The sequence below is a fragment of the Ranitomeya variabilis genome, chromosome 1, assembly GCF_051348905.1.
Source record: "Ranitomeya variabilis isolate aRanVar5 chromosome 1, aRanVar5.hap1, whole genome shotgun sequence".
NCBI lineage: Eukaryota > Metazoa > Chordata > Amphibia > Anura > Dendrobatidae > Ranitomeya > Ranitomeya variabilis.
The window spans coordinates 531,814,813-531,958,991 of NC_135232.1; the positions used below are offsets into that span (position 1 = coordinate 531,814,813).

The window sequence follows — 144,179 nt, forward strand, 5'->3', positions numbered from 1 at the left end:
CCATGTTTTTGTTGTACCCCAGTACACAGGTCGGTTGGCTGACCTCTGTAGAGGTACCCTTTACAGTGCTGAGGGTGCTGCCATCACCGTGTATGGTGGTCAATAGAAGGACATCCCTTTTGTCCTTGACCACCAGCAGGTGGTCGCTACAATGGGCTTTGCTCTCACCTATTCTGAGAGTCTGCCCAACTAGCATCTTCGGGTGGCCTCTCTGATTTTTGCGGACAGTACCACAGGCTGCGGTACCTCGCGCAGAGAGAGATTTGTAGAGTGGGATGCTGGTGTAAAAGTTATCGGTATAGAGGTGATAACCTTTATCCAGCAGTGGGTGCACCAAATCCCACACAATTTTCCCACTCCCTCCCAGGATAGAAAGGACACTCAGGCGGTTCAATCCTGGTGTCCTTCCCTTCGTAAACTCTAAAGCTGTGGGTGTACCCTGAGGTACTCTCACACAGCTTGTACAGTTTGATTCCGTACCTGGCCCTTTTGCTGGGCAGGTATTGATGGAATTTGAGCAGCCCCTTAAAATGAATTAAGGACTCATCCATGCAGATGTCCCTTTGAGGCACGTACACTTCAGTAAAATTTTTGTTGAAGTGTTCGATGACCGGCCGAACTTTGAACAGACGGTCAAAGTTGGGGTCATCTCGTGCGGGACACCGTGCATTATCGTTGTAATGCAGGAACTTGGCCTCATGGATGGCCTCAATACGCGTCCGGGTCATGACCATTCGGAACACTGGAGTGTTATATATTGCTGAAGTTCAGGCTTCTTCAGGATCCCCATGTGGAGGGGACCAGGCCCCAAAAGTGCATCATTTCAACTGCGTCTACAGGAGACCAGTTAGAATATGATGAACCCAAGTTTTGGTCAAAAAATTGCTGAGCATATAAGTTAGTTTGCTCCTCCATGAGGTTAAAGAAATCCTCAGAGAAAAAGACTTTGAAAAAGTCTAGTTCTGAGGCCGGTGGTGTCAAACTTGATTCCTGATTCTGCCACAAAATCAGGAATCAATGGCTCGTAATTTTCAGGTGGCTAGGTCCATATGGATTCCGCAGTGGGGTGCGCTGGTTTGTCTTCAGTAATGGTGGGCGATTCATCATCTTCATCATCAATGATGGGCCTTGCCTCATCATCTGTCCTGCGGTGTCTGCGTGGCGGTTCCACAGGGCCAGAGGAGGAAGATAAGGAGTGGGAAGAGTATGAGGAAGAATCTGAAAAATAAAGAAAAGTGGGATCCTCTCCCTCGCTATCAGTGTCGGAGGCAAGGAAAGAATATGCCTCCTCCGCTGAATAGCGCTGTTGGGACGAGCGGGACATTGTTTTTGTAAGTGTGGTGCTTGGGTGTACTTTATTGGTAACTGTGTAAGTGTGGTAGTGTAGTGCTTGGTGCAAACTACTCTGAAAATAAAAAGCTAAAGGAAAAAAAAGCAAATAGGGAAAAAAAATAACTGTGAAAGTCTAAAACAGCAGGCCCTAGCTCTGATAAGTGTACCGCGTCACTTATCAAAGTTCAGCGGCTGCTGGGTGTGCGCACGGAGATGTGAAAAAGAAAAAAAGAAAACGGCAGGCACGAGAGTTTTGATAAGTGAACCGCGTCACTTATCAAAGTTCGGCGGCTGCTGGGTGTGCGCACAGGTGTGGTGGAAAAAAAAAAAGGAAAACGGCAGGCACAAGCTCTGATAAGTGAACTGCGTCACCAATCAACGCTCGGCAGCTGCTAAACGTGCGCACGGAGGCGGCGCAAAGAGGGACGGAGGGGGTTAAAAAAGAGGGGGGATGGGGGGGTGAAGAGAGATCGGGTAGGGGCTGTTAACACTTACGTTTGTAGTCTCTCTTCTTTCTTCGGTTTTCTTTCCCGCTTTTCTAATGCAGGGGATTGTGGTGTTACAGGCTTCTGTAACACCACAAGGCCCAGCAAGACAAGATCTGGCTGTGTGACCGCTCTGCAGGAGTCCTCAGCTAGAGTGGGGACCCCTGCAGAGCGGTCAGACAAGTCACCTGCAGGTGGCAGACAGGTCACAGAGCGGTCACACCGCTGATGTGAGCTGTCATTGGTGGGATCGAATGATAACATCGATCCCACCAATCCCTGCAGGCCCTGGTGACCATGGCAACTGCCTAGGATCCCTCCGATCCTAGGCAGGTCACCAGCAGGTCACACAGTGACCGCCGCTGTGCCCTGCGATTGGCGTGATCGAATCGATCGGCGACCACGCCAATCCGGGGGTCTTTTGCCGGTGCATGGCGTTGCCAGGCACCGGCCCTAGGATCGAGTACATCGGTACTCGATCCTAGCCTGGGAGATCTTTATTTCAGCTGCTCCGATTGGCTGAAACAATGAGAAACGGTGTGATGGGCTGTTCAGAATTGAACAGCCAATCACAGCGATCGTGAGGCCTGGGGGGCGGAGCCAGGCCCTGGGATGCCGACGCCATTTTCCTGCAGGTAAGATGGCGCCAGAAATTTAATGCGATCACCGCGACTTAAGTCGCGATGTCGCATTAAACAGTATGACGTACTATCCTGTTACTGGGAATTAAGTCCCAGGTTACCTTGCCGGGATAGTACGTCATATGGGATTAAGGGGTTAATAGCCTAGAGAGGGACCATGGTTATTGGCTCGCCCTTGGCTAAAAACATCTGCCCCCAGCCACCCCAGAAAAGGCACATCTGGAAGATGAGCCTATTCTGGCACTTAACCTCTCTCTACCCACTCCCCTGTAGCGGTGGGATATGGGGTAATAAGGGGAATACGGATATGCTGGGAATAAAGGCAACAGGTTACTACAGGCAGAATACGGATACGCTAGGAATAAAGACAACAGGTTACTACAGGCAGAATACGGATACGCTGGGAATAAAGGCAACAGGTTACTACAGGAAGAATACGGATACGCTGGGAATAAAGGCAACAGGTTACTACAGGCAGAATACGGATACGCTGGGAATAAAGGCAACAGGTTACTACAGGCAGAATATGGATACGCTGGGAATGAACGCAACAGGTTACTACAGGGAGAATAGGGATCCGCTGGGAATACAGGCAACAGGTTACTACAGGCAGAATACGGATACGCTGGGAATAAAGGCAACAGCTTACTACAGGCAGAATACGGATACGCTGGGAATAAAGGCAACAGGTTACTACAGGCAGAATACGGATCCGCTGGGAATACAGGCAACAGGTTACTACAGGCAGAATACGGATACGCTGGGAATAAAGGCAACAGGTTACTACAGGCAGAATACGGATACGCTGGGAATAAAGGCAACAGGTTACTACAGGCAGAATACGGATACGCTGGGAATAAAGGCAACAGGTTACTACAGGCAGAATACGGATACGCTGGGAATACAGGCAACAGGTTACTACAGGCAGAATACGGATACGCTGGGAATAAAGGCAACAGGTTACTACAGGCAGAATACGGATACGCTGGGAATACAGGCAACAGGTTACTACAGGCAGAATACGGATACGCTGGGAATAAACGCAACAGGTTACTACAGGCAGAATAGGGATCCGCGATCCTGAATGCGCGCTTCCTTACATGCGAAATGCGCGCCGAAAGCCATAAATGCGCGCTCCTGAATGCGCACTCCTGAATGTGCTCCTACCATATTGCAAACTAAGCATTGTGGGCAGAGATACACAGGCCCCCCACAGTAAGGGACCCCCTATCTATCCATAAACAGCCCCCCCGCAGTAAGGGACCCCCATCCATCCATACACGGACCCCCGCCATAAGGGACCCCCTATCCAACCATACACGGACCCCCGCCATAAGGGACCCCCTATCCATCCATACACGGACCCCCACCATAAGGGACCCCCTATCCATCCATACACAGCCCCCCACGCCCTGTCCCCCTCTGAGCCCCCCCGCGCCCGCTCCCCCCTCTCTGAGCCCCCCACGCCCTTTCTCCCCGTCTTAGACCCACCACGCCCTCTCTGAGCCCCCCGCGCCCTCTCCCCCCTCTCTGAGCCCTCCGTGCCCTGCCGCCCCCGAGCCCTCTCCCCCCCTAAAAGGTTAATACCGGTAGCAGTGTTCGCATTCTGACCCCCCCCACACCCTGCCCCCCTCTCTGAGCCCCCACGCCCTCTCCCCCCTCTCTGAGCCCTCCGTGCCCTGACCCCCCCAACGCCCTGCCCCCCCCCGAGCCCTCTCCCCCCCTAAAAGGTTAATACCGGTAGCAGTGTTCGCAGTCTGACCCCCCCACGCCCTGCCCCCCTCTCTGAGCCCCCCCGCGCCCTCTCCCCCCCATAGGGTTAATACCGGTAGCAGTGTTGGCACCCCCCCTAAAGGGTTAATACCGGTAGCAGTGTAGCAGTGTTGGCACCCCCCCTAAAGGGTTAATACCGGTAGCAGTGTTGGCACCCCCCTAAAGGATTAGTACCGGTAGCAGTGTCCGCTGTCTATGCATGCCGCCAAAACGAGAAGGTGGGAGAAGGGGGCTGGGGCGTGTTTCGCTGGGAGAGCACCCGCCCACCTGCTTTTACAGCCTAGGGCGGCGCGCAGTAGCCCTAGCTACTGCGCGTGCGCCAGGTGCGCGCGGCCGTGCGGACGCGAGTGCCGCGCGTGCATGTGGCGCATGCGCAGTCATCCTACAGCTCTGCCCACAATGCCTTGTGACTGCGCCGCTCCTGAGGCCCCGCCTCTCATTCAGAAACAGGAACTTGCGTGCCATACGTCCTCTGATGTCAGCACGCCGCAGTCTGATGCTTCTTCCCGTTCTCCACCTAGTGCTATAAAAACTCGCTGCGTGCACACGTGATTCTTTCTTTCGGCCTACAGAGCTGTAGCAATGGATGCCAGCCGCGTTGCACCCGTCAAACTCGCCAGGGTAATGTATAGAGCCGACGTTATAACTGGGGTATAACGTGTGCGGGGCAGGCCGCTGGAACGCTGACCAGAAAGCTGGTAGCCTGACACCATGAACCTCATGCGTTCTCGGTGGATTGTCCTGCTGCGGGACCTTTACTATCTTACTGACGGCTGTGTCTTATTGCTAGGTTACTAAAGTTCTTGGAAGGACTGGATCCCAAGGGCAGTGCACTCAGGTAAGTGGTTTTCTTCATGCTCAGATCAAGCTTGAAAGGGTGAGGCTGCAGATACTTAAAGGGAACCTGTAGCCCCCCCCCCCCCCAAATCAAATTTGAGCTAAGATGGGCTTATCTACAGCATTCTGTAATGCTGTAGATAAGCCCCCGATGTTACCTGAAAGAGGAGAAAGAGGTTATATTATACTCACCTGGGTGGTCCCGCTGCGGTCCGGTCTGGGGCCTCCCATCTTCTTACGATGATGTCCTCTTCTTGTCTTCATGCTCTGGCGCAGGCGTACTTTGTCTGCCCTGTTGAGGGCAGAGCAAAGTGCTGCAGTGCGCAGGCACCAGGAAAGGTCAGAGAGGCCTAGTGCACTGCAGTAATTTGCTCTGCCCTCAATAGGGCAGACAAAGTATGCCTGCGCCGGAGCTGCGGCATGAAGACCAGAAGAGGACGTCCTCTGATGAAGGTAGGAGGCGCCCATCGGACCGTATAATATAACCTTTTTCTCACCTTTCAGGTTACATTGGGGCTTATCTACAGCATTCTGTAATGCTGTAGATAAGCCCCTGATGCCAGTGGGCTTAGCTTATATGCGATTTTTGGGGAGACAGGTTCCCTTTAAGGCTGTTTATTCCTCATCATCGCTATTAAATGGCGTTGAGGAATAAGGGCTTAGTGGTGGGATTCCTCGGGGTGTCAACTGTATTGTTTCCAACAAGTTTTGTGACAGATCTGGGCTGCTTAACCTCTTAAATACAGCTGTCAGTTGCTACAGTAGTATTTCAGTTGTTACAAGGTGGTCACAAAACTGCCCCTTTGTAACCATCGGGACCCCCTGCAATGAGCTTTGCGTGTCCTGATGGTTACCATGGTACCCTGATGTCATGTGATGACCCCAGGTTATGGTGGCCTGTGAGATCCAACAATAAGCCAAATCCCACAGGCACAGTAAGTGAGACACGAACAGTCTGATACACTGATGTACTTGTGCAGCAGTGTATAAGACCAGTGATCAATGTAAAAATTATACATGTCCCACAGTGAAAATGTAAAAACCCACGAATCTCTGAAATCCGTTTTGCCACACAAAATTGGTATCACCGTGTCCTTAACAACCCGCTCTATAAAACTGGCATGTATGTTATTGTGGTTGGAAAATGCCTTAAAAAAAGCACGCCCAAGAAATATCGCTTTTTCCTAAGTGACTCCCAAACTGAATAAAAAGCAATCAGTCATATGTAAAAAAAGTGTGTAATATCTATATATCAAACTGTCCTTCAAAACAGTTACTACTGCGAATAGAACTATAAAAAAAACAAATTCATTTTGCTAAAATATTGTTTAAAAAGGTTAGAAAATAAATAATATAAAACTATTGCCGTAATCACACCGACCCGAAGAACAAGTCAGTCTTATCACTTATACAGAACAGTGAGCTGCACAAAAAAAAAATTCTATTCTTCTATTCTAGCCCCAGTGTCTAAACCACATATAGCCTCCACATGTTTAGGCTTTTCTAAAGCAATCAGACTCAGCCTAATTTACGGGGGCATGTATGCAGAAGCACGGGCTGGGCATAACATACTGGTCACTACAACGTCCGTTTGCTGTTTTCACTCTGCAGCATTCATTGCTGCTTGCTTCTGGAAAACTGCCGTTGAGTCAAAATCGGCATTCCCCCCCCCCCCCCAAGGGTTATAACTTCCAAAATGGGGTCACTTGAGGGGGGGTGGTTCGGCACTCCTAGCTCTGGGGAGGCTCTGTATATAGAGTCCTCAAACTAGTCTAGGAATATCTGCGCTCCAGGAGGCAAATGGTGATCTGTCCCTCCTATGTCTTGCCGTGCGGCTAAGCAATACTGTGTAGCCACATATGGGGCATTGCCACTTTCAGTAGATTGTGGGACACATTTTGGTGCCATTTAACCACTTGTGTGAAAATGTAAAATCTGGGGCTAAAACGAAATAATTGGTAGAAATGTATTTTTTATTTTTTTTTTCTTCACTGCCCAATTGTATAAAATTTTGTGACACACCCGTGGTGTCGATAAGATAATTTCACCCCTAGATTAATTCACTGAGAGGCAGGGGCGTAACTACCGCGGTCGCAGCTGCGACGGGGCCCAGACTACTTAGGGGCCCCATGGACAGGAGTGAAGGAGAATGAAATGACCCATGATTGATGATGATCCACCATTTGTGAGTGACCCGCAGCAGGGAGCAGTCACCGCTCTCTAATTATACTTACCTACTCCCGGCACGGTCCCTGGACGTCCCTGCTTCTTCCAGCGCTGCAGATTCTTCCTGCACTGAGCGGTCACATGGTCCCGCTCATTACAGAAATGAATATGCGGCTCCACCTCCCATAGTGGTGGAGCCGCATATTCACTTCTGTATTGAACGGTAACTGTGACCGCTCAATACAGGAAGAATCTGCAGCGCTGGAAGAAGCAGGGATGTCCAGGGACCGTGCCGGGAGTAGGTGAGTATACAGCACTGCGCGATATTTGCCGCTCCTCGTTCCGGTGCGGCTCTGTCATCAGCGTCCTCTGGCAGTGACGCTCAGGTCAGAGGGCGCGGTGACGTAGTCAGTGCGCGCCCTCTGCTGAACGTCAGTGCCGAAGACGGAGCCGCACGAGGAGCAGCCAGGTAAATATTGAAAGTGCCGGGGGTCCTGAGCGAAGAGAGAGAGGTGAGGTGAGTATGTGATTTATTTTTTTTATAGCAGCAAAAGCATAAGGGGCAAGTGACTGTACGGAGCATTTTATGGGGCCATAACGCTTGTGCAGCGCCAGCACTATAAGGGGCAGTGACTGTGCGGAGCATCTTATGGGGCCATAACAATTGTGCAGCACTATAAGGGGCAGTGACTGTGCAGAGCATCTTATGGGGCCATAACAATTGTGCAGCACTATAAGGGGCAGTGGCTGTGCGGTGCATTTTATGGGGCCATAACACTTGTGCAGCGCCAGCACTATAAGGCTGCGTGTCCACGATCAGGATGGCCGGCGGTATCGCCGGAGCAGCGAAGCCGCTCGGCGCTAAGCCCCGCCCCCTTTCTGGGACGCGATGATGCCGTATGTGTACTGTACACATCCGGGATCATCGCACCCCTCGCCATAGGGTCCTGTGATATTACTTGCGGCGACGCAGCGTCGCCGCAGGTAGCACGGACATGCTGCGATCTGAAAAGACGCTCAGCATGTCCGGAGTCGCAGGCCCTCCACTATGCTGGAACATCTGGACGCTGCGTGTTTGACGCTGCAGCGTCAAACACGCAGCGTCTACTGACCGTGGACACATACCCTAAGGGGCAGTGGCTGTGCGGAGCATCTTTTGGGGCCATAACAATTGTGCAGCATTATGGAGCACTATGAGGTGGGGCTGCGTTGTATTCTATGGGGGTTACCTTGAGTTGTATGGCAGGGCTGCGGGGGGGGGGGGGGGGGGCATTTGGAAGTTCGCATCGGGGCCCATAACTTTGTAGTTACGCCACTGCTGAGAGGTGTAGTCTGTAAAATGGGGTCACTTATAGGGGGGGTTCTGCCAATGTGACATGGCAGCCTCGAACCAGTGCAGCAAAATCTGCTCTGTAATATGGCGCTCCTTCCCTTCTGAGCTTTGCACTGTGCTTCAAAAGTATTTTTCGACCACATATAGGGCATCTGTAAACTTGGGAGAAATTGCACAATAAACTTTGGGGTCTCTGGTCAGGACTGTGAAAACTGGGCTAGTCATTAACGTGCAAACCACCGTGGGGGTAAAGGAGTTGTCTGGTCTAAGCTACAAGTCTTCACCTTAATTGCAGACTTTAGTCCTCAACAGTGCGTTCTAAGAGGATTCTCTGGTGCAGAGGTCATGTGACCACTAGTATGTATTAATGTATGAATTTGTACTCTAATACATTAATACCATTAATTCACAATCTAGAATCCCTATTAGTATGTCTTTCCAGTAAGAAACCTGAGAAACCCACGCAAACATGGGGAGAACATACAAACTCCTTGCAGATGTTGTTCTTGATGGGATTTGAACCCAGGACGCTAGCACTGCAAATCAACAGTGCTAACCACTGAGCCACCGTGCTGGCCTTGTATTCATCCTGGCTGCATTCTCACTAGACTGTGTCCAGCCTCACTCAATACTCTAGTGTATTGTGAGGCTGCACTCATCTCAAAAGGTGTCGAGTGTCTATATCGCGTACTTGTGGTCACCTGACCAATGGCTCTGGAGAGTCCTCATGCTGTGTGCATTAAGGAATTGCATGTCTGTAGACTAGTAGCTTAAGGCTATGTGCACACCATGCGTTTTTCCGCACGGAAATGGACCAAAACCACAATGGAATCCTAATGCAAGCTAATTATATGACAATCCTGAAGTGTGGTGCGTATGATCAGTAAATTTCAGTCAGTATTTGCAGTGCATTTTTTTTTTCTGCAGTATGTCAATTCTTTTTGCACTTCTGCACCCATTGACTTCAATTGAGTCAAATCCGCACAAAAATGCATGTATAAAAACGTTTGCTGGTTTGTTTGTTTAGTTTTACCGACTTCCTATGGTTTCCCATGCTGTCATCTGTGTGATAATGTGGGGAAACACCGGCGCGGTGGTTCTTATCGCCGGTAAGACCGTTGACTTTAATGCTGTGAAATCATGCTGTCAGATGTCAGCATGACCCCCCAGCTGTGACCCGCAGGCATGGGCTGATGAGATTATTGCTCCCATTGGGCTATGTCTGCTGTCACTGACAACAGTGACAACAGGTGCCGCTGATGGGAGATGCCTGTCAGCGCCTGTGCTCAGTTTAAAAAAAAATAAATAAAATTACATACACATTCAAATAAAAAACACATACTCACCTAACACCAAAACCCCGATGCCCTTGTCTCCTAGAAATGTAAAATAAACCAACATACACTCAACCTGTCCGCTGTAGTCCAGGTAATCAAAGTGTCCCACGGCGACCTTGTGTGTAGAAGAGTCACATTGGGAGGTCAGACCCCTCAATCTGGCTGCCGGCGATAAACTTAAGGTACCGTCACACTCAGCGACGCTGCAGCGATATAGACAACGAGCCGATCGCTGCAGCATCGCTGTTTAGGTCGCTGTAGAGATGTCAAACACAGCAGCTCCACAACGATGCATGAGCGATCCTGTGATGTAGCGGTGACTCACTTATCGTTCTCACAGGTCGTTAACTCCATGTTTATCATTGCTGACATCGTTGCTTTTGCTGTCAAACACGACGATACACGCCGATCTGACGACCAAATAAAGATCTGGACTTCTAGCTCCGACCAGCGATATCACAGCGGGATCCAGATCGCTGCTGCGTGTCAAACACAACGAGATCGCTATCCAGGACGCTGCAACGTCACGGATCATTGTCGTTCTCGTTGTTTAGTGTGAAGGTACCTTTACACTCTGGGGGCAATTACCTGCTGTATCAGTGAGCTGCAGTGAGTTCATCGGAGGTCATCAGCTCCAGTACTCTCACGGCACTGCTGCATGAGAACTTTGCCACGCAGCAGTGGTCCTGGAAGGGAGGTCACTGGAGCTGATTAACTCCGGTGAACTCGCAGCAGCTCTGTGTCACACAGCAGGAGCGATTACCTTCTGTCAGTGTATTGTCAGCTCTCTGAGCAGTCACATCACTGATGTGACTGCTCACAAAGTGATCAGGATCGTCGTGGGACATTATGGATTATCTTCTCTGCGGACAGGTGAAGAATATTGTGGTTTATTTCATTTTTGTTGCAGGAAACGTTGGCGTCAGTGGATTAGGTGTTCGGTGAGTATGGTAACTAGCTGTTTCCAGCCAGCTACGCTCGGCATGCTCATTGCTATCTAATTAATGCTGCTAGTGATTAAACTAAAGTAAATAATTACAACATTTAATACAGCTTACGCAGGTGGTAAATTAACTTAAAATGAAGTTAATAATAATTAAAAATCAGAATAATACTAATACATTATATTCACAGTGTAAAATCACAAGCAAACTGGATTCGTGTGGTAATGTGTGGGGACGCAGCCTCATGTGGTAATGCGGTGGAGGGACGGAGCCTCGTGTGGTAATGCGGTGGGGGGGCGGTGCTACTGTGCAGGGGACGGGATTAGCGAGTAATCACGATGATAGAGATATATCTCTATATATCTCTCTATTGTTTTTTTTAACCCCTTCCTGACCTGTGACACAGCGTATGCGTTTAGAAAGTCGGTGCCAATCCGACCTGTGACGCATATGCTGTCACAATGATCGCGTTCCTGCAGGTCGGGTGAAAGGGTTAACTGTAAGCCCAAGGGGGAGGCTTCGAGACCCCCCCCCCCCCCCCCCCTGTGGCTACGATCGCTCTGATTGGCTGTTGAAAGTGACTGTTTCACTTTCAATTGGTGAAATATTACAATCAAGCCATGGCCGATGCTGCAATATCATCGGCCATGGCTGGAGACCACGATCTGCCACAGATCTCCGTCCTGTCCTCCGCTCCCCTCCGTCTTTTTCATGAGTTGGGGTTGCAATTAGGGTTAGAATTAGGCTATGTGCACATGGTGCGGGTTTGGCTGCGGATCCCCAGCAGATTGGCTGCTGCGGATTCGTAGCAGTTTTCCATCACGTTTACAGTACCATGTAAACCTATGGAAAACCAAATCCGCTGTGCCCATGGTGCGGAGAATACAGCTCGTAAATGCTGGGTTGTATTTTTCGCAGCATGTCAATTCTTTGTGCGGATTCCACAGCGTTTTACACCTGTTCCTCAATAAGAATCTGCAGACGAAATCAGCACAAAAAACACTGGAAGTGCGTTTTACCTGCGGATTTTTCAAAAACTGCTGAAAAATCCTCACGAATACGCAACGTGGGCACATAGCCTTGGGGTTAGGGCTGGAAATAGAGTTAAGATTAGGGTTAGGGGTGTGTTGGGGTTAGGGTTGGATTTGTGGTTAGGGTTATGGTTAGGGGTGTGTTGGGGTTAGGGTTGTGTTTAGAATTGAGGGGTTTCCGCTGTTTAGCCACATCAGGGGTCTCCAACCGCGACATGGCTCCACCATTGATTCCAGCCAATCTTGCATTAAAAAAGTCAAATGGTGCTCCCTCCCTTCCGAGCCCCGACATGCGTACAAACAGTGGTTTACCCAAACATATGGGGTATTAGCTTACTCAGGACAAACTGGACAAAAACTTTTGGGGTCCAATAATTCTAAGGTTACCCTTGTGAAAATAAAAAAATTGCGGGCTAAAAAATAACTTTTAAGGAAAGAAAAATGATTTTTCACGGCTCTGCGTTATAAACTTCTGTAAAGCACTTGGGGGTTCAAAGTGCTCACCGCACATCTAGATTAGTTCCTTGGCAGGTCTAGTTTCCAAAATGGGGTCACTTGTAGGGGAGCTCCAATGTTTAGGCACACAGGGGCTCTCCAAATGCGACATGGTGTTCAGTTTCTCATTTTACCCTTGGGGAAATAAAAAAAAAAAAAAAAAAAAGCTGCTAAAATATCATTTTTGTGACTAAAGTTAAATGTTAATTTTTTTTTCCTTCTTTGTTGCTTCTGCTGTTGTGAAGCACCTGAAGGGTTAATAAACTACTTGAATGTGGTTTTGAGCACCATGAGGGGTGCAGTTTTTAGAATGGTGTCACTTTTAAGTATTTTCAGCCATATAGACCCCTCACTAAAACTGACTTCGAATGTAAGGTGGTCCCTAAAACAACCAAAAAAAAAAAATGGCTTTGTAAATTTTGTTGTAAAAATGACAAATCGCTGGTCAAATGTTAACCCTTATAACTTCCTAACAAAAAAAATTTGTTTCCAAAATTGTGCTGATGTAATGTTGTTTAACTATTTTGTGTCACATGACTCTCTGGTTTAACAGAATAAAAATTCAAAATTTGAAAATTGCAAAATTTTTGCCAAATTTCGGTTTTTTTCACAAACCCAAAAATTATCGACCTAAATTAACCATTAACATGAAGCCCAATATGTCACGAAAAAAACAATCTCAGAACCACTAGAATCCATTGAAGCGTTCCTGAGTTATTACCTCATAAAGGGACACTGGTCAGAATTGCAAAAAATGGCTAGGTCATTAAGGTCAAAATAGGCAGGGTCATGAAGGGGTTAAGATTAATAAAGGAGTCAGTCATTATCTACTATATAATTGTCTATGGGTCACTTCCGTCTTTCTGTCTGTCACAGATATTCATTGGTCGCGGCCTTTGTCTGTCATGGAATCCAAGTCGCTGATTGGTCGTGGGTGTTTTGCCACGACCAATCAGCGACGCACAGTCTGGAAGAAAATGGCCGCTCCTTACTCCCCGCACTGAGTGCCCGGCGCCTGCATACTCCCCTCCAGTTACAGCTCACACAGGGTTAATGCCGGCGGTAACAGACCGCGTTATGCAGCGGGTAACGCACTCCGTAACTGCTGCTATTAACCCTGTGTCCCCAATTTTTTACTATTGAGGCTGCTTATGCGGCATCAATAGTTAAAAAAAAAAAAAAAATCTGCTATACTCACCACCGGAGCCGCTCGCACCGGCCGCCATCTTCCGTTCCCGGCGATGCATTGCAAAGTTACCCAGAGACTGCTAAGTCTTCTGGGTAATTTTGCAATGCATCCTAGGAACGGAAGATGGTGAGCGGCTCCGCAGCTTTGGTGGATCCCAAGCGTTGGTAACCGCTTCCTGGATGCATGCGCCAACGGAAGGTGAGTATTTAACTATTTTTTTATTTTTTTAACAGGGATATCATGCCCACATTGCTATATGCGTGGGCTGCGCAATGTACAATGTGGGCTGCGCAATGTACAACGTGGGCTGTGCTATACACTACGCATACATATTCTAGAATACCCTATGCGTTTGAATCGGGCCACCATCTAGTTTCAAATAAGACTGTATTCTAGGTGTTTTTATACAATATCATTATGGTTGCTAATGGATAGATGTATTATAGACGCCTCTCCATTACTAACCTGTTGGCTTGATGTCACCTGACAATACAAAGGTGACATCAACCCCACAAATATGAACCCCACTTGCCACCGCTGCAGGACAAGTGGGAATAGCGAGGCCTAGCACCACATTCTGTACATCTTAGAGATGTGCCAGTTCTGAGACTGCTGAGAGCTGATGAGTTTGTCTAGGAGGGGGCAATCAATATCCATAGCCTTTGCTGGTTAGACTTTATAGGGGGACCCTATGTCAATTTTTTTTCTGGAGTTCCCCTGTAAAACAGCCAGTAAAGGATAAGCAAACATCTGAGAGCTGATATTAACCCGTTAGTGACAGAGCCAATTTGGTACTTAATGACCGAGCCAATTTTTACAATTCTGACCACTGTCACTTTATGAGGTTATAACTCTGGAACACTTTAACAGATCCTGCTGATTCTAAGACTGTTTTTTTGTGACATATTGTACTTCATGTTAATGGTAACATTTCTTCGATATTACTTGCGATTATTTATGGAAAAAAAAACGGAAATGTGGCAAAAATTTTTTTGTTATTTTCAAGCTTTGTATTTTTATGCCCTTAAATCAGAGATATGTCACAAAAAATAGTTAATAAATAACATTTCTCTTACCCCCCCATGACGGCTCCACGGATAGAGGGATCCGCCCTCAGGGACAGGAAACCCACAGGTTAAAAAGGCGGGACCTCTCTTCCACCTCAGTTCGGTTTCCTGTCCCTGACGGGGAACCTACAGCTTATCAGATCGTCGCGGGATACCAGGGACTATCGGGCCGAATCCAGGCAGCGGGGGGCCCTGCCGCGGTCTCAGATGGAGGTCTCCCCCTGAAGGCACGGTTCCGGGGTCGGCGGGCCCTGTAGAGACGTGCAGGGAAGAGGCAGTGAAAAGGATCCAAGCCTGCCTCTTCTCTTCAAGAAAGCAACCGGTAATGGGTAGCTGGTGCAGCACCGCCAGTTTTTTGGGCCCATAGGAGGTGGTGACGGCGGTCACCTACGGAGGGCACAAAAATGGAAGCAGCTGCAGCGATCCCTCCTGGGAGCCGACAGTGAAGCGCGCGCGCGAGGTCCGGCGGCGCTTAATGCGCAGGTGTCACTTCTGGGGCGGCGCAGGGCACCTATGGGTAAACCGGAAGCTGCCATGCGCCGTTCTTTTCAAGATAAATCGGCAGGGAATCTATCACCTCTGCTCAAAATACCACCAATATGAGTGGAAGAGAGCAGCAGGTGGAGGAGACTCGCAGGAGCGCCGTCGCACGCAAATGAGGCAGGGACCGGCGCAACGCCACAGCTCTGGATCCCAGCACAGCCGAGGCTCTGGTGGATCCGGGAGAAGAACAGCGGTTCAGATGGAGGAGGCATCCCCAAGACCATAACCGGTATCTCCCTCACGTTAGGAGGGTAAGTGACCTCCGTGAATGTATATATGCTAAATAGGGGTTTATTTTTATAGGGAAAGAAGTTCAAGGCGAAAACCAAAAATAGTGTGCCCACTCTGCTCGGCAGATTAACCAGCCACATGGGCTAAAAAAGCTCTGTGCCTTATGTTTACAGAATACTATAAACGAAGAAACCCCAAGATTTGCATCTGAGCTCAAAGACCTAATAAAAACCCAGGTAGAAGATACGGTTTTTTTACCCCTTTTTAGCGCAAGATGAAACACAGAAATAAATCCCCAAATTACAGTTCCAGTGAAGATGGTATCCATTATAGTTCGGATAGCTCTACGTCTTCCTCAGCTTCATCCTCAGAAGGGGGACGTAACTGTTTTCCTATTGAGGAAACGGATGCGTTAGTTAAAATGGTTAGAACCACCATGGGGCTGACAGATACTCGTGCTAAAAAAACTGCACAAGATCTTATGTTTGGGGGCCTTGAACAAAAGAGGCATAGGGTGTTCCCGTTAAATGAAAATACAGGCGCTAATAAAGAGAGTGGAAAAGACCAGATAAAGTCCTTTTGACCCCTAAGAGGAAGTATCCATTTGATGATCCAGCCTGTTCCTCGTGGGGTAAAGCGCCAAAATTGGATGTCGCTATTGTGAAAACGTCGAAAAAATTCGCTCTACCCTTTGAGGATATGGGGACTCTTAAAGACCCCATGGATAAAAGAGCTGATGATTCTTAAAAGGATGCTGGGATTCAGCTAGCGGGGGTTTAAAACCAGGGATAGCTGCCACATGCACAGCAAGAGCCTTAATGGTATGGCTGGATCACCTGGAGACCCAATTAAAAAAATAAATCTCCAAGGGAGTCTATATTAGACTCCATATCAGTCATGAGGGGAGCTGCAGCATATTTGGCAGACTCCTCCATAGACTCGGTCAGGCTGACGGCAAGATCAGCTTCATTTTCAAATGCAGCCAGAAGGGCACTATGGCTGAAGTGCTGGCCGGGTGATTTACAAACAAAAGTGAAACTGTTCCATACCGTGCGAAGGTGAACTTTTGTTTGGGCCTACATTGGACGATATCCTTGAAAAAGCTGTAGACAAGAAAAAAGCATTTCCAGGATTTCCCAACCAATCCTATAGGCGGCCCTTTCGGGGGAGGAAATTTATTCGTAAACGTCCGCCTAAGAATCAAAAAGATGGATGGGAAGATAAAAAATTCAAAGGGAGAGGCTTCATGTTCAACAAGCCAGATAATAAGAAACAACCCCAATGAAGGTGCGCCCCAGGTATGAGGGAGACTGACATACTTTCTCCAAGCCTGGGAAAAAATATCAGGGAGCAGCTGGACTTTGAACATAATAAAAACAGGCCTGAAGCCGAAACTTCATACAAGGCCACACCATCAATTCGTTATAACACCACAAAGAAAATCCGAGACCGAACAGCTGAGCATCCAGGAAGAAGTCCACAATCTCCTAACCAAAAATGTCCTTCAGGAAGTTCCACAACAGGAAGAGACAACGGGTTTCTACTCTCCCCTTTTTCTTCGGATGAAGCCGGACGGGACTTTCAGAGTAATAATAAACCTGAAGAGGTTGAACAAATACCTAGTGACAGAAAGTTTCAAGATGGAAACAATAGTCATGTGTCAGAACCCGAAATCAATCTTGCTTCATGACTGTTATAGACCTGAAAGACTCATACTACCATGTGCCGATCCATCCAGAGTTTCAAAAATATCTCAGGGTGGCAGTTATGATGCACGGAGAGCTGAAACATTATGAATACAGGGCGCTTCCGTTCTGCCTTGCCATAGCCCCGAGGGCATTCACAAAACTAATGGCAGAAGTAATGGCCCACATAAGGGAGCAAAAGTGTTGATTGTCCCTTATCTGGACGACCTCCTAGTGACGGGCATATCTTCTCTCCATTGCAGTCAGCAGCTAGATAAAGTGATGACAGCCCTATCAAGTCTAGGGTGGTTATTGAACCTAGTAAAATGCAGAATTTTCCCAACTCAAATTCAACAATACTTGGGGATGATAATAATAGATTCTGTAAAACAGGAATGTCGTCTCCCAGATGTAAGTTTCCAACATGATAAAACTAGTGGACAATTTAAGACATTCCCCAGTCGTTACTTTGAGGAAAGCAATGTCCATACTAGGGTCAATGACAGCCTGCATTCCGGCGGTTCAGTGGGCTCAAGGGCATTCCAGAGATCTCCAGTGGGAAGTATTAGAAGCAGAAAGCCGCTCAAAGGGAGATTTAGAGAAGCGATTAAAAATATCACTAACAATAGCTTCTTTAGTTTGGAGGACAGACCTGGCCAATCTCACAAAGGGGGGTACCATGGGTATGGCCTGTCTCAATAACTCTAACCATGGATGCAAGTCCATGGGGTTGGAGGGCTCACCTAAAAGGTCAAGTGGCTCAAGGTCCATGGTCAGGGGAAGAAAAATCCCTCACTTCGAATATGAAAGCTGTTAGCGGTGAAGTATTCCCTCACCACTTTCTAACCTCCCTCCATTCCCATCACGTGAGAATTCTGACGGACAACAGGGTAGTAGTGGCGTATTTAAATCATCGGGGGAACAAGGACACATCCTCTGATGAAAGTGACGAAATCTATTCTGTCACAAGTAGAAACCAACCTGCTCTCCCTGACAGCCCTTCACATCAAAGGGACAGAAAATCGGAAGGCAGATTTTCTAAGCAGAACACAACTAAAACAGGGGGAGTGGGAGGTAAACCAGGAGATATTCAATCTCATAGTGATCATTGGGGAACCCCAGATATAGATCTGTTTGCGAACAGTCGAAACAGAAAAACTCAGGCATTCTGCTCAATAGATCCACGGGGGAACCCAGTGACCCTAGACTCCTTTAAAATTCCCTGGAATTTCCAACTGGCTTATTCCTTTCCTCCATTAGCTCTAGTTCCACTTGTTCTGAAGATCAGGGAGGACAGGGCAAGAGTGGTGATAGCCCCGTTCTGGCCAAAAAGAACGTGGTTCCCGTGGCTACGCCTAATGTCCATATCAGATCCTTGGGTCCTCCCAGATATCCCAAATCTCCTGTACCAGGGTCCGATAAATCATCCACAAATAAGTTTGCACATGACAGCATGGAATTTGAGAGGGAACTTTTAACTGGGAGGGGGTTCTCTCAAAATCTAGTTTCAACACTATTGGCCAGTAGAAAACCGGTCACTACGAGAGCATATGGCAGTCTGGAAAAAATTCCTCTCTAGTTCAGGTGTAAGCTTATCAGAGGAGATCCCAATTCGGGAGATTCTGGAATTCCTCCAAATAGGGCTAGAAAAAGGCTTGGCAGCAAGTACCCTAAAGGTTCAAATCGCAGCATTAGGGGCCCTTTACAACCACGACCTGGCAGGGAACCACTGGGTAAAAAAATTCATTAAGGCTTCATCCTGTCATACACCACACTTCCCCTCCCTGGGATCTTAATCTGGTGCTTGCTGCACTAACTAAGGGGCCTTTTGAACCCTTATTGCAAGCACCCCTAAAAATAATTTCCCTGAAAACTTGTCTACTGGTGGCACTGACTTCAGCCCGCAGGATCAGTGACTTACAGGCTTTATCAGCATTCCCACCTTTAACCCGGATATTAGAAGACAGTAGTCCTCCGAACCGATCCAGCCTACCTCCCTAAAGTGGCGTCAGTTTCATAGTAACCAAGAAATATCCTTACCATCCTTTTGCCCAAATCCTAAAAATGAAAAGGAAAGGACACTGCACACTCTAGATGTGAAAAGATGTTTGACCCATTATATATCAGCCACGAGGAAGTGTAGGAAAGGGAGGGGTCTGTTTTCAGAGGCCAAACAAGGGGCAGAAAGCATCAAAAGCCACGTTGGCAAGATGGGTAAGGGATGCCATCACCCTGTCATACACCTCATCTGAGGAAGCGGTTCCAGACACAATTAAGGCTCATTTGACCAGATTGGTGGCAACCTCTTGGGCAGAGCAAGCTGGAGCATCTATTGACCAGATATGTAGAGCAGCCACTTGGTCCTCACCTTCTACGTTTTTTTTTTTTTTTTTTTTTTTTTTTAAGCACTACCAACTTGACGTATCTTCTTCTTCAGACTTAACCTTCGGCAGAAGAGTTCTGGAGGCGGTAATCCCACCCTAATATACATTCTATGAAATTCTCTCCGTGGTGCCGTCATGGGGGTAAGAGAATATCGTAGTTATTCACCGATAACGGTATTTCTCTGATCCCATGACGGCACCCGTATATTCCCTCCCTTTTCACGTGTGGGTGTACACGCTACTAATGTTTAGTCACGAGGTGTGGCCAAAAAAATATAAGAAAATGAACGCATATATATGTATATGATGTTTTCTGTGCATGTAAATAACCAATTAAGTTACAGCTGAAGTCCTGTTAAGGCTCTGTAAACCAACTGAGGTGGAGGAGAGGTCCTGCCTTTTTAACCTGTGGGTTTCCTGTCCCTGAGGGCGGATCCCGCTCTCTGTGGTGCCGTCCTGGGATCAGAGAAATACCGTTATCGGTGAGTAACTACGATATTCCCACATGTCTACTTTACATCAGCACAATTTTGGAAACAATTTTTTTTTTTCTGTTAGGGAGTTATAAGGGTTAAGTTGACCAGCAATTTCTCATTTTTACAACACTTTTTTTTGGGGGGGTGGGGGGGACCACATCACATTTGAAGTCATTTTGAGGGGTCTATATGATAGAAAATAACCAAGTGTGACACCATTCTAAAAACTGCACCCCTCAAGGTGCTCAAAACAACATTCAAGAAGTTTATTAACCCTTTACGTGCTTCACAGGAACTGAAACAATGTGGAAGGAAAAAAATGAACATTTAACTTTGCAAACATTTTACTTCAGAACCATTTTTTATTTTCACAAGTGTAAAAACAGAAATTTAACCATAAATTTTGTTGTGCAACTTCCTGAATACGCCGATACCCAATATGTGGGGGTAAACCACTGTTTGGGCGCACTGCAGAGCTTGGAAGAGAAGGAGTGCCGTTTTACTTTTTCAATATAGAATTAGCTGGAATTGAGATCGGACGCCATGTCGCGTTTGGGGAGCCCCTGATGTGCCTAAACAGTAGAAACCCCCCACAAGTGACCCCATTTTGGAAACTAGACCCCTTATGGAACTTATCTAGATGTGTGGTGAGCACTTTAAACCCCCAGGTGCTTCACAGAAATTTATAACGCAGAGCTGTGAAAATAAACAATCCTTTTTTTTTTTTTTCCTCAAAAATGATTTTTTAGCCTGCAATTTTTTATTTTCTCAAGGGTAAGAGGAGACATTGGACCCCAAAATCTGTTGACCAGTTGGTCCTGAGTATGCTGATACCCCATATGTAGGGGGGAGGGCTCTGTTTGGGCACCCATCGTGGCTCGGAAGGGGAGTGCTGCATGGAATGCAGACTTTGATGGGATGGTCTGCGGGAGTTATGTTGTGTTTGCAGAGCCCCTGATGTACCTAAAAAGTAGAAACCCCCCCCACAAGTGACCCCATTTTGGAAACTAGACCCCCAAGGAACTTCTCTAGATGTGTTGTGAGAACTTTGAATGCCCAAGTGCTTCACAGAATTTTATAATGCAGAGTCGTAAAAATCAAAAAAATTTCCACTAAAGATTTTTATTTAGCCCCCAAGTTTTTTATTTTCACAAGGATAACAGGAGAAATTGGACCCCAAAAGTTGTCCAGTTTATCCCGAGTACGCTGATGCCCCATATGTGGGGGTAAACCACTGTTTAAGCGCACAGCAGAGCTCAGAAGGGAGGGAGCACCATTTGACTTTTTGAGCGCAAAATTGGCTGTGGCGTTTGGATACCTCCTGATGTACCTAAACAGTGGAAGCCCCCAATTCTAACTCCAACCCTAACCCCAACACACCCCTAATCCCAACCCTAACGATAATCACAACCCTAACCCCAAAACAACCATAGCCTTATATCCAACACACTCCTAATCTCAAACCTAATCCCAATACACCCCTAATCCCAAACGTAACCCTAATCCCAACCCTAGCCCTAACTTTAGCCCTAAATTAAGCCCCAACCCTAAACTTAGCCCCAACTCCTCTAGCTGCCGTCTGGCAGATCATGGTGGGCGCACTGCGCATGCACCCGCCATCTTTTTTTTACCGGAGGAAGAAGCCTGCGGCCAGGAGGACCCAGGGACACCGGTAAGTATAACAGGGTCGCCGAAACCCCCTATTTCTCTGTCCTTTGATGTGCGATCACATCAGGACAGAGACTTGCACATCGTGGTGTGTTTTTTTTTTTTTTTTTTTTTGATAAACAGTTACTGTATATACTCAAGTATAAGCCGAGATTTTTAGCCCAAATTTTTGGGTTGAAAGTGCCCCTCTCGGCTTATACTCGAGTCATGGTCGGCAGCGGGTGAGGGGGAGAGAGGACTGTCGCATACTCACCTGCTCCCTGTGCTCCTGACGCTGTCCAAGCCTGTCCCATCGTCTCTTGTGCTGCAGCTCTTCCTCAATTCAGCGGTCACGTGGTACTGCTCATTAAAGTAATGAATATGGACTCCACTCCCATAGTATTTCATATTCACCTGTCTGCGTTCCATCCTCCAGCTGCCGCTCCGTCTTCCCGTCCTCTTGCTGTGACTGTGCAGGTCAGAGGGTGCGATGACGTATTAGTGTGCGCGCCGCCCTCTGCCTGAACAGTCAGTGCGGAGAGACGGGACGCTGAGGAGCAGCGACGAGAGGGGAGTACGTTTTGTTTTGTTGCAGAAGCGGCATTACATGTTGCACAATGCTATATGGAGCATCTATGGGGCAATAAACAACTGCATGGAGCATTACACTATGTTCCAAATTATTATGCAACTGACATTTTTATTGGATTTTCCTAAATGGTTGGTGCAAATGAGTCAGTCTAATAAAAGTAATCACCCGTTCGAATTTTATTGAAGAAACCTCCCAATGATAACCGTATAATCTCCAAAGTGAATAAAACTTAAAATGCACTGTTCCAAATAATTATGCACAGTAGAATTTCTAAACATTTGATATGTTTTAAAGAACTGAAAATGCTCATTTGTGGAATTAGCAGCATTAGGAGGTCACATTAACTGAATAAAAAAATCTATTTAACTCCAAGACATCCTAACAGGCCAAGTTACATGTTAACATAGGACCCCTTCTTTGATATCACCTTCACTAATCTTGTATCCATTGAACTTGTGAGTTTTTGTAGAGTTTCTGCTTGTATTTCTTCCCTCCCTGAGCTGCTGGTTTGATGTGAACTGCCTCCCACACTCCTAGATCTTTTGCTTGATGATACTCTAAAGGTTCTCTATAGGGTTGAGGTCAGGGGAAGATGGTGGCCACACCATGAGTTTATCTCCTTTTATGCCCATAGCAGCCAATGACTCAGAGATATTCTTTGCAGCATGAGATGGGGCATTGTCAGCATGAAGATGATTTTGCTCCTGAAGGCACATTTCTTCTTTATATACCATGGAGGAAAGTTGTCAGTCAGAAACTCTATACAGTATACTTTGCAGAGGTCATTTTCACACCTTCAGGAACCTTAAAGGACCCTACCAGCTGTTTCTCCATGATTCTGGCCCAAAACATGACTCCTCCACCTCCTTGCTGACATTGCAGCCTTGTTGAGACATGGTGCCATCCACCAACCATCCACTACTCCATCCATCTGGACCATCCAGGGTTGCTCAACGCTTATCAGTAAACAATGTTTGGAAATTAATCTTCATGTATGTGTGGGCCCAATGCAACCATTTCTGCTTGTGAACACTGTTTAAGGGTGGCCGAATAGTTGGTTTATGCACCACAGCAAGCCTTTGAAGGAGCCTACACCTTGAGGTTCGAGGGACTCCAGAGGCACCAGCAGCTTCAAATATCTTTGCTGCTTTGTAATGGGTTTTTAGCAGCTGCTCTCTTAAGGTACCGTCACACTCAGCGACGCTGCAGCGATATAGACAACGAGCCGATCGCTGCAGCGTCGCTGTTTAGGTCGCTGGGGAGCTGTCACGCAGACAGCTCTCTCCAGCGACCAACGATCAGGGGAACGACTTCGGCATCGTTGAAACTGTCTTCAACGATGCCGAAGTCCCCCTGCAGCACCCGGGTAACCAGTGTAAATATCGGGTTACTAAGTGCAGGGCTGCGCATAGTAACCCAATATTTACCCTGGTTACCATTGTAAAAGTGAAAAAAAAAAAACAGTACATACTCACCTTCTGATGTCTGTCACGTCCACAGGGTTACGCGCTGCTGCTCAGAGCTTCCTTCACTGACTGTGTCAGCACGGGCAATAACAGCACAGCGGTGACGTCACCGCTGTGCTCTGCTTTACTGCTGGCGCTGACACATTCAGTGCAGGAAGTTCTCGGCAGCGGCACGTAACCCTTTGGACGCCGGGGGACGTGACAGACATCAGAAGGTGAGTATGTAGTGGGTTTTTTTTTACTTTTACAATGGTAACCAGGGTAAATATCGGGTTACTAAGCGCGGCCCTGCACTTAGTAACCCGATGTTTACCCTGGTTACAAGTGAACACATCGCTGTATCGGCGTCACACACGCCGATACAGCGATGACAGTGGGTGATCAAGCGACGAAATAAAGTTCTGGACTTCTAGCTCCGACCAGCGATATCACAGCGGGATCCAGATCGCTGCTGCGTGTCAAACACAACGAGATCGCTATCCAGGACGCTGCAACGTCACGGATCGTCGTCGTTCTCGCTGCAAAGTCGCTTAGTGTGAAGGTACCTTTAATCCAATGAACTTGCCTGGCAGAAATCTTCCTCATTATGCCTTTATCAGCATAAACACATCTGTGCTCAGATACATCCACAAATCTCTTAACAGTATGATGATCACGCTTATGTTTTTGGAAAATTTCTAATGTTTTCATCCCTTCACCAAGGCATTGCACTATTTGATGCTTTTCGGCAGCAGAGATCCTTCTTTTTTTTTTTTTTTCTTTTTCCCCCCCCCCCATGTTGAAAACTGTGACCTGCTTAATAATGTGTAACATCCTTTTTAAGTAGTTTTCCTTTAATTAGAATCACCTGGAAAACAAATTATCACACGTGTTTAAGATTGATTTCAGTGATCCATTGAGCCCTGAGACACAATACCATCCATGAGTTTATTTGAAAAACAAAACAATTAAATCTTTATCACACTTAAATCCAATTTGCATAATAATTTTGAACATAGTGTATATGGGCATCTATAGGACTATAACTATATGGAGCATCTATGGGGCCATAACTGCATGGAGCATTATATGGGGCATCTGAGGCTATAACTGCATGGAGCATTATATGGAGCATCTATGGGGCCATAACTGCATGGAGCATTATATGGGGCCATAAAGATCTGCATGGAACATTATATTGGGCCATAACTGCATGGAGCATTATATGGGGCCATAACTGCATGGAGCATTATATGGGGCATCTATGGGGCCATAAAGAACTGCATGGAGCATTATATGGGGCCATAACTGCATGGAGCATTATATGGGGCCATAACTGCATGGAGCATTATATGGGGCATCTTTGGGGCCATAACTCCATGGAGCTTTATATGGGGCATATAATGCTGCACAAATGCTGATGTTGGCTCCATAGAGATTTGCCCCATATAATGCTGCTCATGGCCTCATAAGATGCTCCATAGACTATGCCCCATATGCTGTTGTTGCAATTTAACCCCTTCATGACCCAGCCTATTTTGGCCTTAATGACCTTGCCGTTTTTTGAAATTCTGACCAGTGTCCCTTTATGAGGTAATAACTCAGGAACGCTTCAACGGATCCTAGCGATTCTGAGATTGTTTCTCAGTCGCCCATGACAGCACTAGCAGAGAGATGGAGTCCGCCCTTCAGGGACAGGAAACCCTACAGGATAAAAGGGCGGTACCTCTCTCCTGCCTCAGTTTTGTTTCCTGTCCCTGACAGGCGAACCCTCAGGATCGGTACCTGTATCCGGAGCCGACCAGTGGGGGTATGACGGCGGGGAGGCCCCTGTCACCGCTGACTCGGTGTCCGACGCCGCCGCTTCTGGGTCCGATGGGGCTGCAGAGCGAGCGGAGGGAAGCGCCGCTGCCTCCCCGGATCGGGGTAGGAGCCTTAGGGACCCGGCGTGCCTCTGCTGAGAGGCCTGGTCCGGAGCGGCGGCCTGGTGTGTGTGAGAGCACCAAGATGGCCGCCGCACCGGATATAGATGCGTCTACTTCCGGGTCCCGGGGAGCGCGCATGCGCACTGGGGACCAGCGCTTCCCTGCGACGCAGCCTGGAGGAGGGGTGACCGGCGCGCCTTTCAAAAGCCACAGCTGTGAGAGCGCTCGTCGCTGCATACAGTCCCATTATGGCGGACAGCGATGAGCAGCTCCAGTCAGCGCAGCCCTTACAGCCACCGGTGCAGCAACAACAGCGTCACCACCAGCGTAAGGCGAGCGGAAGGACCTCTGCAGGCACCCGAAGTTCCCGTTCCAGGAGCCATTCTACGCCGCAGAGTAAAGCCTCCAATATATCCAGCCAGCCGGCACCTTCTACTTCGGGTCTCATTCAAGATCCCGTGCCTCCTCCAGAACTGGTACTTGTAGCTGCGCAAGATGGGTGAGTGATCTTCGTGAAAGTTCACTAAATAATTTGGGTCCCCTTTACCGTTTGTTTTTTAGGCAAGAAAAAAAACGGAAAAAAACAAACATAGAGACTGCCCCTTATGTGGAGAACCCCTAGCACAGAGCTGGGATAAAAAACTATGCAGTTCCTGTATAGGTCAAGTCCTCTGTGAAGAAACCCCCAGTTTTGCCTCCGAATTACGTTCGGTAATTAGATCGGAGGTAGAAACAGCGTTTAAATCCCTTAAAGGGGAAGGGGTTAAGGAGAGATCACCTGTCCCCCTGTCTCACTCTGATCCTTCTAGTTCTGATGAGGATGTGTCAGACAAAGGTTCCTCCTCCTCCTCAGACACTGAGAGTGGAGGCCGCCACTGCTTCCCCTTAGATGAAATTGATGCCCTGGTAAAGACTGTAAGATCTACAATGGGGGTTATAGACCCACGTCCTGACAAAACAGTACAGGACATTATGTTTGGCGGCCTGGGCCAGAAAAAACGCCGAGTTTTTCCACTTAATGAAAACGTGCAAGCCCTGATTAAAAAGGAGTGGGAGAAGCCAGAAAGGAAAAATTCATCCGTACCCTCCCTTAAAAGGAAATATCCTTTTGCGGAAGATGACTCTATAGCATGGGATAAAGCCCCTAAACTAGACGTGGCAGTCGCTAAGGCGTCAAAGAAATTTGCGCTCCCCTTTGAGGACATGGGTACGCTAAAAGACCCCCTTGATAAAAGAGCCGACACCTTCCTAAAAGGAGCCTGGGAGTCAGCAGGGGGATGTTTAAGGCCCGCCATAGCGGGAGCATGTACTTCCAGATCTCTGATTTGGTTGGACAATCTGGAGAAACAGTTAAGGGATGGAGTATCCCGACAAAAAATAATTGAATCGATTCCCATGATTAGAGGGGCGGCAGCCTTCTTGGCTGACTCTTCGGCGGATTCCATTAAGCTGACTTCAAAATCGGCAGCCCTGTCTAACGCGGCGCGTAGAACGCTGTGGCTGAAAAATTGGCCAGGCGATCTACAAACAAAACAAAAACTTTGCTCAATCCCATGTGAGGGAAAATTTCTGTTTGGCGAGACTCTAGATGACATTTTACAAAAGGCTGGAGATAAGAAGAAAGGATTCCCTAACTTGGCCGCACCATATCCCAGACGGCCCTTTCGGAATAGAAAATTTTTCCGCAGACGCCCCCCTTGAGAACAGAACAGGTGGGAGGAGGGGAGAAATAGAGACAGAGGCTTCCTCTTTGGCAACTCCCCCAGAAATAAAAAAAAACCCTAAATGACACCTCACCCAGGGTGGGAGGGAGACTGTCTCAATACCTTCCGGCCTGGGAAAAAATCTCCTCCAGTTCCTGGATTCTAAATCTAATAGAAATGGGCCTTCAATTAAACTTTACTACCCTCCCCCCCCAACACTATGTGGTCACTCCATTGAAACCTTCAGGGCGGCATCAACAGGCCTTGGAATTAGAGATTTCAAAACTAATATCCAAAGACGTGATCGAAGAAGTTCCATCATCGGAAAGAGGGAAAGGATTTTCTTCCCCATTATTCCTGATTCCAAAGCCGGACGGCTCGTTCCGCACAATAATAAATCTCCGGAAATTGAACAGCTATGTAAAGAATCAAACTTTCAAAATGGAATCGATAAGGTCCACAATAAAAAACCTGTTTCCAAATTGTTTCATGGTAGTGTTGGATCTCAGCGACGCGTACTATCACGTCCCCATCCACAAAAACTCACAGAAATTCCTCAGACTAGCAGTGGTCATGGAGGGAGTAGTGAGAGAATATCAGTACAAGGCCCTCCCGTTTGGCATTTCAATAGCACCCCGTATTTTTACCAAGGTGGTAGCAGAAATGATGGCCCATATAAGGGAGGAGGATGTTATTATAATACCCTACCTAGACGACTTCCTGATTGTCAGCGATACAGCCCAACATTGTCGCCAACAGTGCGCCAGAGTGATAAAAACTCTAACGGAGTTAGGTTGGCTCCTAAATCTCCAGAAATCAAAACTAGAACCGACCATGGTACAAGAGTTTTTGGGCCTAACTTTGGACTCGGTTCTGCAGGAATGTCGCCTTCCAGACCCAAAGATACAAAAAATACTAAGCATTGTGTCCGCAGCTCGCTCAAATCCTCATATGACCCTGAGAGGAGCGATGTCACTGCTGGGGTCCCTTTCGGCCTGTCTCCCGGCAGTACAGTGGGCTCAGATCCACACAAGAGACCTCCAGTGGGACGTCCTAAAAAATCAGCTTACACTGAAGGGACGCCTAGAAGGTCGTATGACTCTAAGTTCAGACACTATTCGTTCCCTAGACTGGTGGCTAGATTCCAACAATCTGTCAAAGGGAGTTCCGTGGGTGATAGATACACATCGAATAGTCACTACGGACGCCAGTCCCACAGGGTGGGGAGCTCACCTGGGAAACAGTGTTACTCAGGGGGTCTGGACAGATCGAGAATACCAGGTATCCTCAAACCAAAAAGAACTTTGCGCAGTAAGCCACGCTCTGTCAGTTTTTCTTCCCAAACTACGGGGACAGCATGTCCGGGTCTTCTCGGACAATCAAGTAGTTGTGGCCTACCTGAACCACCAGGGGGGAACCAGATCACGAGCCCTGATGGATACTACTTCCCAAATCTTAACCTTAGCGGAACATCACTTCCTATCCCTCTCGGCATTACACATAAGAGGCGTAGAGAACAGAAAGGCAGACTTCCTAAGCCGTACCCAGCTGAAACAGGGGGAATGGGCTCTGAACCAGAGGGTCTTTGATCAGATCACAAAAATCTGGGGGGTACCAGCAATAGACCTTTTCGCCAGCCTAGAGAACAGGAAAGTGAAACAGTTTTGTTCTCTAGACCACAGAGGGAACCCCCGAGCTCTGGATGCATTCTCGATTCCCTGGACTCACGGTCTGACATATGCCTTTCCCCCTTATATACTGATACCGGCAGTCCTACGGAAGATAAGACAGGACAGGGCGAGAATCATTCTAATAGCCCCGTTCTGGCCCAAAAGAGCCTGGTTTTCTTGGCTGAGAATCCTATCGGTCACAGATCCCTGGATCCTCCCGGACCTTCCAGACCTCTTATCACAGGGGCCGGTGTTCCACCCTCAGTCGGCAAATCTACACTTGACAGCGTGGAACTTGAGAGGTCACTGCTAAGGGCAAAGGGCTTCTCAGAAAAGGTAGTGTCCACATTATTAAAAAGTAGGAAAACAATAACAACTAGAATCTATGGTAAAACTTGGAAAAAGTTCTTGTCCACCTCAGGTGTAACATTACAAGATGGGGTTCCAATAAATAAAATATTAGAGTTCCTACAGAAGGGCTTGGATATGGGCCTCTCGGTAAGCACCCTAAAGGTGCAAGTAGCGGCCTTAGGGGCGTTATACAATCATAGTATTGCCACTAATCCATGGATAGCAAGATTTATTAAAGCCGCGGCACGTTCTAGGCCAATAAAAATCAGAAGCCCTCCATCTTGGGACTTAAACTTAGTTCTTTCGGCTATGACAGAACCCCCATTCGAACCCATAGATTCAATACCACTTAAAGTCTTATCCCTTAAAATGGCCCTTCTTACAGCCCTAACATCTGCCCGTAGGATTAGTGACCTTCAGGCTCTATCTGCAAACCCTCCCTTCACACAAATCATGGAGGATAGGGTAGTGTTGAGGACAGATCCGGCTTATCTACCCAAAATGGCTTCCAATTTCTATAGATCCCAGGAAATAATCCTTCCGTCCTTCTGTCCAAACCCCAAAAATCAGAAAGAGGAAAAATTCCACACCTTAGATGTGAGAAGGTGTCTAATACACTACCTAGAATCCTCCCGTCAGTGTAGGAAGGAAGGCAGTCTTTTTATCTGTTTTCAGGGGCCTAGGAAAGGACTCAAAGCCTCCAAAAGCACCATAGCTCGTTGGGTCACTGATGCGATAGCCTTGGCATACTCGTCCACGGGAAATGCAGTTCCTGAAGGACTCAAGGCACACTCTACGAGGGCTATGGCGACCTCCTGGGCCGAAAGGTCGGAGGTACCAATAGATAAAATCTGTAAAGCGGCCACCTGGTCAACACCTTCAACCTTCTTTAGGCACTATCGCTTAGACTTAGCCTCTTCGTCGGACTTAACCTTCGGAAGAAGGGTCTTACAGGCTGTGGTCCCGCCCTAAAGCAATAATCTCTGCAATTCTCTCTGGTAGTGCTGTCATGGGCGACTGAGAAAGTCGTAGTTACTCACCGATAACGGTGTTTCTCAGAGCCCATGACAGCACCTGCTTATTCCCCCCCTTATCACGTGTGCGGTGAGCACCTTATACGAAGTGTGTGTTTGATTTAGACACGGTGTAATCTTCATAAGTATTTCGCTAAAAATATGTATTTCTTGTTGTCACTAACCTGGAGGACCTCTGATGCTCTGTAAACTAAACTGAGGCAGGAGAGAGGTACCGCCCTTTTATCCTGTAGGGTTTCCTGTCCCTGAAGGGCGGACTCCATCTCTCTGGTAGTGCTGTCATGGGCTCTGAGAAACACCGTTATCGGTGAGTAACTACGACTTTTTTCGTGACATATTGGGCTTCATGTTAGTGGTAAATTTAGGTCGATAATTTTTTAGTTTTTGTGAAAAAAATGGAAATTTGGCGAAAATTTTGAAAATTTTGCAATTTTCACATTTTGAATTTTTATTCTGTTAAACCAGAGAGTTATGTGACACAAAATAGTTAATAAATAACATTTCCCACATGTCTACTTTACATCAGCACAATTTTAGAAACAAATTTTTTTTTTTTTGCTAGGAAGTTATAAGGGTTAAAATTTGACCAGTGATTTCTCATTTTTACAACAAAATTTACAAAACCATTTTTTTTAGGGACCACCTCACATTTGAAGTCAGTTTGAGGGTTCTATATGGCTGAAAATACCCAAAAGTGACACCATTCTAAAAACTGCACCCCTCAAGGTGCTCAAAACCACATTCAAGAAGTTTATTAACCCTTCAGGTGTTTCACAGCAGCAGAAGCAACATGGAAGGAAAAAATGAACATTTAACTTTTTAGTCACAAAAATGATCTTTTAGCAACAATTTTTTTATTTTCCCAAGGGTAAAAGGAGAAACTGGACCACGAACGTTGTTGTCCAATTTGTCCTGAGTACGCTGATACCTCATATGTGGGGGTAAACCACTGTTTGGGCGCACGGCAGGGCTCGGAAGGGAAGGAGCGCCATTTGACTTTTTCAATTAAAAATTGGCTCCAATCTTTAGCGGACACCATGTCGCGTTTGGAGAGCCCCCATGTGCCTAAACATTGGAGCTCCCCCACAAGTGACCCCATTTTGGAAACTAGACCCCCCCAAGGAACTTATCTAGAAGCATAGTGAGCACTTTAAGCTATCAGGTGCTTCACAAATTGATCCGTAAAAATGAAAAAGTACTTTTTTTTCACACAAAATTTCTTTTAGCCTCAATTTTTTCATTTTCACATGGGCAACAGGATAAAATGGATCCTAAAATTTGTTGGGCAATTTCTCCTGAGTACGATGATACCCCATATGTGGGGGTAAACCACTGTTTGGGCGCACGGCAGGGCTCGGAAGGGAAGGCACGCCATTTGGCTTTTTGAATGGAAAATTAGCTCCAATCATTAGCGGACACCATGTCGCGTTTGGAGAGCCCCTGTGTGCCTAAACATTGGAGCTCCCGCACAAGTGACCCCATTTTGGAAACTAGACCTCCCAAGGAACTTATCTAGATGTGTGGTGAGCACTTTGAACCCCCAAGTGCTTCACAGAAGTTTATAACGCAGAGCCGTGAAAATAAATGTGTTTCCTTTCCTCAAAAATATTTTTTTAGCCCAGAATTTTTTATTTTTGCAAGGGTAACAGGAGAAATTTGACCCCAAAAGTTGTTGTCCAGTTTCTCCTGAGTACATTGATACCCCATATGTGGGGGTAAACCACTGTTTGGGCACATGCCGGGGCTCGGAAGGGAAGTGGTGACGTTTTGGAATGCAGACTTTGATGGAATGGTCTGCGGGCATCATGTTACGTTTGCAGAGCCCCTGATATGCCTAAACAGTAGAAACCCCCCATAAGTGACCCCATTATGGAAACTAGACCCCCCAAGGAACTTATCTAGATGTGTGGTGAGCACGTTCAACCCCCAAGTGCTTCACAGAAGTTTACAACGCAGAGCTGTGAAAATAAAAAATCATTTTTCTTTCCTCAAAAAATATGTTTTAGCAAGCAATTTCTTATTTTCACAAGGGTAACAGGAGAAATTGGACCCCAATATTTGTTGCCCAGTTTGTTGTGAGTACGCTGATACCCCATATGTGGGGGTAAACCACTGTTTGGGCACACGTCGGGGCTTGGAAGGGAGGGAGCACCATTTGACTTTTTGAATGCAAGATTGGCTGGAATCAATGGTGGCGCCATGTTGCGTTTGGAGACCCCTGATGTGCCTAAACAGTGGAAACCCCTCAATTCTAACTTCAACACTAACCCCAACACACTCCTAATCCCAACTGTAGCCATAACCCTAATCACAACCCTAACCCCAACACACCCCTAACCGCAACACAACCGTAACCCTAATCCCAACCCTAACCACAACTGTAACGCCAACACACCCCTAACCCTATCCGTAACCCTAACCACAAGCCTAATCTTAACCCTATTTCCAACCCTAGCCCTAATTCCAACCCTAACTCTTATTCCAACCCTAACCCTAAGGCTATGTGCCCACGTTGCGGATTCGTGTGAGATTTTTCCACACGATTTTTGAAAAATCTGCAGGTAAAAGGCACTGCGTTTTACCTGCGGATTTACAGCGGATTTCCAGTGTTTTTTTGTGCGGATTTCACCTGCGGATTCCTATTGAGGAACAGGTGTAAAACGCTGCGGAATCCGCACAAAGAATTGACATGCTGCGGAAAATACAACGCAGCATTTCTGCACGGAATTTTCCGCACCATGGGCACAGCGGATTTGGTTTTCCATAGGTGTACATGGTACTGTAAACCTGATGGAAAACTGCTACGAATTCACAGCGGCCGATCCGCTGCGGATCCGCGGCCGATCCGCTGCGGATCCGCAGCCAAATCCGCACTGTGTGCACATGCCCTACCCGTAACCCTAGTTCTAACCCTAGTTCTAACCCTAACCCTAGTTCTAACCCTAACCCTAGTGGAAAAAGAAAAAAAATATATTTAATCTATTTTATTATTGTCCCTACCTATGGGGGTGATAAAGGGGGGGGGGGGTTAATAATTTTTTTTATTTTGATCGCTGTGATAGGTTCTATCACAGCGATCAAAATGTACTTTTAACGAATCTGCCAACTGGCAGATTCGGCGGGCGCACTGAGCATGCGCCCGCCATTTTGCAAGATGGCGGCGCCCAGCGAGGAGGCGGACGGACAGCGGGAGCCTCGGTGAGTATAAGGGGGGGCAGATCGGGGCACGGGGGGGGCGTCGGAGCACAGGGGGGTGGCATAGCAGCACGGGGGGAGCGGGCAGGAGCACGGGGCAGCGGAGCACAGGACCGAGGGGAGCGGAGCACAGATCGGTCGCTTGGGGGGGGGGGGGGGTTACATTAGTGTTTCCAGCCATGGCCGATGATATTGCAGCATCGGCCATGGCTGGATTGTAATATTTCACCAGTTTTTCAGGTGAAATATTACAAATCGCTCTGATTGGCAGTTTCACTTTCAACAGCCAATCAGAGCGATCGTAGCCACGGGGGGGTGAAGCCACCCCCCCTGGGCTGAAGCACCACTCCCCCTGTCCCTGCAGAACGGGTGAAATTGGAGTTAACCCCTTCACCCGATCTGCAGGGACGCGATCATTCCATGACGCCACATAGGCGTCATGGGTCGGAATGGCACGGGTTTTCATGACGCCTACGTGGCGTCATGGGTCGGGAAGGGGTTAAAAAAAAAAAAAAAACACTCCTCGTCGCTCAGGCCCCGGCACTTGCTATAGTTACCTGTCCCCCGATCCATTGCTGGGCGCCGCTGTCTTCCCGTGTCCTCTTCACTTAGGTTCAGGCAGAGGGCAGCGCGCACACTAATCGCATCATCGTGCCCTCTGACCTGAGCATCACTGCAGAGGATGCGGAAGACTGAGCGGTGCCGACAATGGATAGGGGACAGGTGAATATCGCGCAATGCTCACCTGCTCCTGGCACGTCCCTGGTTGTCCGGGCGCTGACAGCTTCTTCCTATATTGAGCGGTCACATGGTACCGATCGGTCACATGGTACCGATCATTACAGTAATGAATATGCGGCTCCACAGCTATGGGAACCGACCCCTGAGAATGACGAGTATAAGCCTAGAGGGGCAATTTCAGCCTAAAGGGCTGAAATTCTCGGCCTATGCTCGATTATATACGGTGCATGACTAATAAATATATATATATATATATCACTGGTGCTCACCCAGAAATTGGTGATTCTCAGCTGCTGGAGTCAACCAGGGTAGTGCCCCCCCTGTATAGCAATATAACCAATAGACACCGATTTAAGGATCCCAAGACAGATAGCACTGAGGTGGAAAACTAGGAAACGAGAAATCCACACGGTAGATTCCTAGTACAGAAAACCCCTCAAACAGTAGCAAGTTCTTCCTCAGACCTTCGGGTATTTCATAGGAGTTTTTGGAATGTTTAAAAAAAAAAAAAATAATAAATTACTTCAGCTCCAATTTCTTTTATTTTACCAGAGGTAACAGAACAAATTGTACAACATCTTTTGGGGTCCAATTTCTCCTGAGTACGCTGATACCCCATATGTGGGGGGGAACCACCGTTTGGGCGCATGGCAGAGCTCTGAAGGGAAGGAGCGTCGTTTGGAATGCAGACTTAGATGGATTGGTCTGCAGGCGTCACATTGCATTTGCATAGCCCCTAATGTACCTAAACAGTAGAAAAGTGACCCCCATATTGGAAACTATACCCCCCAAGTAACGTATCTAGATGTGTTGTGTGATCTTTGAACCCCCAAGTGTTTCACTACAGTTTATAACGCAGGGCCGTGAAAATTAAAAATCTTTTCTTTACCACAAAAATTATTTTTTAGCCCCCAGTTTTGTATTTTCCCAAGGGTAGCAGGAGAAATTGGACCCCAAAAGTTGTTGTTCAATGTGTCCTGAGTACGCTGATACCCCTGTTTGGGCGCACAGGAGAGCTCGGAAGGAAAGGAGGACTGTTCGACTTCAACACAGAATTGGCTGGAATTGAGATCGGACGCCATGTCGCGTTTGGTGAGCCCCTGATGTGCCTAAACAGTGGAACCCCCCCCCCCCAATTTAGAACTGAAACCCTAATCCAAACACACCCCTAACCGTGACACACCCCTAACCCTAATCCCAACCCTATTCCCAACCGTAAATTTAATCCAAACCCTAACTTTAGCCCCAACCCTAGCTGTAGCCTTAAAGGGGTTGTCCACTACTTTCAATTAAACCCCCCGGGCCCCTAATGAATTGTGTAAATACCTTTTGTTGCCGTTTTCGCCTATGAGCAGCGCTATGGTGGCGGCTGAGTCCGGGTCACGTGACGCCCAGGCTGCAGCCGCCGCTAATTTCTGCCAATGTCATGTCAATTTTCAGACTGAGCAGGCGTGACCCAGCCTCAGTCAGCAGTCAATCATCAAGAGTGACTGGGCTGGGGGCGGCAGGGCTGTGCTGGGGGCGGGCGGGGCTAGGTAGTAGGCAGGGATGTGAACGCTGTGCTGGGATGGGCGGGCGCGGTGGAGACCGGCGCCAGGATGTGCCGTGGGGCTGCGCCCTGCGGTGGGTCCGCTGGCCGTGCTGTGGTCTGCGGCAGTCGGGCGTCATTGCTGTGTGTCTGTGTGCAGGCATCGTCCGTTGGGACTACAAGTCCCATCGGGCTCTGCCCGCACAGTGACAGTGAGTTACACATTAGCCAATGATGGGACAGTAGTAGTCCCATCATCCGGCTAATGTGTTGAATGTAAAAAAAAAAAAAAATATACAGAACATACAACATACAGACATACACCATGTAACATGTGACGACATGCGATGACCTGCAATAGACGTGCGACACGCGACGACATGCAACATGCCACATACATATAGACGAACAGTACATACAACATAGAATACATACTCACCACTACTTGTAATTTTGTTCCCCGAAGCCAGTGTCATCTGTAAAAAAATAAATAAATAAACAAACAATATAGTCCCTGATCCGCAGAAATCCAATTAAAACTAGTGTCCCTCGACGATCTCCCCTGGAGAGCATCAGCTAATGCGACCTCTCTCCAGAGGCTCCAGGAATACGATGATGGAAGGTATCCTTCCACAATGTATTCCTTACAATGTATTCCTACGCCCCTGTGAGAAAATGGTCCCTAGTCTCACTTTTGGCATTGCTGTGTGAGAAATTTTCCCACGCAGCAATTGCCATAAAGTGACTTTGAACTATAGTAACCTCAGTGATACACTGCAGGAGCCATCGTCTCCTGTCAGTGTGTCACTGAGGGTCCTATAGAGCAGTGACATCACCTGATGTCACTGTTCTATAGGGGAGATCGTCGTGGGACACTCGTTATTAATTGGACTACGGCGGACAGGTAATATACGGTTTATTTTACGTTATTTGCAGGCGCTGAAGTATGGTTAAATGAAGAATATTAAAATACTTTTTTCTGGCTGTGGTTTTTTTTTTTTGTTTTTTTTTTTTAACTTTCACTACTGTAGGATTAATAATGGATAGGAATCTCATTGACGCCTCTCCATTATTAACCCGGCTTAATGTCACCTTACAATAGCAAGGTGACATTAACCCCTTATTACCCCATATCCCACCGCTACGGGTTAGTTGGAAGAGAGAGGCTGTGCCAGAATTGGCGCATCTTACAGATGCACCATATCTGGGGCGGCCACAGACTGGTATTTGTAGGCGGGGGGAGGCCAATATCCATGACCCCTCTTTAGGCTATGAACATCAGCCCGCAGCTGTCTGCGTAGTTTTTCTGGCTATAAAATATAGGGGGACCCCACTTTTTTTGGGGGAGTGGGGTTATAACCCCTTTCTGACCTCAGACGGGATAGTACGTCTGAGGTCAGAAGCCCTGCTTTGATGCAGGCTCCGGCGGTGAGCTGTTTTGAACAGCTGACACGTGCCCGTAATAGGCGCGCTTATTAAGTAGTTAAATGCCGCTGTTAAACGCAGACAGCGGCATTTAACCGGCGCTGCCGGGCGGCAGGAAATGAGCGCATCGCCGACCCCGTCACATGATCGGAGGTCGGCGATGCTTCTACATTGTATCCATAGAGGTCCTTGAGACCTCTATGGTTACTGATCCCCGATGGCTGTGAGCGCCACCCTGTGGTCGGCGCTCACAGCACACCTGCATTTCTGCTACATAGCAGCAAAGATCAGATCGCTGCTATGTAGCAGAGCCTATCGCGTTGTGCCTGCTTCTAGCCTCCCATGGAGGCTATAGAAGCATGGCAAAAGTGAAAAAAAATAAAATAAAAAACAAAATTTAAGTTTAAATCACCCCCCTTTCACCCCAATCAAAATAAATCAATAAAAAAAAAATCAAACCTACACATTTGGTATCGCCACGTTCAGAATTGCCCGATCTATCAATAAAAAAAAGCATTAACCTGATCGTTAAACAGCGTAGCGAGAAAAATATTTGAAACTCCAGAATAACGGTTTTTTTAATCGCCACGACATTGCATTAAAATGCAATAATGGGCGATCAAAAGAACGTATCTGCACGGAAATGGTATCATTAAAAACGCCAGCTCGGGACGCAAAAAATAAGCCCTCACCCGACCCCAGATCACGAAAAATGGAGACGCTACGAGTATCGGAAAATGGCGCAATTTTATTTATTTTTTTTTTAGTAAAGTTTGGAATTTTTTTTCACCACTTAGATAAAAAATAACCTAGTTATGTTAGGTGTCAATGAACTTGAACTGACCTGGAGAATCATAATGGCAGGTCAGTTTTAGCATTTAGTGAACCTAGCAAAAAAGCCAAACAAAAAACAAGTGTGGGATTGCACTTTTTTTGCAATTTCACCGCACTTGGAATTTTTTTTCCCGTTTTCTAGTACACGACATGGTAAAACCAATGATGTTGTTCAAAAGTACAACTAGTCCCGCAAAAAATAAGCCCTCACATGGCCAAATTGACGGGAAAATAAAAAAGTTATAGCTCTGGGAAGGAGGGGAACGAAAATAGAAAATTCCAAGGTCATGAAGGGTTTAAGTCAGTAAAGGCTACGCAGACAGCTGCGGGCTGATATTCATAGCAGGCTACAAATATTGGCCGTTGGCTTTCCCCCCCTCTGGCGCAAAAAATTGTGCAGGAGCCACGCCATTTTTTTTTTTTTTTTACTGAAAGTGTTCATTAACCCCTTTCTGCCAGCTGACAGAATAGTATGTCAGCTGGCAGTATCCCCCACTTTGAGGTGGGCTTCGGCGGTGAGCCCACTTCAAAGCCGCAACATGTTAGCTGTTTTGAATACAACAAAAAAAAATATTGCATGATCTCTAAACAGCGTAGCGAGAAAAAAAGCCAAAATTTTTTTTTTTTGGTCACCGCAACATTGCATTAAAATACAGTAACGGGCGATCAAAAGAACGTATCTGCACAAGTGGTATCAATAAAAACGTCAGCTCGGCACGCAAAGAATTAGCCCTCACCCAACCCGATATCTCAGAAAATAGACGCTACGGGTATCGGAAAATGGCGCAATTTTATTTCTTTTTAGCAAAGTTTGGAATTTTTTTTTCACCACTTAGATAAAAAAATAACCTAGACGTGTTTGGTGTCTATAAACTCGTAATGACCTGGAGAATCATAATGACGGGTCAGTTTTATGCTGTGTGCACACATTGCAGATTTGGGTGCAGAATTTTCTGCGCAAAATCTGCATCTCCTTGCAGAAAACGCAGCTGCGTTTCTGATGCATTTTATTTCACTGTTTTTGATGCCGGTTTTTTGTGTGGTTTTGATGCAGTTCTTGGTGCGGTTTTTGTTGCATTTTTTGCGTGGTTTTGATTCAGGTTTTTTATGCGGTTTTTGGTGGTTTTAATGCAGTTTTGATGCATTTTTGGTGCATTTTTTTACGGTTTTGATGCATTTTGTAATATTTGTTGTGCCTTTCTGTATGCGTTTTTGTAAGCGAAATAAAGATATATTATTGAACAACAACAAAAAAAAAAAAATTGTCATTATTGTCCAACCTCTTATTTGTCCAACCCATACTCAATTACACACAGCTAGACAGATGGATGAAATGGATAGAAAGATCTACATACAGTTAGGTCCATATATATTTGGACAGAGACAACATTTTTCTAATTTTGGTTATAGACTACCACAATGAATTTTAAACAAAACAATTCAGATGCAGTTGAAGTTCAGACTTTCAGCTTTCATTTGAGGGTATCCACATTAAAATTGGATGAAGGGTTAAGGAGTTTCAGCTACTTAACATGTGCCACCCTGTTTTTAAAGGGACCAAAAGTAATTGGACAGATTCAATAATTTTAAATGAAATGTTCATTTTTAATACTTGGTTGAAAACCCTTTGTTGGCAATGACTGCTTGAAGTCTTAAACTCATGGACATCACCAGACGCTGTGTTTCCTCCTTTTTGATGCTCTGCCAGGCCTTTACTGCGGTGGTTTTCAGTTGCTGTTTGTTTGTGGGCCTTTCTGTCTGAAGTTTAGTCTTTAACAAGTGAAATGCATGCTCAATTGGGTTGAGATCAGGTGACTGACTTGGCCATTCAAGAATATTCCACTTCTTTGCTTTAATAAACTCCTGGGTTGCTTTGGCTTTATGTTTTGGGTCATTGTCCTTCTGTAGTATGAAACGACGACCAATCAGTTTGGCTGCATTTGGCTGGATCTGAGCACACAGTATGGCTCTGAATACCTCAGAATTCATTCGGCTGCTTCTGTCCTGTGTCACATAAATAAACACTAGTGACCCAGTGCCACTGGCAGCCATGCATGCCCAAGCCATCACACTGCCTCCACCATGTTTTACAGATGTGGTATGCTTTGGATCATGAGCTGTACCACGCCTTCGCCATACTTTTCTCTTTCCATCATTCTGGTAGAGGTTGATCTTGGTTTCATCTGTCCAAAGAATGTTATTCCAGAACTGTGCTGGCTTTTTTAGATGTTTTTTAGCAAATTCCAGTCTAGCCTTTTTATTCTTGATGCTTATGAGTGGCTTGCACCGTGCAGTGAACCCTCTGTATTTACTTTCATGCAGTCTTCTCTTTATGGTAGATTTGGATATTGATACACCTACCTCCTGGAGAGTGTTCTTCACTTGGTTGGCTGTTGTGAAGGGGTTTCTCTTCACCATGGAGATTATTCTGCGATCATCCACCAATGTTGTCTTCCGTGGGCGCCCAGGTCTTTTTGCATTAATGAGTTCACCAGTGCTTTCTTTCTTTCTCAGGATGTACCAAACTGTATATTTTGCCACTCCTAATATTGTAGCAATTTCTCGGATGGGTTTTTTCTGTTTTCGCAGCTTAAGGATGGCTTGTTTCACCTGCATGGAGAGCTCCTTTGACCGCATGTTTACTTCACAGCAAAACCTTCCAAATGCAAGCACCACACCTCAAATCAGCTCCAGGCCTTTTATCTTCTTAAGAATGACATAACGAAGGGATTGCCCACACCTGTCCATGAAATAGCCTTGGAGTCAATTGTCCAATTACTTTTGGTCCCTTTAAAAACAGGGTGGCACATGTTAAGGAGCTGAAACTCCTAAACCCTTCATCCAATTTTATTGTGGATACCCTCAAATGAAAGCTGTAAGTCTGAACTTCAACTGCATCTGAATTGTTTTGTTTAAAATTCATTGTGGTAATGTCCATAACCAAAATTAGAAAAATGTTGTCTCTGTCCAAATATATATGGACCTAACTGTATAGATAGATCTATAGATGCATACATCTATCGATATATCTGGATAGATTTATCTATTGATAGATGTATGGATAGTGTAGGGTGCGTGTCCACTGACCGGATTAGGCTACTTTCACACTTCTGTCTTCTGGGCTCTGTCGCAATCCGTCGTTATGGGCAAAAAACAGATCCTGCAAATGTGCTTGCAGAATGTGTTTTTTGCCCATAGACTTGTATTAGCGACGGATGGTCGTGCTACGGATCCGTCGTGTTTTGGCGGACGCGATGCACAAAAAAAGTTCAATGTAGCTTTTTTTTGTGCGACGTGTCCGCCATTTCCAACCGCGCATGTGCGGCCGGAATTCCGCCCCTCCTCCCCGCTCATCACGATGGGCAGCGGATGCGTTGTAAAACAGCATCCACTGCCCACACTGTGCTAAATTTAGCACAACGTACGTTGGGCCGACTGTTTGCGACGGCCCTGTACCGACGGTTGTGTGAAAGTAGCCTTACATCCGAATTAGCTGCAGATTGGATGCTGCGTACTTGTAGTCCCATTGGATGATGCCTGCACACACTCGAATAGTCCCGCCCACACACATACACGCACAGTCACCGCCCACACACTTCCCTTCTCCCGAACTGCAGCGTTTCTCAGCGCCACAGCTTGTCCTGTATGAGCGGTCACGTGGTGCCGCCCATTAGTGATGTGGCTCCACCCCAATGGGAGGTGGAGCCGCATATTCATCACTGTAATGAGCTGCACCATGTGACTGCTCATACAGGACAAGCTGTGGCGCTGAGGAAGCATCGAGGGAGCTGGGTGAGTATTTTATTTCCAGCGGGCGGGCGCACAGGGGGTTGGTTACCGGGAACTTTATTTCCACCGCGCAAAAAAACAAACTATTTTTTCATTACTTCTCTCCTGCAAACGCTGCTGGGAAGAAGGAATAAATTCCGGCTTCAGCACCCAAAGCAGGGGACAGCGCTTACTGTAGCGCTGTCTTTTGCACGGTCCGTGTGGTACCCAGTCTGCACACGGGCGGCACGCAGCTGCTGCACGTGTGCCACACTGACGTGCCACGTGAGCTCACGGACACTAACTCCGGTACCGATTTTTCCGGTACCAATTTTTCCGGTACCGGAATTATCTGGACGTGTGAGACTGGCCTAATGGAGTGTGGGTTGGACAAATGACATCACAAATCTTTTTGAAGCTAGAGGAGGGAGGGGTTTGGGTGTGTTTTGGAGTGGTTGTGGTAGGTTTGAGCTTAGTGGTCAGTGCAATGCATCATGGAACTTGTAGTGTTAGTGCACAATAGCTCAGGAGAAAGGAAGTTGTCGATTAACCCCATGAGAGCTGGATCCAGTACTGAAGATGTGCTGCTACAGCATGATAAAGGGTAATATTGCCATAAAATAAACACAGTGGGTGTTTTCAGTGGCACGTAATAGCAAGATTTATGGAAAAAAAAAAAAATTATTGTAGTGGACAACTTCTTTAGCCCTAACCCTAATGGGAAAATGAAAATAAATACATTTTTTTTTTCCCCCTAACTAAGGGGGTGATGAAGGGTGGGTTTGATTTACTTGTATGTATAGCAGGTTTTTTAGCGGATTTTTAAGATTGGCAGCCGTCACACTCTGAGACTTTTTTTTTTTTTTTTTTTTTGCAAAAAATATTTTTTGCGTTAACACATTTTGAGAGCTATAATTTTTCCATATTTGGGTCCAGAGTCATGTGAGGTCTTGTTTTTTGCGGGTCGAGTTGACGTTTTTATTGGTAACATTTTCGGGCACGTGACATTTTTTTATCGCTTTTTATTCCGATTTTTGTGATGCAGAATGACCAAAAACCAGCTATTCATGAATTTCTTTTGGGGGAGGCGTTTATACCGTTCCGCGTTTGGTAAAATGGATAAAGCAGTTTTATTCTTCGGGTCAGTACGATTACAGCGATGCCTCATTTATATCATTTTTTTATTATGTTTTGGCGCTTTTATACGATAAAAACTATTTTATAGAAAAAAAATTTTGCATCGCTTTTTTCTGAGGACTATAACTTTTTTTTATTTTTTTTTTGACGCTGTATGGCGGCTCTTTTTTTGTGGGACAAGATGATGTCTTCAGCGGTACCATGGTTATTTATATCCATCTTTTTAATCGCCTGTTGTTCCACTTTATGTTTGGCAGTATGATAAAGCGTTTTTTTGCCTTTCTTTTTTTTTTTTTTTTTTTTTTTTTTTTTTAATGGTGTTAACTAAAGGGGTTAAATAGTGGGACAGTTTAACACTAGAAGTCCCGGGAATTTGAAGGCCCCCCCCTCTGAAGTCCTGAGAGAGGGTCAAATGACCCTCAGGCCATGTGCACACGTTCAGTATTTTTCGCGTTTTTTCGCTATAAAAACGTGATAAAAACGCGAAAAAAACGCTTACATATGCCTCCCATTATTTTCAGTGTATTCCGCTTTTTTTGTGCAAATGTAGCCTTTTTTTCCGCGAAAAAATCGCATCGCGGGGAAAAAAAAGCAACATGTTCATTAAAATGCGGAATTGCAGGGGATTCCGCACACCTGGGAGTCCACTGATCTACTTACTTCCCGCACGGGGCTGTGCACACCATGCGGGAAGTAAGCAGATTATGTGCGGTTGGTACCCAGGGTGTAGGAGAGGAGACTCTCCTCCACGGACTGGGCACCATATAATTGGTCAAAAAAAAGAATTAAAATAAAAAATAGTCCTATACTCACCTTCGATGTCCCCGGAGTGTTCCCGCCTCACCGCTGCATGCTGCCGCTTCGGTTTTCATAGCTGGTGTGCGGTGAAGGACCTGTGATGACGTCAATGTCTTGTGATTGGTCGTGAGCGGTCATGTGACCGCTCACATGACCGCGACGTCATGGAAGGTCCTGCGCGCACACACCAGCTATAGGAAGAGGAACGGACGCCGCTGAAGAGATCGTCTGGGTGAGTAAGCATTTTTTTATTTTTAAACATTCTATCTTTTACTATTGATGCTGCATAGGCTGCATCTATAGTAAAAAGTTGGTCACACTTGTCAAACAGTATGTTTGACAAGTGTGACCAACCTGTCAGTCAGTTTTCCAAGCGATGCTACAGATCGCTTGGAAAACTTTAGCATTCTGCAAGCTAATTACGCTTGCAGAATGCTAAAAAAAAACGGGGAAAAAACGCCAAAAAAAAAAAAAAAAAAATGCGGATTTCTTGCAGAAAATTTCCGGTTTTCTTCAGGAAATGTCTGCAAGAAATCCGGACCCTGAATGTGCTCTTGCCTGAGGAATCTGCAGGGGGGATTATCTAAGATAAGAGTGTGTAAACAGAAGAATGCAAGCTATTCCTGAGTGTGGGGGTTGCTGCTCACAAAAAAGATGCTGGCTTCACAGTGCCTTTTTTTGCCTGATCGTTTGCATCCTGTTTTGCAGGGGTTGGTGCAGAGAAGGTACAGTCATCCAGAGAGTGGCCCGGGGATCGCCTCTGAACTACAGTCTGGTTCCGAGGCGATCCTTCAGACGTTCGCCGGCGACATGTCCGCATGTGTCATGTCACCAGTGATGCCCCGGCGATGTGCACGCGCACGTGATCACCCGCACATCGCCGGGAATCATCTCCCCGTGTGACGGCCCCATTAGGGCCCAGGAGTGACTCCCAAACCCAGAACAGGTGTCAGTCTTGAAACTGAAGTGTGTCCCCAGCCAAAGAATGTGAGCTGCTCCTGAGTGTCTAAACCCCCCCCAGCTGCATTGCATTAGCAAATTTGCATGCAGCTTTATGTGCTGTGGGGGAGAAACCTATTTTGTTCACAGGAAAGAAAATGGAGAGAAGGCACACCATTGAAGAGGCATTGGAACTGATTCTGAGCAACACAAACCCTTCTGACTCAGATGGAGAAGACATAGTCCTTCAACCGGATTCGGACTCTGAGCTGTCTTCAGGTTAGGCTGGCTTCACACTCCCTTTTTTGCCTGTTCATTTGGATCCTATGTTTTGCAGGGGTTGGTGCAGATAAGGGTCTGTGCGGGGCAGGTGTGGTGCGTGGGCAGTACGCTGCGGTGCAGGGTGGGTGTGGTGCCTTTTTTTATTTTGAACCAAAACAAAATGCTTATTTGAAATTATTTATCTTGCAGATGAGGAGACTCCGCCTCTACCAAAAAAGAGAGCTCGGTTGGCGAGTGAACCGACAGACCGCAAAAGATGGCAGTGTGGCATGAAATACAAGTGGGGAAACATCTCCATTTGACCCCAATAGAACCGTACCCTACAGATGGAGAGCCAAGTGCTAAGGTCAGACGAAGTGTCCAGAGTCGCCTTCAGAGCTTCCTCTGTTTTATCAGTCTTGACACGCTTCGTAGCATTGAAGAATGGACTACTCAACATGTACGTCACACGGAGCAGGTGGATTGGTTCATGGGTCTCCCGGAACTAATGGCATTTATTTCAGTCATTATCTTGCGGGGGGGTGACCAAGGTTCCATCACTACGTGACAGCTGGTAAGCAAACCTGGGAAACACAAGGATCATTGCCACTATGACCCGAAACCGCTTTCAAGACATCATGCAACACCTACGCTTTGACATGTTCACGCGCAGTGAGCGAGTGGAGACCAATAAGTTTGCTGCAATCTCCGATGTGTGGAGATCGTTTGTCACCAACTGCATCGCATCCTACAACCCTGGTCGACACATCACTATTGATGAACAGCTTTTCCCGTCAAAGACTCGCTGCTGTTTTCTGCAATACATTGCAACAAAACCAGACAAGTTTGGCATCAAGTTTTGGGTGGCTTGCGACTTGAAATCAAAGTACTGTAATATCCTCCCATATCTTGGCAAGGACCCCAGTCGTCCCAGCGGGGAGAGACTGTCCGAAACTGTAGTGATGAGGCTGATGGAACCATTCATGGAAAAGGGCAGAACTGTAACCACGGACAATTTCTTTACATCTTTGTCACTTGCACAACGACTGCTTAGCCCGGAAACCACTATCCTCGGCACAGTCAACAAGAGTCGCCGGGAAATTCCTCAATCCGCTAGACAGATGGACCGCACTGAAATCACCACTCAGGTGTTTTCAACCACTGGTGCCACACTGACAGTGTATGCACCCCAACGAAAGAAGGCCGTCTACATTCTCAGCAGCATGCACAGCATGGTTGAGACTAAGGATACCAACAAAAGGAAGCCAAACACGGTCACACAATACAACCACACAAAGTGCGGTGTGGATGTAATGGACCAAATGGTGCGGGAGTACAGCGTGTGTGCAGGAACACGGAGATGGCCAGTCGCCGTGTTCTACAACATGATTGACATGGCAGCACTCAATGCTCATGTTCTTTATCAGGCATGCACTGGGGTGCAGGAGAGACGGGTGGACTTCCTGGTTGAGCTTGCAAAAAAGTTAGGTGGCTGTCATGTGACTGAAAAGAAGGCATGCAAGGAGAAACTCCATTGGCAACTTCCTTCCACACCCAGCCCTGGCAAAAGGGTGAAGTGTCAGGTCAACCATCGATGCACGAACAATTGTGCAACTGAGAAATGTGTTGACTGCTACAAATACACGTGTGGCAAATGTACCAGGGACATACCCAGGCAGTGCCAGGTATGTTTCGACATGTTCAGACAGACTGCTGAGTGCATGCTGAAATGCTAGTCACACAAGGACATGACACACACACACACACACACACACACACACACACACACACACACACACACACACACACACACACACACACAGCCCCCCCACTGCAGCCTATTGAAAATGTGTGGAATTGTTTTTTTCCTTGTGTTTTTTTTAATATTTTTATAACAAAAATAAAAAGCATCCTTTGATGCGTGCTCCTTTACTCCCCTACCCCCATGTATTTGTCTTTACCCTTTCCCCCCTCCCCTCTTCCCACTCCTCCACCAATATCCCGCCTTGTTGTATAATTTGATTATATTGTTTTCTTGTTCACTGTTTTATCACATTTGTTTGGCCATGCCGCTTATTCACTGCTCATCTTGAAAATGTGACTATTTGTTTGATGTTGGTGGGAAATAACCCTATAGTGAGAAATCTTACTGGTTTTTTAAAAAAAAATCATCGAAACAAATAACAGTTGTTCTTTTGTAAATTTTTAACACTAAAATTTCAGTCCTCTTGTGCGAATTTTTTTCGCCCCAAATTTGCACAAGAATGAACATGCTGCGATTTATTTTTCTTTATTTTTTTGCTAGTGTGAGGCCTAAAGGTAGTTACACGTTGACTATATCGTTTGAAAACGTCACGTCGTTCATGCGATGTCGTTTTCACATCGTTGCGTGTAACGTGAAGATATCAGACGAACACATCGTTGGATCTCTGATCGCAGATTTGAGGTCAGGATCTCAAATCTGACGATCCTCGTCCAATTATGTGTCAGAAGATGTGCAGCATCGTTCAGTGGAACGCTGAGATGAACGATGTCTGTCTAAATTCTCCTATTCCTGCCATTGTGAAAAATCGTTCTGCAAACGTTTGCAATGAGGCTAACGCGGAGCCAAAATTTACATCGTTAACGAGAGTTGCATGTGACGCCTCTTGGACGATGTGAAACTGATTGCACGAACAATGTGATCACGTGACATTTCACCTGAGTTTACGCCGATCCAGCGATGACAGCGGGAGATCCAGCGACAAAGTTTCAAACGATCTGCTACGACGTACGATTCTCAGCGGGATGCCTGATTGCAGTAGCGTGTCAGACACAGCGAGATCGTATGTATATCGCTGGAACGTCACGGATCGTGCCATCGTAGCGACCAAAGTGCCACTGTGAGACGGTACCCTAAGTGTAATGTCCCCCCCTTCTTCCTCTCACCCTCAGCTGCTCTTACCTTTTATACTTTTAGGTGGTGTACAATTCTCTGGAGTTTTGTGGCTTGCAAGCTTCTTAAAAACAGAAACTCAAAATGAATCAGATTTCCTCTTATCTTATCACAGGTCCTTCAGCAATTGGCTCAGTGTATACTGTCCTCAGTACTCTATACACAGCTCATTACTGTGTTCCGAAGGACCTGAGGTGATGTCATGGCCTTATCACTCCCTCCAAAAATCACATGTCATCCTCACATGTTGTTATCCACACCCTGGCCCCTCCACCAGCATTACTGAGTACAAATAAAGTAACTTGAGACAAAGGCTAGGGTCACATTGCGTTCTGTGACCGCGTTTAACGGACTACATTATACCACGGCATAAACTACGTTACACCGCGTTAACGCCGCCATTGCCTGTAATGGTGAACGCATCGCTAGCGCACGCCCACATTGGGCGTGCGCTAGCGATGTGCCGTCATTTGAGTGAAAAAACAATCTCAGAATCGCTAGGATCCGTTGAAGCGTTCCTGAGTTATTACCTCATAAAGGGACACTGGTCAGAATTGCAAAAAATGGGCAGGTCATTAAGGTCAAAATAGGCTTGGTCATGGAAGGGGTTAAATTCCCTAGTAGTGAGGCCTATATATACTTTTTCACAGGGGCATTCAGCGTGGTAGATAACCCCCTTTGATGTACAGGTGAGATGTTTTCCAATCTCATACGTGTGTGATCCATCAGCATTTTTGAAGGTTTTTGTCTTAACAAGATTCAAACATGCCTTACATAGGCCACATGGACAAAAATCCCCAAATCAATGAATTGCTGTTTTTTGTTTTTTTTTCTGGAAGCTTCATAATGGCTATGCACCAAAAGATCTTTGAGACTGGCCAAACGTCGAGCCACATATTGGGGAGAGGATTGTAACACCTGTTTCAAAATCGGATCTGTAAGTAGGACACCCCAATGTTTATCAATGATATTCCCCAAATTGTCCCATTGTCCATTAAATGAAGAAATAGTGTACCTGTTCGGTATCCTTGCTAGTAGTCACTGTTTTCCTGCCATATATCAACTCCTTCCTCGTTGTAGAGGAGGCCCTTCTGTATCCTCTATGAATCATTCTACGAGTGTATCCTCAAACCTCCTCGTCAACTCTAAACACTGTTTTTCAAACAAGACAAGAATCCAAACAAATGGAACTGGCCAATGGAAATGCCACGAATTGTACTTGTTGGGTGGGCCAAATTCGCCATAAGATAAGAGTTGGTGGCCGTAGGTTTTCTAGATACTTCCGTGTGGATTATACCTTCCATGGATGCTTCAATCCATATATCCAAATTTCCAAACACTTGACGGTTTTAAAGGCAAGTTGCTGCATTAGATTCACCAAGTCTGATTCATTACCCTCCCAAACAAACAGTATATTGTTGATATATCTCATCCAATTGTGTACTTTGCCTATTTCCTCTATCCCCTCCCCCATGTATATTTCTTTCCCAGGCCCCCCCAAAAAAGTTTGCTTAAGGAGCACAAGATGCCCCCATGGCCATACCTTGCAATTGCCGATACATTTTTCTATTGAAAGTAAAGATGTTATGCGTAAGAATAAATTCCAATAAGACCAGAATGAGGTCAGCCAGAGGGCCATCATTGTTGTTAGAACATAAGAACCATGATGTCGCCGCCAGACTATCACTGTGTTTGATGTATATAAGGCCTCTACATTAGCCATTACTAGTATCATGTTGTTCTCTAATTGCACTTGATCTATTTGCTGTACAGCCTGGTTGGTGTCTCTAATGAAAGATGGGAGAGTGGAAACAAAAGGTTTCAAAAAATGAAAAGACCACATCTCAGAACCTCACACAAGCCCCCATTTCCCGCCACAATCGGGCGTCCTGGAGGGTCCATAGGGTTCTTGTGTACCTTTGGGATGAGGTAAAACGTAGGACGTTTGGGTGGAATTTTACAAATTCTGTCCAGAAGGGTTTTGGCAATCAGACCTTCATTATGGGTCAATTTCTCACAACAATTATCATTGAGTAATTTCAGAGCCTGTCGCTCATACATCTGACGGCCAAACCACTAAATTCCCCCTTGTCTGCTTTCTTGTATACAACATCATCCCACGTTTGCAACTCCCTTAATGCCATGCGCACTGGAAAAATTATCCCTGTTTTTGATTGAGGGCCAGAATTTCTATATCCCTAGTAACAAGCCGGGTAAATATTTCTACTGCTGAGGATAAATTCAAAGGGGAAAGGTCTCAGATTCAAAGGGAACCTGTCACCCCCTCAGGTATTTGTAACTAAGAACCACCTTGTTCAGCACTAATGCTGCATACTGACAAGGTGGCTCTTTTAGTTATGCTCCGTGTACACGCTGAAATAAACGCTTATAAAATGTGCCCCCCTCATACCGTGAAATCGTCCGGGGGGCCGGGTTTTTTCCCCCCTAATCAGACTTTTTTTAGTTACAGTATTGAGCCACTTGCAGAAATGCAGGTGCTTGCTTTAGCATTCTATCAAGTGTAGGACCATGTAAACAGCTAACATAGACATTGGCTTCCATCTTCTTCCTCTAGATTTTTGGTTCAAAAAATTTTTTTTTCTAGTTTCTCTGTAAACAATTTTTAATTTTTAGTTTATTACGCTGCAAATCCTCATGGTGTTCCCCTTTTCTCTTTAGGTCCGTGTAGAATTTATGGATGACAGCAACCGTTCCATCATAAGGAATGTGAAGGGACCAGTTAGAGAAGGAGACGTCCTGACACTGCTAGAATCTGAACGTGAAGCTAGAAGGTTGCGCTAGTTCTCTTCAAGGTAAATTAAAATGGCTTCAGAAAGGGAGAAGGTTACGGTTATTATGACCTTTTCCGTAAGCTGCTTTTTTTTTCATTTTTTTTTTTTTGTCAACATGTTTGAAGTTTTGAGGATAAGCTGTAGTTTTGAATGACACCATTAACTTTAACTTTACTATATAATGTACAGAAGGGGGTTAAAGTGCAATTCCACCATTGCTTGTTGAGTTGTGCTTTTAGTGTGCGTGTGTTGCATCATAGTGCAAATGTTTACCTTTTTAGAACACTTTGAAACAGTTGGAATTTCTTGTGTATATGGTGTCATTCAAAGCTACAACTATTTTGGCACAAAATAAGGCCCCATGAGGGCATGATCATGGATGTCTTGTTTACTAGGCCCCACAATATTAGGATACTGGGCAAAACCAATGAAAGTCTCATCTTAATTTGAGTAGGAAAAAAAAAAGAAATGGCCAACTGCTTCACAGGAGGGCCAAGCTGGGGTTAGGGGTGGTTAAACCGGAAGATACACTGCAGCTCCAGTCTGATGCCTCCAAGGAGGATTAAACAAGAAGGGGAAAAAAAAAAGTCATAGGAGAGCATGCACGAGTTGGTGAGATAAGAGAAAATCCACAACGTTTCCACAACGTGTTTCAACTGAATGGCTCCATCTTTCTCAGGTGGCAGTTATAGGTAGAGTGGGGTGGGAAAAGTAAATAAAGGGAAAGCAGCCTATGAACAAATCCAGACCACCCACATAGTTAAAACGGGCCAATCAAGGTCACACTAGAATGTAACAGGGATGATGCAAAATAAAACAAGTTAAAAACAATCTAAAATTAATTAAAAGACAAATAAGAACAGTACACATAAAATATACACATAATTAATATATGAATAGCAGCATGTATATATTACGTAATTTCTCGATAGTGAGGTTTAACTTTGGTTTGGCCAGTGTGCCAACCTTAAAGATCCAGGAACTCTCCCTTCTTAATATATTTTACCGGTCAGGCCAATCATCTGGAATCTGGTCAATGACAGTAAGTTTTAATGTATTCAAATTCTCTTGATGCACTAAGGAGAAGTGTTCGGAAAGACTATGTAGCATGAACCCATTACAGATGTTTTGACGGTGCTTGTTGAGTCTAGCATGCATCATCTATATCGTCTGACCAATGTACTGCAAAGCCACAACCACATTCAATTAGATAAATGACATGGCAGGATTGGCAGCTAAGGCTACTTTCACACTTGCACTTTCTGCTGTCTGTACAGCAAAATGACGTATCGATAGACGTCACCAAAATAGGGAAAACCGTGTGTGACGCATCCAGTGTAATGACGGATGCGTCGTCCAGAAATTTCCGAGAGAGACTGACTTTTTCCCGGAGTTGAAAATCCTTCCAGGCATGCTCAGAGGGGAAAAACAGGATCCGTCGCTGGATTCCTGTGTGTGACGGGCAGCGCAGGATGCGTCGCTGACCGGTTTTCCGACTGCACGACGGACCACTATTTTCTGACGGATCCAGTGCACGATGGATGAAACGGATGGCCATCCGTCACAATCCGTCGCTAATAAAAGTCTATTGGAAAATGCAGGATCTTGCATTCACAAAAAACGACACTTTGACGGATTAAAAAAAACGCAAGTGTGAAAGAGGCCTAACATGGCAGTTGATTTTGAAGCTGGCACCTGTAGTACGGGACTTGAATTCCTATGTCCCATTCAATATGGAAAAACAGCACAGGCACTTGGGGGTCCTGCATGCAAAACAACCTGGTCTAGGGCATATCCGGGTTGTGCAAGAAGATGAAGACTTGAGTTATATTGCTGGGGGCAACAAGATTCCAAAGAGTACGATTTTTATCAAAACATTGTTGTAGGTTGTGCCAGTGTGTGCATTGATAAGTCACCCTTAACCCCCTTCATGACCTTGGGATTTTCCGTTTTTCCGTGTTTATTTTTCGCTCCCCTCCTTCCCAGAGCCATAACTTATTTATTTTTCAGTCAATTTGGCCATGTGAGGGCTTACTTTTTGCGGGACAAGTTGTACTTTTGAACAACATCATTGGTTTTACCATGTTGTGTACTAGAAAACAGGAAAAAAATTCCAAATGAGGCGAAATTGCAATAAAGTGCAGTCCCACACTTGTTTTTTGTTTGGCTTTTTTGCTAGGTTCACTAAATGCTAAAACTGACCTGCCATTATGATTCTCCAGGTCAGTACGAGTTCATATTTGGAAAAACTGACCGTCACATCCATACACAGACCAAGTGTGAACAGATGCTAAACCTAGAGTAGCCACTTTACGGCATCTCTCTTATACCAGGTCCTATGATTTCCTTCCTCACTCTCATTTTTCATATTTCTAGTGCAGTAATGCAGTTAAATTTTCATGTTTGCATGTTTCAGCGCTACAGTGTGCTACCTTATTTGCTTGTATGTATAGGAGTTGGCGACTCTAGGTTTAGCACCTGTTCACACTTGGTCTGTGTATGGATGTGACGGTCAGTTTTTACAAATGTAGTATTTAGCCTCCTGACCGAGCACTCCGCCTCCTAGTCACAGGTGTTTGAATTGCAGCAGGTCCATTACCCTTCCACAGAGAGAGAATGGTAGTCTCACAAGGTTTATTCTCAGTGAGACGTTTATTCTCAGTGAGGAAGGAAATTGTAGGACCTGGTATAAGGGTACCGTCTCACAGTGGCACTTTGGTCGCTACGATGGTACGATCCGTGACGTTCCAGCGATATCCATACGATATCGCTGGGTCTGACACGCAGCAGCGATCAGGGACCCCGCTGAGAATCGTACGTCGTAGCAGATCGTTTGGAACTTTATTTTGTCGCTGGATCTCCCGCTGTCATCGCTGGATCGGTGTGTGTGACCGATCCAGCGATGCGTTCACTTGTAACCAGGGTAAACATCGGGTTACTAAGCGCAGGGCTGCGCTTAGTAACCCGATGTTTACCCTGGTTACCATCGTAAATGTAAAAAAAAAAAACACATACTCACATTCCGGTGCCCGGCGTCCGCTTCCCTGCACTCCTCCTGAATCCTGTGTAAGTGCCGGCCATAAAGCAGAGTGGTGACGTCACCGCTCTGCTCTGTGGGAGATGCCGGAGATGTTCGGCGCTGACACAGGATGCAGGAGGAGTGCAGGGAAGCGGACGCCGGGCACCAGAATGTGAGTATGTGGTTTTATTTTATTTTATTTTTTTTTTTTTTTAACTTTTACAATGGTAACCAGGGTAAACATCGGTTTACTAAGCGCGGCCCTGCGCTTAGTAACCCGATGTTTACCCTGGTTACCAGGGGACTTCGGCATCGTTGGTCGCTGGAGAGCTGATTGTGTGACAGCTCTCCAGCGACCACACAACGACTTACCAACGATCACGGCTAGGTCGTATCGCTGGTCGTGATCGTTGGTAAATCGTTTAGTGTAACGGTACCCTAAGAGATGCCGTAAAGTGGCTACCAGGTACACATAACATTGGCTTTTTTTATGCGCTAAACGCTCTCATTTTTCTTATTTCTAGTGCAGTAATGCAGTTAAATTTTCATGTTTCATGTTTGCATGTTTCAGCACTAGTGTGGTACCTTATTTGCTTGAAAGTACGAGTTCATAGACACCTAACATGACTAGGTTATTTTTTATCTAAGTGGTGAAAAAAAAATTCCAAACTTGGCTAAAAAAAAAAAAAAAAAATGTGCCATTTTCCGATACCCGTAGCGTCTCCATTTTTCATCTGGGGTCGGTTGAGGGCTTATTTTTTGCCGAACTGGCGTTTTTAATGATACCATTTCGGTGCAGATACGTTCTTTTGATCGCCAGTTAATGCATTTTAATGCAATGTCACGGCGACCAAAAAAACGTAATTCTGGCGTTTCTTTTTCTTTTATTTTCTCGCTACGCCATTTAGTGATCAGGTTAATGCTTTTTTTTTTTATTGATCGGGCGATTCTGAACACGGCGATACCAAATATGTGTAGGTTTGTTTTTTTTTGTTTGTTTTTTTTATTGATTTATATTGATTGGGGCAAAAGGGGGGTGATTTAAACTTTTACATTTTTGTTTTTTCCACAATTTTTTTTTTTTTTTTACTTTAACCATGCTTCTATAGCCTCCATGGGAGGCTAGAAGCTGGCAAAACACGATCGGCTCTGTTACATAGCAGCGATCTGATGTTCGCTGCTATGTAGCAGAAATGCGGGTGTGCTGTGAGCGCTGTCCACAGGGTGGCGCTCACGGCTGCCGGGGATCAGTAACCATAGAGGTCTCAAGGACCTCTATGGATACAATGTAGAAGCATCGCCGACCTCCGATCATGTGACGGGGTCGGCGATGAGCTCCTTTCCGGCCGCCCGGCCGGAAGCGCCGGTTAAATGCCGCTGTCTGCGTTAGACAGCGGCATTTAACTAGTTAAAAAGCGCGGGCAGATCGCGATTCTGCCCGCGTCTATTACGGGCACATGTCAGCTGTTCAAAACAGCTGACATGTCCCGGCTTTGGCAGCGAGCCCGCATCAAAGTGGGGCTTCTGACCTCGGACGTACTTTCCCGTCCGAGGTCAGAAAGGGGTTAAGGATAAACCGATGTTTTTGTTTTTTAATCAATTACGTATAGTGGTGTGGGATTGTTTAAAAGTAGTGATGAAACTCCTGTTCACTCCATTGGAGGATTTATCCGGCATGTTGTCCTTAGATTTTTATTTTCTCTATACATTTCTTTTGTGTAAATTTTTGGCTTTAGTAAAGGCATCACATAACAGCTTTTTAGGATAACCTTTGCTCCTGAAATGTTTAGAATAGCAGCTACTTTAAAGAAGGCTTGAACAGGAGTTTTATCACTACTTTTAACCAATCCTACACCACTATACGTAATTTGATAGGAAACATTGGTTTATCCATAAAGGGGACACTATATTATCAATGCACATACCTGCACAACCTAGAACGATCTTTAAAAAAAATTGTACTCTTCGGAATCTTGTCGCCCCCAGCAATATAACTCTCAAGTCCTCATCTTCTTGCACAACCTGGATATGCCCTAGACCAGGTTGTTTTGCATGCAAAACCCCTAAGTGCCTGTGCTGTGCTTCCATATTGAATGGGACACAGGAATTCCAAGTCCCGTACTACAGGTGCCAGCTTCAAAATCAACTGCAATGATGGCTGCCAATCCTGCTACGTCACTTATCTAACTGAATGTGGTTGTGGCTCGCAGTACATTGGTCGGACGATACAGATGATGCATGCTAGACTCAACAAGCACCGTCAGGCTATGTGCACACATTGCGAATTGGGGTGCAGAATTTTCCCCACAATCTTCATCTCCTGGCAGGAAACGCATTTTGTTGGTTTTTGATGCGGATTTTCTGCAGTTTTTACCCCTGCAGATTTCTATTATGGAAGGGGTCAAACGCTGCAGTTCCGCACAAAAGAAGCAGCATGCTACTTTTGATCCGCAGCGGTTTTCATGCGGATTTTTCCGCACCGTTAGCACAGCTTTTTTTTTTTTTTCTATTGATTTACCTGTAAATCACTGTGCGGAAGTGCAGCGTTTCTGCATGGATAAATCCGCTGCGGATCCGCACTAATTCCGCATTGTGTGCACAAAGCCTCAAAACATAAGTAATGGGTTCATGCTACATAGTCTTTCTAAACACTTCTCCTTTAGTGCATCAAAACAATTTGAATACATTAAAACTTGCTGTCATGGACCAGATTCCAGATGATTGGCCTGACCGGTATAATAGATTAACCCCTTTCTGACCTCGGACGGGATGGTACGTCCGAGGTCATATCCCCTGCTTGATGCAGGGCTCCGCGGTGAGCCCGCATCAAAGCCGGGACATGTCAGCTGTTTTGAACAGCTAACATGTGCCCGCAATAGCGGCTGATGAAATCGTGATTCACCCGCCGCTATTAACTAGTTAAATGCCGCTGTCAAACGCAGACAGCGGCATTTAACCGGCGCTTCCGGCCAGGCCAGGCGGCCGGAAATGAGCGCATCGCCGACCCTCGTCACATGATCGGAGGTCGGCGATCCTTCTGAATAGTAACCATAGAGGTCCTTGAGACCTCTATGGTTACTGATCCCCAGCAGCTGTGGGCACCACCCTGTGGTCAGCACTCGGCACACCTGTATTTCTGCTACATGGCAGCGAACATCAGAACGCTGCTATGTAGCAGAGCCGATCGTGTTGTGCCAGCTTCTCGCCTCCCATGGAGGCTATTGAAGCATGGCGAAAGTAAAAAAAATGTGAGAAAAATAAAGGTTTAAATCACCCCCCCTTTCGCTCTAATCAAAATAAATCAATAAAAAAATAATCAAATCTACACATATTTGGTATTGCTGCGTTCAGAAGCGCCCGATCTATCAATAAAAAAAGCATTAACCTGATCGCTAAACAGCGTAACGAGAAAATTCGAAACGCCAGAATTACGTTTATTTGGTCGGCGCAACATTGCATTAAAATGCAATAACAGGCGAACAAAGGAACGTATCTGCACCAAAATGGTATCATTAAAAACGCCAGCTCGGCACGCAGAAAATAAGCCCTCAACCGACCCCAGATCATGAAAAATGGAGACGCTACGTTTATCGGAAAATGGCACAAATTTTTTTTTTTTTTTTTTTTCACCACTTAGATACCTAACATGACTAGGTTATTTTTTACCTATGTACTCAAAATTACCTGGAGAATGATAATGGCTGGTCAGTTTTAGCATTTAGTGAACCTAGCAAAAAAGCCAAACAAAAAACAAGTGTGGGACTGCACTTTTTTTGCAATTTCACCGCACTTGGAATTTTTTTCCTGTTTTTCTAGTACACGACATGGTAAAACCAATGATGTTCAAAAGTACAACTCGTCCCGCAAAAAATAAGCCCTCACATGGCCAAATTGACTGAAAAATAAATAAGTTATGGCTCTGGGAAGGAGGGGAGCGAAAAATAAACACGGAAAAATGGAAAATCCCAAGGTCATGAAGGGGTTAAGGGAGAGTTTCTGGATTTTTAAGGTTGGCACACTGGCCCCTGAGAAGTTGAACCTCACTATTGAGAAAACTACGTAATAAAATATACACATATGCATGCTGCTATTCATATATTATGTGTACTGTTGTTGTTTGTCATTTAATTTTTAGATTTTTATTTTTGTATCTTGTGTATCTTATTTTGCATCATCCTTGTTAACATTCTTAGTGTGGCCTTGATTGGCCCGTTTTAACTGTGGGCGGACTGTGGAATTGTCAGATTTGTTCACAGGCTGCTTTCCCTTTTATATACTTTTCCCACCCCACTCTACCTATAACTGCCACCTGAGGAAGACTGAGCTATTCGGTTGAAATGCGTTGTGGAAACTAATAAATGAAGATTTTTATCTCAACTCACCATCTCGCAGGTGCTCCTATGTCTTATTTTTTTTATTTTTTTTTTTGGTTTTGTTTTTTTCCTTCCCCTCTCTCTTGTTTTAATCTTATTTTGAGTCACGCGATAGTAGTGATATCCACTTATATAGATGTCATTGTGTTAAGTTTTTTTTTTTTTCTCTTCTGTTTAACAAAATTGTTTGTTTTTGTTTTTAGATGGCAGTTTGCTCAACATGGCACTCTGAAGATGAATGGTTCAGCAAAATTGTTTAATTACAAATAAAAACTTCAAAACTTTTTTTTCTCTAAACTTGGTCATCTGTAGATAACCTTGATATGTTTACTAGGTTCACAGTAAAAATGCTGCATATAAAATGCAGAAAATGGTAGCTTGCATGTGACTTGTCTACAGTTATGTTTAACCTCTTAATGATCGCCTTCACCTTTTAACGGCAGCAGTTAAGGGTACTTATTCCTCATGCTGCTTTAATGGCGCTGAGAAATAAGGTTATAGCGCCCCAGCTCCTGAAAATCTCAGGTCTCAGATGCTGGGGGTAGCTGAGACCCCTGAACATGATTCGGGCCAGTTTTTACATCCCTAGTGTTGCAATCAGTTGGGCCTCTTTCACACTTACGTCTATGAGCTCCTGTCAAAATGTTTTTTTTTTTGTTTTTTTTTAACTTGGGTTGAGTATGCGTTTAAGCAGCGGAAAACCGCTGCGAAGACTCATACACAACGGGTGCATATAGCCTCAACAGGTGCATATAGCCTCGACAGGTCCGTCAGAAAAACGGGCCCAGTGCACACGTTTTTTTACAATCTGCACAGGATCCGTCTTTTAAACATTCTGACGGATCCTGTACAGATTGTAAAAATTGAAGTGTGAAAGAGGCCTTATTCACCAAATAACAGCGACTACAAAAAGCCGATTTCCAATTTTAATTTCTCTATGATCTAGCACATTAAAGTAGAGAGAAATGGGGTACCTCCAGTGTCCCTTGACCCTCCTGCATCTGCCAGTCCTGTCCTTTGAGAAGAAAATGGTGGGCGCATGCGCAGTGCACCTGCCAAGATTTGCTGGTTGTCATCAATTTTTCCTGTTGGTTCAGTTTTCTGTGATGGACCCTATCCCAGTGATCAAAATAAAAAAAAAAGGGGGTTTGAGTTAATCACCCCTTTAGTTAAGTGTTTCCGTTCAGTGTGTTGGTGTTAGGGTTGTAGTTAGAATTTGGGGGGAGTTGCACTGTTTAGGTACATCAGGGGGTCTCCCAACACAACATGCCACCCACCATTGATTCCAGCCATTTTTGTGTTCAAAAAGTCACTGTGCTCCCTCTGTTGTGGATTCTGTTTGTGGGCTCCCTCTGGTGGTTACGGCTGGTACTGGGTGACTTTGGTGGGTTGCGGTTTCTGGGTTCCACCTGTCCATCAGAGGCTGGGTGTTTCCTATTTAGCCTGGCCTTTGTCATTCCCTTGCCAGCTATCAATGTATTCAGATGTGCTCAGTTTGGTTCCTGCCTACCTGCTCCCAGATCTTTCAGGATAAGCTAAGTGCTGATTTTCAGTTGTTTGGTTTTTTTGTCCAGCTTGCTTATTATGTCTCTATGCTAGCTGGTAGCTCTAGTGGACTGAGGTTCTCCCCATGTGCCATGAGTTGGCACATGGGTTCTTGTAATCTCAGGATGGTTTTTTGATTAGGGTTTTTTGCTGAACGCTCAGACCCCTTTTGTATCGTTCTGCTTTCTAGTTACAGCGGGCCTCAATTTGCTAAACCTAATATATATCATCTCTGTGTGTGCCTTCCTCTCATTTCACCGTCAATACATGTGGGGGGCAACTATATCTTTTGGGGTTCATTTCCTCTGGAGGCAAGTGAGGTCTTTATTTTCTCTGCAGTGCTAGTTAGCTCTTAGGCTGGTGCGTGGCGTCTAGAACCAACGTAGGCACGCTCCCTGGCTTTCTCTAGTTGCGTTTGTCAGGCGTAGGGCAGCGGTCAGCCCAGGTTCCATCACCCTAGAGCTCGTCCGTTATTTATTTGTACTTTGCTTGTCCTGTGCTATCCCTTGCCATTGGGATTCATGACATCCCTCCCTTCTGAGCCCTGCCATGCTCCCAAACAATGGCTTTCCCCCGCATACGGGGTATTGGCGTACTCAGGAGAAATTGCACAACACATGTTGTGGTCCATTTTTTCCTGATACCCTTGTGAAAAAAAAAAATTATAATTTTGGTTCTAAAGTAAATAAATATTAAATATTTGATCTCCCAAGACACCACCACAAGAGGGGATCTGCCATTCAGGGACAGGAACAGGAAACCTACAGATACAAAGGGGCGGCACCTCTCCCATGAATCGGTTGGTTTCCTGCCCCTGATGGGAACTCTCATCCTACAGACCTACCTGTGAAGGATTTGATGGATCCCAGGCCCAGCTGGTCAGTTCAGGTATCGGGGGTCCCCTACCTTGGCTGGTGCGGGGTTCCTGGAAGCGCCAGGGTGGACTGCAATGCAGTGAGTGGGCATGTGGAGCAGTATCTGGAGGATTACAAACTCCGGAGGGCCAGCGCCAGAAGAATGAAAGTATGCTTCTTTAGATTGTGTGGTGATGCCGGCATGCTAGTGCAGCTGTGGGTGTCCCAGGTTTTGCCAGCAGAGGCTTGACTGATGCCTCGTGGGCAGGCTCTCTGACACAATCTGTGTCCTCAGTGATGGTGCTGGGCTCGCCATGGTGACCTGTCTGGCAGCAGGGCCTGGGGTTGCATCCCAGGTGCCTTGCCGGCCCAGCGGGATAATGGTTGCGTGCATGGCAGAGCCGTTAAGGCAACGGTCAGGGGCATCCGGGTCCAGGGGCGGTGGCTGGTGTGTCGATGACCTGCTTGGGGGCATGACAGTTCTGGGGGATGAAGAGGTGCCTGGGCCAGGATCTGCTGACCTGGATATCAGGAGGAAGGTGTGCATAAAGATGGACACGGCACAGGCACCTGTGCTTCAGAGCCCATTTGGCATAATGGAAGTTAGTGAGCAGCAGGAGCACCCTGCACGGTGATACAATTTCAGAAGCCCCATACTGCCCGGCGAAAGACCCGTGATGATATGGGTACTGGCCAGGCAAGTGGTCGGTCCAGCTGCAGGAGCTCCTCCAGAGTGGATGAGTCGGCTGAGATGTGCCCCCTCGTAATCGGGTACCTACTGACTGCTACACTGGTAAGTGATCTTCGTGAATATTCACTCAGTGATGCAGTCTTCCCCATATTTTTCCTGTCCTGCCAGGGAAGAAATGTACAAGGGAAGTCAAGACACAAGGAATGTGCCCTTTGCAGATGCCTTTTGCCGGACTCCTGTCCAAAAAAGATTCAGCCCTGTGTCCAGCAGACTGAGGCTTCACTGGGAGATGGGGGTTTGGTTGCCCCAGTTCTTTCTTCAGGGACTTAATTATTTCCCTCTTCCCAGTTCTGGTTTGGAACTTGCAGCTCTCTGGCGCACCCCTTTCCTCAGGTCAGCCAGGGATCTGCACCTAGGATAATTAGTCACCAGAAAGGCTGCCTTGCTATGTACTGGCTCTTGGGCCCACTGAAGCGAGGGTGACATAACTACTCCTGCTCAGGGAGGAATTATAATCCTCAAATGCTGTCTGTCACTGCCAGTTTCCCTAAAAGCTCAGGACGCTCTGCTGCCACCAGCTCCTATTACTATGATTTAATATCTGGTCAGGAGCCAACGCAATCAGCGTGATTTACTTCAGAGGACGTCGGTGGTACGTTTTTAGAGCAAGGAAGACCAAGCTAGTAAATATAACTTTTACTCCAAAAAGAAATAGGAAGTGTTTACAAAAAGTATTAAAAATTACAGGATGAGACCATTATAGTATGTACAAGACTATTACAAACTTAAAGGTATTAAAGATGAAAATAAACTGGCATTTCATTCCATGGTAAGCTATGCGGCGGGGAGGAGGAGCATATGTCCCACTGCTTCAGGCACAGATTGCAGAGTTTCTATTGGCTTACCTCCTGGGCAAAAAGCTACTCCTAAAATGAGGTCCCATATTTTATACCCTCTGCTAGTGACATCACTGAGGGGCTGGATACGCCCCCCCCTTGGCAAGGTATGGAAAACCTTCTAATAGCTCATAGCCATCTTAACTCTGTGAGGCTTGTAGACGGACGACAAAAATATCATTTTTCTCAGCATGACACTGGTGTTCATTTGTCCAAACATGACTTGGCTATGTGCCTTGGTTAAAAGTAATGCGTTTCTCAAATTCTGCCAGTTGCTGAGCTTAGAAAAAGTACTGGTGTGCAGCGCTATCGTCGCACATCCCAAACATGTAATTTTCACACTTGTATCGCTACTTGGGGTCGAGTTATTTCATCTTGAATAACTAAAACACAAATGGAAGCACATAGCTGCAAACAAAGAACTCGTTTCTGCTAACCAATCACACCTGAGGGAGAGGGGAAAGGAGTATAGGATTACACACGCAGGCAGAGAAAGTGAGGGGGATCTAGATTAGAGGAAGCGCAGGTCTTTCCCCTTAAATGAGAAAATCCAGTGTCTAATACACCTGGAAAAAAGGGGCTTCCTGCCTCTGGCGTTTAAGGGAAGGTACCCCTTTGAGGATACTGTAGTGAGAACTTGGTATAAAGCCCCAAAACTTGATGCAGCAGTGGCCAAGGCATCAAAAAATGCTCATTGCCCTTTGGGGACCCTGAAGGACCCTCTAAGCAAGAAGGCAGACACGTTCCTTTAAGGAGGCATGAGATGTCGGCAGGATCCCTGAAACCAGCAGTGGCATCCGCTTGTACGGCCAGGTCAATGATGTTCTGGCTGGACCAACTCAAGACTCGGTTGAAACGGGAGCCTCTCGTGAGGCTATTCTAAGCACCTTACCAGTGATTCTGGGTGATGTGGCTTTTTTTTTTTTTTTTGGTTTAATGCTTCGGCAGATTGTCAGGATGGCAGCTATAGCAGTGGGCCTCTCTTAGCGCAGCTCAGAGAGCGTTATGGCAAATGTTCGGGCCAGGGGATATTCAGGCCAGGTCCAGACTTTGTTCCATGCCATGTGAAGGGTAATTCCTCTTTGGACCAGTACTGGATTGGCTTCTGGAGAAGGCAGGGGATGATGAAAAGAAATTCCCCAGCTTGTTGACCCCTTCCTGCTGGCATTCCTTCAGTAGAAGGTTCAGTCGTAGGAAGCCTTCCAGGAACCGAGCCAAGTAGGATGAGAGGAAAAGAGGTACAGGGTTCATATTTGGAGGCTCATCACAAGTGTAAGAAACTGTCCCAAAGACTGGCAGCCTCTGTGGGGTGTAGACTGTCTGCCTTCTACCCACCTTAGCCCTGATGGATATTAGGCTATGCACCCAGTCACTATTTCGCTGGACAAATTCATGGTGACCCCTTCCGGTCATCCCCCTCAGAAAAGGCTGCCCTAGAGGCGTAGGTCCTGGAGCTATGTCATAAGGAGGTCCTTGTGGAGGTTTCGGGGTTGGAGAGAGGTAGAGGATTCTACCCCCCCTCCCCAATTTCTGGTTCGGAAACCAGATGGCTGTTTCAGGACTATCGTCAATCTTAGAGCTGAAAATGAGTTTTTGGTAGTATGCCCTTTCAAGATGGAATCGATTTTTGGCTCGGCAATAAAACTATTTATTTTATTTTTTTAAACTACCACGTGCCTATTCACAGATCATCAGCGGTTCCTCAGGATGGCGTTAGTCATGGAGGACGCAGTTAAGAGATTTCCAGTTTAGAGCTCTCCCCTTTGGTCTTGCGGTTGCCTCTCGGGTTTTTACAAAGGTAGTTGCTGAGGTCATGGACCACCTGCATGAAACAAACGTCCTGATTATTCCCTACTTGGATGACTTACTTATATTAGGCAGGTCGGCAGATCATTGCTTAATTCAGGTAGAGAGGACTATGTCCACTCTGGAGCGCTTTGGGTGGCTACTAAATATTAAGGCTATGTGCACACGTTCCGGATTTTTTGCGGTTTTTTTTAGGCGGTTTTCCACGGCAAAAATGCTTAAATGCATACATTAAGCATCCAATCATTTTTAATGCATTCCGCAATTTGTGCATATGTTGCGGGGTTTTTTTCCCGCAAATTATCATGGGAATTATCGTGGATTTCCCGCTATATAATGCATTGGGAAGCTGCAGAAAAAAATGCGAAAAAACCAAGCAAAACACGAGAAAAATGCATGCGGATTTCCTGCGGGAAAAAGTCTGTTATTTTTCTGTTTTTTTTTTGGTCAGGAAATTTCTGCATAGGTTCCTGACATGTGCACATACCCTAAAAAATCTCAGCTACAACCCTTAAATTGCAGCTGTTTCTGGGGCTCATTCTGGACTCGGAGGCAGGAGTGTGGTGCCTGATAAGTTGATTCACCTTCAGCACCAGGTTTTGAGAGTATCAATCACCATGTCCCTTAGGCGGGCATGTCCCTGTTGAGTTTGCTAACGTCTTGCATCCTGGCGGTCCGGTGGATGCAGTTTCATACGAGAACCTTAAAATGGGATGTGTTATGATGGGGCCTTATCAAGGGGTGCCTTCAGGGACTGCTGATCTTGTGCCCAGCTTCTATACGTTCCCTGAGGTGGTGGTTAGACCTGGATAACCTGTCCAGGGGATTCCCTGGGAAAATCGCATACTACAGGGTGACCTCCACGGATGCTAGCCTTACTTGTTGGGGGGCACATATGGGGAGGTCATAGCCCAGGGCCTATGGGATCAACGGTTAGCTCCTTCATGTTAGATGAACTCTAGAACGGCAGTAGAACTGACAATTTTTAAAGGGCTGCAAGATCATCATGTAAGGATCTCTCCGACAACCAGGTGACTGTGGCCTACATCAACCACCGGGGTGGAACTCGATCCAGACCCCTAACGGAAGTGACAGAGCGAGCGGCTGTTTCAAATAGCAGAGCAGCATTTTCTATCTTTGACAGCACAGCACATAAAAGGGAAAGGACAACTTCATCAGGGCAGATTTTTTTTTTTTTTTTTTGGAGCCGCAACCTACTATGGCTGGAAGAATGGACTCTAAAAAGTGCCATCTTTTGACCAGATTGTATAGATCTAACTATCTCCCAGACTTTAGAGCCAGGGAGGGGGTGCCAAGAAGTCAAATTCTGGAGTTCCTTCAAAATTGTTTAGAGAGGTCTTACCACAAGTACCCTTAAGTTGCAAGTGTCAGCCCTGGAGGCCTTATTTTGCTGTGATTTCGTGAGTAATTACTGGGTCGCCAGATTGATTAAAGCATCGAGCAGATCTAGGCCCATTTATAAAGAGAGGATTATGCCGTGGGACTTGAACTTGGTTCTCACAGCCTGGACTGAGCCCCTGTTTGAGCCCATTATCTCCGCCTCAGTGAAAGGGCAAGGTAGCCTTCTTGGTCGCATTAACATCTGCGCGTAGGGTGACGCCTTTTTTCTCGGCTTATACTCGAGTCATTCCCAGGGGTCGGCTGGGGAGGGGGAGTGGCAACTGTCTAATCATACTCACCTGCTCCTGGCGCGGTCCCTGCACATCCCTGGTTCTCTGGGCGCTGGCAGCTTCTTCCTGTATTGAGCGGTCACATGGTACCACTCATTACGGTAATGAATATGGACCAGACTCCATTCCCAATAGGGGTGGAGCTGCATATTCATTACTGTAGTGAGTGGTACCATGTGACCGCTCAATACAGGAAGAAGCTGCCGGCACCTGGAGAACCAGAGACTTGCAGGGACCGCACCAGGAGCAGGTGAGTATAACGGGGGCAGTGCGGATATTCACCTGTCCCCTGTTCAACCTCGGCGCCGCTCCGTGTTCCGCATCCTATGCAGTGACGCTCAGGTCACAGGACGTGATTAGTGTACATGCCGCCCTCTGCCTGAACAGTCAGTGCAGAGGACGAGAGACACAGTGGTGCCCAGCGGTGGAACGGGGGACAGGTGACTATAGCAAGTGCCGGGGGCCTGAGCGACCAGAGGCGAGTCACTATTTTTTTTTTTTTTTTTTCTTTTAAATCGCAGCAACAGCATATGGGGCATAATAGTCTATGGAGCATCTTATGGGCCATAATCAGCATTTGTGCATTATTATATGGGGCAAATATCTCTATGGAGCATCTTATGGGGCCATAATCTGCATTTGTGGAGCATTATACGGGGCAAATGTATCTATGGAGCATCTTATGGGGCCATAGTCTGCCTCATATAATGCTGCACAAATGCTAATATATCTATGGAGCATCTTATGGGGCCATAATCTGCATTTGTGGAGCATTATACGGGGCATATTTTAATATGGAGCATCTTATGGGGCCCATCATGACCTGTATGGAGCATTATATGGGGCTCCTGATTCAATATGGATATTCAAAAACACAACCTACTGATGTCTCGATTAATTTTACTTTTATCTATTTTTATTTTTGACATTTACCGGTAGCTGTTGCACTTTCCACCCTAGGTTTATACTCGAGTCATTAAGCTTCCCAGTTTTTTGTGGCAAAATTAGGTGTCTCTGCTTATGCTTGGGTCGGCTTATACTCAAGTATATACAGTTCCAGGATGACAAGGTGGTACTTAGGCTAGATCCAGCTTACTTGCCCAAGGTAGCCTCCAGCATCCATAGGTCAAGGGAAAAAGTTCTCCTTTCTTTCCTTCCCAATCCTACTAACCAGAAAGAAGGGAAACTCCATATTTTAGGTATCATAGCAGGCATCTCCTAATGTCTATCAGCCACTAATCCTTGGAAGGACAATGCCTTGTTTGAATCCTTCCAGGGCTCCAGGAAGGGTCTTGGTGTCAGAGTACTTTAGCTAGGTGGATCAGAGAGGCTATTTATTTAGCACATACATTGAGTGGCATGCCAGCACTGGAGGGGCTAAGGGTGCGTTCCACTCAAGCCATGGCAACCTCATAGGCAGAGAGGTCTGAGGTCTCTATCTACCATATATGTAAGGAAGCTACATGGTCCTCTCCTTCCACCTTTTATAATCATTATAGGTTGGATATGGGTGCTTCCTCAGATCTTGCCTTCGGTATAAGGGTGCTGCAGGCTGAGGTCCCTCCCTAAGGCAGTTATTGCCTCTCTAATTCTCTCCTGGGAAACCAAATAAACTTAAGCTACTTAACAGTAACTATATTTTTCGGAGCCCATGACAGCACCTTAGATTCCCTCCCTTCACGTGTGGGTGTGCACTTCTAAGTTTTCACGTGTGTGAAATTGTTCGGTATTAGATTATTGTGAATATTTTTGCCATTAAAGGGAACCTGTCCAGGACTGAAGAAAAGTGTTTTTCTCCTCGCCACGACAGCACCCACTTGAGAGAGGGGATCCGCCCCTAGGAACAGGAAACCCTATGGAGAGATAAAAGGGGCAGTTCCCCTCGCTCCCACAGTTGGTTTCCTGTTCCTACGGGAGACGCATGGATAGAAGAGGATGCCCAGCCTGGATGCCGCTTGCGCAATTTACCTTAATGGGACGGCAAGGGCTCCAGAGCTGGAAGCAGCATCGGGGGTCCTAATGGAGCTTTCCCCATCTGCTGGCAGGTACCGTGAGGCCAGGTCCGGGGAGTCACCTGGCTCACGGAGATCCATCTAGCTGACCTGCGGGGACTAAAACTCTGGGGTAAGGAGATCCTGCGACGCCATCTTCGGTGGTGTGCAGGCAGCGTGTAGCCCAGTATATTGTCCCCCGGAAGCATTGCCGCAACTTCCGGTGGATGCGCAGGTGCATACAGCATGGCCGCGACCCGGAAGTATCTTTCACTTCCGGGTATGACAGGAAGATGGCGGCCCCCATTAACAAAAGGACGCCGGCGCTGATACTCTGGCGTCCATCATGGCATCTCCCCAGGACCCGGTGATGGCTTCATCTGAAGTCACCGCTATTACGCCAGGCAGCCATACAAGCAGCAGTCGCTCAAAAGGCAGATCCTCTACAAAGAGCACCAGGGATAAGAGATTGGACCGAACTATTCCTCCATCTGTGCCTTCGTCTCCTCCTCATCAGCCGGTACTGTAATAACCGCTTCACTGGGGTGAGTGTGCATCTACCCTATTAGGCTGATTATGCTTCCCTCTTTGTCTATATTCCCTAGGCGAAAAGGACGGGAAAAACCAAACACAAGCAAAGTGCTTTATGTTCTCAGCCGCTCCCGGATAGTTATATAAAAAAGCTGTGCCACTCATGCATCGAATCCACCTTACGTGAATAATCTTCAATAATAACCTTTAAGGTCGGAAGATATAAGGAAAATGATAAGAGATGAATTGCGGGCCTTTCCAAGCTCTGAAAGTATTCTTGAGGATAGGAAAAAATATAATTCACCCAGGTCTGAACAGTCTTCTGATATTGAAGATGAGGATTCGGATGGTTCCCAAGAAATTATTTCCTCAGATGGCGAACAGGATACATGCTTTCCCACAGACAGCATTGACAATTTAGTCAAATCAGTTTGTAACACCATGGGCATTGAAGATACTAAAAACCCTAAAACACCACAGGACATAATGTTTGCTGGCCTATCAGAAAGGAAAATACCTTCTTTTCGCCACGACCGCACCCACTGAGAGGGGATCCGCCCCTAGGAACAGGAAACCTACAGAGATAAAAGGGGCGGTCCCCCCTCGCTCCTCAGTTGGTTTCCTGTTCCTAGAAGGGAACCCACAGAGAAGATCTCTGTAGTTGTCTAAGAAGAGGAAAAGCTCGCCTGGATGCCGCCTGTACGTCTCTGCTGAGCGGCAGGGGCTCCAGAGCGAGTAAAAGCAGAGTCAGGGGTTCCTCATGGTTCCCTCCTCATCTGCGGTGGCCGAGCGATGGGGCCTGAAGATATCAACAGTCTCCCTGCTGGGACACCGTTGTTAGAGGACGACCACGGCGGTGGATACCTGGTCGGTCCCGGTCTGGAGTGGTGTGGCGCTGAAACAAGCGATGGCTCCCCCCGGTCCCTCAGGTATGGTGTTGCGGGGTTGCGATGCCGGAAAATCTGCAGACGCCGGCGCATGCGCAGTGCGTCCGGGATCCCGGAAGTAGTATTGCCGAACCCCTGAGGTTGGCATTGTATTTCCGGGGGAACCGCCATATTGGATTCCCCCTGGCGGTTTTCACAGGCTTCCTGAGGCAGTAACAGGTAAAAAAAAAAAAAAAGCGGTTGCAGCTGCGGGGGCTGGGTAATTGATAGCCTGCACTATAAAGTCCTTTTATGGAGGGCAAACAGCGTGCATGATGTCGTCCCATGAGGAAGTCAGTGAGCACCCCATAGAAGAGCCACTAGTACAAAGTGGTAGTGCTGCAAAGCGGAATAGTGGACACTCTAGTAAGAGTGATTCCACTGACAAGTCGGGAAGGAAATCATCCCGTTCCACACCCCAGGCCGGACGATCCATCCAACAGCCGGTATATAGTATACGTCAGGATGATTGGGTATGCAGCTCCATGGAAGTTATATTGGTCTCCTCTGCTTATGTTTCTCTTTAGGCAAAAAGTAAAGGGAAGACCAAGCACAAGCAATGTGCTATATGTATCGAGCCCCTACCTGACTCTTATTCTAAGAATTTGTGTCAGGCATGCATAGATAACACCCTGCGGCAGGAAGAGTCCGTTAAAATGAACGAAATACGGCTAATGATTCGGGAGGAACTCCAGTCGTTGAGTGGTGGTCCCTCCGGCAGTGTTGAAAAGTGGAGTAGGAGAAAGTCCTCACCTAATGCTGATACATCGGCAGAAAGTGGAGAGGTTGATTCAGACGTCTCTCGCTTATCTGGTTCCTCAGAGGAGGACCATGTCTGCTTCCCAACTGATGGAGTAAATAATTTAGTTAAATTGGTAAGGAAAACGATGGGGGGTATCTGAGGTAAAAGAACCCCAAACGGCCCAGGAGGTTATGTTTGCGGGTCTTTCTCAGCGAAAGGGCCACGTATTCCCAGTGAACCAGGCTATAAAGGACCTCGTTAAGAGAGTGGAGCAAGGGACAGAAGGGGTTTATACCAGTATCCCGTAAGAGACGTTACCCCTTTGACGAGGATTTAAATGCCTGGGCTAAAATACCGAAGGTTGATGCGGCTGTCTCATCCACTTCTCGCCGTTCTTCTCTACCGGTGGAAGACGCAGGCTCCTTATCCGATCCCATGGGTAGAAAATCGGACGCACTTTTAAAAAAAATCGTGGGAAGCCTGTGTCACTGCATTCAGGCCGGCTATCTCAGCCACATGTACCAGTAGATCTATGCTGGTTTGGTTAGACCAGCTAGACCAGAATATCAAGAGTGGTGTATCTAGGGAGAAATTGCATGCATCCATCCCCTTGATTAAGGGTGCTGCGGCATTTATATCCGATGCCTCCGTGGATTCTCTCCGCCTGGCGGCCAGGACAGCTAGCCTCTCCAATACTGCTCGCCGAGATTTTTGGTTAAAAAACTGGAAGGGAGATGCCCAGTCCAGATCCAAATTATGTGCCATACCCTGTCAGGAAGGGCATTCAGGAAGCCAACATTTGGCAGAAAGGGAGGCTTTAAAGACCAATGGAGGAACAAAGACTTCAGGCAGAAAGGCAATTTGTTTAACAAACGTCCCTTCAGGCCAGCCGAAAAATTCCGGGAACCCTATTCCACCAGTGGGCGGTAGACTACTGGGATTTATCAATCAGTGGAGAGAAATAACTGTCAACCCATGGGCCATAAAATTAGTATCCTCAGGCCTCACCCTAGACTTCATCCGAAAACCTCCGGATTCCTTCCTACTCACCTCCCTAAAATCCAGACTACAGCAAGAAGCGCTGGAAGTAGAAGTTAAGTCCCTCCTTGCCAAACGAGTCTTAATGGAGGTTCCGTCATCTCAAACAGGGAAGGGGTTCTACTCCCCCTTGTTTCTGATTACTAAACCTGACGGTTCCTTTAGAACTATATTTAATCTGAGAAAACTGAACACGTTCATAAGACCCACAACATTTAAAATGGAATCCGTTCGATCAGCCATTAAAAATTTGTTCCCTAACTGTTACATGGTAGTACTGGATCTTAAGGATGCTTATTACCATCTTCCTATACACCAGTCACACCAGCAGTTTCTTCGAGTAGCAGTTTTTATAGACGGTCAAGTTTGTCATCTACAATATAGGGCAATGCCCTTTGGTCTATCTATGGCTCCTAGGGTCTTTACTAAGTTACTTTTGGAAGTAATGTCCTTTCTACGATTAAAGGACACACTGGTCATCCCGTATCTTGATGACCTACTAATTGTGGGAAAAAATTCCTTAGTGTGAGCAAAGGTTGGAGGAGGTCGCGTTCTCTTTACAAATGCTTGGATGGATTGTTAACTGGGAAAAATCCAGACTCCAACCCGTCACTTGTCAAAGGTTCTTAGGACTCCTTCTGGATTCAGTAGACCAAAAATGTTGGTTGCCTGATGATAAGAAGTTTTCCATTATTGGCAAAGTGGGCTTAGCAATTAAAAAACGTAATATGTCACTGAGAAATGCCATGTCATTGTTAGGTTCACTGTCATCATGTATCCCTGCGGTTAAATGGGCACAAGTCCATACCAGGCAGCTCCAGAAATTCATATTACAGGAGGACATTAAAAATAGGGGACATTTAGATCGAACAGTTTTTCTAACATCAGAGGTAGTACACTCCCTTACATGGTGGTTAGATTGGAGAAATTTATCAGAAGGGGTACCATGGGTCATCACCCCCTCTACCATAGTAACCACGGATGCTAGTCCGGAAGGTTGGGGGGCACATTTTGGAGATCAGGTGGTTCAGGGCCTTTGGTCCAGATCAGAATTGGCTAATTTCTCTAATGTAAAAGGAATTAAAAGCCATATATTATTCCCTACTCCACTTTCTTCCCCAGCTACGAGGCTCTCACACAAGGGTCCTCACAGACAACACCTCGGCAGTGGCCTATTTGAATCATCAAGGAGGTACATGGTCAGAAAATCTTATGGAAATTTCATCAGACATCATGACGTTAGCCGAAAGTCATCTGTTGTCCTTATCAGCGGTGCACATCCGGGGCATAGACAACGTTCGTGCCGATTTCCTCAGTCGCCGTACCCTTCATCAGGGGGAGTGGATGCTCAGCAGAAAGATTTTCAGATTGATAACAGACCGATGGGGTATGCCTCAAATAGACCTATTCGCAACAAGGTCCAACAGTCAGGTCAAAACATTTGCTTCTCTTTGCAGACTGGACAACCCCGACATATTCGATGCCCTTCAGGTGCCATGGACATTCGACCTGGCTTATGCATTCCCTCCATGGAATCTATTACCTATAGTAATAAGAAAAATAAGGGAGGAGTGGGCAAGAGTTCTGTTGGTAGCCCCATTCTGGCCCAAAAGACCATGGTTCTCCTGGCTCAGGGCGATGTCAACTACAGACCCTTGGATCCTGCCTCAGACCAAGGACCTGTTGTCTCAGGGACCGTTTTTCCATCCTTGGGTAAAAGGCATGAATCTGACTGTATGGAATTTGAGAGGCACTTACTAACTCTAAGAGGTTTTTCTAGTGGGCTTATAGATACTCTTATGAAGAGTAGGAAGCCGTCTACTACCCAAATCTGTCAGGGTTTGGAGGAAATTCCTTCAGTTTCATACAACACAACTTTCTACTGAAGTGCCTATATTTTCAATATTAGAGTTCTTGCAAAAAGGACGGGAATTGGGGCTTTCTGTAAATACTAAGTCCATGTTTCAGCTCTGGGAGCCCTCTTTAGTTATGATGTGGCAGGAGATATAAAACGAGATATCCATCTATCAGCATGTGAGCGATCAAAACCTATAGATATACCACAGGTGCCTCAGTGGGATCTAACTCTGGTCCTAGATGCCTTTAACGCAGAGCCCGTTTGAGCCTCTTTAAAAAACCTCTCGTTAAAAACAATATTGTTGGTAGCGTTAGTATCCGCTAGAAGAGTGAGTGATCTGCATGCCTTGTCAGTTGACCCTCCTTTTCTATCTGTAACAGCGGATAGAATAATTTTAAAAACGGACCCTTGTTATCTCCCTAAGGTAGCCACTAGTTTTCATAGATCCCAGGAGATTTTGTTACCTACCTTCTATGAAGACCATTCGACTCCAGAAGAAGCTAGACTTCATACCCTAGATGTTAAGAGAACTGTTCTAGCCTATTTAGAGAGGACTAGGGACTGGAGGAAGAGTAGGGCTCTCTGGAACCCTTGGTTTTTCCCTGGAAAGACACAGAGTCACAAAGAACACGCTATCACGCTGTATTAGAGATGCCATAATCCTGGCGTATAAAGCTGGAGGAAGAGATCCTCCAATGCATGTGGGAGCACACTCCACAAGAGCTGTGTCGACCTCCTGGGCAGAAAGGGCGAACGTGCCAATAGACCTTATATGTAAGGCTGCAACTTGGTCTTCACCAAATACCTTCTATAGGCACTATAGATTAGACCTATCTGCTGCTTCTGATCTAACCTTTGGGGTTTCGGTTCTTGATTCAGTTAACCCACTCAATGTATAGTCTCTGAAAATCTCTCAGTGGGTGCTGTCGTGGCGAATAGAAAATACCGGATTACTCACCGGTAATGCTCTTTTATAGAGCCCACGACAGCACCCATTCACATCCCTACCTTTTTCTTTATTTAGTTGCACGTGGTGTCTTAGTAGGGAGATGTATATAATAGAGTAATATGATATGAAGTTGTAAATATGTATAAATGCCTAAACCTGTTAAACTAAAAAACCTGGCGGCGGTTCCTCTTTTTTCTCTGTAAAACAACTGAGGAGCGAGGGGAGGACCGCCCCTTTTATCTCTCTGTAGGTTTCCTGTTCCTAGGGGCGGATCCCCTCTCTCAGTGGGTGCTGTCGTGGGCTCTATAAAAGAGCATTACCGGTGAGTAATCCGGTATTTTCCAGCAATAACAAATTTGGTAAAAAAAGAATGGGAAAGCCAGGGACAAAGAGTTGCCGTCTTTGTCAAAAAGACGCTATCCCTTTAATGAGGAAGATTTTTCCACATGGTCAAAAGCCCCAAAGGTAGATGCGGCAGTGGCATCCACGTCTAAGAAATCTTTGCTGCCCGTGGAAGATTCGGGTTCTTTGCAAGACCCGCTTGACCGAAAAGCTGATTCCCTTTTAAAAAGAGCATGTGAATCCTGTACGGGAGCATTCAGACCGGCTATATCAGCTACATGCACTTCTAGGTCCATGCTAGTCTGGTTGAACGACTTAGAAGAAGGATTGAAAGGTGGCCTTTCCAGAGATTAACTTCTCATCTATACCGTTGATCAGAGGGGCTACAGTGTTTTTGGCGGATTCATCAGCTGACTCCATACGGTTAGCGGCCAAATCGGCAGGTCTGACTAACGCAGCTCGCCGGGCTCTGTGGCTAAAGGGGTGGAAAGGAGATCCCCTAACAAAATCTAAATTGTGTCCTTCCATGCCAGGGTGAGTACCTATTTGGTACTAAGTTAGATGAAATTCTAACCAAAGCGGGTGAGAGAAAGGGGTTCCCCAATAATAATTATCTTCCATTCTATAGGAGAGCATTCCAAAAGCCCATATTTAATAAAAGAAGACTTTAACCCCTTCACCCCCAAGGGTGGTTTGCACGTTAATGACCGGGCCAATTTTTACAATTCTGACCACTGTCCCTTTATGAGGTTATAACTCTGGAACGCTTCAACGGATCTTGGCGATTCTGACATTGTTTTCTCGTGACATATTGTACTTCATGATAGTGGTAAAATTTCTTCGATATAAGTTGCATTTATTTGTGAAAAAAATGAATATTTGGCGAAAATTTTGCAATTTTCCAACTTTTAATTTTTATGCCCTTAAATCACAGACATATGTCACGCAAAATACTTCATAAGTAACATTTCCCACATGTCTACTTTACATCAGCACAATTTTGGAACCAAAATTTTTTTTTGTGACAGTTATAAGGGTTAAAAGTTGACCAGCAATTTCTCATTTTTACAACACCATTTTTTTTTAGGGACCACATCTCATTTGAAGTCATTTTGAGGGGTCTATATGATAGAAAATACCCAAGTGTGACACCATTCTAAAAACTGCACCCCTCAAGGTACTCAAAACCACTTTCAAGAAGTTTATTAACCCTTCAGGTGTTTCACAGGAATTTTTGGAATGTTTAAATAAAAATGAACATTTAACTTTTTTTCACACAAAATTTATTTCAGATCCAATTTGTTTTATTTTACCAAGGGTAACAGGAGAAAATAGACCCCAAAATTTGTTGTACAATTTGTCCTGAGTACGCTGATACCCCATATGTGGGTGTAAACCATTGTTTGGGCGCAGGGCAGAGCTCGGAAGGGAAGGAGCGCCATTTGACTTTTCAATGCAAAATTGACTGGAATTGAGATGGGACGTCATGTTGCGTTTGGAGAGCTCCTGATGTGCCTAAACATTGAAACCCCCCACAAGTGACACCATTTTGGAAAGTAGACCCCCTAAGGAACTTATCTAGATGTGTGGTGAGCACTTTGACCCAACAAGTGCTTCACAGAAGTTTATAATGCAGAGCTGTAAAAATAAAAAATCATATTTTTTCACAAAAATGATCTTTTCGCCCCCAATTTTTTATTTTCCCAAGGGTAAGAGAAGAAATTGGACCCCAAAAATTGTTGTGCAATTTGTCCTGAGTACGCTGATACCCCATATGTGGGTGTAAACCATTGTTTGGGCGCAGGGCAGAGCTCGGAAGGGAAGGAGCGCCATTTGACTTTTCAATGCAAAATTGACTGGAATTGAGATGGGACGTCATGTTGCGTTTGGAGAGCTCCTGATGTGCCTAAACATTGAAACCCCCCACAAGTGACACCATTTTGGAAAGTAGACCCCCTAAGGAACTTATCTAGATGTGTGGTGAGCACTTTGACCCAACAAGTGCTTCACAGAAGTTTATAATGCAGAGCTGTAAAAATAAAAAATCATATTTTTTCACAAAAATGATCTTTTCGCCCCCAATTTTTTATTTTCCCAAGGGTAAGAGAAGAAATTGGACCCCAAAAATTGTTGTGCAATTTGTCCTGAGTACGCTGATACCCCATATGTGGGTGTAAACCATTGTTTGGGCGCAGGGCAGAGCTCGGAAGGGAAGGAGCGCCATTTGACTTTTCAATGCAAAATTGACTGGAATTGAGATGGGACGTCATGTTGCGTTTGGAGAGCTCCTGATGTGCCTAAACATTGAAACCCCCCACAAGTGACACCATTTTGGAAAGTAGACCCCCTAAGGAACTTATCTAGATGTGTGGTGAGCACTTTGACCCAACAAGTGCTTCACAGAAGTTTATAATGCAGAGCCGTAAAAATAAAAAATCATATTTTTTCACAAAAATGATCTTTTCGCCCCCATTTTTTTATTTCCCCAAGGGTAAGAGAAGAAATTAGACCACAAAAGTTGTTGTGCAATTTGTCCTGAGTACGACGATACCCCATATGTGGGGGTAAACCACTGTTTGGGCGCATAGCAGAGCTCGGAAGGGAAGGAGCGCTATTTTACTTTTCAATGCAAAATTGACTGGAATTAAGATGGGATGCCATGTTGCGTTTGCAGAGCCCCTGATGTGCCTAAACATTAAAAACCCCCACAAGTGACACCATTTTGGAAAGTAGACCCCCTAAGGAACTTATCTAGATGTGTTTTGAGAGCTTTGAACCCCCAAGTGTTTCACTACAGTTTATAACGCAGAGCCGTGAAAATAAATTCTTTTTTTTTTTTCACAAAAATGATTTTTTAGCCCCCAGTTTTGTATTTTCACAAGGGTAACAGGATAAATTGGACCCCAAAATTTGTTGTCCAATTTGTCCTGAGTATGCTGATACCCGATATGTGGGGGGGAACCACTGTTTGGGCGCATGACAGAGCTCGGAAGGGAAGGAGCGCCATTTGGAATGCAGACTTAAATGGATTGGTCTGCAGGCGTCACGTTGCATTTGCAGAGCCCCTGATGTACCCAAACAGTACAAAACCCCCACAAGTGACCCCATATTGGAAACTAGACCCCCCAAGGAACTTATCTAGATGTGTTGTGAGAACTTTGAACCCCCAAGTGTTTCACTACAGTTTATAACGCAGAGCCGTGAAAATAAATTCTTTTTTTTTTTTTCACAAAAATGATTTTTTAGCCCCCAGTTTTGTATTTTCACAAGGGTAACAGGATAAATTGGACCCCAAAATTTGTTGTCCAATTTGTCCTGAGTATGCTGATACCCGATATGTGGGGGGGAACCACTGTTTGGGCGCATGACAGAGCTCGGAAGGGAAGGAGCGCCATTTGGAATGCAGACTTAAATGGATTGGTCTGCAGGCGTCACGTTGCATTTGCAGAGCCCCTGATGTACGCAAACAGTACAAACCCCCCACAAGTGACCCCATATCGGAAACTAGACCCCCCAAGGAACTTATCTAGATGTGTTGTGAGAACTTTGAACCCCCAAGTGTTTCACTACAGTTTACAACGCAGAGCCGTGAAAATAAAAAATCTTTTTTTTCCCACAAAACTTATTTTTTGGCCCCCAGTTTTGTATTTTCCCAAGGGTAGCAGGATAAATTGGACCCCAAAAGATGATGTCCAATTTGTCCTGAGTACGCTGATACCCCATATGTTGGGGTAAACCCCTGTTTGGGCACACGGGAGAGCTCGGAAGGGAAGGAGCACCGTTTTCCTTTTTCAACGCAGAATTGGCTGGAATTCAGATCGGATGCCATATCCCGTTTGGAAAGCCCCTGATGTGCCCGAACAGTGGAAACCCCCCAATTATAACTGAAACCCTAATCCAAACACACCCCTTACCCTAATCCCAACAGTAACCCTAACCACTCCTCTAACCCAGACACACCCAACCCTATTCCCAACCGTAAATGTAATCCAAACCCTAACCCTATCTTTAGCCCCAACCCTAACTGTAGCCCCAACCCTAGCCCTAACCCTAGCAATAACCCTAGCCCTATCACTAGCCCTAAAACTAGCCGTAACACTAGCCCTAACCCTAGCCCTAGCCCTAACTCTAGTCCTAACTCTAGCCCTAACCCTAATGGGAAAATGGAAATAAATACATTTTTTAATTTTTTTATTTTTTCCCTAACTAAGGGGGTGATGAAGGGGGGTTTGATTTACTTTTATAGCGGGTTTTTTAGCGGATTTTTATGATTGGCAGCCGTCACACACTGAAAGACGCTTTTCATTGCAAAAAATATTTTTTGCGTTACCACATTTTGAGAGCTGTAATTTTTCCATATTTGAGTCCACAGAGTCATGTGAGATCTTGTTTTTTGCGGGATGCGTTGACGTTTTTATTGGTAACATTTTCGGACACGTGACATTTTTTGATCGCTTTTTATTCCGATTTTTGTGAGGCAGAGTGATCAAAAACCAGCTATTCATGAATTTCTTTTTGGGGAGGCGTTTATACCGTTCCGCGTTTGGTAAAATTGATAAAGCAGTTTTATTCGTCGGGTCAGTACGATTACAGCGATATCTCATTTATATCATTTTTTTATGTTTTGGCGCTTTTATACGATAAAAACTATTTTATAGAAAAAATAATTATTTTGGTATCGCTTTATTCTCAGGACTATAACTTTTTTATTTTTTTGCTGATGATGCTGTATGGAGGCTCGTTTTTTGCGGGACAAGATGACGTTTTCAGCGGTACCATGGTTATTTATATCAGTCTTTTTGATCGCGTGTTATTCCACTTTTTGTTCGGCGGTATGATAATAAAGCGTTGTTTTTTGCCTCGTTTTTTTTTTTTTTTTTCTTACGGTGTTTACTGAAGGGGTTAACTAGTGTGCCAGTTTTATAGGTCGGGTCGTTACGGATGCGGCGATACTAAATATGTGTACTTTTATTGTTTTTTTTATTTTATTTAGATAAAGAAATGTATTTATGGGAATAATATATATATTTTTTTTTTTTTTTTTTTTTTACACATTTGGAAAAATTTTTTTTAACTTTTTTACTTTGCCCCAGGGGGGGACAATACAGATCGGTGATCTGCCAGTTTGCATAGCACTCTGACAGATCACCGATCTGCAAGAAGTGCAGGCTGCTTCACAGTGCCTGCTCTGAGCAGGCTTCTGTGAAGCCACCTCCCTCCCTGCAGGACCCGGATCCGCGGCCATCTTGGATCCGGGTCTGGAGCAGGCAGGGAGGGAGGTAAGACCCTCGCAGCAACGCGATCACATCGCGTTGCTGCGGGGGGCTCAGGGAAGCCCGCAGGGAGCCCCCTCCCTGCGCGATGCTTCCCTGCACCGCTGGCACATCGCGATCATGTTTGATCGCGGTGTGCCGGGGGTTAATGTGCCGGGGGCGGTCCGTGACCGCTCCTGGCACATAGTGCCGGATGTCAGCTGCGATATGCAGCTGACACTCGGCCGCGCTCCCCCCGTGAGCGCGGCCGATCGCGTATGACGTACTATTCCGTCCTTGGGAAGTAGGGCCCACCCCACATGGACGGAATAGTACGTCCGATGTCAGAAAGGGGTTAAAAACCAGGACCGCTGGGCTAATAGAGACTTCAAACAGAAAGGAGCATTTTTTGGGAAGCGCCCATTTAAACCTGAGGATAAACCCCGTTAGGACAGATCTACCCGTTGGTGGTAGGTTGTCTTTTTTTTTTTTCTCTACACAATGGCTGGCAATAACTTCCAATTTTTGGGCAACTAGCCTTATAACTACTGGTCTAAGATTAAAATTTGCCCGAGTCCCTCCAGACTCATTCTTAATGACTTCCTTAAGGTCTCAATCACAACAAGAGGCCTTAGAGCAGGAATTGATAAATCTCATGTCTAAAGGGGTATTAGTGGAATTTTCATTTCATCAAAAAGGAAAGGGTCTTCATTCCCCTTTGTTTTTGATTCCAAAACCAAGACGGGTCATTCAGAACGATAATTAACCTTGAGACTAAATGTCTTCTTAGAAAATCAAACTTTTAAAATGGAGTCTATCCGGTCAACTATAAAACTTGTTTCCCCATTGCTTTATGGCAGTACTTGACCTTAAAGATGCGTATTACCATCTACCAATCTTCATTGAACATCAGCAATATCTACGGGTGGCAGTTATGATGAAAAGTCAAATAAGGCATTATCAATATACGGCAATGCCCTTTGGACTGTCGATGGCTCCGAGAGTCTTCACAAAATTAATGTCAGAAGTAATGTCATTTTTGAGGTTAAAAGACACCTCATAATACCATATTTAGGTGACCTTTTGATAGTGGGGAATTCCCCTTCTCAATGCCAACGTCTATTTGATACAATTTCGTCCCTGCAGGAATTGGGGTGGTTAGTAAATTGGGAAAAATCCAGATTGTCCCCCACAACTCGACAAACATTTCTAGGGACTTATTCTAGATTCCATAAATCAAAGGTGATTCCTTCCAGATTCTAAACAATTAGCCATCATAAAAAAGGTACAATCAGTGATTAATAACCCTCTAATTTCCTTAAGAGAAGGTATGTCCCTTCTTTGGTTCTTTCACGTCATGCATTCTGGCTGTCCCATGGGCTCAATTCCATACTAGGACATTAAAGTATACAATTCTTCAAGAAGAAGAAAGATTACAGGGTCAATTAGATGGTCGGTTATCCTTACCAACAGACGTGTTACCATCTCTTACCTGGTGGTTAGATCTGGATCATCTTACCAGTGGGGTCCCCTGGGTGGTTAATCCTTCGAAAACGGTCTTCACTGATGCCAGTCCTAGTGGTTGGGGAGCACACTTAGGAGATCAAATAGTTCAGGGTCTGTGGTCTCTTAGAGAATCAAACGATTCTTCTAATAAAAAGGAACTAAAGGCTATCTATCATGCCATATGTAAATTCCTTTCGCAGCTACACGGAACGCATACAAGAATTTTTTTCAGACAACATGACAGTTGTTGCTTACATAAATCATCAAGGGGGAACAAGATCAGAAGCTCTCATGTCTATAGCCGGCGACATTCTGACCGTAGCAGAACACCTTCTATCCTTATCAGCACTGCATGTCAGAGGAATCGACAATTCAAAGGCAGATTTCCTCAACCTCCACCAAGGAGAGTGGGTTCTCGATCGTCGCATCTTCTTAATGATAACCAAAAAATGGGGCACTCCCAAGAGACCTTTTTGCGACAAAAGACAACAAACAAGTCAAAAAGTTCGCTTCATTGTTCCGGTCCGACAATCCGAATATCTTCGATGCCCTGCAAGTCCCATGGGCATTCCGAAAAGCATATGCCTTTCCTCAGTTGATACTCCTACCAACCGTGATCAGGAAGATAAGGGTGGACAGAGCAAACGTGATCTTAATAGCTCCGTTTTGGCCCAAGAGACCATGGTTTTCCTGGCTGAGAGCAATGTCACTCAGACCCATGGATTCTCCCGGAGGATCAGGATCTTCTCTTCCAGGGCCCCTTCAACCACCCTCATGTGAAGGGCCTACGGTTGACAGCCTGGAATTTGAGAGGCAGCTGCTAAAACTGAGAGGCTTTTCAAACAAAGTAATTGACACTCTTCTAATAAGTAGAAAAAAATCCACCACATCCATTTATGTAAGAGTGTGGAAAAAATTTCTAAGCCTCTACCCGACAGCCCTGTCAAACGAAATTCATATTCCTATGGTTTTAGAATTTCTTCAAAAAGGGCGCGATTTAGGTCTGGCTGTCAGTACCTTTAAAAGTACACATTTCTGCTCTTGGTGCTTTATATGGTCACGATATTGCAGGTAACAAGTGGGTAGCCAGATTTGTTGCAGCATGCCAAAGGTCAGACAGTTCAAATTCCCCACGTACCACCTTGGGATGTTAATTTAGTCCTCGAAGCTCTGACAGGGCACCCTTTTGAGCCACTACATTCAGCTCCCATAAAACAAGTCTCCATCAAGACAGCTCTTCTTGTCGCCTTAGTATTGGCAAGAAGGGTAAGTGACATACAGGCATTATCAATAGATCCTCCTTTTCTGTCAATATTTCCAGATAGGGTTGTCCTAAAAACGGACCCTTCCTACTTGCCCAAAGTATGCACTAAATTTTATAGATCACAGGAAGTTTTCTTTCCTTCCCTCTATGATAACCCTACAAATCAGGAAGAACAAAAGTACCATACATTAGATGTGAGGAGGGCCATAATAGCCTATTTAGATAGAACTAGCACCTGGAGGAAGAGCATGGCTTTGTTTCCTTCCAGGGTCATAGAAAAGGAGCTGGAATCACGAAGGGTACTTTATCGCGGTGGATTCGAGATGCAATATGTCTGGCCTATTCATCTAAAGGGGAGTTCCCGCCTGAGACCGTAAAAGCACATTCCACTCGGGCGATGGAACCTCCGCTCATTCGGCCCAGGATGATGCTAATAGAACTTTGTAAGGCTGCAACCTGGTCTTCTCCTACTACCTTCTATAATCACTATAGATTGGATTTATCTACTTCATCTGACCTGTTCTTTGGTAGATCAGTTCTTAACACGGTGATCCCTCCCAAATGACTAACTCTGAAAGTCTCTCAAGTGGGTGCTGTCGTGGTGAAGAGAACACCGGATTACTTACCGGTAATACTCTTTTATAGAGCCACGACAGCACCCCTTCACTTCCCTCCCTAATAAGATAATTTTGTATGAGCACGTTTAAGGGTAATTGGTTCTTGTAGTTAGCCATACTTAAGTTAACTAATGATAAATGATGATATCGAATTGCCTACTAAATCTGGTGGGCGGTTCCTTGCAATCTGTAACCCAACTGTGGGCGCGAGGGGGACCGCCCCTTTTATCTCTCCATAGGGTTTCCTGTTCCTAGGGGCGGATCCCCTCTCAAGTGGGTGCTGTTGTGGCTCTATAAGAGTATTACCGGTAAGTAATCCGGTGTTTCTGACAAATTACAAAACGGATTATTTCTGTAGTTACAGCACCCAGAACGAAGAGCCACCTTGTCAGAATTCTTCATTCATGCTGCACAAGGTGGCTCTTTTAGTTTCAAATGCCTGGGGGGTTGACAGGTTCCCTTTAACCATGGTGGTCCTCTCGGGCTCTGTAATCCAGTTGTGTGGGAGAGGTGCCGCCTTTTTGTATCTGTAGGTTTCCTGTCCCTGAAGGGCTGATCCCCTCTCGTGGTGCTGTCATGGGCTCCAAAAAGTAACGAAGACGTTTCCTTCTGCATTGTTTCAGTTCTTGGGAAGCACCTGAAGGGTTAAAAAAAAATCTTGAATGTGGCTTTGTGCACCTTGAGGGTGTGCAGTTTTTACAATGTCACTTTCGGGTATTTTCGGTTATACGGACCCCCACCCCCCCAAAAAAAAAACTCACTTCAAATGTGAGGCGGTCCCAAAAAGAAAATGGTTTTTATTTTATTGGAAAAATTAGAAATCGCTGGTCACTTTTTTTTTTTTTTTTTTTTTTTTGAACCCTTATAACATCCTAACCAAAAAGTTATGTTTCCAAAATTGTGCTGATGTAAAGTTGACTTGTGGGAAATGTTGTTTAACTATTGTGTGACACCACTCTGATTTAACAGTACAAGAACTTGTTGCAAAATTTCTGTTTTTTTCATAAGTTATATTTAAGAAATGTTACCACTATCATGAAGCACAATTTGTCACGAAAAAACAATCTCCGAATCGGTGGGACACGTTGAAGCGTTCCACACCTATAATTTCATAAAGTGACAATGACCAAGCCAATTTTTACAGTTCTGACCACTAAGTACCAAATTGGCTTTGTCACTAAGAATTTTTTTTTGTTTTAGTACGAAGTTGTAAAGGTTGAGGGTTTGTGCACACTTTGCGCATTTTTTTTTTTTTTTGCAGTAGTTTTCCATGGGTTGTACAGTACCATGTAAACCTATGGAAAACCAAATCCGCAGTGCACATGCTGCGGAAAATGCCATGTAGAAATGCTGCCGTTTATTTTCCGCAGCATGTCAATTCTTTGTGCGGATAATGGAGTGTTTTACACCTGCTCCATAATTGGATTCCGCAGGTGAAATCTGCACAAAAACCATGGTAAATCTGCAGGTAAAATGCAGATTTTTTACCTGCTAATTTTTTGAGTCTGCGAGGAAACAATCTGCACACAAATCCGCAACGTGTGCACATACCCTTGAAGTTGACCAGCGATTGTGTCTATAGGATAGAAAAGAGTCTAGTGTCACCATTTTATACTGCACCCCATCAAGGAGCTCAAAACAACATTAAAAAAAGTTTAACCCTTTTAGGTGCTTACTAGATTTTTATTTTTTTTTATTTGGACAAGGGTAACGGAAATAAATGGACCCCAAAATTTGTTGTGTAATTTCTCCAGAGTACGCCGATACTCTGTATGATGGAGAAAATCACTGTTTGGGCACACAGCAGAGCGCGGGAGGGAAGGAGTGCCATTTGACTTTTTGGGTGCAAAATTTGCTGGAACAATTGATGGATGACATTATTATTATTATTATTATTTATTTATTTATGTAGCACCATTAATTCCATGGTGCTGTACATGAGAAATGACGTGTTTATTGAGCCCCTGATGTGCCTTAATGATGAAAATCCCCCACACACCATTTTGGAAACCAGACCCCATCAGGGAACAGATCTAGATGTGTATTGAGCACATTGAACCCTCAGGCGCTTCACATAAGTTTATAACGTTCAGCTGTAAAAAAACATTTGTGGGGAAAATTTATATTTTTTTTATTTATTTTTTTTTAGCACAAAATATTACGTTTTCATAAGGGTAACAAGAGAAATTGCACTGCAATGTCTCCTGAGTACACCGGTACCCAAAATGACGGAGAGAATTTTTGGGCGCATGGCAGGGCTCAAAAGGTAAAGGGTGTCATTTGACTTTTTCAAAGTGAAATTTCATGGAATCATTCATGTCCATTTTGGAGAGCCCCTAATGTACCTAAACGGTAAAAAAACAAACAAAAAAAAAACCCACAGGTGACACTATTTTGGAAAATGAACCCAACAAGGAATGGACATGTGTGGTAAGCACCTTGAACCCCCAGCTGCTTCACAGAAGTTAATAATATTGAGCAGTGAAAATTAAAAAAATAAAAAATCGTTTTTCTCTATAAAAATGTTACTTTGGCCCAAATTTTGCATTTTCATAAGGGTAACAGGAGAAATTGCACAGAAAACTATATGGTGCAATTTCTCCTGAGTATGCTGATGCCCCATATGTGGGGAAATACTACTTTTGAGGCACAGTGCAAAGCTCAGAAGGAAGAGGTGCCATAATTTTGCTAGATTGGATTGAGGGTGCCATGTCATATTGGCAGAGCCCCTGAGGTGCCAGAACAGAAACCCCCTATATGTGAACTCATTTTACAAACTATACTCCCCAATGAATTCATCTAGGGATGCAGTGATCATATTAACACCACATGTGCCTCACAGAATTTTATTCCACTGAGCAGCGAAGAGTAAATTTACATTTTTACTACTAAAATGTTTTAGCCCCAAGCTTTTAATTTTTCTAATTGGTTCCACAATTTCTACTGAACGTGACAATACCACATAAGTGGCTGTACAGTACTACTTGGCCATACAGATAGACATGGGTGGAATGGAGCACTATTTGCCTCCTGGAGTACAGATTTTCCTAGAACCGTTTTTAGGACTCCATATACAGAGCTCCTAATTGCTAGAAGACCAGAATCTCCTCTCAAGTGACCCTATTTTGCAAACTATAGCTACAGGTGTAGTGACGATTTTGACTCCATGGGTATTTTCCAGAGACAAGCAGCAATGAATGTTGCTGAGTGAAAATTGCAATCCGCTATTGTAGTGACCAGTACGCTGTAGTGACTAGTACGTTGCAGTCACCAGTACGTGACAGTAGTCACACACCCATAAATTAGGCTGGCTCTCGTCACTACAGAAATACCAAACATGGATGATATGTGGTTTTAGGTAAACTGTGGGGCTCAGAAGGGAGGGGGGCACTTGAATTTGGGAGTGCAGAATTTTTTAGGTGAGTGAGTAGCCATAATGCTTTTCCGGAGCCTTTGTACTAGCTGTAATGTGGAAGCCCCTTATATTTCCGTTAACAGATGACGGACCTGAGTGAAGACTTGCTTTTTTTTTGTGGATTGAGTGGAAGCTTTTTTTTTGTGGATTGAGTGGAAGCTTTTATTGGAGTATCTTGAATAACGTTTTTGATCACATTTGTGATTTAAGGATTTGCTCATCCATGACAGGACCTACTGAAATAAAAGGGTGGCACTTTATCTGTTGGTTTACAGAGCAAGAGAGGAATGCCAAATAATTAGGCCAATTATCACCACTCTTAATTTAATTATGCCTCCTGAAAAGTGCACCCACAGCTGGTGCTAGGAGAGTGTTGTCAGATCTCTGACAAAAATCCTATTACCAGTAAGTAACTGAGATTATTCCCTTCAACCATGACCCCCCATTTGTGAGAATTACGTAGAATAACAATCCACCTTGGCTTTAGAAGTGGTGGTCCTTCAATTTCTACCAAAAGGTAGATCAGTTGTGGAGGATAAGTCCAGCCTGGAATGTTTATAGAAGATTGAAGAAAAGGCCCAAGTTGCTGCCTTACATATCTGGTCGATGTACACATCTGTCTTCTCTGCCCAAGAAGTTACAACTGCTCGAGTGTAATTGGCTTTAATGTCGTCTTGTATTGACACACAACTGGAAGAATAGGCCATACTGATTGCCTCACTAATCCACCTCGCTAAAGTTATCTCCTTTCAGGGGCCTAGGAAAGAGCTTAAACAACCATTTGGGTTTCCTCCCCTCTCTAGATCAGTGTTTCTCAACTCCAGCCCTCAAGACCCACCAACAGGTCATATTTTCAGGATTTCCTTAGTATTGCCCAGGTGATGGAATTAATGCTTGAGCAGGTAATGAAATTATCACCTGTGCAATACTAAGGCTATGTGCACAAGTTGCGGATTGGGGTGCTGAGTTTTCCGCACAAAATCCGCATCTCCTGGCAGAAACCGCAGGTGTGGATTTTGTGAGGTATTGATGCGGATTTTGTGTGGATTTTCTGCGGTTTTTCCCACTGCGGATTTCTATAATGGAAGGGTGCAGAAACGCTGCAGTTCCGCACAAAAGTAGTGACATGCACGTCTTTTCATTCCGCAGCGGATTCAGTGCGGATATTTCCACACCATTAGCACAGCTTTTTTTTTTTTTTTTTTTTGTGCTATTGATTTACATTGTTCTGTAAATCACTGTGCGGAACTGCAGCGTTTCTGCGTGGAAAAATCCGCTTCGGATCCGCACTAAAGCTGCATCGTGTGAATTCAGCCTTAGGAAATCCTGAAAACATGACCTTTGGTGGGTCTTGAGAACTGGAGTTGAGAAACACTGCTCTAGATGTTTTCATATTTATTTAGTGCTCTTCTGACATCTATAGCATGGACCTGCTCTTCTTGGCTGTAGTACAAAAAGCAGGCATAGCAGTCTCCTTAGTTCTATGGAACTTCTTGGCCACTTTTGGTAGGTAGGCCGGGGTCTGGTCTCAAGAACCCTCTTAACTTCCAGCACCTGAGTCTATGGGAGAGTTACCGACCAGGCCTTAATATCACTGACCCTATGGCTGATGTCAATGCTACTGGTATTACGACTTTTTTTGCGCCTGAGCCTGTTTTTGCCTTAAAGGGAACCTGTCACCTGAATTTGGCGGGACCTTTTTTCGGTCCGATTAAGTTGATTCAATTTCCTCCGTGGAACACGCCTGTGCAAGGCAATCTTGCCTTGCGCACGCGCAGTATGCTTTGCCTAACTGTGGGCAAAGCCGAAAAGCATTAGTACGCATGCGCCGGCGCACTATGTCCCGGAACACAGCAAAATACTTCCGGGACTTAGTGCGCCAGAGCGTCATATCGCACAACATGGTTCATAAATAACACTTCCCACATGTCTATTTTATATCAGCACAATTTTTTTAAACCTCTCTTTTTTTTGTTAGGGAGTTATAAGGGTTAAAAGTTGACCAGTGCTTTCTCATTTCTCCAACAAAATGTACAAAACCTTTTTTTGGGGGGACCACCTCATATTTTGAAGTGAGTCTGGGGGATCAATATGACAAAATGCCCAAAAGTGACACCATTCTAAAAACTGCACCCCTCAAGGTACTCCAAAACCACGTTCAAGAAGTTTATTAACCCTTTAGGTTCACATGAATGAATGGAATGTGGAAGGGAAAAAATAAACATTTACTTTTCTTTCAGAAAAAGTTTCCTTTAAAGCTAATTCTTTTTATACTTTCGCAAGGGTAACAGGAGAAAATGGACTATACATTTTGTTTTGCAATTACTTCTGAGGATGCTGATACCCCATTTGTGGGGGAAATATACGGTTTGGGTGCATGGCAGAGCTCAGAAGGGAAGGCGCACCATTTGACTTATTGAATGTAAAAATATGCTGGAATAATTAGCGATTGCCATGTCGTGTTTGGAGAGCCCCTGCTGTGCCTAAACCGTGGAAACCTCCCACAAATAACACCATTTTGGAAACTAGACCCCTTAGGGAACTTATCTAGATGTGTATTGAGCACCTTGAATCCACAGGTGCTTCATAGAAGTTTATAACGTACAGCCATGGAACTATAAAATAGAAAAGTAACATTTTTATTTTTTTTTTCCCCAAAATCTTTTTAGCTCCATATTTTCCATTTTCATAAGGGTAAATGGTGAAACTGCTCAGTGCAATTTGTCGTGCAATTACTCCTGAGCCTGCCTATAGTATGTGGGGGAATACTACTGTTTGGGCACACAGCAGGGCTTGGAAAGGAAGGAGCTCTATTTGACTTTAGGATTGCAAAATTGGCTGGAATCGCAAGTACAAATGTGTGTATGATTTATTCTGCAATTAATAAACGAATTTAAAATAAAAATTGGCTGGAATCTATGGTTGACGCCATGTTGTGTTTGGAGAGCCCCTAACGTGCCTAAACAGTGGAAGCGCCAACAAGTGACCCCATTTTGGAAACTAGACCCATCAAGGAATTTATCTAGATGTCTGGTGAGCACCTTGAACCTCCAGGGGCTGCACAGAATTTTATAATATTGAGCCATCAAAAGTTAAAAAAAATTACCACAAAAATGCTATTTTAGCCCCTCTTTTTTTATTTTCACAAGTGTAGCAAGAAAAAATAGACCCCAAATTTTTTTTTTTTGTTCAATTAATAATAATAAATCTTTATTTTTATATAGCGTTAACATATTCCGCAGCGCTTCAGTTTGCACACATTATTTACTATGGAGTATGCCAATACCCAGTATGTGGAGGGGGACATGTCACATTGGCAGAGCCCCTGAGGTGCTAAAACAGCAGAAACCCCTGTAGGTGACCCCATTTTACAAATTACACCTCTCAATGAGTTCATGTAGTGATCATATAGACACCACAAGTGTCGCAGGATTCGATACCATTGGGCAGTGAAGAAAAAATAATTACATTTTCCAGGTCACCACCTGACAGCACCATGGAGGACGTCCTTCTTATCCATAGTGGGACAGGAAACCACGAGAGTTTAAAAGGACCCTCCCCACTCCACCCTTCAGTGTTTTTCCTGTCCCACTGTGGATGGGAACGACGAGAGATTCGCTGTCCCGTGCAGAGAGTGTGGATCGGGGGGGGGGGGGGCTTGGCCTCTTCCTTCCCACTGGGTGTCCTCTGTATTGCTGACACGCTAGTAATCGGGTCCCTCAGCAGCACCAGTGCAGCGCTGCTCCTGGTGGAAGGGTCGCTTCCCCCTGGGGGGGCTCTCGACCCGGGATGAAGCCCCCTGATGTACCTGCATATTCGTCCTGCAAGGACGCTCCCTCCGCAGGCGGATCCATCGGTTTCAGGCATCTGAGAACGCTGGAGCGGTCAGACGCCGGCGGCAACTAACTTCCGGTTCACCGCTGCGGTGCGCGTCACTTCCGGGTCGCGGCCAGCAGCAGGGGCGATCATCCTCTTCACTCCTCGGTGAGGAGTTCCGGGACAAGAAAGCAAAGGATAAAAGAGGTATGTGCACATGCATTAGGGCAGCAGCGGCAGGAGAGATGGAGGATTCAGTACCCGTAGCTGCAGCCAGCACGGAGGTAATTACTCAGGCACACATCGGTCTCCTCTTTGAGGTGTGCTCCCTACAGCCCCTACTAAAAATACCATCTGCGGTCTTTTTATCTGTTTTAGGGGCGTCCCTCATCCGGAGATGGGAAAGCTGGCAGATCTAAAAGATGCCCTATATGTGCCACAAAGTTTACCGTCTCATGGCAGAAGCCTCTCTGCGAGTCCTGCACGGCTCGTATTGTAGGAGAGGAGCAGGCCTCCCTACTAACAAGCATGAGAGCCATGGTTAGAGAAGAAGTGCAGGCTTCGATTTCTAACCTATCTGCTCCCCAGTCAATCCAGCCTAATATCCAGGATCCTCCCAGGTCCAGAAAGAGACAGAGGGAGTCGGATCTGTCATCTGAGGACAGTTCCTTCGAGTCTGATGGGGAGGAAGAGGAGGTGTGCAGAGACCCTCCACATAAGGGGAAAAAGTACTTGTTCTCTGATGATATCGATGAGCTTCTGGGTGCGGTGAGACAAACTATGCAGGTCGAGGAGCCTTCAACCACTCAGTCTATTCAAGACGAGATGTTCGGGGGACTCCGTTCACAAACCTCAAAGGTCTTCCCGGTTAATGCCCATATTCGGTAAGTCCGGGCGGCCAGGCTCTGACTCTGCTCACAGTGGCAGCCGTTAAAAACCTCTTCATTACCTCTTCCCGCAGCTCAATGATTTTGGAAGAGTGGGAAGAGGCAGAGAAGAGGATATCCATTCCAAGAGACTTTAGGCTACGTCTTTCCTTTGACCATGAAGAGGTTAAGGATTGGGAAGATATACCAAAGATCGACATCCCACTTGCGAAGGTGTCTTAAGAGAACTGCCATACCCTTTGAGGACTCCTCAAATTTGAAGGAGCCTATGGACAGGAAGGCAGACGGTCTCCTAAAGAGAGCTTGGGAGAGTTCGGCCGCAGTAATCCGCACAAATATAGCAGCAACATCTGTGGCAAGAGCTATGCAACTATGGGTTGACGATTTGAAAGAACAGTTGTCGGCCAAGGCCTCTAGGGAATCTATTGTAAATGCTATCCCTTTATTAAAACTAGCAACAGGGTTTCTGGCAGACGCTACTGCAGAATCCGTCAGGTTTACAGCAAGAGGCCAATCATTATCAAATGCAGCCCGAAGGGCTATATGGTTAAAAAGCTGGTCAGGGGATGTACATTCAAAAAACAAATTATGCTCCATTCCCTTTTCGGGAGGCAGAGTCTTTGGGCCTGTACTAGACGACATTCTGGAAAAGGCTTCTGATGAAAAGAAGGGTTTTCCAGAAGAGAAAAAGAAAAAATTCCACCCCTTTCGTAGGCCCTATTACAGTCAAAAATCAGACTATAGGGGTAAGGGTAAACAAGGGAGATGGAGCTACCAGAAAGGGGGAGAAATTAGGAACCGAAATAGAGATCCAAGTCCCTCAAACCCTAGATCAGAGTTCCCGGAGGAAATGACGCCACCAGGATAGGGGGACGATTGCTGAACTACCTGGGGGAATGGGTGAAAATTACCACAAGTCCGTGGGTCCTTCAGGTTATATCTCAGGGGTACAGGATAGAGTTCGACTCCCTTCCCCCAGAAAGATATTTTGTATCCAACGTCCGTCTCTCTTCAGCCTCTCCAATGTGGTTGGACGTACAGGATCTCCTCCGGATGGGGGTGATATCTCCTGTTCCTCCTCACCAAATAGAAACAGGTCACTACTCGGGTCTCTTTTCTATAAAGAAACCTTCAGGAGAGTCCCGAACCATCATAAATCTCAAGCCTCTAATCAGATGGCTACAGTACAAAAGGTTCAAGATGGAGTCCATCCGCTCCACAATTCCCCTATTAGGAAAGGACGTGGTAATGTGCACTTTGGACTTAAAAAGTGCATATTACCACGTGCCAATATTTCCACATCATCAGAGATATCTAAGATTTGCAGTGGAAAAGGAAGGGTCAATATCCCATTATCCGTTCCGTTGCCTCCCATTTGGTTTAGCATCGGCTCCAAGAGTTTTCACGAAACTCATAATAGAGATCGTGTCTTATCTCAGGAAACGAGATATCACGATAATTCCATATCTCGACGATTTCCTGTTAAGGTACCGTCACACTAGGCGATATCGCCAGCGATCCGTGACGTTGCAGCGTCCTGGATAGCGATATCGCTATGTTTGGCACGCAGCAGCGATCTGGATCCTGCTGGGATATCGCTGGTTGCAGGGAGAGTGGACGAACTTTCTTTCGTCGCAACTCTCCCGCTGACACCGCTGGATCGCCGTGTGTGACGCCGATCCAGCGATGTCTTCACTGGTATCCATGGTAAACATCGGGTTACTAAGCGCAGGGCCGCGCTTAGTAACCCGATATTTACCATGGATACCATGGTAAAAGTAAAAAAAAAAACACTACATACTCACCGTCTGTTGTCCGTCATGTCCCCTGGAGCTTGCCGTACTGACTGTCTCAGCGCCGTCCGGCCGTAAAGCAGAGCCCAGCGGTGAACCTGCAGTAACAGCGGTTCACCGCTGGGCACCGCTGTTACGGCCGGCCGGCGCTGAGACACAGTCAGTGCGGCAAGCGCCGAGGGACATGAAGGACGACAGAAGGTGCGTATGTAGTGTTTTTTTTTTTTTTTTTACATGGGGACTTCGGCATCGCTGAAGACAGTTTCAGCGATGCCAAAGTCGCTTGGTCGCTGGAGAGAGCTGTCTGTGTGACAGCTCCCCAGCGACCACACAGCAACTTACCAGCGATCACGTCGCTGGTCGCGATCGCTGGTAAGTTGCTTAGTGTAACGGCACCTTTAGTGGCAGACTCTGTGGGGCAACTCAAGATCGATTCTCAGTTGGTGATCTCCACACTGCAGAAGTTAGGTTGGGTGGTGAACTGGGAAAAATCACACCTAACTCCAAAATCAAGAAGACAGTTCTTGGGCGTAATACTGGATTCGAAGATCAGAAAATCGTTTCTTCCGGACGGGAAAAGGTCCGACCTGATAAAGGTTTGACAGTTCGCAAGCAATCGAGTGACAATAAGAGATGCAATGAAGATCCTAGGCATCATGACAGCCTGTATCCCATGTGTCAGCTGGAGTCAATTCCATTCCCGTCAGTTACAAAGGGCGGTTCTAACATCATGGGACAGAAGACAGTCTTCGTTGGACAGGGAGTTTCTCCTATCTCACCGGGTCAGACAGTCCCTACGATGGTGGATGGTGTCGGAAAACCTCCAGGTGGGGGTCCCTTGGATCCAGACCCCAGCAGTCACGGTAACAACGGACGCAAGTCAACAAGGCTGGGGTGGCCAGGTACTCGGAAAATACTACCAGGGACAATGGAATCGGGAAGACAGCAGCAATTCCTCAAACCACAGAGAGCTGCATGCGGTTTGGAAGGTTTTGCGTTCAGCCCGAATCTTGTTAAAAAACAAACACCTAAAGATCCTATCGGACAACGTGACGACGGTGGCTTTTCTTCGTCATCAGGGAGGTCCAAGGCATCCGAAACTACAACACCTGGCAAATCAGATCTTCGCCTGGGCAGCGAGATCGGTACTTTCAATTTCAGCGGTCCACTTAGAAGGCTCAAGAAACCAGATTGCGGACTTCCTGAGCAGAGAAAAATTATCACCCACAGAGTGGGAATTGAACAGCAAGGTTTTCGATGTCCTGTGTCAACGCTGGGGAACCCCGATGATCGACTTGTTTGCTACCAGAAGGAATGCAAAAGTAACAGCATTTTATTCCCTGAACCCTCAGGAGAACCCGGCAGGGGTAGATGCCCTCTCTGTCATGGAGCAGGGGTCTGCTGTATGCATTTCCCCCTCTGGCTTTGGTGCCGAGGGTCCTCAGGAAGATATGCGAGGACAGAGCTCGAGTAATCTTAGTGGTTCCCTTCTGGCCTGGAAGAAGCTGGTTCCCTCTCCTAAGGAAGCTGGCAGTGGACAATCCTTACCATCTTCCAGTGTTGAGGGACTTACTCTCTCAAGGTCCAGTCCTTCATCAGAACCCAGAGAATCTGCAGTTAACCGCGTGGATTCTGAGCGGCAGATCCTAAAAGCAAGAGGCTTATCAGACGCAGTGATTTCTACCCTACTAGCAAGTAGAAAGCCAGTGACTTCAAAGATATATCTTAACACCTGGAAAAGATTCTGCAGCTTCTGTGGAGATACAACAATCGATGTTGATTGCCCTAACATACCAAAAATTCTTGATTTCTTACAGCAGGGATTCAGGAAAGGGCTTAAACCGAGTACCTTAAGAGTTCAGATATCAGCCCTTAGCGTGTTTTATGATACTTCCCTGGCTGCCCATCCGTGGATCGCTCGGTTTTCTAAGGCAGTTATGAGGTTAAGGCCCGTAATTAGGAAAATTATCCCTCCCTGGGACCTTAACTTAGTCCTTAATGAATTATGTAAGGAGCCCTTTGATATAAAAAAGGATATAAGCATTACCAATCTTTCCCTAAAGACAGGTTTTTTTTTTGGTAGCCATCACTTCGGCCAAAAGGTTAGGGGAACTTCAGGCCCTGTCCATCCAGAATCCTTATCTACAAGTATTCGATGATAGGCTGGTTTTAAGACTTGACCCAGGTTTCCTTCCCAAGGTTGCTTCAGTTTCAAACATAAACCAGGAAGTTGTACTCCCATCCTTTTGCCAGTTTCCTAGGAACCAAAAAGAATCTTTCTTCCATAACCTAGATGTCAGGGAAACGGTACTTAAATACTTGGATGTGACTAGGGCCTGGAGGCGAGATAGTAATCTCTTCATCCTTCACGGGGGTCCTAATAAGGGGAAAAAAGCGTCAAAGTCCACCATAGCCAGATGGATTAGATCCGCTATTAGCGTAGCCTATCAGGCACAGGGAAAGAATCCCTCAGAGGGCCTTAAAGCTCACTCGTCTAGGGCTATGTCCGCATCTTGGGCAGAGAAAGGGGGGGCCTCGGTAGATCAAATTTGCAGGGCAGCATCTTGGTCTAACATTACCACCTTTACAAAACACTACAAATTAGACGTAGTCTCTTCTCAATTAGCTTTTGGCAGGAAAGTGCTTCAAGCGGTAGTCCCACCCTAGAACAGGAAGTTTTCCTTTGGTACTTCTCCATGGTGCTGTCAGGTGGTGACCTGGAAAACGGTAATTAGTCTTACCGATAATTGTATTTCCAGGAATCCATCCTGACAGCACGGTTAGTTCCCTCCCTAATATTAATATGGGATATACTTATGTGAAGTAACATTTGTATTTAACTTATGTTCGAAATAAATTTTCTGTTTGCATCCATCCAGATGTGTTACTTTGGAAGATCACTGAAGGGTGGAGTGGGGAGGGTCCTTTTAAACTCTCGTGGTTTCCTGTCCCACTATGGATAAGAAGGACGTCCTCCATGGTGCTGTCAGGATAGATTCCTGGAAATACAATTATCGGTAAGACTAATTACCGTTTTTGCCACCCAAAAAATTTTTTCGCCTGCGATTTTACATCATCAGGGTAACTTAACACAGGGTGTTTTTGCTGCTTTTTTTTCTGCAGCAAAACCTGATCTTTTTGGCAAGAAAGCTGTGTCAAAAACACAGGTTTAGGTGCATTTTTGGTGCTTTTTTTTTTTTTTTATCCATGCTAATGTCCTTGGATTTTCAGCAGCAAAAACACAGCAAATAATAATGTCTGCGTTTTTGCTGCATTTTTTTCAACACCCATTCAAGTCAGTGGGTGAAAAAAACCGCAAAAACGCTGACAGAAGTGATAAGCTCTATGTCCAAAAAACACAGCAAAGCACAAAATACTGATCACACAAAAAACCAATGTGAGTGCATGATATTTCTGAAATCTCATAGGCTTTGCTGGTATTGTAGAAAGCAGCTGAAAATTGGCATAAAAAAATGGAGCAAAAACGCCCTGTGTGAACTTACCCTCACACTGCGGAGATGGGTAAAAATGGTGCAAAAATGTGTTAAACAATTTCTTCTGAACTTGGCAATACCACATATGTGGCTGTACAGTACTGCTTAGCTACACAGCAAGACTCTGGAGGGACGGAGCGCTATTTGACTCTTGGAGAACAAATTATTATAGAGTAGTTTCCAGACTCTATATAAAGAGCCCCTAAATGCTAGAAAACCAGTCACCAGTACATTATGCCCAGTCCGTGCTTCTGGATACATACACCCATAAATTAGGCGGGCTTTAGTCACTACAGAAATGTCAAACGTGGATGATAGATGTGGTTTAGGTACACTGTGGGGCTCGGAAGGGGGGCATTTGAATTTGGGAGCGTAGAATTTTTTAGGGGGTTGAGTAGCCAGAGCCTTTGTACTAGCAGTGACATGGAAGCCCCTTATTTCCGTTAACAGATGAAGGACCTGAGTGAGGACTTTTTTTTGTGGATTGAGTGGAAGTTTTTATTGGGAGCAATTTGCATAACGTTTGTGATGACATTTATCTGTCGCTCTACGTTGTGCACGCACTTTGGGGTTTCTATCTAAATCTCTGAGTGACGTGACAGATGAAACCCGATCCATTCACTATTGCAAGCCAGCAGAGTTACTCTGGACTCAGTCTGGCCTCTTCAGCGATGTCCTTCTTTTCAGAGGTGCACAAAACTGGCTGATTGCGCTTTTATGTATGACTAAAGACGGACACCGCCGAATCACAGGTCTTATGGCGTCCAGTATCTCCATCTGCCTCAATATAGGGAATCTTCTGTCGGGGATTCCATCTGAATCATCTATTTCAGAGATTTACATGGAATCCCCAGTGTAAGCGCTCAGCGCAGTGCTTTGGATAAATGTGTCGCCTGAGCCTTACTGTGATCTTTGTGAGTGAAAAAATCAACAGCATGTGAAGAATTGGTTTTATTTATTTTTTTTACGCTGTTCCTCGTGCAATATAAGTGATTAGGCGACTTTATTCTTCAGGTCAGTGCGATTACATAGATACCAGATTTATATCGGGTTTTTGTGTTTGGTAGCTGTCACACACTAAAAGATGCTTTTTATTACAAAAACAAGTTTATTGCATCACTCTATTTTGAGAGCTATAATTTTTCCATATTTTGGCCGACAGTCATGTGACGGCTTGTTTATTTTCCGGGATGAGTTGATGATTTTATTGGTATCATTTTTGGGCACATGACCTTGTTTGATCGCTTTCTATTCTGATCTTTGGGAGACAGAATGATCAAATACCAAGGATAGATAGATGGATATAATTTTTTTTTTTTTTAATGACGTTCCGTGTGTAGTAAAATTAATAAGGCAGCTTTATTCTTCGGGTCAATACAATTACAGTGATACCACATTTTTATATACGGTATATATTTACATTTTGCCGCTTTTTCACAATAAAAACAATTTTTTTTTTTTTATAAAACTGTTTTTCATCACTTAATCTTGAAAGCTATAACTTTTATTTTACCGCTTTTGGAGCTCTATGGCAGCGTTTTTGTGGGACAAGATTATGTTTTCATCACTACCATCACAACCACTCTGCACAGGAATCGCAGTGCTTGCAGGACCCTTGGCGTCCTGAGCCGTGCTAGACCACCCACTGTTCATAAACATCAGTGCTGCACAAAGCCCAGTAAGGGCCGAGGTATATCTACCGTGGGTGGTCATGAAGAGGTTAAAGGTGAGATTCTTGACGGACACTTCCTGTAAGGGCTCAAAGGGGATTTTGGTCCGAGCCCAAAGCGGAATCTTTGGATTAGGGATTAATCTCGCTCTATGGACAAGGTTTAATAAACCACAAAATTCAACTATTAGCTGCTAGATTACAATTGTATAGCGCTCACAAGTCCGAGACCTGAAGCTTAAGGTGCTGGTGGATAACCATAACTTCTCCTTTTTGCTGGAACTCTAGGATAAATCTTATTGGACTTTTCAACCTAGTTTCTGTCATGATCCAGTTCTGAGTTTGTGTTCAGCTGTCTTGTCTCTGGACTGGTCATGTGGGAGCATCTGCCTCACTTTGAAGCTGGCTGTGCTATTTAAGTCCTCTGCAGCCTTTGGGCCAGTGTCAGCTATAGTTCATGCTGCACAGTTTGAGCACCTGACCTGGATACTTGTACTAGTGTTCCTTTTGCCTCTAACTGCCTGCACCCATTTATGACTTGTTCTGACCTCTGGCTTGTACCCCGACTCCGTCTTACGTCTCACGTTTTAGTTACCACGTTCCTGGTAGGCTCTGACTTCTTGTTTGTCCCTGACTATACATCTGACTCCCCCTGTGTACTGCTCTGATCTGTGTATGACCTTGGCTTGTCTGACTTCTTTCACTTCCTGTGACAACTGTGTTGTTCAGTGTTGCTGCGCTGTGTACAACCTCTTTTCCTTAACCAGCACCCCCTGGTGGAGGTTGCACTATACTGCACTGCAGCAGCACATTACAGTTTCTCTCCTGAACTAGATGCACTTCCATGTTTTAACATACATTTTAGTGGTTACAGGTATCCAGCTTTTCAAAAGGGTAGATGCCAACCCGTGGGCGAACCATTCCCCTGTCAACAGCTCACTCTCAAAAGTAGGAATTAGTCCTACCGGTAATAGTGTTTCCAGGAGTCCATCATGACAGCACCACCAGGAGGTTGTCCTTCTTAACCTTTTTTTTTTTTTTTATTCAAATACATTTTTATTAAGAATAACAAGATAATTGACATGTTACATTCTCATTTTCAATACAAAATTTTCCCCATCAAACAACCCCCTTCAATCCCAACCCCCTCACCCCCACCCAACAAGGCAGCTCAACTTGCTTAACTCCTCCATGATGAAAGCAATAGAAAAAACTAATCCCCCAGCTGATAATGTAAGCCGCATTTTACATTTTGCCATTAATTAGGGACCTTAATTTACTCAATTTCTATAATACCCCTATCCCATGGCGATCCACGGAGCCCACAATTTATTAAACATTTCAATTTTTCCTCTCTTCTTATAAAACCCCTTTTCCAGTGTCAGGCCCTGCTTCACATACTGGAGGAATTCTCTTGACGGCGGTTCTTCCCTGATCCAATTTCGAGCTATTACCTTCCTAGCCATGTATAACAATCTGGCAATAGCTATCTTTAGGTTGTTATCCACTCCAATCTCATCCACGCATCCCAACAAGCACACCATTGGATCCCTTGGCACCGTGCATCCATACGCACCTTCCATACGACTCAAAACTACCACCCAAAAGGCAGCCAGTCTCGGACACATCCACATCATATGAAATATATCCGCATCTGAAGACTTACACCTTGGGCATTCAGAGTCATCACGCAAACCTGCCTTATATAGTACTATCGGAGACTTATAAACCCTATGTATCACATAGAGCTGTGACAGTCTATACGGTTCGCTCACTGACCGTCTTGGGACCCATTCTAACGCCGACTCCCAAGTCTCGTTATCCATTGGACCCAAATCCCTCTCCCACTTGGCTCTCGCCATTATCGGAAAACCCAACAGGAAGGTGTATAGTAGGTCTTTGTACAAAGTAGATATAACCCCATTAGTCCCTTCATTACACACATACTCAAGCACTATATCCCTTTGAATTCTAATACCTCCATTCCTATTCTGAGCTCCAAAAGCATGTCTCATCCGCAAATACTAATACTCCCCTACAGTCCCAAGTCCAAACTCCACCTGCAATTGGGAAAATGATTTCAACTCGCCTCGCTCAATTATTTGATAGACGTACTGAATCCCTTTGACCCGCCATTCAGTCAGCATCCCCAGTGCCATAAACTCCTGTAAATTATTGTTATGCCATAGCGGTGAGAATCTCGTCAAGTCCGTGATCCCACATATATGTCTCAGCCTGCCCCATAGCCTATGTATCAACAACACAGTCAGGTACAATTTCCCCAGGACCCCCAGGGATCCATCTTCCAAACATTGCACTACTGGTTTCCTTTTTGTCAACACTTCCATCAACCACTGTACCACTCCAGAAGACCCCTCAAGTGCCCATCCCTTTAGATGCTGACTTTGTGCTGCAAGATAGTATATTTCAGGGTTAGGCAATGCTAGGCCCCCATCTTCCTTGGGTCGCTGAAGTGTCTCCAGTCTAATACGTGGATATTGTCTCCCCCATATTAAATTCCGAAACAGAGTTAATCTGTCTAAATTTCCCGCGCGGTATCCAAACTGGCGCATTATGAAGAATATACAGTATTTTCGGCATCAGAATCACTTTAATAAGATTCACCCTACCTACCACAGATAAATGCAGCTTAAGCCAAGCATCCACTTTTGCCTTTAGAACGCCCAAGATTGGAGTCAGATTTATATATATATATATATATATATATATATATATATATATATATATATATATATATATATATATATATTTATAAAAGTAACAGGCATAGATACCCATATGCCAAGGTACTTAAATTGGCTCGTCACCTTCAGTCGCCCATCTTCCAGCGTTTCCCCACTAGCGTCGTCCACCTTAAACAAGATAGACTTACTCCAGTTTATCCTAAGTCCCGACACCGATCCGAAGCGTTCAATAATCCCAATGGCCCCCTCCAAGGACGCACCCGGGTCCGCCAGAAATAGCAGAATGTCATCCGCATACAATGCCACCCTTTCTTCAATCATCCCATATTTGAACCCAGTCACCTCATCAGACCGTCGAAGCTTAGCAGCCAGTGGTTCAACAGCCAGAGCAAATAAAAGAGGGGAGCGCGGACACCCCTGCCTCGTCCCTCTAGCCAGTTGTATGGTCTGTGATAACTCCCCGTTTACCCTGACCCTGGCCATCAGCATCGAGTACATCAACTGAATCCAAGATATGAACTGTGGTCCAAACCCCATGCTCCGCAACACCTGCCAGAGATACCCCCACTCCACACTATCGAACGCCTTATGGGCGTCTAGAGATGAATAACTCTCTGGCCACAGTTATCGGCTCTAAGCTGCAAATTCATATACAGCCTTCGTAAATTAATTGCAGTGGACCTATCAGGCATAAAGCCAGACTGGTCTGAGTGCACCAGGCCGGAAATGACAACCGTCAACCTTATCGCCAACACCTTAGCCAGGAGTTTAACATCTATAGTGAGTAAGGAGATTGGCAGATATGAATCCGGCTGCTTCGAGTCCTTCCCCTCCTTAGGAATCACCACTATTATGGCTTCCCGCATAGATGCCGGCAGGCTTCCTCTATTCCTAGCCTCCTCCAGCACCGCCTTTAATCTAGGGATCAGCACTTCCCCCAAGTTTTTATAAATTTCAACGGGAAATCCATCTACACCAGGAGCCTTTCCATTAGCCATAGACTGTAATGCCCGACTCAACTCCTCCGTGATGGGAGCCTCCAAATCCTCTCTATCTATGTCACTCAGCTTTGGTAGCTCCAATACCCCAAGGAACGCCAACGTGTCCTCCATTGACCCATCCACCCGAGAGGAATAGAAGTCCGTATAAAAGTCCGCAAAAACCTCCAAAATCTCTGAAGTCTCAGAAACAGCAATACCGCTCCCCGACATCAGAGAATGGATAAAGGAAGTTTGTCTGTGAGCAGAAGCCACCAGCAACAGCATATGACCCACAGACTCGCCCTCCTGGTAATAAGCTAGATTCATGAATTCCCTCTTCCTTTCAGCCTTACTGTTGTGAATTCTGCTCTTGGGTTCCCTCCGGTGGTTGTTGGTGGTAGTGCAGTTGTCCCTGGGTTGCAATCCTGGGCAGGTGTCCCTGCTGATTTCAGCTCTGACTGGGGTATTTAGGTGTGCAGGATTCATTAGCCCTTGCCAGTTGTCCATTGTTCTTGGAGGTTTTGCATCTCTATCTGGTTCCTCCTGCCCTGCTGCTCAAATCAGCAAAGATAAGATATTCTCATTGGGGTCTGTTACAAACCCCCAAATATAACAGAAATCATGGAAAGTCTACTTCTAAAGCAGATAGATGAAGCTGCAACCCATAATGAGGTCCTGGTTATGGGGGACTTAAACTACCCGGATATTAACTGGGAAACAGAAACCTGTGAAACCCATAAAGGCAACAGGTTTCTGCTACTAACCAAGAAAAATTATCTTTCACAATTGGTGCAGAATCCAACCAGAGGAGCAGCACTTTTAGACCTAATACTATCTAATAGACCTGACAGAATAACAAATCTGCAGGTGGTCGGGCATCTAGGAAATAGCGACCACAATATTGTACCGTTTCACCTGTCTTTCACTAGGGGGACTTGTCAGGGAGTCACAAAAACACTGAACTTTAGGAAGGTAAAGTTTGACCAGCTTAGAGATGCCCTTAATCTGGTAGACTGGGACAATATCCTCAGAAATAAGAATACAGATAATAAATGGAAAATGTTTAAGAACATCCTAAATAGGCACTGTAAGCGGTTTATACCTTGTGGGAATAAAAGGACTAGAAATAGGAAAAACCCAATGTGGCTAAACAAAGAAGTAAGACAGGCAATTAACAGTAAAAAGAAAGCATTTGCACTACTAAAGCAGGATGGCACCATTGAAGCTCTAAAAAACTATAGGGAGAAAAATACTTTATCTAAAAAACTAATTAAAGCTGCCAAAAAGGAAACAGAGAAGCACATTGCTAAGGAGAGTAAAACTAATCCCAAACTGTTCTTCAACTATATCAATAGTAAAAGAATAAAAACTGAAAATGTAGGCCCCTTAAAAAATAGTGAGGAAAGAATGGTTGTAGATGATGAGGAAAAGGCTAACATATTAAACACCTTCTTCTCCACGGTATTCACGGTGGAAAATGAAATGCTAGGTGAAATCCCAAGAAACAATGAAAACCCTATATTAAGGGTCACCAATCTAACCCAAGAAGAGGTGCGAAACCGGCTAAATAAGATTAAAATAGATAAATCTCCGGGTCCGGATGGCATACACCCACGAGTACTAAGAGAACTAAGTAATGTAATAGATAAACCATTATTTCTTATTTTTAGGGACTCTATAGCGACGGGGTCTGTTCCGCAGGACTGGCGCATAGCAAATGTTGTGCCAATATTCAAAAAGGGCTCTAAAAGTGAACCTGGAAATTATAGGCCAGTAAGTCTAACCTCTACTGTTGGTAAAATATTTGAAGGGTTTCTGAAGGATGTTATTCTGGATTATCTCAATGAGAATAACTGTTTAACTCCATATCAGCATGGGTTTATGAGAAATCGCTCATGTCAAACCAATCTAATCAGTTTTTATGAAGAGGTAAGCTATAGGCTAGACCACGGTGAGTCATTGGACGTGGTATATCTCGATTTTTCCAAAGCGTTTGATACCGTGCCGCACAAGAGGTTGGTACACAAAATGAGAATGCTTGGTCTGGGGGAAAATGTGTGTAAATGGGTTAGTAACTGGCTTAGTGATAGAAAGCAGAGGGTGGTTATAAATGGTATAGTCTCTAACTGGGTCGCTGTGACCAGTGGGGTACCGCAGGGGTCGGTATTGGGACCTGTTCTCTTCAACATATTCATTAATGATCTGGTAGAAGGTTTACACAGTAAAATATTGATATTTGCAGATGATACAAAACTATGTAAAGCAGTTAATACAAGAGAAGATAGAATTCTGCTACAGATGGATCTGGATAAGTTGAAAACTTGGGCTGAAAGGTGGCAGATGAGGTTTAACAATGATAAATGTAAGGTTATACACATGGGAAGAAGGAATCAATATCACCATTACACACTGAACGGGAAACCACCGGGTAAATCTGACAGGGAGAAGGACTTGGGGATCCTAGTTAATGATAAACTTACCTGGAGCAGCCAGTGCCAGGCAGCAGCTGCCAAGGCAAACAGGATCATGGGGTGCATTAAAAGAGGTCTGGATACACATGATGAGAGCATTATACTGCCTCTGTACAAATCCCTAGTTAGACCGCACATGGAGTACTGTGTCCAGTTTTGGGCACCGGTGCTCAGGAAGGATATAATGGAACTAGAGAGAGTACAAAGGAGGGCAACAAAGTTAATAAAGGGGATGGGAGAACTACAATACCCAGATAGATTAGCGAAATTAGGATTATTTAGTCTAGAAAAAAGACGACTGAGGGGCGATCTAATAACCATGTATAAGTATATAAGGGGACAATACAAATATCTCGCTGAGGATCTGTTTATACCAAGGAAGGTGACGGGCACAAGGGGGCATTCTTTGCGTCTGGAGGAGAGAAGGTTTTTCCACCAACATAGAAGAGGATTCTTTACTGTTAGGGCAGTGAGAATCTGGAATTGCTTGCCTGAGGAGGTGGTGATGGCGAACTCAGTCGAGGGGTTCAAGAGAGGCCTGGATGTCTTCCTGGAGCAGAACAATATTGTATCATACAATTATTAGGTTCTGTAGAAGGATGTAGATCTGGGGATTTATTATGATGGAATATAGGAATATAGGCTGAACTGGATGGACAAATGTCTTTTTTCGGCCTTACTAACTATGTTACTATGTTATAAGTGTCTGGTTTTTGTTTCTACAGCACACATGTTGTGTGCTTTACAATTCAGTGCTATTCATTGTTTTTTCTTGTCCAGCTTAGACTGTGTTTGGATATTTCAGTCAAGTTGGATTCTCAGGAGATGCAGATATACATTCCATGTCTTTAGTTAGATGGTGGAATTTTTGTATTATCTGCTGTGGATATTTTTAGGGTTTTAATACTGACCGCTTAGTATTCTGTCCTATCCTTTCCTATTTAGCTAGCGTGGCCTCTTTTGCTAAATCCTGATTTCTGCCTGCGTGTGTCTTTCCTCTAATACTCAGTCAATATTTGTGGGGGCTGCCTATCCTTTGGGGTTCTGCTCTGAGGCAAGATAGAATTCCCATTTCCACCTATAGGGGTATTTAGTCATCCGGCTGTGTCGAGGTGTCTAGGATGTGTTAGGTACACCCCACGGCTACTTCTAGTTGCGGTGTCAGTTTAGGGTTTGCGGTCAGTACAGGTTCCACCTACTCCTGAGAAAGTCTCATGCGGCTCCAAGGTCACCGGATCATAACACCTTACCCAGCAAAACTTCCTCCAACTGGCTCTGAGCTGCCTTTAACCTCCCAGCTTCCAAAGTACCCATTATTATCATCTCGTCTTCAGCTATCCTCAGCCCATCAATCGCCAACTTCTCTGCCTCTCTCGATTTCCGCTTACACCTGCTAATATCCCTAAACAGCAGCCCTCTTAAGTACGCCTTCATGGCTTCCCACACTGTAAGAGCGTCTGCACTTCCCTCATTTATCTAAAAAAATTCCACCAACTCCTGCTTTATCTTCCCCAAGTCTATACTATGTAGCCAAGTAGGGTGAATTTTCCACTCCCTCTTGCTCCCGGTCCGTGTCCCCACTGGTCGAAACTCCACCTCAACTGGACTATGGTCTGAGAGAGCCCTAGGCAAATATCTCACATCCCTTACCATCATATCCATCAGACACTTACCCAGCGCCAAATCGATCCTAGAACAAAGTACCATGAGCTGGGGAGTAGCATGAATACACTCTTTCCCCAATATGTCTAACTCTCCATAAATCAATCATACCTACTTCCCGGACATAGGTTCCAAACGTAGTGACATGTCCCTCTGTCCTGTTCTGGGGGTTTTTATTTTTATCCCAAAAGTCATCACATATATTATAGAAGTCCCCAATAACTAGAAAAGGTAATGGACCCCAACACCCCACCCTCTCCAGCACCTCTTATTTTCTTGCTTGAGTATGGGGGTGGAATATACATTGCCGCTATACACATCACCACTCCATTAATTTTACATTTCACCACCACATACTGACCATCCACATCCTCTTTTACTGCTACCTCCTCATACTGCCCCCCCTCAGGAATTAACACAGACACACCCCTTGAGTACGTAGAGAAAGTAGAATGGTACGCCCTCTGTATCCAGCGTCTATTCAATACATTCACCCTCTCGCACTAAATGTGTCTCCAGCAGACATATCATTGAGACCCTCTGTTCTCGAACATACTGTAACTGTCGCCCGCCGTGTTTTATCCGCCAGCCCTCACATTCCAACTCAATATTTTAATACAATCCCCCATCATGTGGCTCATCATTTCTCATTGAATCTAATTTTCCAAGTATGAGCTGTCCCGCCCCCCCTGCCCCCTCCCAACTTACCCCCCTAACCCCCCCAATGTAGCACATTCCTCCTCTCAGGGCTCCATAAGTTCCCCCAGCTTTTCACTTTATTATATCTTAACATCCCAACTTATATGAACATATAGAAAAAGTACCAAACCAATTTACAGTACCCGGCATAGCCCCCCCCCCCCCATATTTTGCAGACAGTACTGTCTCCTCTGGCCGGTCCACAACATGGCCTAGCAAAACCTTCAACAGTTGCTCAACTCTTTAACCAGTGCTAACAAGCGCAGAACCCTCTGCCAGCGACAGAGCAGAACCCTCTGCCAGCGACAGAGAAAACAATTCCCAACCAGATCTCGCTGAAATGTCAATCACCCATTCCCTTAAGCTTCTTCTCATTAGTATTAAGCCACTGGGAAGCGTCCTCCGGTGTCAGGAAAAAGTGGGTCTTATTAAAAGCCACCAGTCTCAGCTTTGCAGGAAACATCACTGAATACTGCACTCCCAGCTCCCTCAGTCGTCGCTTGACTCCAGTAAACTTCATCCGCTGCTTCTGAACCGCAGCGGAATAATCCGGATAAATGGCGATTTTTTTTTTTTTTTATTTTTTTTTTATTTATTTTTTTAACCTCCAGCTGTCAGATCCTCCATTTCTCTAGCCTTTCTAAGGATAATGTCTCTATCCCTGTAGTTCAATATTTTGGCGAGCATGGTACGAGGATTCGCTCCTGGGGCAGGGGCCTGCGGTGGGACCCTATGAGCCCGTTCACCAGCAAAAACTTTTGTCAGCACTGTGCTCCCAATTTTCTCCAGCAGCCAGTTTTCAACAAATTCTGTGGGATTCCTCCCCTCAGACTTTTCAGGCAGCCCTACTATACGTATGTTATTCCTTCTGGATCTATTCTCCAGATCCCCATTTTTGGCGGCAAGCTCGGCTATTGCTTGGGCGAACTTCTTCTCGGCTTTTTGTAATTTAACTATGTGATCTTCTGCCGTGCTCACCCTCTCCTCCACCACTCCTATACGTTTGTCCATCTTTTGCAGGGCTGCATTAATCTGTGCCGTGTCCCCTTTAACCTCCTGCATCTGCTGGGCCAGGGAATTCAGGGACTGCTGACTTGAAGAGATCAGTGTAATAACGTCTCTAAGGGTCAGCTCTTCTTCCTGCGATATGCCTTCAGGTCCCCCACTAGCCCCCGCCATGCTGTCTTTCTCCTTCCCCCTCTGTACCTCATGCTGCTCAGCCATGCCTGCTTCCTCCTCCTCCTTGTCAGCTCCGGCTCCTTGTTCTACGTCTGCAGCTTCCACCCTGGCATATTGCTGCAGCTTCACAGCCACTTCCATGCGCCGCTGAGATGCTGCATTCTCCCTGTCAGCGTCTTCTCTGACCTCGGCGTCATCTTGGCCGGCTCCTGCATCGCCGGTGCCAGCGTCTTTCTGCCGCCTCCTGGTCATTGCTGCTGAGACCGATGCCACCGTTCAGCACCGCTGTGTTCTCTGGACCTTCAGCCAACCGGATTTTAGTAAATATACCCGAAAAACGGGGTTAAATCAGGTTTTTTAATCCTTCTGGCAGCGGGAGCACTCTTCCCTGTGTCTGCTCACATGGCCAGCTGTCCTTCTTATCCTTGATAGGGACAGGAACACAGAAGGTTAAATAGCCCCTCCCCACCTCCACCCTTCAGTGATTTTCCCCAAGTACCACCCCAGGAATGGATGCAACACTATTTTATTGAACTTCCTCTCTACACATGTTTACATCACATATCAGACAGGAAATCCAAGGGAGGGTATATAAGGGGTGCTGTCATGATGGACTCCTGGAAACACTATTACCGGTAGGACTAATTCCTACTTTCCAGGACGTCCCCCCTGACAGCACCACCAGGATAATTACCAAATAACTCCTATTTTAGGGTATGATTACAGCTTGGAGGACTGTCCTCCCGAACATAGTTTGTTGGTTTGCCATAACATCCAACTTATAATGCCTAAAAAAGGTATTTGATTTAGCCCAAGTTGCAGATCTGGTCCATAGAAGCCCCAGCACTTTCTGCCCATGAAACCGCGATTGCTCTCATCGAGTGTGTGATTAGGCTTTCTGGTGGGGTTCTCCCCACCGAGATATAGGCTGCACTAATAGTTGACTTAAAGGGCCACTGTCACCCCCCTCCAGCCGTTATAAACTAAAAGAGCCACTTTGTGCAGCAGTAATGCTGCATTCTAACAAGGTGGTTCTTTTAGTTTTAGGTTCAAGTATACCCAAAATAAAGCTTTTTGATACTTAGCCACAATACCTGTCTCTAGCCATGGAGGCGGGTCCTCACTGACCAGCTTGAACCGCTACTCTGCCATCACTCCAATCTTCATGGGCTTTCGGCACCGCCCCCTCAGCGCTGTTTACGTTTTAAAACCAGCGCCTGCGCTGTGTACTACTGTGCTGCGCAGGCGCAGTAAGATCTGGCCGTCTGACGTCCCAGCCAGGCTTGCAGACTGCTGTGGGGGTGCCAAAATCGATTCTATCAGGGTGCCAACCTCCACTGCCAGGAAGGGACAGCAGCTGAGTATAGGGCTATATGCTTGATCAGATGCACAATTTAGTTTTCCTTTTTGTTTTTTTGTTTCACCGGGACTAGGTATTTTTAATATTTATACTAATAAAATTATTGTTTTAAAGGGACAACATGTTACACAGTATATAATTTCCCTTATACATATCTATTTTTCTTGGCGTTTTGTTTAATTAGTCGCCAGAAAGGCTGCCTGCTATGTACTGGCTATTGGGCACGCTGCAGCGAGGGAGATATAACTAATCCCACTCAGGCAGGAACAATAATTATCAACGCCGCCGTCGCTACGACTCCCAAAGGCACAGAACCAGGTATGCTGCCACCAGCTTCGATTAACGGGTCCGAAGCTAACCCAAAACAGTAGCGTAATTCCCTCCAGAGGACTTAGGGTATGTGCACACGCTGCAGTTCCGCAGCTACGGGTCCGCAGCGGTTTCCCATGAGTTTACAGTACAATTTAAACCTATGGGAAACGAAATCCGCAGTGCACATGCTGCGGGAAAAAAATGCGTGGAAACAGCGGTTTATATTCCGCAGCATGTCAATTCTTTGTGCGGATTCCACTGCGGGTTTGCACCTGCTCCAATAGAACACTGCAGGTGTAAACCCACAGAGGAAACCGCAATAGAATCCGCAGGAAAAACCGCAGCGGTTTTGCGCTGCGGATTTATCAAATCCGCTGCGGAAATTTCGCAATGGAATCTGCAGCGTGGGCACATGGCCTCATGGTACGTTTTAGAGCAGGAGAACAAAGCTAGTATTTTAAATATTTTACTCCATAAAAGAACAGGCAGTGTTTATAAAAAGGTATATAAAGATGTTACAATATGAGACAATATGTATGTACAAAGCAATTATAAAATAACATGGATTAAAACAGAAAGTAACACTTACATGTGCTCAGATCATCTCAGGCAAAACCATGCTGGTAGGCGGAGCCAAATATCCCAATTCATGAGATAGTCTTTCTGTAGTGAGATCCCAGGCACAAACTCAAGGCTGGGTGAAGTGCAGAGACTTATACCTGGCCGGCTGTGACATCACAAAAAAGGCTGGTTTCCCTGGACCCTCCCCTTTCCTCAGACTACAACTTTTAACAGCAATTCTTACAATTCTCCTATATTCACTCGAGAATGTGTCAGAATCATAACACACACCTCATCCATCTTGCATTAAAATTTGCTTTCTATTGGTACAAAATTCCTAGTTGTTCCACACCGTTCCAGAGAAATCCGCACTTTGTACCTGTTGTGGTTAGCGGCTCACGCTTACAGTGTTTAACAGATCTACCGTTGGAAGCTAGCAACATGTACTTATTATTTTCCTAGCCCAAATCGGTGGCCCAATATCTTACTATATTAGAACAAAGAACCTCCTGTCTTAAGAGGGATATCAGACCAGTTTCAGCTGGAGGGAGATTTGTGCATCTACAAGCGCAATAAAAATTCTTGTGGGGGGGCCATGAGGGATTTAGGATCCACATACACACATCTCTGCCAGCAGAAACACAAAGGGGGGGTCAAAGCCCACAGTGGTGTGCTATCAGGGAAACTAATAATCATATTACATTTTATACATTATCGTGACAGATGCCCTGGCCCAGAATTGGGATATGAATCTGGCTTATGCTTTTCCACCATTGGCTCGAATACCGAGAGTCTTGAGGAAGATCCAGGAGAGCCAGGCATCAGTAATCTTAATTGTACCATACTGGCCCAAAAGAGCTGGTTCCCCCTACTGAAATGGATGTCCTTAGAAGAGCCAGTCCATTTACCAGCAAGACTGGACCTTTTATTTCATGGCCCTCTAGTTCATCAGATCCCGGGTCTACTACAATTAGCAGCTTGGATCCTGAAAAAGAGATCCTAAGGTCAAGGGGTCTTTCAGAACCAGTCATTTCTACCATCCAGAACAGCAGAAAGCCGGTGACTTCCGCAATGTACAGGAAAATATGGAAGAAGTTCTGTTCGCAAAGTACAACTCCTGTATCTGTCTCTGAGGGTCCAGATATTCCTAGACTTCCTTCAGTCAGGCTTTGATAAAGGGTTAAGACCTAGTACGTTAAAAAGGTGCAAATTTCAGCTCTCAGTTCCTTCTATGACTTCCAGTTAGCCAGTCATCCCTGGGTAATGAGATTTGTTAAAGCCACCCAACGGCTAAGGCTGCCATCACACTAGAAGTATTTGGTCAGTATTTTACATCAGTATTTGTAGCCAAAACCAGGAGTGGGTGATAAATGCAGAAGTGGTGCATATGTTTCTATTATATTTTTCCTCTATTTGTTCCACTCCTGGTTTTGGCTTACAAATACTGATGTAAAATACTGACCAAATACTGCCAGTGTGACGGCAGCCTTAGGCCCACAATATGCAGTTCAGTACCTCCCTGGGATCTCAGCCCTGGTTTTGAATGAACTTTGTAAAGAACCATACGAACCACTAAGGCCTCTTTCTTACTTCCGTTTTTTGCCATCCGTCGTCTTGATAAAAAAAAGGATCCTGCAAATGTGCCTGCAGGATGCTTTTTTTGCCATAGACTTTGATTGACAACGGATTGCGATGGATGGCCACACGTCGCATCAGTCGCGCAACGGATGCGTCATTTTTTGGGTACCGTCGTGACCAAAAAAGTTCATGCGCGGCCAGAACTTCGCCTCCTCCTCCCCTTCAGAATGGGCAGCGGAAGCGCTGGAAAACTGCATCCACTGCCCACGTTGTGCACAATTTTGCATAACATCCGTCGTTACGGGGCTGTCGCAAATGTGAAAGAGGCCTTTATCAAGCAGACTTAAGAGCAGTAACCCTTAATGCACCGCCTGTGCATTAGTATATTTATACTAATAAAATAACTGGCGACTAATTACCCTAGGTGCAGTACCTAATCTGACCTGAAGGTAAGGGGGCGCCAGAGAGCTGCAAGTTTTTAAGCGGACCTGTAAAACTGGATAAACATAAATCTCTGCAGTTTGTGTTTATATTGCAGTGCAGTGGGATAACTAATTTAAGCCCTGCAGTGAATTGAGAGCTCAATAGCCTTGTTTGTGTTTGCATCACCTTGGAGCAGTGGAGGGATAACTAAGATAAACACCCCTGCACATGTGATAGCCATGGGCTGGCCAAAGGTCACCCGATTGTGTCAAACTGGTGACAGTCACGGTGTGAATCCTATAAACATAAGGGTGAATGACCTCGGGGAGATCAAAACATCCAACACTGCGGAGACCATCACGTGTTTCTCAACGCAGTGATCCAGAACACTGCCCCCATCCCTAAAGGGAAATATACAAATGCATGTAGAAAAGCCACGGAGACTCCATCACGTGTTTCTCAACGCAAGCAATGAATAGCCAGGTCTTTCACCGGGAAGGAACAACCACGGGAAGAGCAGCATCCAATAAAGGAAAACCACCTATGCCAAAACATGGTATCCATCCACAGATAGCTGTTTCGGGGTATTTGCCCCTCATCAGTGTGGAGTAGGAAACTGGCTACTAGGAGCAGTGCCTGGTGAAAAGACTATAAACTTAAGGGTGAATGACCTCGGGGAGATCAAAACATTGTTGGATGTTTTGATCTCCCCGAGGTCATTCACCCTTATGTCCTCATGGTTTTCCTTATGGAGGTGTGCTTTTGCCTTTGTAATGTCTGAATCTCTTTTTTGATTGATTCCTGTTTGTGGTGCGGGAGGTACGATGTTCCGGAGTTGAGTCTAAGATCACTCCGAGAAACGGCTTCTTTGTTTCTGGTTTGAAATTTGATTTCTTTAGATTTATTAGCCATCCTAATTTCTCTAGGACTGACATGGTTGTCGTTAAATGCTCCTCCAGTTTTGAGGGGAGTCTGCTATAAGCAGAATGTCATCCAGATAAGGAATGATCAGGATTTTTTTTTTCTCTCAGGAAGTCCATCACTTCTGCCATAAGATTGGTGAAAATTCTGGGGGCAGGTGAGAGGCCAAATGGCAGGCATCTGAACTGGAAATGTATGTGAACTCTGTTTCTTATAGCAAATCTGAGATATTGCTGATGGGAGGCGTAGATGGGGACCTGGTAGTAAGCACTTTTTAGGTCTAGTGTACTAATTACTGAGACTTTTTGGATTAGAGGTATTACAGATTTTAGGGACTCCATCTTGAACTGTTTGTATGTTACCCACTGATTTGGTGGTTTGAGATTTATGATTGTACGGTATTCCCCATCTGTTTTTTTTTTTTATTTTTTTATAGAGAACAGACTTGAAAAGTGTCCCCGAGAGTGGGGTATTTGGATAATAGCTCTTAACTGGAGAAGGTCCTGTATATCCTTTAGAAGTCTCTGGTGATCTGTTGGAGACTGGGTCTGAGTAAGACAAAACCTCTTGGGGGGGGGAGGGGGGGTAACTGGCTGAATTCTATTCTGTACCCCTGTTCTATCGTACTTATGATCTATGAATTCTGAATGATTTCTCGCCAGCCCTGTAAAAAGTACTGGAGTCTTCCACCCACTATTCTGGCATCATTGTCTGTTGGATCTTGGTTTCTGATCCTGGAAGGTACCTCTACCTCTACCACCCTTTCCCTCTATAGTCCTGTCTGGGATGGGAACGAGTCCTACGAAAGGACGGCGTGTTTCTCGGTTTCTCCTCAGGAAAGCCCTTCTTGTCTGCTGCTTTTTCAAGCAGGTCGTCCAATACTGGACCAAATACATGAAGGCCGGAGAAGGGTATTGAACAGAGTTAGTTCTTCGATTGTGTATCCCCGGACCATGACTTAAGCCACAGAGCCCGTCTCGCTGTGTTGGATAAGGCATTGTTCCTTGCTGCGAAACGAACTGATTATGCCGAAGCATCGGCCATAAAATCCGTCGCCATCTTCAAGAAGGGTAATGATTTTAGGATTTCTTCTCTAGAAGTTTTATTGTTGGTCTTCAAGTTTTTCTACCCATAGCGACATTGATCTGGCCACTGAGGTAGCTGCAATGTTAGCCTTCATGATAGCTGATTGATGCCTCCCAGGCCTTTTTGAGGAGATTTTATGATCTTTTGTCCATAGGATCTTTGAGACCAGACGAATCTTCAAACGATATGGTGGTCTTCTTTGAGACCTTAGCCACTAGTATATCTACTTTTAGTATGGATTACCATACTTTTGGTTTCGTCTGGATCAAATGGGAGTCGGTTTTTAAAATCCTTTGGGATTATGAGCTTCTTCCTGACATCCTCCCACTCTTCCAGAATCATTTCTGTTATATGGTGATTTACTGGAAACACTCTGTTCCTGTGAGCTCTAAGGCGGCCAAACATTTGTCTTGAACCATTAGAGGTTCTGTGGCATCTTCCACCTTCATGGTGTTTCTGACATCCTGCAGGAGAATGTTTGTGTTTTCGGAAGAGAACAGATAACTCTTCCTTTCTTCTGGGAGAAAGGCTGAAGAACATTCGCCTTCCGTGGAATCTGATATAGAGTAAGTTGAAACCTCTCCTTCTTCTGAGCTAAGATCCTGCTCCCACCTGGGTTTTTAGGACGGGGGGGATCCCACCAGCATCAGAGATGATACCGTAGTATGTACCTCCTCTTTGATCATAGCTTTAATGCTGTCTAGAAAAGAGGTCTGCTCTTCTTTAAGAAGCCCCGACATACAGCTGTCACACAGCTTTTTAGGGTGTCCTTCTGGCAGTCTGTTTGAGCATAAGGGACAGCTACTCACATGTTCCGGGGCGAGCTCTGAGGACTGGTTGTCTGGACAATTAGCACCCTCCATGTTTACTGGGTCAAGTGTGCTGTCAACTGTCTGTGTCTAAATAGTCTGCCTCACCTGGCTTCAAGATATCGGACACGTCATCCTTCCGAGTTCAGCTGCTGATGAATCCCGGTTGATAACTTCCGGTGGTCCTGCGCACATGTGGAACGCACGCCGAATCCCAGTTGCAAATTCTGCCTCCGGTCCCCAGTCTGTCGTGCGATGGTGATTATGCCAGGCCGTGCTCCTCCCGGCCTTCAGCATCCCCACACTGCAGTCCTACGATGGGACCGTGGCCAGAAGCTCCGCCTTCTGGAAGTCACCGGAAGTCATCGCCGGCGCTCTCCGATGACGTGACGTGCCGGGAGTCAGATCACCGCCGGCCTGCGGCCGTAATAACAGCTGTCAGCGCAGAGCCCTCTGGAGAGGGATGCACCGTTGATGGGAGCGCACAGCTCAACCACGCTGAGGGACCTCCCTCGGTTTCAGCGCCATCTGCGGAGTCTGCTCGAGGATCGAGCCTCCGCTGCTCAGAGCCCTCTGGAGAGGGGTGAAGCTGCCCCGGGAGCCCTGCTCGACCGGCTAAGGAAATCTTCGGCACGGTAACCCGCACCATACTCTTCTGCGTCTGTCCCTGATAGGGACAGGAAAAACACTGAAGGGTGGAGGTGGGAAGGGGCTATTTAACCTCTTCTGTGTTCCTGTCCCTATCAAGGATACAAAGGACAACCTCCTGGTGGTGCTGTCAGGAGGGACGTCCTGGAAATAAAGGTTGTTAAATGGAGAACTGAAGTTGATAGACTGAGCTTTGGGAGCTCAGATCTGCAACCTCTGGCAGGAGCCAGGGATCTGAAATTGATATCTGTCTCATCCAAAAAAAACATGGTCTCTTGGAGCAGAACAGAGCGATTACCATCACGTTTGTCCGATCTTCCCTGATGAACAGGATGGCCCCAAAGGAAAGGGAGAAACTTCTCTGCCATTCTCCTTGCTAACGGCTCTTTTAGTGGAAGAATCTGCTGACACTATAGCATGATGTCCCACCCTGGGACAAAGTAAAAAAATATATATATATATTTACATGTGTAAAAAAAATATATATATTTATATATATATATATTGCAGCGATACGGACAACGATGCCGATCGCTGTTTAGTCGCTGTGTGGTCGCTGGGGAGCTGTCACACAGACAGCTCTCCAGCGACCAACGATGCCGAGGTCCCTGGGTAACCAGGGTAAACATCGGGTTGCTAAGCGCAGAGCCGCGCTTAGTAACCCGATGTTTACCCTGGTTACCAGTGTAAAATGTAAAAAAAACAAACACTACATACTCACCTTCGCGTCCCCCGGCGTCCGCTTCCTGCACTGACTGAGCGTCGGCCCTAACAGCAGAGCGGTGACGTCACCGCTGTGCTGTGCTTTCACTTTACGGCCGGCAGTCAGTCAGTGCAGGAAGCAGACGGCAAGGGACCTGACGGACACCGGAATGTGAGTATGTAGTGTTTGTTTTTTTTTTACATTTACGATGGTAACCAGGGTAAACATCGGGTTACTAAGCGCGGCCCTGCGCTTAGTAACCCGATGTTTACCCTGGTTACCAGTGAAGACATCGCTGAATCCGTGTCACACACACCGATTCAGCGATGTCAGCGGGACCTCAACGATCAAAAAAAGGTCCAGGCCATTCCGACACGACCAGCGATCTCACAGCAGGGGCCTGGTCGCTGCTACGTGTCAAACATAGCGAGATCGCTACTGAGGTCGCTGTTGCGTCACAAAACTTGTGACTCAGCAGCGATCTCGCTAGCGACCTCGCTAAGTGTGACGGGGCCTTTAGTATCGCTGTGTCTGTAACGGTAGGGAGCATCACGATCAGGTTTCAGGCCTGCTCGTAGGCCTCAGTCCTCCGCTGCGGACCTTGTCTGTATTTGTGGCCAATCCGGCCAAAAGCAGGCTCAGGTCTTTAGGCAGATGAATGCCACCCTGCGATGATATGGATGGGCTTTGTAGGACTTTAGATTAAACAGATTAGGGCAGCTATCTGTGGAGCTCGGGGATCACATGTCCTTTTTCTTCAGCTGCTGGCCATGCCCCCGCACTGCGGATTTTCTTTTCCATAGGTTTACATGGTACTGTAAACTCATGGAAAACTGCTGTGTGTGCACATACCCTTTCTCTCTTTAGCTTTGTTGATTTGCTGCACCAGTGAAATTGTCTGCAGCGCTGCAGACAATCACTAAACCCAGTGTCTGATGTAGCCGTCACAATCCACTGAGTTTGGTGATAGATTACAGCACAGTAGACATTTTGTCTCTGCTGCAGCCAACCAACAGAGGAAAGAGGCCAGGACCCCTATAGAGTGACCAAGGTTATGTACTTACGGTGTCTTTTTCAGGAGCAGTTTGCTTGGAAAACGGCTGAAAAAAAAAAAAAGCTAAATGATCTGCAATGTAAAAGTGACTTGTACATAAGTTCACTCTTTTTCAGCTTCTCCTAACTGCTTTAGGTTTTCAAAGATGTAAAATGGTCGAAAGAAATCAGAAACAAGCTCACTATTAACCCACGCTATGTGTGTGTGTATGTATGTGTGTGTGTGTATGTGTGTATATATATATATATATATATATATATATATATATATATATATATATATATATATATATATATATATATATATATACACAAATAAAATCTTAAAAGACGCTTCAGGGAAAACATCTCTGTTGTGTTCCTGAAAACTCTACCTATACCAAAAACAATGCAGGGCAGGCTGGCTTCTAAAAGACTGCACACACCCTAGGAGCTCAGTTTTTGTTTTGTGTCCCTGAACCTACAGAGTAGTAATCTTTAATACAGGACAGCCCATTTAAATGATATGCATCCTCTGTTGACGGCATTGTCAAAATCAAGCCCTTATATAAACTTAAACATAAAAAAGATATATTTATATAATTAAAATACAAGAAACAAATTAATAAAAACATAACAGGACACACGAAGACAATACTTAGATTTACTTTAGATTTTATTGTCTTCGTGTGTCCTGTTATGTTTTTATTAATTTTTGTTTCTTGTATTTTAATTTTAGTGTTTCATGATGGGAATATGAGTATTAGTGATACCCACCGCATTTTGAGATGTGTGATTGAAAGCAGGAAATGCACATATTGATATTCTTCACTTCACTTCATCACCTGGAGAACCCTATTAAGCTATGAAATGTTGTTCTTATTGTTGTAACATTATTGTATTTCACTTAGTCTGTTTTTAAGATTTGTTCTCCTATTTTCTGTTATTGATTTTACTCTGCACTTGCTTGTATATTATGTATCATACGCCTTGTTGGCTGCACTACTTTTGCACCGCACTTTAGCACACTGACACTTTGTATTGTTTATATAATTGGCAGTACATACCGGTATCCGCTTTCATCACCTCTTCTCCCTGGGGCTTGTGCGCATGACTGTGACGCCGGCGTGACGGTGCATCGCCGCTGGCGCCCATTGGTTCTGGCGTATGAGACATGGTTGCCGTGGTTACGGCTCCCTGTCTCGCCGCTAAGCCTGGATAGCCGGGCGGCGATGCTAGTTCTGGCGCTGACGTCACTTGGACATGCGCCGTTGATCTGGCCTCATGATTTACTTCAGGTGCGGTGACCCCATATATTAATCATCTAGTGACACACACTGGACAGCCCCCCGAAGAAGCCTACGCAAAACGCGCGTAGGGGCTGGTGGTACCACAGATACACACCACGTCTAACATGGGTGATGCCCGGTCTTTTACATTTCTATAGATTTTCACTTCATATGGATCTTTGGTGGGATCAATAAGGTGTTATTGCTTCATACTTACCTTGTTTAGTGAACCTGGGTCCTCAAGGCGTATATTGGAGGTGTGTTATGTGGTTGTTGTTACTTGTTTCCGTTATTCACAACATTATTCTATTATGACTCTGACTGTGTGTTTCATTGTGAGCATTTTAATATAAAATGGTTGTTAATAAATGTTACTTTTTTGTACCTTTAACGACAGCTCTGACTCCTTCTTTCGGATTAGTACATAAAGGTGTACCTACCCTGAGCATTGAAATGTACAGTGGGCCCCTGGAGTCAGTTCCACTGGTGGGCCCTAGGCACCCCAGTCCAACACTGGCTCCATGAACGTGAGTACAGCGCACGTGCGTAGTAGAGATATACAGTTCATGCTCTGTGTTCAGCTTTGCTAAACAATAATTAAAGGGCCCAGAGGGCATTGGTACGGTCAGCAAGGTAGTCCCTCTGCATTTTCCCAAACTTTGCACTCCCTGTGATAATCCACTATGCCTCAGGGCCAGGGCGATGGGAGGGTCTGAGAAAACTCTCCCTAAACTTTGCTAGTGTTCCACTGCCTCTGCTGGATTGGAGTTGTATCTCTCACCTGTACTCTTTACTTGGCCAACGAACTGTGACCTCTTCTGCCAGCGTTTTCAGATAGGATTTTTTTAAATAATTCAGCATGAAGGGCCCTATGGTCCTACAACCTTGTAGTACACCTGTCTGCCTTTGGAATAAGGGATATAAACTTCTCCTTGTAGCGTGGGTCTAGAAGTGTCAACAACACCAATTAGAATTGCCTGTCACCCAAAATTTGGAGAACGCGAAGATGACGGGAAAGGCAGTGTAACCTAAACTCAGCCATGCGTCACAGACTGCAAACAGTCGATACTTCCGTGTCCTCACCAAAAGCACAACTAACCATGGTCTCCCCCTCTTCCTTGTCCTCAGGCCTCCACTACTTGCGACAAACCTCAGTAATATCATTGTAAATACATAATTGTAAATACATTCCCCTGTAGTTTTTATTTATTCAGTCGCCATGACAGCACAACGAGAGAGGGGATCCGCCCTTCAGGGACAGGAAACCTCAGGCATAAAAAGGGCGGCACCTCACTCCCCCGCCAGTTGGTTTCCTGTCCCTGACGGGGAACCTCTTCAGGCAGACCCTATGAAGAGGGTTGAAGATTAAAAGAAGAGATCCCACGTCTGACAGACCGATGCAGGTAGCGGGGGTCCCCTACCTCGGTCTAATCAGGTTGTGGAAGCACCACACGGCAGGGGCACTGTCTGTGTCGGTGACAGCAGAGAGAAGCGGCCTCTGAGGGTAGCCGACTTCTGTTGTGGGCCGCATGTACCTGGTGAGTATTGGGGCTGCTGTCCTGGGGTCGTGCCTGCCGGTGCCTCAGAGGATCTGTGCGCTATTCCACGGGCGCGCTGTCTACTCCGGGCGGCACTGGCGTCTCCTCGCGCGTGTCGGCCGGCGTTGCTGCAGTCGCAGCCGGAAGTGACGTTTCCGGATGTTGCGACGGGCGGCACGGCTTGATGACGCGACGGGGCAGGCGCAGTAGTGCCGTCCCCGAGTAATGGCGGCGCCCTGTCGTCCGGATGGCGCCGGATCTCAGGGGCGTTGCGGGGGGGCCCTGGGGAGCGTGCCCTATTTGCACTAAGTGCAATTCGCACCACCTGGATTCCCTGCTGTCCCCCATCAGGGGGTGGTACCGTGGGGGTTTATTAAGGAGCTCGTGTGAGCTGCAAGCTGCTCCTGATTCTTCATTTCTGCAATGGATTCGTCGGACGGAGCATCGCGGCAGCAGCAGCAGCAGCAGCAGCCGCAGGAGCAGCAGCAGCAGCAGCAGCAGCATGAATTGAAAGAGCCTCAGGTCAGCTCCCAGCAGCGGTCTAGTGGCAGTAGTCGCGCTGGTGGAGCTAGATCGGCTCAGAGATCATCAAAGTCCTCAGGCCGTAAGAAACCTCCGGCTGATAAGGACCCCCCAATTACGGTACCATTCGCTACAGGGACGGGTAAGTGAGCTACGTGAAAGTATGCCTTCTGATTGCTGTCCCTCCTTGTATTCCCTCTCTCCTTATTAGGGGAGAAAATGTACCTCCAAATCCAAGCATAGGGAGTGCGCCATATGTACGGAGCCACTTCCAGAGGGACATAAAAAGAAGCTGTGCAAATCCTGCATACAGCATCTATTGGAGGAGGAGGCCCCTGACCTAACGTCTACTCTTAGGGACCTGGTTAGACAGGAGGTCAGAGATTCCATGAATTCCAGCTCTCAAAAAATTAGATGCTGCGGTGGCCAAGGCGTGCAAAAAATCGTCTCTCCCATTTGAGGATTTAGGCAACTTGAAAGACCCGCTTGATAGGAAAGCTGATGTGTTCCTTAAAGGAGCTTGGGAGACATCTGCGGGATCTCTGAGACCAGCAATTGCGGCCACCTGCACGGCCCGGTCGTTGATGGTGTGGCTAGGCCACCTGGAAGACCAACTTAAAGATAAAACTCCTAGAAGTGAGATTCTGTCATCTATGTCCATAATTCAGGATGCGGCAGCCTTCCTTTCCGATGCATCAGCGGATTCAGTCAGGCTGGCCGCAAGATCCTCAGCCTTATCCAATGCAGCCCGCAGAGCACTCTGGATAAAATGTTGGCCAGGAGATTTGCAGGCCAGGTCAAAATTATGTGGCATCCCCTGTGAGGGGGTTCATTTGTTTGGTCCAGTGCTAGATGAGCTGCTTGAGAAGGCTGGTGACAGTAAAAAACGATTCCCTTTTTTGGGAAGACCCTTTTACAGGAAGGATTACACCAGAGGATGGTCTTATCGCCGAAGATCCGAGAGGGAGCCGAATAGAGATTCGACCAGATATTACAACAGCAGACGAAGAGGTAGAGGTTATATGTTTAACTCCTCTCGAGACTCCAAAAAACCTCAATGACTGGCGGACCAGGTGGGTGGTAGGCTTCTAGCCTTCTATCCAGCCTGGTTGAAGATCACCAATAGTCCATGGATCCTCAGTATCATCAAAGAGGGCTTAGAGTTGCAGTTCCATCAGATGCCTCAGGACAAATTCAAATTAACTCCTATCCGTTCTTCTTCCGCAGAACAATTGGCTTTGGAGTCAGAAGTCCATGATCTCCAAAAAAAGGGGGTTCTGATTAAGGTACCCACAGAGGAACGAGGTAAGGGGTTTTACTCCCCTTTATTCCTGATTAAAAAGCCAGATGGGTCGTATCGCACCATCATCAACCTTAAAGGCCTGAATGAATTCTTGCTGATCCCATCCTTTAAAATGGAATCTGTGAAAACAGCAATAAAGCTACTTTTTCACAATTGCTTTATGGTCGTCTTAGATCTGAAAGACGCCTATTACCATGTCCCAATACATGTAAATCATCAGCGCTTTCTCAGGGTGGCGGTTTCTCTTGCCGGCACGGTACAGCACTTTCAGTATCGAGCACTCCCTTTTGGTGTTGCAGTTGCACCCCGGGTTTTCACTAAGATCATGGTAGAGGTTATGGCACACCTTCACGAACAAAACATACTAATAATTCCATACTTAGATGACTTGTTAATTGTGGGACGTTCAGAGTCACACTGTAAAGACCAGTTGGGAAAAGTGATAACAGCATTACATAGCTTAGGATGGGTTATTAATCTCAAAAAATCGCGTCTTCAGCCCGTAACATCACAGGAGTTTTTGGGTCTTATGGTAGACTCGGTTCAGCAGGAATGTCGCCTGCCGGACTCGAAAGTCCACAGTATTCACCGACTGGTCACCAGAGCAATTAATAATCCTGTAATCTCCTTAAGGGGGGCGATGTCACTTTTGGGTTCTCTTACTTCGTGTTTTCCGGCAGTACTCTGGGCACAATTTCACACTAGGACTCTGCAGTGGGATGTGCTACATAATTTTCGTCGGCTGGGCGCTAGCCTAGATAACAAATTTTCTCTATCGGTTGAGGCCACTGATTCACTAGTTTGGTGGACACACATTCCAAATCTTCGTCGAGGAGTACCCTGGTCAAATCGGGTCACGCGAGTAGTGACAACTGATGCTAGCCCCACGGGTTGGGGGGCTCACTGGGAAGATAATTGCGTGCAGGGATTGTGGTCCCAGCCTGAGCAAGCGTCATCCTCCAATCTAAAAGAATTGTTGGCGGTAGAACGTGCCTTAAACGAGTTTCTTATACCTCTACAGGGTAGACATGTCAGACTACTCTCTGACAACCAAGTGACCGTTGCCTATATTAACCACCAGGGAGGTACGCGGTCTAGATCATTAATGGATGTTGCAAATCGTATCTTTCAGATGGCCGAGAATCACCTGCTCTCCCTTACAGCGCTCCACATAAAGGGAAAACTAAATACCAGGGCCGATTATTTAAGCCGCAACGAGCTCAAACAAGGGGACTGGTCTCTGAAACCGGCTGTCTTCAATCAGATCGTACAGTTATGGGGATGTCCGGAAATAGATCTCTTTGCCAATCGTGGAAACAGAAAACTACATCACTTCTGTTCCCTAAGTCCAGGGGACAACCCATACGCAGTCGATGCTCTCTCAATCTCCTGGAACTTCAGGCTCGCCTATGCTTTTCCCCCTCTAAATCTGATTCCTTTAGTTCTGAGGAAAATTCGGGAAGACAGGGCCCGAGTGATTCTGATAGCCCCGTTCTGGCCCAGAAGATCGTGGTTCCCATGGCTGAGAAACATGTCCATTTCCCAGCCATGGATCCTACCAGAGATACCAGACCTCCTCTCCCAGGGTCCAGTCCTACACCCACGAGTAACCAACTTACACCTAACAGCGTGGAATTTGAGAGGTCACTTCTGAAGGGGAAGGGATTCTCTAAAAATCTTATCAATACACTGCTAAAAAGTAGGAAAGCCTCCACGACTAACATCTATGTCAGGGTCTGGAGAAGATTCCTTTCAAGTTCGGGGGCACAAATTGATCAAAAACCTAATATTACGCAAATTTTAGAATTTTTACAAAGGGGCCTAGAGATGGGTTTAGCCACCAGTACCCTCAGAGTTCAGGTTTCAGCCCTGGGGGCGCTATATAATACTGACTTAGCCAATAATCACTGGATATCTAGATTCTTCAAAGCTGTTACCAGATCCAGGCCAGTTATTAAACAAAGAATAGTCCCATGGGACCTAAATCTCGTGCTCTCAGCTCTAACACAAGCCCCGTTCGAACCTATTGATACTGTTCCAATCAAAATCCTGTCGGTCAAAACAGCCCTCTTAGTTGCCCTCACGTCTGCGAGAAGGGTTAGTGACCTACAAGCATTGTCGAGACAGCCTCCATATATGCAGTTTAGGGAAGATAGAGTGATTATGAGACCTGACCCCCTTTATCTTCCAAAGGTTGCCTCAAAATTTAATAGATCCCAAGAGGTGGTCCTACCTTCTTTCTGTTCTAATCCCTCTAATGATAAGGAACATCGGTTTCATTGTTTAGACGTACGTAGGTGTCTTCTCAGATACATTTCAGTAACAGACACCTGGAAAAAAGATCACTCCTTATTTGTATCCTACCAGGGAGTTAGGAAAGGGCTTAGAGTATCGAAAAATACACTATCCAGATGGATTAGGGAGGCGATATCTCTTGCTTATACCGCAGGTGGCGTGGAAATTCCGGAAGGTATAAAGGCTCATTCCACTCGAGCGGTAGCCACATCCTGGGCTGAGAGAGCTGACGTGTCGATTGAAGACATTTGTAAGGCGGCCACATGGTCTTCTCCATCCACCTTTCTTAAGCACTATAGATTAGATCTAGGTGACTCCTCCGACCTCACATTCGGGAGAAGGGTGCTGGAGGCAGTAGTCCCTCCCTAGTCACTTTTTAACTTCTCTGAAAGTCTCTCGTTGTGCTGTCATGGCGACTGAATAAATACGTACGCTACTTACCTGGTAGCAGTGTTTTTTCAGGAGCCATGACAGCACCCTTATATTCCCTACCCTTTTCTTTATTGGGATCAACACTTCCTGTAGTAATTCCTAAGTTTACTCACTGGGTGAATTGTACCATATTTAATATTGTTGTGTATTACTAACCTAAAAGGTCCGCTTGTACTCTGTAAACCAACTGGCGGGGGAGTGAGGTGCCGCCCTTTTTATGCCTGAGGTTTCCTGTCCCTGAAGGGCGGATCCCCTCTCTCGTTGTGCTGTCATGGCTCCTGAAAAAACACTGCTACCAGGTAAGTAGCGTACGTATTTTCCCCACCTCCTTGTAGATTTTAAGTTGTCACCCTTTTTTTTTTTTCGTTTTAATTGTTATCGTTATAAGTTAGTGTAGATTCTAAGCTGTCACGAGCAGGGTAGTTTTATTTCTGTTTAATTATTGTATTATTGTTATCGTTGTTTCTTAGGACTGTTGTGTTTGAAACTGTAAATATGTTTACGCTATATAAATAACTATAAATATTAATAATAGAACACAGAGAAGCAGGATGGAGATGTTAATTATGACGTCATTGCCGCTCACCATCTTGGTGAATTCCTCAAAGTTTTGGAAGATGGTACATATGTCTGACATCCATGTCCACTCATGAGATCTTATGTGTGAATTCAGAACTGAACACCGATGGCCTTGTTGATGGTGGTAGTCAACAACTGCCCTCTTCCGCTCACAAATCCTTTCCAAAATATGCAGTGTAGAGTTCCAATGCATGGGGAGGATATAACACAACAGTCGGTGAAACATAAGCTGCAAGTGCTGCAGAAGCATGTCAAAGGCGGAAGAAGCTCTAGCTGACTTTCTAAAATGTGTACGCAGAGCCTCGTACTTTTCCTAGCAGATCTGGCACCTCCGTGTCACTTTTCATAAAATGTTGATCAATGAGATTAAGCACATGGGCCAGGCATGGCACGTGTGTGAGCTCGCCTCGACACAGAGCAGACACCAGGTTCCAGCCATTGTCCCACACGACCATGGCGGGCTGTAGGTTCAGCGGTGTCAGCTTCAGATCGGCCTGCTCTTTAAGAGCTGTCCACAAATCTTCATCATTGTGCGGGTTGTCACCTAAGCATATTAGCTTCAGCACAGCCTGTTACCGCTTGACTGAGGCAATACTGCAGTGCTTCCAGCTTGTGACTGATGTGCTACATGAGGAATTGGAGGCTGAAGAGGAGGAGATGGACTAGCTAAAGACTGTGGGGGCAACCCAGATTGACTAAGGACCCGCAATACTCGTGGTTGGTCGGATGTGCACCATCCCAAGGTCGGACTGGGTCTCAGCTTCCACTATGTTAACCCAGTGTGCTGTTAGTGTAATGTACCGTCCCTGACCACAACCACTTGTCCACGTGTCTGTGGTTAGGTTGACTTTGCCAATAACATCATCTTGGAGGGCATGGGTAATGTTTTGGGATACGTGCCTGTGTAATGCCGGGACGCCACACCGGCACAAAAAGTCCCGCGTGTTCGTGGCCTCGTGGTGATCCTCGACTCTGCCCTCTCTTTCAATATACATATCCAAGCCCTTGCCTCCTCCTGCCCACTACAACTCAAAAACAGTTCTAGGATCCGTACATTCCAAGAAACTGCAAAAATGTTTGTGCACGCCCTCATGATCTCCCGCCTCCACTATTGCAACCTTCTACTGTCTGGCATTCCCTCTAGTACTCTTGCACCATTCCAATCTATCCTAAAGTCTGATACCCGAGTAATTCCCCAGCCTCTCCTCTCTGCTAGGCCCTTCACTGACTTCCAGTTGCCCAGAGGCTACAGTTCAAAATCAAAACCCTAACTATGACATGCAAAGCCTTCCAAAACCTGTCACCTACATCTGTAACATGGTCTCCCAATGTTAAGTGGGTCATGGCTTCCTCCACGCTAACCCAGCGTGCCGTCAGCGAGATGTACCGTCCCTGCCCACAAGCACTTGTCCGTGGTTAGGTGCACTTTCCTTGTAACAGCATTGTTGAGGGCCCGGATAATGTTGTGGGACATGTCGTTGCTTGTGTAATGTCGTGACTGCAGACCGGGCAAAATTGTGGTGGCTGGATAAGCGAGTACCTTATGATGGTCACCGCCATCAGGTTGCTGAAAGCTTAGGCCTCACACGGGCCTAAAATGCAACATTTTGAGCGCCTGCAGACAAGAAATGTGTGAATTTAGTACTGTAGCGTTGCCTGCGTATTTCTACTTGCGTTCCAAGGACTGGGATATGGACAACTGAGTGGTGTGCTGGGACAAGGACGTGAATGTGCTTGTTGATGGTGGTAGTTGAGTTTGTGTGCAACTGCAGATGCAGGGCATGAGGCATGTTTGCATGCAGCATGGACAGGGGATTGGCTTGCACGCACAACATCGGAAGAAGCAGTGGCATCACCTGCACACAATGGGGTTATCGGCAGAGTCTTTAAAAAACAACCAGGCTGTTACGGGGACATTATGTGTCTCCCTCTCCCACACCACCTCCTCACCTCGACACTGGTCTTTTGATGTTCTCCAAGGCACAGTTCCAGGACCCCTGCTCTTCTCCATCTACACCTTCGGCCTGGGCGAGCTGATGTAATGGCATGGTTTGCAATCTCATCAGTACACCGATGACACGCGTATCTACCTATCTGTACCTGACATCACCTCCTTACCGTCCAAAATCACACGTCTTCCCACTAATTCATCCTTCTTTTGTGCTCGCTTTCAAAAAGTGGACATGGACAAAACAGAATACATCATCTTTCAACCATCTCAGGCTAAATAGACATGAGAGCGGTGTATGCATCATTCGGTACCACTTTACAAAGAGGGAACGTTTGCCCAAGAGAAAATGATTTCACAGACATTCACAGCCTTTTTGCACATTTTTTGCAGCTGTGATCTTCATCTTCTTGGTGTGGATGTAGTAAATTTCAAAGTGTTCATCAATACCATCATCGTCCATATCTCGTAAAGAGAAAAACTGGTGTTTCCCAGAGTCGTGGTTATGTACATTTTGTGGCATTTATGTGGCATTCCTTTAACAGTGTTCGTTACACTAGACAAAAGAATTGTTGACTATGACATTTGGATATTATTGGTAATATGTATGGGTGAAGATGAAGAAGCTTGTGCCACGGGTGTGTTTATAGTTACGGACAATGCTGTCACGCCCTCAGATACTTACTTGTCTGGCTGGCGCGCTCCCGATGTTCTCCCTCACTGCATTCCGCCCGGCTTCTCGGGCTCTCGGTGCTTCGCGCATGTGCCGTAGCGCTTCTTCCGCCGCCTGGGTTTCTGGGAGGTCGTGACCCGTTGGCTCCGCTCCAACAAGGCGGTGCCCACCGAGTATTTCTGTTCGGCATTTACACAGGTAACACGCCTGTGTATCTTCGTCGTAGTGGCTCCTGCCTAGGCCAAGAGTCCCTCTTCGTCCCCAGGTCCCTGTCTCTGCTGCCACTCGCTAGCCCAGTGCCTTTTCCCCTTTTTTCTAGTCTGTTAGTAGCCTTTTCCCTGGTAGTCTTATCCCCTCCGTTCCTATTCCTTGTCCTTTCCTTGTCCTATTTTCTTCCCTGTATCTCTGTAGTCCATTAGTATAACCACCATTTACATTTTGTTTCTTTTTCCCTTCCTTTCCAGCCTCCAGCCACCCTCAGGGGTGGTTCTATCTGGTCCGCTCGTCCTCGGGGCTCTGGAGCCGTGACCCAGAGAGTCCACTTTCGGGTTTTCTTCCCTTAGTTTCCAATCCGTGATAGATGCACTGCTCTTTAAACTTTGTTTTTCACAAGCATCCATCATTTTGTTTGGTTTTCCTACCACACTGATCTGCTTTCTTTAATTCAGCATCTCTCGAACATGTTGTACTTCGCCCTTTAGACAGACACGTGAGTCTTTGGCAACATATTTTTTACAGGAATTTTTTAGGCCGAGTCAAACACGTGCATCTGTTACACTGATCTTCTGACGGGCATGAAACACATTATGGTAATTGGTGGTGGCTAAACGACTAATCATTGTAGGCTGTATCCTGGATCTCATACCTCCCATAGCCACTGCTGTTATTAATCATGCACATTCCCATTCCTGTCATCACCATGCCCCTTTTCCTGATCACTTCATCCAATGATTTGTCTTCCATATTTTTAGTGAAAAGCTGAACCTTCTCAGCAGCAACTGTGTAGAAAACCAATTTACAGTTTTGCAAGGTGTTTATAAATTATGGTGCCCGTTAACACATTTTGTTACAAAATTCACCCCCCATGGGAAAATGTTTCACAGCCCATTACAAGTGTAGGAGACCCACTCCTTTACATTGGGAATAGGTTTTAATGAGGCCTTCCTCCACCTCTCATCATTCTCCACCACTACATCACCAGGCTTCACATGTTCCGTGCTGCTAAAGACAGTCAATTTTTGGGCTAGGGTGCCTATGATCCCCATGAAATATTTTTTTAACATTTACCCCCCATGAGCAATTGCTTGTCAGGCCATTCATTCCATTACAAGTGTCAGACACCACACCCCTACATTGGGCCTACTTCTTAACCTGTCTCCTGCAATGTCTCCTTTAACTGCCACTAGATGAACATGGTGAATGTGCTCTGAACTGTGATAGGCCAGTGAATTTTGGGCAAGGAGGCTGTGATGGCACTATTTTTTTAAGTCCAAAAAGGACAACAAATTGGGGAATTGGGCATGGCATTCCATTGGGCCTACATCTTAACTCTGACCAAAAAGAGAAACAGTTTGTAGAATGAACGGCACCAGAGGAGTACACCATCCGGACTCGGATACACGTGAATCCAATTTAACAGCCTGCACGAAATCCCAGGGTTTGAGGTGCTCGGCATAAAAAAACATGTAATCTGATGATAAGGCATACAGGAGGATGCGGGGAGAGAAGGTGGACGATGGCCATTTCGCACAAAGTGTGCTTCGACGGGTCCAGGTGATTGATTACTGCTCGTCATTTCCTTTTAAAGGGGATTTAGACGTATATGCATAGATATATAGTAACAAATAAATAAAACAAGGGTGAAAGTGCATTGAAAACAAGTAATCATAAATCACAAACAGACATAACTTTAGGCGACCTTTTGAAACTTTTTGGCACAATTTATAGCGTTAGCTATGTTTATAGGAAAACTGACACATCTAATCTGTCGTTGAAACCAGTGGGACCTTGTGCGTTAACATTCAGTATCCATCTGGCTTCTTTTTGCATCAATAGTCTATTGTGATCACCTCCTTGCGGAGGATATTTAACTATTTCCAAACCAGCAAATCTTAAAAGCACTGGATCTGAATTATGTTTCTCTTTCATATGCTGTTTTAGCCTCAAACATCCTTTACCTGTGTTTATTGATTTATAATGTTCTTTAAATCTAGTAACTATTGTTTTGCTGATATAAAAGTATAAGCAAGGACAAAATAGAACATAAACCACAAATTTAATTTTACAAAGAATGAAATCCCGAACCATGTATGTAATTGAACTGAGGTGTAGGGGGTTATTTGTTATGTGCAAATGGCAGAATTTACAATTGCCGCACTTATGATTTCCTCTTGGAGTATTGCTGTTTATCCAACTAGTATTTTTAAGTGACAATATCCTATTGTACACCAATATATCTGATAAATTTTGAGCACGTTTATATGCAAATCTCGGAGTCCTGGCATATATATCTGCTAGATCCTTATTTGTTTGCAGAACACGCCAGTTCCTATGAAACGACGAGTGTATGATATTGTCCAAATTACTATGTTTGAAACAGAAGGAAAATCTCTCTTCCTCAGCATTCCCCCTTTTTTGGAATTTCTGTTTTCTTTTCAAAAAATCTATCTGTGTATGTTTCTTAATCCGATTTTCCGCTTCCTCTAATAACTGTGAGGGATAGCCTCTTTTTCTAAATCGCTGTTTTAAATCATTCACTTGTTCATTAAAAGTTTCATTATTATTATTGATCTTACGTAATCTTACCATCTGACTGTAAGGCAACCCCTTCTTGGTATGTAACGGATGCGCACTATTGAAATGCAGTAAATTATTAGTTGCTGTTGGTTTCTTGTACACCTTAGTGATGATTTCTTCTTCTACGATCTCTATTTTTACATCTAAGTATTCTAAGCTATCAGCCCCATAGCAAGATGTAAATAACATATTTGCTGTATTAGTTACATTCAAGTATTCCACAAAGATATTAAATTCTGTCTTTTCTCCGTCCCAAATTATCAGAATATCGTCCACAAATCTAACATAAAAGCAAATATGCTTAAGAAATGGATTAGCTGTATTATTGATGTATGTTTCTTCGAAGATTGCTAGAAATTAGCATATGTACATGCGGTGGGCGTACCCATCACAGTTCCGACTCTTTGTTCATACCATTTATCCATGAACTTAAAGGCATTGTGAGATAGAATAAACTCTAAACCCTCCAAACTAAACAATGTTAACCCCATCTCTGTGTTCATATTTTGTAGGACTTTCTGAATAGCTTTTGGAGCGCCCCCACACCGCCGCAGGGCCGAGGAGTACCCGGAGCCGGGCCTCTGGGTCTCAGTTCTGGGATTGTCACGGTGGCTAGACCCGGTCCGTGGCCCTGTCTGTCAGTGGGGGACGTCCGATGCAATAGGTGGTGTTAATGGTGGTGTAGCGGTGCAGTTGTGGGGTGCAGGTCGCGGTAAATAACGAGGACACCAGGTTGCAGTCTCTTTACCTCTTTACTGGAGATCTGAGTCCTCAGTCCAGAATACGGTTCACCAGGCTGCGCAAGTCCGGCCGGTCCAATGGCACCTCCAGAGTTCTCTTCACAGGTGGAAATCAGTGCCTTCCTTCTTAGCGCTTTGTGTTGTAGTCCTTCCCTGCTGTGCTCACGGAAAGTACCCCACAACTGTTGTGTCTGTTTCTTAAGTTCCCTCACAACTCGATTAACTGGTCTTCTGCTAATCTTCCGTCCCTTCCTGATGTTACAGTAAGAACGGCACCCGTTTGTCAGGTAGGCCTGGAGCTCTTCCGGGACCCTAGAGACGCCACTCTCCCGCAATTGCCCCCCAAGACTTCATAGGTGATATGTGGTAGACAGCCCGCCTGAGACTGACTGTCCTGCCGCTGTTTGGAGTATGGCTTAAAGCTGTATATTATTCCACTCCCTCGGCGTTCCGGCCACCGGTAATGCGCCTCAGCAAGGTGCTGCCTCTTTCAACAAAACCCCTGCTGGTATTCTCCTTCTGCTTGATCTCGTTTCTCACTCAGCACAATCTATCTCGCTTCTAGTCCTTTCTTAGGGCACCGCCGCTATTCTGAGCAGGCACGGTCCCGTTACGTTCTTTCCAATGCCAAGCCTCTGCCAGGATCCCACCCCTGGCAGAGACCCTACTGTCTCTTCCTCCACAACACCCTCTCTCACTAGGTGTTGCTTCGTTCAATCCAGTCAGCTTTCTCCTACTAACTTCCTGCCTGACCCCCAGTTTACCCACTATGGTGGGGAGTGGCCTAATGAATAGCACCCTTAGCTCCCCCCGGAGGCCCAGCTGTGAAACATATTGGTGTCTGTGATACCTGATCAGAGGAACTCCTTCAGTGCCATCGAACGCACCATGGCTCCCCATAGTGGCGGAGCCACAGTACTGCAACGACCAGGACTCTGGGGCGCTGCACTTTCAAGCCTTTATCTTGTGGGATACGAGTATGAAGATTTACTACGTCTATTGATGTTAGTGAAAATGTACTTTGCCAGTCTATTTCTTTTAAGGCTAAAACAAGATCTCCAGAATCTCTGATATAAGATGGAATTGTTGGTAATAATGGTTTTAATAACCAATCTATATATTGGGATAATGCTTCTGTTAAAGAATTAATGCCAGATATTATTGGGCGACTTGGTGGCCTTTTCATACATTTGTGAAGCTTAGGTATACCATACCAATGGGGAAATTGTGGAAATTCTGGTAGTAAGCTTTCTGCGCGTTTTTTCGTTAGTACACCTTTTTCAACATTTTTTCTTAATATTGTTCTTAATTTTATTTTATATTTCTGAGTTGGGTTATTAGGTAGAGGGCAATATGTAACGGAATCTCCTAATTCCATAAGGGCTTCTTCAATGTAATAGTCACGGTCTAAGACCACTAGATTACCCCCTTTATCTGCCCTTCTGATCACTGTCATCCCATTTTTTTAGTTCCTTTAATGCCATTAGTTCTTTATTCCTTAGATTTTTACTCGGTGTATGATAAAAAATGGCTTCTACATCTTTTATTACTAGATCTTGAAAAAGATCGATGGTATTATCTGGGGAGATTGGGAGCATATATTTTGACGATATTCCACCTTTAAACAGGGTTTCTTGGGGAGTTTTTATAACCTCCCTGTTAGCATAAATGATCCTACTTTACTACAAAACACTAAGAAGCAGTAATGAATCATCAATATCAGTTGTATTTTCAGGCGGGTATACCATGAAGCCTAATGTGCCTATAGAGATTTTATTTTCTGATGGACATTGTAAGGTTTGGTTCAAAGGACTTTGTTTTTTTCCTTTACTAAAGTGTTTTTGTAACTACTCCTGCACTGAAATTAACTTTTTGGACACCATCATTAAGCTGCAGAACAATAAAATAGAGACATCCCTGTATCAGAAGCCAATCGGCCGTCCAACATACCTTAAATGGGACAGTTTCCATCCAAAACACATAAAAAACTCTATTGTCTACAGCCAAGCCATCAGATACAATCGTATATGTTCCAACCCAATGGACAGGGATGAATAGCTGTCGCCTCAGAAAGACCTTTTTGAATCAGGGCTACCATCCAAGAACAATTGAAAATCAGATTAGAAGAGCCACCAGAATATCAAGGGATCACCTGCTACATTACCAAACTAAAGAAGAAAATAACAGGGTGCCTCTAGTGGTCACCTACAATCCAAATCTGGAGGCGCTAAGGGGAGCTGCATGGAAATTACAACCTTTACTGCAAAAAGATGCCCGCTTACAATCCATTTTTCCAGACCCCCCACTACTGTGTTTTAGGCAGCCCCCAAATCTAAGAAGCATCATTGTCAAGAGCTCCCTGTCTTCTCCCACAGCTGCAGGAACCTTTCCCTGCAATCAGAAAAAAATGTAAAACCTGTCCATTTATAATGACCACGGACAAGATAAAGATCCCCAATTCACATCAGGACTACAAGATACCAGGTACTTTCAGCTGCGTTACTTCTAATGTGGTGTACCTAATTATTTGTACTAAATGTCCAACTGGGGGTCTGTATGTGGGGGAGACAGGGCAGAAACTGAGAACAAGGATGAACGCTCACCGCCATACAATAAGAGAAAACAGAATGGATCTACCTGTGGCAATACATTTCTGTCTCCCAAATCATAACATTATGGACATGAAATTACTTGTACTTAAAGGTAACTTCAAATCGCAGAAAGACAGGACAGTCTGGGAATATAAACTGATGACGACCTTTGACACTCTAACTGCAGGAATGAATGTGTCACACGGATTTATGTCTTTTTACATTAACTAAGGAACTTGCCCATCAGACCATGTGGGGTCATCACAACAGAACCAGACCCTAATCACAGGACAATAAAACAATCCTTATCTAAGAATTGGCCCAATATTTATGGACGTAACTGTTTATCACCCATGGTAATTCTGCTTCATGTCACCTAGCTTATCCATGGTTTTTTTCCCCTCTTTTTTTTTTTCTCTATACTATGTTGTGCATAAATATGTGATTCTTCAGAATTTGTTTTAGTCTTTGCCTGATGAAGAGACGTATGTAGTCTCGAAAGCTTGCAATTTGTTACCATCTTTTCAGTTAGCCATTAAAAGGTATCAACCACTGAGGACTCTCAATTCTAAATATTTTTCTATCTACTGGCTAACACAGTACCAAGATATATTTCTTTCCTGATTAAATCCAGTAACTTTTCAAAATGAAAAAGATTATATACTTCTATGTGAACAACTGGAAAAAGCAAAGACAGAACTATCTAGTTGGTTAACACACAGTCAAAATAAAAACTTTCTTACTAAACTGGAAAGAAAATTGACATTGTTACAAATAGACATAAAACAAAAAAAGAAAGAGAAATTCCTCAGAGATAAAAACGACTTCGAGACAGGCCAAGTCTTCACTTGGAATAAGAACAAAAAAAAGCGTTCTTTATTTTCTAATAAAAATCGTAATCCTAAGGGGAATAAGAATTATAAGAAAAAAACTGTTCATGACGGCTGGATCACAGACTCCGAATCAAGTGCGGCAGAAGACACAGGTGATGATAAATATAACACTCCAGCAAAAGCAAGCTCGTCAACCCCTTTAGGAAGAAAACCAGACGAGGAGGCAGAAAACGCAAATGCCCGGAGAAAACGCGAGCAAGTCTGGAAGAAATAATCACACTGCGTTGTGTAAACCCGTTTAACGGACTACGTTACACCGCGGCATACCGCGGTGTAACGTAGTCCGTTAATGCCGCCATTACTTTCAATGGCGAACGCATCGCTAGCGCACGCTCACAATGGGCGTGCGCTAGCGATGTGCCGTCATGTGAGTGACGGACCCGAGACGCCGGCTGCAGCTTTTCCGGGTCCGTCACTGCTAGCGCAGATGGAGCTAGCAAGAGCTCAATCTGCGCTAGCGCTGTGCAAGCGCCGACACTTGCGTTAGTGCAATCCGTTTAACTGATATGTTGAACGGACTGCACTAATGCAGTGTGAACCAAGCCTAACAGAAGAAGAAAACGAAGATCTTCAAGTAATAAATCTATCTAAGAGAACCCTCACAGCGGACCATATTTCACTCTTATCTAAAGGACTTAATTACTGTTTGCCGGAAGAATTTGACCTAACGGACTTTAAAATAGACCTGTTTAAGAGCATAAGAAAATTGCACTTACAAAAACACTTTAGTAAAGGAAAAAAACAAAGTCCTTTGAACCAAACCTTACAATGTCCATCAGAAAATAAAATCTCTATAGGCACATTAGGCTTCATGGTATACCCGCCTGAAAATACAACTGATATTGATGATTCATTACTGCTTCTTAGCATAAATGATCCTACTTTACTACAAAACACTAACAGGGAGGTTATAAAAACTCCCCAAGAAACCCCGTTTAAAGGTGGAATATCGTCAAAATATATGCCCCCAATCTCCCCAGATAATACCATCGATCTTTTTCAAGATCTAGTAATAAAAGATGTAGAAGCCATTTTTTATCATACACCGAGTAAAAATCTAAGGAATAAAGAACTAATGGCATTAAAGGAGCTAAAAAAAATGGGATGACAGTGATCAGAAGGGCAGATAAAGGGGGTAATCTAGTGGTCTTAGACCGTGACTATTACATTGAAGAAGCCCTTATGGAATTAGGAGATTCCGTTACATATTGCCCTCTACCTAATAACCCAACTCAGAAATATAAAATAAAATTAAGAACAATATTAAGAAAAAATGTTGAAAAAGGTGTACTAACGAAAAAACGCGCAGAAAGCTTACTACCAGAATTTCCACAATTTCCCCATTGGTATGGTATACCTAAGCTTCACAAATGTATGAAAAGGCCACCAAGTCGCCCAATAATATCTGGCATTAATTCTTTAACAGAAGCATTATCCCAATATATAGATTGGTTATTAAAACCATTATTACCAACAATTCCATCTTATATCAGAGATTCTGGAGATCTTGTTTTAGCCTTAAAAGAAATAGACTGGCAAAGTACATTTTCACTAACATCAATAGACGTAGAAAATCTTTATACTCGTATCCCACAAGATAAAGGCTTGAAAGCTATTCAGAAAGTCCTACAAAATATGAACACAGAGATGGGGTTAACATTGTTTATTTTGGAGGGTTTAGAGTTTACTCTATCTCACAATGCCTTTAAGTTCATGGATAAATGGTATGAACAAAGAGTCGGAACTGTGATGGGTACGCCCACCGCATGTACATATGCTAATTTATTTCTAGCAATCTTCGAAGAAACACATCAATAATACAGCTAATCCATTTCTTAAGCATATTTGCTTTTATGTTAGATTTGTGGACGATATTCTGATAATTTGGGACGGAGAAAATACAGAATTTAATATCTTTGTGGAATACTTGAATGTAACTAATACAGCAAATATGTTATTTACATCTTGCTATGGGGCTGATAGCTTAGAATACTTAGATGTAAAAATAGAGATCGTAGAAGAAGAAATCATCACTAAGGTGTACAAGAAACCAACAGCAACTAATAATTTACTGCATTTCAATAGTGCGCATCCGTTACATACCAAGAAGGGGTTGCCTTACGGTCAGATGGTAAGATTACGTAAGATCAATAATAATAATGAAACTTTTAATGAACAAGTGAATGATTTAAAACAGCGATTTAGAAAAAGAGGCTATCCCTCACAGTTATTAGAGGAAGCGGAAAATCGGATTAAGAAACATACACAGATAGATTTTTTTGAAAAGAAAACAGAAATTCCAAAAAAGGGGGAATGCTGAGGAAGAGAGATTTTCCTTCTGTTTCAAACATAGTAATTTGGACAATATCATACACTCGTCGTTTCATAGGAACTGGCGTGTTCTGGAAACAGATAAGGATCTAGCAGATATATATGCCAGGACTCCGAGATTTGCATATAAACGTGCTCAAAATTTATCAGATATATTGGTATACAATAGGATATTGTCACCTAAAAATACTAGTTGGATAAACAGCAATACTCCAAGAGGAAATCATAAGTGCGGCAATTGTAAATTCTGCCATTTGCACATAACAAATAACCCCCTACAGGTCAGTTAAATTACATACATGGTTCGGGATTTCATTCTTTGTAAAAGTAAATGTATGGTTTATGTTCTATTTTGTCCTTGCTTATACTTTTATATCGGCAAAACAATAAGACCATTAGTTACTAGATTTAAAGAACATTATAAATCGATAAACACAGGTAAAGGATGTTTGAGGCTAATACAGCATATGAAAGAGAAACATAATTCAGATCCAGAGCTTTTAAGATTTGCTGGTTTGGAAATAGTTAAATATCCTCCACAATGAAGTGATCACAATAGACTATTGATGCAAAAAGAAGCCAGATGAATACTGAATGTTAACGCACAAGGTCCCGCTGGTTTAAAAGACAGATTAGATATGTTGGTTTTCCTATAAACATAGCTAACGCTATAAATTGTGCCAAAAAGTTTCAAAAGGTCGCCTAAAGTTATATGTAGGATAGCTGCGGAGACACTATCACGTGTTTCTCAACGCAAGCAGTGAATAGCCAGACCTTTCCCCGGGAAGGAACAACCACGGGAAGGGCAGCATCCAATAAAGGAAAACATCCAATAAAGGAAAACCACCTATGCCAAGCATGGTATCCATCCACAGACAGCTGTTTCGGGGTGTTTGCCCCTCATCAGTGTGGAGTAGGAATCTGGCTATTAGGAGCAGTGCCTAGTAAAAGGCTGTGAAGGAACAGATGATTGGCCTCGGGGAGACCAAAACATCCAACACCACGGAGACACCATCACGTGTTTCTCAACGCAGTGATCCAGAACACTGCCCCCATCCCTTATGGGAAATATGTAGGATAGCTGCGGAGACACCATCACGTGTTTCTCAACGCAAGCAGTGAATAGCTAGGCCTTTCTCCGGGAAGGAACAACCACGGGAAGGGCAGCATCCAATAAAGGAGAATATCCAATAAAGGAAGACCACCTATGCCAAGCATGGTATCCATCCACAAACAGCTGTTTCGGGGGTTCCCGGGGAAAGGTCTGGCTATTCACTGCTTGCGTTGAGAAACACGTGATGGTGTCTCCGCAGCTATCCTACATGCATTTGCATATTTCCCATAAGGGATGGGGGCAGTGTTCTGGATCACTGCGTTGAGAAACACGTGATGGTGTCTCCGCGGTGTTGGATGTTTTGGTCTCCCCGAGGCCAATCATCTGTTCCTTCACAGCCTTTTACTAGGCACTGCTCCTAATAGCCAGATTCCTACTCCACACTGATGAGGGGCAAACACCCCGAAACAGCTGTCTGTGGATGGATACCATGCTTGGCATAGGTGGTTCTCCTTTATTGGATGTTTTCCTTTATTGGATGCTGCCCTTCCCGTGGTTGTTCCTTCCCGGGGAAAGGTCTGGCTATTCACTGCTTGCGTTGAGAAACACGTGATGGTGTGTCCGCAGCTATCCTACATGCATTTGCATATTTCCCATAAGGGATGGGGGCAGTGTTCTTGATCACTGCGTTGAGAAACACGTGATGGTGTCTCCGCGGTGTTGGATGTTTTGGTCTCCCCGAGGCCAATCATCTGTTCCTTCACAGCCTTTTACTAGGCACTGCTCCTAATAGCCAGATTCCTACTCCACACTGATGAGGGGCAAACACCCCGAAACAGCTGTCTGTGGATGGATACCATGCTTGGCATAGGTGGTTTTCCTTTATTGGATGTTTTCCTTTATTGGATGCTGCCCTTCCCGTGGTTGTTCCTTCCCGGGGAAAGGTCTGGCTATTCACTGCTTGCGTTGAGAAACACGTGATGGTGTGTCTGCAGCTATCCTACATGCATTTGCATATTTCCCATAAGGGATGGGGGCAGTGTTCTGGATCACTGCGTTGAGAAACACGTGATGGTGTCTCCGCGGTGTTGGATGTTTTGGTCTCCCCGAGGCCAATCATCTGTTCCTTCACAGCCTTTTACTAGGCACTGCTCCTAATAGCCAGATTCCTACTCCACACTGATGAGGGGCAAACACCCCGAAACAGCTGTCTGTGGATGGATACCATGCTTGGCATAGGTGGTTTTCCTTTATTGGATGATTTCCTTTATTGGATGCTGCCCTTCCCGTGGTTGTTCCTTCCCGGGGAAAGGTCTGGCTATTCACTGCTTGCGTTGAGAAACACGTGATGGTGTCTGCAGCTATCCTACATGCATTTGCATATTTCCCATAAGGGATGGGGGCAGTGTTCTGGATCACTGCGTTGAGAAACATGTGATGGTGTCTCCGCGGTGTTGGATGTTTTGGTCTCCCCGAGGCCAATCATCTGTTCCTTCACAGCCTAAAGTTATATGTCTGTTTGTGATTTATGATTACTTGTTTTTAATGCACTTTCACCCTTGTTTTATCTATTTGTTACTATATATCTATGCATATACGTCTAAATCCCCTTTAAAAGGAAATGACGAGCAGTAATCAATCACCTGGACCCGAAGCACACTTTGTGCGAAACGGCCATCGTCCACCTTCTCTCCCTGCATCCTCCTGTATGCCTGATGTATTACATGGACATGTAACAACTTTTTCATGTCGGTCCAAATAAAAACTGCACGATTTCACAAGCAAAAAGGGTGAGTGCCGCATCTTTTTCTACTATTGGTCTACTTCTTAACTCTGTCTCCTGCAATGTGTCCTTTAACTGCCACTAGATCACCAGGGTCCAGCCACCCTCAGTTCCAGTTTCTTCTTTGTTTTCCCGTTTTTCGCCTATCTCACCAGGGTCCAGCCACCCTCAGTTCCAGTTTCTTCTTTGTTTTCCCGTTTTTCGCCTATCTTCGAATTGCCCCAGTCATCCTTTTGGATCCGGCAGTTGTGGTTCCATCCCCTTTGGGCCTGCTCCTAATGCTCCCTGTATAGGGGGTGGTTCTATCTGGTCCGCTCGTCCTCGGAGGTTCTGGAGCCGCTACCCAGAGGGTCCACTTTCGGGTTTTCTTCCTTTAGTTTTCAATCCGTGATAGATGCACTGCTCTTTAAACTTTGTTTTTCACAAGCATCCATCATTTTGTTTGGTTTTCCTACCACACTGATCTGCTTTCTTTAATTCAGCATCTCTCGAACATGTTGCACTTCGCCCTTTAGACAGATGTGCGTCTTTGGCAACATATTTTTTACAGGAATTATTTAGGCCGAGTCAAACACGCACATCTGTTACACAGATCTTCTGATGGGCATGAAACACATTATGGTAACTGGTGGTGGCTAAACGACTAATCATTGTAGGCTGTATCCTGGATCTCATACCTCCCATAGCCACTGCTGTTATTAATCATGCACATTCCCATTCTTGTCATCACCATGCCCCTTTTCCTGATCAGTTCATCCAATGATTCGTCCTCCATATTTTTAGTAAAAAGCTGAACCTTCAGTAAATTATCAAGCAGATATCAATCTGTACGAGGTAGGAACCATCAAAATCATATGAAAAAACCTCAATACTAAAAACACTTTTATTGATTAAAAACAAGGCAACCAACACCACTAAAAAGTGATCAAAAAAACACAAAAAACAAAAAAAAAAACGTGTGCTCAACCATAAACCATATAAAAGAATCTAATGGGGAAAACTGTAGAACCCTGGTAAAGGCACCTATACTGCCCCTACCTGGCTGCGGAGGTAGACGCCCTAGGGGGGAGCGTGTTGGCGCCCCCGCTCCACGACGGCTCACCCTGTAAGCCCTGATAAACCCTGCAGCCACTAGTGAGAACCTCTACCCACACACTAAAGGTACCACTACACTAAACATAAGATAACTATACTAGGGATGCCCTAGTTCCCCAAAAGAAATATACTGATAAATATATATGCATAAATGAACACAAATGGCAGCAGGCGTAAGCTAAATAATAATCACCTTACAGTGAAAAGCACATATTGCTCATTATAAAATGTTGGTCTTGTCCATCTATAGCAATGCTGGTCGGGTGAACTAAATATATAATATGGGTACACATACAATCACGTGTCCCTTTCTGTCACACTCCGATTTCCATAAGCACCCCCAGCTATAAGGACAATTTTACCACATAGAGCAGTGTGTTAAAGCCATAGATACTCATCTGTGCCATCACGCTTCGCCAAGCGCCAACTACAATGCACGCCTCAACGCGTTTCGCCTGTGCAGGCTCATCAGGAGGCCAGATATCATGATGTTCTGTGTCACATACGATAGTGGGTAGCTGAATGCCCAATAACATGTGTCTTATTTTATACTTGCCGCCAGTGCGCTCCAGCCCAGGTACCTCCTCTCCACTTCCTGTGGCGTCCCTATGAGTCTACAGTGCATGTCTATACAGACCGGTGCAGTGAGAGCTGAAAATTCAGGCCACTGCGCATATCGTTCCACCAGCGCTAGATGCTACTGCGCATGCCCGAGATCGGGCCTCTCTGAATCACCACTGCGCCTATACAGGCCGTCCAGCCTCTCTCCAACACTCCGTGCTACTGCGCGTGCCTCTCTACAGCTCCACGGCGCATGCCCAGTATGGGACCCAAATGAGGAAATCCCTAGTGCGGTCTTTCCCCGCTCCATTACGAGTCTCTAGAAGGGGGCGCGCTCCACATGCTCCGCCCACCTTCACCAATCACCGCTACAGGAGGCAGAGCTCAGGCTGTTAGACAAAATTCTCGTGCGCGTAAGATTGTTTATATATATGAACATGCCCCAAGATCATAACACGATACTTCCTGCTCATCAGATGGATTACGCCCCCTGCGCCATCTCCCGATGGATTGGTAATCCTATAGTATAGATAAAATTATCACACTTAAATGATCTATAGCTCCCGATGAAGTCCCCTTAGGTAACCTTATATTTACTCTCCCTCGTTCAGGGGAAATCATACATACAGGGCTACTCAGCTATATTTCCATTATCCATATGGCCACTATAGACGTTTGATATAGAACACACTCGTATCCATAACTCCTGAATAAACGAGATCATAGCAGTTTCTATACCCTCAGAGTCAAATGTAGATTCACTGTACACGATATATATATCTTGGGACATTACGGGACCCTGGGAAACCTGAGGGGCAAATCAAGCAACAAGCATAAAAAATTAGCAAAATAGAAATATATATAGAAATATATAACCTATGATGAACAAATAGATTTCCATGTCGATCCATGTGGGACCTAGAAAAGAGGACCCCATCGAACCCTTGGTATCGTCATGTAACTCTGCCGACCCATACAACACTATTCCCTGCCGTCGACACTTGATATACCAAATGCCTGTACTGAGTAAATCCAACTTATTTTAAACTTTTTAAAGGGACCCACAGAAAAGTAGACATACGCCATCAGCTCATTAGTTGTATTCAAAAATCTACAGGAAGCGGGCATACGATATTTGCTCATTGATTCCCTTAGGTTCAAGAGACTCCATCCTGAATATCCATTCACATTCGCGTCTCAGGATCATTTTATCAAGATTTCCACCTCTTGGGTTCGTCCTGACCACCTCTATAATCGTGAACCTTATTCCTGTTGGATCATTCCTGTGGTAGGTATGCATATGTTTTGCCAGTGGGGTATCCCTGTTATTACGAATGTCTCCCATATGCTCCCCCACTCTTCTCCTAAACTCCCTCTTAGTTTTCCCTATATAATCCTTCGGGCAGGAGCAGGAGGCTGCATACACAACACCTGTTGTCTTACAATTGGAGAAGTCCCGTTGAAAAAAGATTTTGCCCGTGGTGGAACTCTGAAATCGTTTACATGGTCTCATCCATTTACAAAGGCTACAGTCGCCACATTTGAAAAAGCCACACGGCCTCCTATCCAACCAGGTCCCGCTAGGTACCGGGCGCTGATATTGGCTGTGTACAAGTAGATCTCTGATGGACCTGCCCTTCCTAAAGGTAATATTAGGGCGCTCCCCTACTACATCCATCAGATCGGGATCAAACTTCAGGACATCCCAATGTTTAGCAAACACCCTCCTGATACCCTGATGTTGTGCATCAAATGTCCCGATGATTCTCACTGTGTCACCAACCTCCATCTTAGTTTGTTTCTGTAATAAGCCCTGTCTATCTGTCCTTCTAGCGAACTCCAGGGCTCCGTTAAGAACCGATTTCGGATACCCTTTCTCCCTGAACCTGTCCAACATATCCCCCGCTTGGCTATTAAAGATGTCATTACTGGAACAGTTTCTCCTAAGACGGAGAAACTGTCCCTTGGGGATCCCCCTTTTTAGGGAAGTCGGGTGGTGGCTATTCCAATGCAGCAGGCTGTTAGTACTGGTGGGTTTCCTGTATATGTTTGTCGTCACTCCCCCATATGTCTCCTTTCTGATCTTCAAATCAAGAAACGCCAGCTCTACTTCACTAATCTCTGACGTAAACTTAAGGCCCACATTATTCACGTTCAGGTGTCTCATAAATGCTCCAAACTCCTCTCTAGTGCCCGTCCAAACCATAAAAACATCATCGATATACCTATACCATATAGGTATATAGTTATGCCACCACTCAACCTCATCCCCAAACACAAAGGTTTCCTCCCACCAGCCCAGGAACAAATTGGCATACGATGGGGCACAGGGACACCCCATCGCTGTGCCCCTGAGCTGGTGGAAGTACTTCCCATCAAAGGTAAACGCATTGTGGGTGAGGACATACTCAAGTAGAGTCAGTACAAATTTATTATGTTCTCTACAACTCACTGACCTCTGTTGCAGGAAGTGACTAACTCCATAAATTCCTGCTTGGTGCGGGATGCTGCTATAAAGTGCTTCTATATCAATAGAAGCCAGCCACGCATCTGGCCCCAGATGTATCCCCTCTAACTTGAGTAGCAGATCCGATGTGTCCCTTAGATAGGATGGGATAGACATAACAAATGGCCAGAGAACCTGATCTATATATAACCCGCAATTCTGTGTAAGGGAGTCCACCCCCGACACAATCGGTCGTCCTCGCAAGGGGTGACACCCCTTATGCACTTTGGGCAGTGCATAGAAGGTTGCAGTTAGAGGAAATTTGGGTAGCATAAAATCAAATTCATTTTGTGAAATCAGTTGACGTGATAGAGCCTCCTCCAGAATCGGCCCCAATACGCTCCTAAACGTCTCGAGTGGGTTTGTAGTGAGAATCTCATATGTGGTCCTATCTTGCAGGATAGAATTACAGATTGCGCGATACTCTGGATGATTCAGGATGACCAGGTTACCCCCTTTATCTGAAGGTTTTATAATCAGCTGGTCA

At 45.3% G+C, this 144,179-nt stretch overlaps 1 protein-coding gene across 1 annotated transcript; it reads left to right on the forward strand.

Annotated features, from left to right (window-relative positions):
* The first annotated feature begins 4,719 nt into the window (after nt 1-4,719).
* On the forward strand, nt 4,720-58,345 carry RPS28 (ribosomal protein S28). The gene is made up of 4 exons (XM_077254468.1): nt 4,720-4,852; nt 5,022-5,069; nt 50,557-50,690; nt 58,265-58,345. The coding sequence occupies exons 1-3, from the start codon at nt 4,814-4,816 to the stop codon at nt 50,677-50,679; spliced, it is 210 nt and encodes a 69-aa protein (XP_077110583.1). The 5' UTR covers nt 4,720-4,813; the 3' UTR covers nt 50,680-50,690; nt 58,265-58,345.
* The last annotated feature ends 85,834 nt before the right edge of the window (nt 58,346-144,179 follow it).

Coding starts and splice junctions, on each gene's coding strand:
- RPS28 (XM_077254468.1), top strand. CDS start 4,814: ATGGATGCCAGCCGCGTTGCACCCGTCAAACTCGCCAGG. Junction 4,853..5,021: donor CACCCGTCAAACTCGCCAGG/GTAATGTATAGA, acceptor TCTTATTGCTAG/GTTACTAAAGTTCTTGGAAG. Junction 5,070..50,556: donor CCCAAGGGCAGTGCACTCAG/GTAAGTGGTTTT, acceptor TTTTCTCTTTAG/GTCCGTGTAGAATTTATGGA.